A 136,486-nucleotide genomic window follows, 5' to 3' on the forward strand; every position below is an offset into this window, starting at 1 on the left:
GAGTCAATTTCCTCTCCCTATTTATTTTTTATTTTTTCACATAAAATCTCTGTGTTGTCATTTTTATTGCATTAAATTAATCTCATCTGCCAACCGACATTTCAAAAACTAATGACGTATGATAAATTATATAGTATTTGAAATTTTAATTCCGCAAAAAATAAAGGAAAAAAATGAACGATAGTAAATTGTCTTTTAGATCTGAAACGACAATCGATGAACCTGCGAGTGTTAATCTCGACAAAGTTCGATAATTCGATACCGTATAGCAGGTACCAATCAAATATTTTTATATATCGATAGAAATGTATACATTTTGTACATACGTGTATAGACTGACTGAGACTTACTTCTTCTGCAGTGCTGTTAAATAAAATACACTATATCGTGAGAGCGGTAACCAAAACTGTCAAACGTTCGATGACAGAATAATAGGATTGTTGCTACTTGGAATGGTTTACGCGAGTGTCGAATAAACGTTATGCGGATAATCTTCAGTCGATTGCCGCGTGATGGCTGCGTGTTCCAAAGAAATGATGCTATTTCAATGCAGGTTCCAGTGATACCGGTTGGATAAAGATATCGCACAATTTCGAACTTTGTATCCCGCTGCAAACTTTATATGTACGTATTATAATGATTTACGATAAAAGCCACTCGGCATAGTTCCTTTTTTTAGGTTGGATTCACTGTTTGGTTTTCTTCAAATCAGTTTTCTATTTCAGTCAAATATAATTGTACAGTAGAACTTCGTTTATCCGAACACATCAGAGGACAAAATGGTTTTGAACAACCAAGAGGTTCGGATAATAGAAGCCCATTAACTTTCTCTATATCTTACTTTTATTTGTTTAGGTTTTAGGTAATAAGAGAAGTAGTAGTTTATCAATTATAAATTCGTATATCTGAGGGTCTGAGGCACAACACTAGTTTGTATAAACGAGGCACAGATAAACGAAATTCTACTGTATGAAAACTGATATTATAATATAGAAAATAAGCAATACTTTCCCAAAAGGAGAATTTTAATTTTGATATTATTTCTTGCAGCGATGAAAATTCACCAAATATATACAGAATTACTGAAATCAGTGAAATAACACATTTACTTATCGAAAAGTTGGACAAAACAGTGAGTATTGTAGATGTATAATTTATATATAAATAGTAAATGCATAACAATCATACATATTATTGTGCATATCTGCTTTTTATTAATATATACCTAGGAACTACACATAATATCTACACAATAATATTTAATATTAAAAAAATAGCCCATTGAATTTGAATATACCAATTTTGGCAATAGGATTGAAGGTTATAGTTTGTACTATTCTGTATCTTACCTGTAATTTTGCCTTTGCTTTCAACCTCGAAATGATTCTTCCAAAATTATTTTCTATAATATTATTTTCAAATACATCTACATGTATATACATATGGAATTTTGAATGAATTTGATTGCCAGTGCGTTTTGAGATAATACAAATTTTGTATAAGACATAATTATTTATTTATGTGATGTATTCAGCGAGTCTTGCAAACGGACGAAAGTCCCACCGACCTTATGAAATTAAATCACGGTCGATAGAGACCTCATCCGGACACACAACTCGTGACTCGTCCATCTTCGAAATTTCAATTTTCATCTTTCTATTATTCTGAGATAAAATCGTGTATTATCTGCAAGAGAAAAGAAATATTTGTACAATTTTGTCAATATTAAAAAAAAATATATATTTATAATGATATGATGGCATTGGTATCCTTATAATTAACATTCCGTATCAGATAAATAAAAATGATTAACATATGTTCATATGTATATAAATATACAATATATATGTAATGCTCATTTAGACATATTTGATTAACAAGTAAATAATAGTATACATATTTCAATTGCATATCAAGATCATAGCATAACGTCAATTACATCGCAGATACGCAATTTGGCGCATAGTCAAATTTTCATATGATGCCACATATCCATGTGCATTCTCTGACTTATTTTTTTCACTCATTGCATCGATATTCTATGCTAAACATTCGTTTGAATCCCGATCACATTATTCGTAATTTTGTCATTTTGGGCAGATACCTAATAGACACATACACACATGTAGGTTTGGGGTTATTCCGCAATAATAAATATTTATAATAAACATTTATTATTATAGCAATTTATTATAGTTGTGACGTTGTAAAATTATGCAGCAAAATTATAACTTAAATAAAATTAAATTACTGTCGTTCACAAAATATTTCAATCATAATTGGTGATCTTCGGAAATGAACTTGGTTCACTAACGTCGAATAATTAAACTTAACGAAAGTTTTAATATGTATTTCAAAATTATTTTCTTTTTAAGATACTAGTGTATAATTAACATGACGTTGAAGTTCGTATCTAATTCGTTTCTAAAATAATCACCATTCCTCGAAATATATTACCGTAATTATATTGTCATCGTAAAATACGTATCGGCAAGAATACATACTTAATACATTTTACATGTATGTCGAATATTTAATCCTTTCAATCTTAGTCCGTACAAATAATCTCAGATGTTTAAAATAACTAATTTACTTATTAAAGTTTCAAAGACGATAATATATTACAATACATTGAATAAATGTATCAAAATATGTATATATTTAAAAATGAATGCATTCGTAATTTTTTTATATGCTGTAGATTCAGTATTAAGCTTTTTAAACCTCTAGTAATTTCACTGAATACTTAAAAAGTTAATCTATCAATTTAAAAATAGATATTACTTACTATGTTTAGTAAAACATTTTTTTTACCTGATGTGTATAACTTTCTATCCTGTGGTTACTCGGTTGTATTTTGACCCAACATGTTATTAAAGTATTATCTCATAGTCATTACAATACATATAGTTTCTTTCAATTTTGTGCTTGTAGAATCAAAGAAACGTTCATAATTCTTAGAAAACCGTTCAGGTAACTAATCACGAGTGTAGATGATACTTGTGACGTTATTTGAAGAATCTGTTCTTAAAGAATGATTTATAAGTTTCGAATTCAACGATAAACACTGTATTTCTATTTTTTATAGAACATTTCGAATTTTTCACAGTTTTTACGGCAATTTTTACAATTATTTCCCCTTTTCTCTTTAATTTAACTATCTTGAAAACACACGAACCACGATAACTTTAAGCGCGAATGTTTCTGATTTTTAACATAACGCTTCGACTCACGGCGTTATCGTCATCGCCATTCCTATTATCGTAACTTATGAATTCACGTGTTACGTAAATTCCAGCAAGATCCGCGCATCTTCAACCAATTAGCGGGCATCATTTTTATCGTATCGCCACGGTTCACGAAAAAGTCATTGACAAAAATTACCGACAAAATTTCTTTTCATCACTTTCTAACAAATCCAGTCTATTATTTTATTTACATAAAATATGTAAGAAAATGATTAGTCATGCACGTACGTAATAGATATACATATATATGTACATCATATTTGACTCTCATAATTATAAGTTGTCGTATAAATATTTGTGTATTAATTTATTGAAAAAAGAAAATAATTTTTCTCGGAATTACTTATTACTTGCCAATCTTTTATTTTATTAAATGAAATTGAATAACAAATATCTAAAAAAATCTATAAATTCTTAATACTGATAAATGTATGCTTCATATATATTACATGTAGATTGTAATACTTTGAAAATCTTTATTAATTTTCGTATTAGAGTCACGAATGTATATTTTTTTTTTTTCATCTAAGCAATTCGAGCAAAGATATTTCAATAATTTTAACAACGATAGTCTTGTTGCACGAAATATTAAAAATAAATGAAATGTTTCTTTTTACGAAATATCGCCGAAAACGAAAACAAATTGATTCGTCTAACGTTACGTAACGCCACAGTTATGACAGTTTTGTTATTGGTGAAATAAAATTCAGGAACAAAATGTTATTTGACTAAACGAAAAAAATTACAACTAATCTAATATAATATTATATGTACGAATAATATTATACATTCGTTTTTTTCACATATTTTTACATTACGGTGAATTAAGTAATTGCCATGGGATCGAGAACACATTCAAGAACCTCTTGAATATATCTTGAAATATATATCCTTCAAATACAAAGTGGTCAATACTCTGATGTTAGTCTTCCATTCGATCAACCAAGTAATCTTTATAAATTGGTAGATAATAATTATTGTATTAGTGATTGCTCATAATAATCATAACTTATTTAATAAACTAATTTTGATTTAATACAGAACTAGAAACTTTAAAGAATTTAAGAATTCAAAATATTGAAGAATTTGAATTTTCTAACATTTTTGATATGGTAACGCAATCTTTATGCTTGTTTTTATTACGATTTGATTTTTTAGTTCTTTGTGTCCATCCAGATTTATCATCTAGATTATATCTACTTTTACTCTTTTTTCTTTTTACTAAATAATTGTTTAATGTAGGTACTATTCTATATTATAGGTATTATTCTATATTATACTTAGTGTTATTCTATATTATACTTAGTATTTCAGAAAGCTAAGTTCTCTTGTTCTAAATGATACCATTTTTTTTTTTTTTTAGTATTAGGAGTTTATTTGTCACATAATTTTGGAACAATTTACGACTCTTGGAGAAATTATAAAAATTTATTCATGGTTGCAAGAAAAAAGTAGATAGTCTAAATCTGTGCTCTACAGTACATTATCTGTATAAAATGTTCATATATGTGTAATCTTATATTTGAATATCTATTACATAAGGAGCGAAACAACAGTAGTATGTAAATATATTTCTTTTGAAAACCGACATAAATCGAAAAATAAGCGATTGGAAAAAGAAAGAATAGCGATGAAAATGGATACGCGTACATTATGTATGTATGTTTAAGCAGTTCTCGATTGTTCAATCTTTTTGCTTTGTCAAGCAGATCGCTCTCAGAACTTTTCCTAGGAGCGGTTACTTGAAGTTTCCGCGTTCCAGGATCGCACTCAATTCTACAGCAACAGGATGAGAGAATGCTCCGCATACCGACCGTAGCTGCATTCCAAACTTATTCAACTGCTAACGCAGTTGTTTGTCCTCATTTCATTTCGATCATCTTGCTCATTTCTTTCGGCTTTGTATTATAGTATTGTAAAATTCTACTAAAAATACATAGGTAACAAGTATTTGAACATTAAGGTCTCTGTTTATCGATACCACGTTGCAATCCGTTTGTCACCAAAAAACAGAAAACTGTATTATATATAATGTAAAGAGGCAAAGTTTCACAACGAAAGATATCAATTTCTTTTTTTTCTAAACATTTGCACGAACTTTAATCAAAGTGACACTAAAATAGCACACACAAATTATTTCAAGGAATATTTATTCAAATAGAAAAAGATACGAATGTCTTCTTCAGATAGTTGTTCGTTAATGTGATTGTTCGACTCATACATTAAATACCTAAAAAAAGCAATAATTTATCATAATATTATAAATACTTTCATTTCTTTAAATTTTATGAAATTATAGAATGCAAAACATAATAATGAAACACTAATAAGCAAATCTTTGAGATTTCCTTTCGTAGCTTCCATAGTATAAAGTAGAATTTGATAATAAGTTGATTGAAAAGAATTGCAAATGAAATATTGCGTTAACGCAACGTTGGTCCCTAATGGCCTAAGAGAAGGATAAAAAGTAAGAAATTCTGGTATTCCTGGTATTGTAGAGCGGATAATCGACTTTCGTAGCCCGGATACGGAAAGGATGTGGAAGAGCTGAAGTAGAACGTGTCGACAGAAGCAACTGGCACGAATTTTGATTACGTTGCAATCCTATATGAAATCCTGTATAATAGAAACGATCGAAATACCGACGATGCATGCTGTTCATTGTGCAGTAGCAGCATCGTTTAAATGCAAAAAATAAACGTTTAGTGTGAGGCAGTTTTAAATAACGTCAGCGTAAAAATTAGAATTACCGAGTGACGTATACTTTATTGAAACAAGTGTTCTTGCTAAATCTGGCGCGTCACGATAATAAGCCGAGTAAATTGATGTGAACGCCTTTACATGTATCTCGAATATACAACAGTGTTATAAGTAATTTGAACTATTGCAAACTTTAGCTTTATAATGTATTGCATAAACTAGCAGCAAGGAGATTGTTTAAAGAAAATTAAACAATTATAATTCAGAAAGTGTGCAGCAGAATCATTGTATATACTTATCTCGATAATATGAGCACGTTGCAAGGGATTTAACCACGTGAGCGCGCGGTGTCCGACTACCAATGCAGTTGAAATTTCGTACTCCTCCTGTAGTTTCTTTAATGCTTTGAACAATTGCACATAATACGTAGGAGTTAAATTAATCACTTGGAACGAAGATACAATCACAAGCGTGCAAGTAACTAATATATGTACAACTTTATGGTATTATAATTTCGTATATTCTTAACGACGAATCGTGCACCAGAAACCGGCAACTGGGTCACTGTCATTCCCTTTGAACGATTTACGAAGAGGAAGTCGCGAGTTGATAAGGTGTCTCCATCTCTGGTACGACGTACGACTGGTACGCTGGCCACGAAGTTGACGTTACGAAGTGCTGGAAAGAACTGGCCAACCAGAAGCCAACGAAACAAGATTCCTGCTATTTCTTCCTCCTCTTGAGTCCACCGTTGCCTTGCCTTGCCTTGCCCTGCCTTCCTTTGACTTGTTTTAACTTGTCTTGTGTTGCTTTGTCTTACCTTGCCTTGTCTTGCATTGCCTTGCTTTGCTTTGCCTTGCTTTACCTTACCTAGCCATGCTTTGCCTTTTGCTCTGCTAACGTCATCGTATATACGCGATCATCATCGTCGCTCGTCATCTAACTTTGCAGTATCTGACGTCATTCGACGACTGAAGCCGCGTCAGCATCATACCAATGTATTATAATATAAGACATTAGATAATAGGAGAAATTTTAGATTTCTCAATGTATCACACTAGTAAATCATCGAAAATTATTTTTGAAATTCTAATGAACAGGTATGAGTATTATCGAGAATATAATGATCAGGTATAAATTGCATCAATGAAACTATATAATTATACCATTAAATATTAATTTATTTAAATGTGTATGAAAAACAATACGTTCATATATGTAATAATATAATTTGGTAATTTTGTAAATTGCTATTTCATTGATAACAAGTTTAACAAGCATGATAGTTTGAGATAGTTTGACTACTTAGATTTAATTTAGCTTACTAAATGCTATTTAATTATATTTCCATACTAATACTACATTTTTTTTATTGTATTTGAAATTTTACATTTTATTCATTTCGTCAATTTTTGAATATCTTCTTTCTTTGCTAATCAAGATATAATAGGAAGAGCTAAGTATAATTCGCATCCGACGTAACGTGATTGTAAGATTGTAACGGTACATTTGATTTTAAATTACTTACAATGACTTATAGACACAATGTTTCAGTTCGATTAACAGATTGAATAAACGATAGAACATTGTATGATAATAAAAATAAAATAGCAACTAGTTACGCAAATTTTGATTTGTGTATCTAAAATCGACAACCAATTGAATATTTTTACTAAAATAGTGAGAATTTGGATATTTATGGTTTCGGTATAAATGAGAATGGCATATTATGTATGTTTCCTATTTAACAAATTCGAAATTTAATGAAAGATCAGCAAAGAAACTTTTGCAATTTACTTCTGGCATATCGAAATGAATGCGTAAAGACAATATTTGCTGTGTAAGAGATCTAATGTAATACATTACAAACGTGGTACATGTCGTCGGTGTAAAATAGTTAAATAATTCTAAATATAGAAATAAATGTTTAATAAACACATACTTAAAATTAGGTTTTGGAAATGTATAATGTATAGTTAATATAATTGCAAGCTTAAGCTTCACTTATCGTGCGATTCTTGAAAAATTCTTGGAAAATAAAAATGAAACAAAAGAAGAAAAAACAATGTAGATGAAGGAAAACAATACCGAAGAAATTTATGAACGTGATTGAAAAGTAGAATTACGTATACTTACGGGATTGCGTCCGGTTGTCCAGCTATCCGACTACCGGAGTACTCATGCTCGTATATCGTATTAAGATATGTCAACGTCACGGTTGGTGATGGTATTCCGGTCGACGTTGGTAGCACTGCTAGGTCGGTTAACCTGGCCCAGAAACTAAGCCGGAACTATTGGAGGAATCAATGACCTTGGCACGAGTAACGCCGGGATATGCGAGGAAGAAAGTCCATTTGTTGTGCCATGAAGCGGAATCAAAAATTTCACGCTCGCAAGTATAACTTTGTACGAAAAAAGAATGAAACAGTATGAAAGTGGAGATTTCGAATTGTGACGAAGTTTTAAACATACGTTAAAGAATAATATACCATACATATTTCTTATTTACTTCAATCTTATGTATTACTTTGCTAATTAGATTTCTTGAAATGAAATAATTTAAGTAAAACATGTTGATCGATACGTTTAATATGCTAATAATTAATATAGTAGGATATCTTGTTTAATTTTCTAAAATACGATATACACGTTGGAAATTAAGTCATTTAAATGCTACATACGTAAATTGTTCAATTGTAACGGCGCTTTAAACGTTAATATCGCGTTCGAATTCTGTCTCGATTTTTCTTCGTGAAAATAGTTACGAATCGTGGTAAGAATGTTAACTTCAACACTGATGAATGAAAAATAAGAAAGTGGTTGTAAGTACACAAAATTACAAAAAATTTATTTGATTAAGTTCTTATTCTTCTTAATAAAAATTCAGCTTTCTTATTTACATATTTGTGTCATCAATTCAATTATATCATTTACACTTTGAAATTAATGTTTAAATATATTTTAATTAAATTGCTAATCATGTGCGCCATAGTCGTAGTCTTGTAGTCTTAAGTAAGTAAACAATCACAAGCGCCAGCTACATAAAGTGAATAATTAGAAATTTATTTAAATGATAAACCTCCTATTGTTTAAAATCTTACATTATTATGGCAAAAATTTGTTGCATATGTGGAAAAATCGAATGTTCGTACAAATGTCCTATCTGTGAAAGACCTTAGTAAGTATGTCAGAGGTTATGTTCATTATTCACGCAAATTTTGTAACAAATACATATCGTGATGTTGCTTACTGTAAAGTCGCTGTAATTTTTATCAGAAAATCATATCCAATATATAATATTTAAGATTAAATAAAACATAATTTTATTATATTATATTTAATAATGATATGATAATATACTATACGATAGTATACTATTATTATATACTATACTATAATTATATGATAGTATACTATTATCTGTTATTAATTTGCAGAATTTTTATCAATATCAAAGATATTTAATTAAAATTTATCATCTTTTTTTTATATGAGAACATCTATTAGTATATATTTATAGTATTGGAGTTTAAGAGTTTTTTGAATACTATATTAATTTATTCTTTGATTTAAAAACATAAATCTTACAAATATAATTTTATTTTATTATTAATATTAACAGTTTTATGTGTATTAGTTGTTCCATAGATTGCTATAAGGAACATAAAGCAAATGGCTGTCAACCAGTGGTACAAGAAAACAAGGTTACAGAAAACACACAAAATAGCTTCAAATATGAATTTCCAACAGAGGACACAGTTCCCCTTGAAAAACTAAATCAGTTACGTCATAGCGAAGAAGTAAAAGATTGTTTAAAGAATCAACATGTACGAAATATAATGCATGCCATTTTAACTGATAAATGTCCAACAAAAGTCATTGCTTTAGCTATGACTGAGCCCATATTTACAGAGCTGGCAGATGCATGTTTGAAAGTTATTGAATCTTGAGGTAATAAATTGTATTATCATACTTCTATTACACTAAAAATTATATACTATTAAATTCGCAACTCAGCATACTTCTCTTGCTATTCATGGAGTTTATAAGAAAATTATAGTAAAATATTTCTATAATATAATATATTTTTTTTTTTGTATCTGTAGACAAGATGATATTTTTTTTAAATATAATTAAACAAGTATACTAAAAAAAATTTTAAGTGAATTTTGTTACAAAAATAAACGAAATAAAAAATAAACATCTATTCCTAGTTTGTATAGACAATTTATTAGATAATTAATGTAAACTTTATGATTATTAAATATGAAACGATAATAATTGAATGTATGCTGCAGATAATGGGATAATATTTCAACGCTTAGAATGATAGCATTTTCATAAAAAATGAATATTAAAAAACAAGCAAGTAATTATTATACAATCTTTATATATAGACAAATAACAAATAATTCTTCTTAAAAAGTGATTAACAAAAATAGCAAAATATTAAAAGATGATATTAAAGCCTTGAATGAAAGGAATAATGAAGTGAAATGTAGTCCTCGAGATCTGTTGGTATTTCTGTACCATCCAATTCTTTTTGAAGAAAGTAATACCTTTTTCGAACGTGAAAAGCTGCCATTTTTGGTTGCCTATCTCTTGTAAATACACCCTTTCTGTTACCACCTACTCTAATATACGCTATAAACATAAATTTATTATTAACTATTAGTATCCTTAATCAGTAGATTCTGTTGTATTTTTTTTTCCTAGATATTTTTTTCCTACAATATTGTTTGCTTACTTTGAGCTGTTCGAAAATCAGCAAAATTCCAAATAAATTCACCAATAAAAAATCCTTCGTTTCTCAATTGATCGAAGGCTATAAAATGTTTAGACAATACTTCCTTCTGATATTCTTCACTCCATACATATTCAGGTAGCTAGAAAATAATAATTATTTTTAACAAATGTAGATTTCGGGTTAGAAAAATTTTTTTAATCCAGGTTTTTTTAACTCGCCTCATGTAATCCAGGCATAGTGTCAGCTCCGTATTCAGCCATAAGCACAGGCTTATTATATTTTCTATGCCATGCTTCAGCCTCTCCTATAACTCTACTTGTTATTGCATCAAGACGGCCTGGATTATTATACCAAGCGTTATAACGATTAAAGCTAATCACGTCAAGATATTCGCCTGCTTTATCTTCCTATAAAATAATCGTCTGATGTTTATTAATACATATTTTTTATTTTATCAAGCTAAATAAAATTTTTAGAAATATATTTAAAAAAAATCAGTATTGAGGAAAATTTGTTTAACTACACTACAAACGTACAAAGCATTTTCCTGAAGAATAAATTTTTAAAAATTTCAAGCTCGATTCTATATGGAATACAAGCGAATTAGAAGTATAATTGTCTTCTATCTGATTTGCAGAAAATCAAATTTTCGATTCATTTCATCCTTCTTTTTGTTTAAATAACAATTATATGATATGAAAGTTTGCGAAAGTAACCTGAACTGCTCGAGCCATGGCAATAGTAATTGGTCTGGTAGGGTCGAGTGCTTTCGTATGATGTGCAACTTGTTTAAAATATTCACCAGCTTCTGGAAGCTGCGTCCTTGGTTCATTAGCGATGGACCACATAATTACCGACGGTCGATTTTTATCTCTCCTTATGAGCTCCGATAACGAGTCTTTGTGACGTGTAAGAAGGATTGGTGAAAAATTCTCAGTATCAACCGAAGGACATTCATCAATAATGAGAAAGCCTAACCTTTGGAAAACAAATATAATAAAAGATATGTGCGAGCTAAAAAGTTAATAAACCAGTTCTTCCTAATTTAAGCGGTATATTTGTATAAAAATTTTTATATTAATCCTCATTCGTCCCTTGTGTCAAAAAGGAAGCTACATGGATGCTGCTGTAAGAATCCAAAACAAATAAGACAGTGAAAAAACATGAAATGAAATAGTTATAGATTTACAAATATAATTATTTATCTCTTTGTGTAGCTTTACCATTTATCGTGTCAATTTGACATTAAGGGACATATCAAATTGGAAGAATGGAGGACGAATGAGGATTAAAAGCTAAGGAGAGACATAATTTACATATTAATAATACTAGATATTTATACGATAGACAGTAAAAAGTAATAATTACCGGTCAGTGATATCAAGTACCTCATCACTGTAAGGATAATGGCTGGTTCTGTAGGCATTAGCACCGATCCATTGTAATAATTCATGATCCCTAGCGACAGTAACTAAATCGAGGCCGCGTCCTCTCAGGATTGAATCTTCGTGTCTACCAAACCCTCGCATGTATATGGGTTTATCGTTAAGCAGTAAACTCGTATTTGTCCAGGCCAATGTTCTAATACCAATTGGAAGCCTGTAGACGTCTACTTTACTATCATTTGCCACCGACAATGTAACCTTGGAATCGTAATATTATTACTGATTACGTTTGTAATATATTTTGCAAGCTTGAGCAAATTTTAATTGAAATAAAGAAAAAAATTTGTAATAACGAATTATTTTATTTTAGAAATAATGAAAAACAAAGAAGAGGAAAAATTAAATACCTTTAGAGTATAAAGATATCCAGGATTAGGATTCATACCTCTGGGCCACCAGAGCTTAGGGAATGGTATCTTTATCGTACCGGAAAATCCGTAAGCAGGCTCCTGTACGGCTAAAATATCTTTAGCATCGAGTATGCTTACTCTACATATAGGAGTCTCATGCTCCTGTAAGCCTGCTGGTTGAATTATGTATTTTATGATACCAGTATCACCAATTAATCCTGTCCTTACAGTAATATCTTCGATATAAACACGTGGTTTCGTATGCAGCAAAACAGGTCTGTAATTTAAAAAATGTTACATTGATATTTTAATTTTATCTTATTGCTGCCCTGAAATCTGGTATTCTTTTGTTTTCATTGATTGCATATCTTTTGCATCGAAAATAAATTATTCTGCTCTGGTACCTTGCTTTTGTTTGCCTCGTACACGCGTACTCATTTCTCTCAATCTGTTTATCACCGTAAAATTATTTTTACGGATCAGTGAAAATCAAGTTTTGTTAAAAAACCAAAAACTTTGAACTGTTTTACAATAAAAAATATTTATTTGATATATAATTTATATTATATTAAAATATATTTAATTATATATTTTACATTATATTTACTTAACTATGTTTTATATACAAAATTAACTAATATAAATTATATATTATCCATATAATGTTAAATTCGATAAAAATTTTTTTTCGATTTGCTTCAAGTGTTGGAGATACTTGACACATTTTGCTGATAAACAATATGACTTGCATCCACTTACCTGTGTATGCCAGCATAGTTGAAAAAGTCAAAAGTATAAGTTTGTAAGTGCGTCGTTCCGTTATCGACGGGAGTATCGATGATTTTTCCTTGTGGAACACTAGTCTGTAGCAAAGTATTATCAACTGCAACAGTTATGCGATTTTTACCTCCATAAACCAAGTATGAAGATATCTCAGCTTCAAATGGAAGATGACCCATTTCATGGTTGGTTACAAACTCGTCGTTTATCCACTAGAATATAAAAGGAAAACAAAGAGATGTTAAACATTTTAAAAAACTCTGGCCTTTTATCTTTAAGGCCAGATATTTATCTATACCACATACGGTATTGTAAAATTACATTCAAGACTTAATATTCATCGATAAAACTAATATTGACAATTATAATTACAGATATTTACATCGAAGCATCGGCCGTAAATGTGTCAAGTATTTAATAAATGTATCGTACCTTCGAATAAAGTAGTTTATTTTAGTTTTAATTGTCCGGCAATTGATTGTAGAATTTATCAAAACCTCATAGACATTTCACAGAACGTGGTAATATTATTTATAATGTAAGTATAGAAACACTGTGTAAAGGTATAAATTAAAGTTGCTTGATACCAGTAAAGTGTGACCCGATAAAGAGCTAACCAGAATTGACCCAATATTTGGAAATGTGTATATATATATATTATAATTAATGATATATATAATATTACTTAAATAATAATATATAAATTAAAATTAAAAAAATAAATATATGTGTATATATGTATATAATATACGTATATTAACTTCAATTTTATTTTATAAATATTTAAAAATTTATGCTGATATGAAATATATAAAATATGAATAGAAAAAATTACCTTAAAAGTAATAAAATAGTACGATAATGAAAATAATAAAAAAATATAATAGTTACCACTTGTGCAAGGTAATTGACTGAACCAAATCTGACAAAGACTCTTTGTTCTCGCCAAGAAGAGGGTATGAAGAAAGTTCGTTGATACCAAACAGCCCCTACATGATCTCTTAGTTTCCTGGAGGTTGTGATATCGTTATACGACGAAGGTACTGGCATTTGCATCACCTTTTCTACCTAGACGAAGCGGTATGTACATAAGTGTGAATCCTCGTTGACAACATGTAATTTCATGAAATTTATATTTACGCAACTTCAAGTTCTGTATGCAACAGTCATTTATGCTATTATACAAGTTTTAAGTCATTTTAAACTGCACTGTCTTTATTTTACATTTCGCATTTTTTGAAAGATTTTGCAATCTAAAACTTATAATTATTATAACAATTTATAATTTACTGAAAAATCTATGATTACATACATAGTAATATAATCTCTACTAATTTATCGTCGATGATTTTAACGTTTTAATTAGATTGCAGATGTTTATGCAAATTTATATTTATTTTTATTGATCACGAATTAAAAATGAACATTTATTTTGTCTACAAAAGTAGATGATGAATGTGATGAATTTAACTTTTGCTATAAGAACTTTTTCCCCATTAAGAAGGGGATTAGGAGGATTCGAATTATAATTATAAAATAATTTTCGATATGAATTTTAATGTTACTTTAATTCGTTTAAATCGATAAAAATATGCTGTACCTTCATTAATAATAAAAAAAAGTAGTGCATTTTTTGTTTTACGATACCTTCGATAATTCATCGGCAAACCATGCTTCTCTATAACCCTTTAGCGCATCTCCCGATGGAGAAATGACAAAGTCCCACATACCATCCAGAGATTTCACCTCAGTAAAAAATGAATTTAATTTCAAATTGAATAATTTATCAAATAAATTAATTAAATTAGTTGCAATTAATATTTAATGAGAGAAATAAGAAAAGAAAATTTCAAATTACTTCTCGCGATTCGCTTTCCCGCGGATATAACATCCCGGGAAGTAACGATGGCGCATCTTCTTCCCGAGGTAAAGATGAATATTCTATCGGAACCTCAGGATATTCGATCTCTGGGCCCGATTCTCCGGCCATCGCGGAACTGATTAAAAGGAACGCTAACTGCCACATTCTCTTCTAATTTATCTGAAACGAAATAATCAAAAGAAAGATTAAATAGTATTGCATACTGTTTTTATTTCAATAAATGTTACATTCCTATTTTCTTCAGAAACATAAGCATGTAAGAAAGTATTGCCAAGTATTTTATTAACAGCGGATTTCTTTTCATAGCAATCAGCGTAAGTTATTTGGAAATTCCTATCTTTCTTCGTGTATATCTACCTTTGATTCAAAAGAAAATATCTCGACATTTTATCGTAATAAACAAAATTTTAAGACATTACAATCGTTTAATCAAAATAATTTTAAATAATCTTGTCAAAAACATGTCTATAAATAATCGTTCAAGATAGCCTTAAATTTTGTCAAAATTTTCCCACTTAATTTAAAGAAGAAAAAAGAAAAAGAAAAACGGAAGAATAAAGTCGATATCCGTGGTTTCTGAAAAGGTAGCGTGTAAAATTTTATTCAGTTTATGTATTGTAGTTAAGAATAGTATGTCCATTCTGTGTAATTTTGCGCTTACTTATTAAATGCATAAAAAATCGCAGTCTAATTATTAGATAAGTAATTACGAAATTAGAAATTCGCAACATCAAACATACGTACATCTAATTTTCAATTTTGCTATTCTTCAGGATATTGAAATTGAAGTCGCTGAAGAAATTTGATCGAAGACACGAGAAATTTTAACTACTGATATTGTCTAACCAATATTATCTAACGGACAGAGGTAATATTCTCTAATGTGTTATACGAAAAAAAAATTGCATTATACGAGAAGTTGGTTCTTAATGGGTTAACTTAATATAAAAGGAGGTGTAGCTGGTGTGTACCGTAGGGTCTCGTTCACAGCAATATCGGCTTCCTGGCACGGTGCCCTCCTACGAGAGCAGACTTCCCTTCCCAAAGCATCAAATCGTTTCCTCGTGTCGCACATGTATGTACACCGTCGCCGTCGCTGTCCCTAATTCTTCGAATAGACATCATGAAAATTTAACAATTGCCACTGTCTATATAACGATGGGAATAATATTTTCGCAGACGGTATCGATAATGGCCACGAAGTTGTATGTATGTTTTGCAAATATAGTAGAGCCTCCCATATCCGAACCAATAGGGAGACAAAAGTGTTCGATTAATAGAATTTTCAGATAATAGTATAATCACTTTTCTCATATTAAATTAATATTAAACGTATCCAAATAAGGATTAGGAAAAGCTATCAACTTATTTTAACAGATTTAATAATTTATTTAATTTTAGGAACATTATATGTTTTTTTAATTACTAAATTATCTAAATTCTTTGAGCACAAATAATTTTGTACAATTATGTTCTTTTTGTACTTCAAATCACTGTTTCGCGATGTAAGACATATATTTGTCTTATCAATCAATTAATCAATCAGGTGTTTTTCTTTTTTAATGAAATTTTATTTTTAAATAATGACTCTTTGTTTGTTGATAAAACTGACTGATAACATATTATATAGCTACTCAAGTCCTTCAATTAAATGTTATCGGTCATCATATTTATACATTTTGATACGCTTTATTGTTATATTAAACATAAGTGTTATACTTATGTTATTAAACTTTATATTAAACATAAGTGGACGTATTGTTGCATTGTACATCTCTAAAACGAGGTGTTGATCAAAATAGCTAATTACAGAGAATTACGGTTGATTTTTATTCAAAATGCAACTTTTTATCAATTTCGGCAGTTTTGTCAGCGTTTTGTTCTGATTAATATCATTAAAATGATAAGAATTACTCTAAAACGCATCACTTTCTCAAATCGCTCATTTATAATGAAAATGATACAACGCAAAAGAACGCAATTTTCGAGTTATCACTACGAGAACATTACAGAAAGATTTTTGACTAATTACGCGGAAATCTTTCTAATTATTATTATATTTTATAAATACGTCTTATTATGAGTTTCGTCTTGTCTATCATTATGAATAAATTCAAATTATAAGTTCAAATTGATTAACAAATTAATATTTAATTTTATTCAAAAACTCTTTTTCTCTTCTTCAGGTAAACTGTATCTTTTCGAGTTATATCATTTTTTTCTTACTTGGAGAAAGGATCAATTGTTAAATAGATATATCTTCTACTGGGCATAGATAGAATGATATAGATAGATGTGTCTACTACAAATAATGCACAAAGCAGCTACTTTGCCTCATCTGATTGAATTTAATCAATTCAATTGATTCAATTTTCAAATTTCTACTTTAGTGTAATATGTCTAAATACCTAAAACGAGATAATGCATGTAGCTACAAATATTAGCAATCACGAAACTCATACGCGCGCATGTGTATATATTACTTTGAGATAATCAAACGAAAAATACTTCGTTAGTGGATAGACATAAATACACAAATACATTCGAATATATGATGCAACAATCGTTATGGGTCTGTTATTAGCAATTATATTGCATTATTACATAATATTACATTAAACACAATATGTTCAAGAGATCTTGAAGTTTTACATCTCAATCATGCTCCCGTCTTAATATGAACTTGCAAAAGAGACGAGAGAAATCACACGAACGTGACAAATGTTTTGTGCGCAGGAAAGTATGATCGAAAAAAGTTTGGAAAAAGAGAAGTTTCATATTAAAAGAACAGCTCGCTACAACGTTAAAAAAACGACGACTTTGCCAATATCAATTTTAGAAGGACAAATATATAATTTACCGGCTTGTTTGGTGCAAAATGGGAAATTTACACGAGACACGTGTTGGTGGAGGAACAGCGAAATCACTATTCCACTTAAAATATCTACAACCTTATTAAACTACGAGATTTTTTCTTTCATGACGAATTAAACTGCGAATCTTTATGCAATTGCCTACTTTTTTTTAATAAACACTATTAAAGGAATGGAGCGTAGAATTAAAGAGAAGCAATTAAAGAAACGGAGCTGAAATTTTATTTCCATTGCTAAATATTACGAGTGGACTACTTATTTTATGTATCTGCGTTATTGAATGTTTAAATTTCACATAAATGTAAATAAGCCTAATAATCATATCAGTTAATAACTTTGGATCGTCGGAATTGAAAAATTTCTTTAGAAAATCCTTTTTAAGTTTACTTTAATACATCGCACTCACCTTTGCAACTTTTGAATGAAAATGTTCATAGAATGACAAACATTTAGGGCAACAGTCGCGTAACTGGCACTAAAAAAAAAAAAAAAAAAAAAGATTGCTGAGTCGAATGGCTTCGCGGTAATTGTCCGCGAGGAACCGAAGAAAGGAAAAGTTACGGTGGTTTCTGTGTTTCCGGTCGCGTTTAATGCAGCATCGTGACGCCGTGTCGCGTCGCTTCTGCTTGGCACTTGGCACGTTCTCTCCTGTCGAGATCTTACACGCCACTAGACCAGAGAATCGGTTATACTACCTATCCCATCGGACTCGGACTGCTCGTCGTGCCTCGCCAAACGACTGGCCTGTTCTTATATATCGGGTGTCCGCAATTAACCTGCTACAATGTCAAAACGCCGCGTTACGATGGAAATCCAGTAATCATTACATACAATTTTAATTATTATTATTATTATTATTATTATTATTATTATTATTATTATTATTATTATTATTATTCATTAATATTAATCATTATTTGCAGGTGCCAAAGTATATTAAAAACAAGCAAAGTTAATTGTTTCAATTAAATAATAATTAAAAGTAAATTAAATGATCTTTGATCTTCTTATTGATTGGACAGCTATAATTTGCAATTAACTGTAATTATTGAAGAAAAATATATACCGAGGAACGTATAATATTGTTTGGAGGAAATGAAACCCAAGATATGGTTAGCTGATTGGCTCACTTTAACTATGACTAAATCTCTTAAATTAGTATTCTACGTAAACAGAGATTAGTTCGTTGACACTTCCAGGTTGGTTTCCGAATTTGCTTGCCCGACGTTTCCTTTTGCTTCGTCATTTTCGTGATTGCACTATCGCGATGACACCGTTTATATTCTGTACATGCATATACTTGAACGTTTTATCGTATTGTAAAAAGCATTTTCTGTATATATTCGTTATCATTATCGCATATTTTATTGGGTGAAAGATAAATGTTTACTTTTTTCCCTCGAAAGTATGCATTTCTTATTTATACATCATGCGATAACATTTCAAAAATATCGTTTCGAACAATATTGAATTAAATTAAAATATTATTTTAAACATTATCATTCATTTTAATATTGATTTTTATTATTTGATTTTTATTATTTGATTCACTGTTTATTATTATATTTATTATTTATTTACAACTTTTTAAAATTTGTCTAATTTATTCTCATTATTTGTTATTATCTTTATTATTTATTTTTATATTCATTGTATAATTTCATTTTCCTATTCCAATTTAAATAAAGATTTTTCTCAAATCTATTCTTAAATAAATTCTCTAATTCTCTGTGTGTCAAAAATGAAGTTAAGCAATGATCGTCGCTTCAGAACAATCGCGCAATAATATAAAAATTTTCGCTTGTTTATTGTTTTAGAGAGCAAGAAATAAATGTATTATGTAACTATCTCTCCTGTTATTGTAATTCAATCACCGATTCAATTGTTATAAGTAAATAGTTTTAGTAAAATTGTCAAATAATATACAAAAATATAATAGAAATGCATTATTTTATAGTTTGAATAAATCATTTAAAACAATTAAATTATTTTATTTCTATAACAGTCCCAAATATTATTTAATAATTTTCACAACCTTTCTATTACGATTAAACAATTAAATGGATAAAATTTAGATAGGAAGGCGGCGAAGATCTCTTGCGGATTTCTGACCATACTTTCGCATGTGTCTGATCTTTACTACTTACAAGTAGTAAAGTCTACGTGTGGCTAGATATCAATTAGTAGTATATATCAATATATGACCAGAATGGAGCAAGTAGTATAGATCAGTTTTAATCGACATCCGCAAGTAGTATAAGTCTTATACTATTCTAGTATTTTACTTTATTCTACTGTACTTTCTTCCACACTCCCACAATAAAATAATTTAAAATACATTATTTAAATATTTGTTCATGAATTTAAAATAAAATTGGTACAAAGTTCAAAAATCCCAAATGAATGTGTTATGAATTTGTGAACTATGGTCGATGCTCATGTGATTAAAGAGATAGCAGAATTTAAAAAGCACAGCATCAATTGGAGATAAGCTACTTGAATACGGATTGAAAATAATTTTATCACTCAGTATTCATTCCTTAAAACAAGAAGTTCTTTTTGTAATTGAAAATTAGCGCGATTTATAGACAATGAAATGCTAGCTCTGCGTAGCGATAGAAAGATGAAACTAAAATCGACTGACATCCTTGTTGCACACTATTACTCTCCCTGTCTACCGCACGTATATATATCTATCCTTGTTGCACTCTATTGTTTTCCTTGTCGGGCAGTATGACTGCTGCCATCTATCGGATTTTTCCAATTTACACTTTTAGTTCCACCCAAAAATACAGTGGTATAGATGGCAGCACTATCGTTAGACAAGGAGCACAATAGCGTGCAACAAAGACAGACATACATCGTGTGACAGACAAAGAAAGTAATAGTGTGCGACAAGGACATCCTTCGATCTATCGAAGAAAAAATTCAACTTTTTACACACACGTTTTTCGAGGACAAAACATACATAGAAAGAAAGCGGGGAGTCTAATTTTAAGGAGGCATATAAAAAAGTTCGCAAATTATTCCTCTTAAATAGGTTTTTTTCGTAAATAGTGCGAATTGTCACAAAATGGATAATTATTATTTATAAAAATACTTATATCTGCATTTTACGGGTCAAATGGGGTATGAAAAAAAAGCTAAGAGTCTAATTAGGGTAATACGATCACAAAAATTCACAATTCATTTCGCTAAATTGGTTTTTTGAGCAAATAAAAATTTCTCTATTTTACGGGATAAGAAACACTAGCGTCGCGTTGTGGCAAAAGGGTGGAACTAAAATCTGTTGCTATCCTTGTCTCACACTATTACTTTCCTTGTCTGTCACACGATGTATGTCTGTCTTTGTTGCACGCTATTGTGCTCCTTGTCTAACGATAGCGCTGCCATCTACGCCACTGTATTTTTGGGTGGAACTAAAAGTGTAAATTGGAAAAATCCGATAGATGGCAGCAGTCATACTGCCCGACAAGGAAAACAATAGAGTGTAACAAGGATAGATATATATACGTGTGACAGACAAGGAAAGTAATAGTGTGAGACAAGGACAGCAACAGATTTTAGTTCCACCCTTTTGCCACAACGCGACGCTAGTGTTTCTTATCCCGTAAAATAGAGAAATTTTTATTTGCCCAAAAAACCAATTTAGCGAAATGAAGTGTGATCTTTTGTGATTGTGTTACTCTAATTAGACCCTTAGCTTTCTTTTCATATCCCATTTGACCCGTAAAATGCAGAAATAAGTATTTTTACAAATAATTAGTACTACTGAGTTACCGCTAGATGGCGCCACAATGTCCATTTTGTGACAATTCGCACTAATTATGAAAAAAACCTAATTAAGAGGAATAGTTTGCGAACTTTTTTATATGCCTCCTTAATATTAGGCTCTCAGCTTTCTGTCTATGTGTATTTTGCTCCAAAAAAATGTTTGTGTAAAAATTTGAATTTTTTTTTTAATAGATCGGAGGATGTCCTCGTTATTCACTATTATTTTCCTGGTTTATCGTCATTAGTAGCGTGTAACAAGGACAAACATATTCGTGCGGTAGATAAAGCGGGCAACAGCGTGCGATAAGAACAATATAAATTAGTTCCGGCACCTATCCTAGGGATGGTCCACACGGTGCATGCTTAAACCTGATGATCCCCATATTGCTCCATCATTAAGCAGCATTCACTTATAGCTTGCGTAGTTTGTATATTAGGGATGTATATTAAGGATACGCTGGCAGCTACACTACTGATGATATGCACGCCACCTTCTATATCATTTACAACCTTACTTCAATCTTATCACCACCATCTTACATCTTTCCTAAAAACATACATCAAGGTATACCCACATTCCCTCTTTTCTACTCGAGAATGGGTGAATGTTGTAACAACCAGCAATATAGTTCTATATAAATATTTCGAGTTTTGAATTCTCACGCTAAGGAAATTTTTCAGTTGTATAGTTCCAGTACGAGAGAGCACACGTTCGGTCAAGATGCTGAAGACTGCAGCGCTGATAGTCCTTTTCTCTAGTGGATTAATTGTTTTATTCTTGTAAGTCCGTTAATATTGTGAAGAGATTAATAGTAAATTTGTAGCAATTGTACAGTAATTATAATAATACGGTGTATTTTTTCCAACGTCTGATTTTTTTCTGCTGTATTTCATGGCAGAAATTTCTCAACTTTCACAACTCTATATTGTTTCACAAATTTTTACTTCTCATCTTTGTTTCGAGTATCATTTTATGAATTTTGATGTATTTTTTTATATGCATGTGATGTTAGTTACATTAAGTTTGACTTATTCGTTTTCATAAATTAACCCGTGAACTTATACGTACATCACAAAGAAAAACTTATACACATGCATGCTACGTTAAATCTTATGTATCTTTATAAAAAAAACTCCACTATTTATATTTTATAGATTTCATACACAAATATATGCATGGAATTTAACAAACTTAATAAATTTAAGCTTTAAATCTTGATCGTACTGAACTTATATACATACTTATTTATAGTTTTTGTTGCCTCGATTACGAAACGTATGTAATCGATGTCAACAGTAATTGAATCCATTTGGATAAAAAGAACAATTTTAATAAAAAGGAATCAGATCTATATTTTTACATTATATATTTATTTGGGAACCATAAGCATAATATTTAAAAAATTACGAACTTAATCCAGTAAGGGCCAAGGGTCTTTATAGTTCATTATAGTTTTTTATAATATTAAAAATTTTAAAATTTTTCCAATTTTATGCGATCGTAGTCTGTCTTTAGAAGTAATAATCATGAAAAGAAAAAGAAAAATGTCGATAATTTGAACTATAATAATCTTGTTAAAGAAAATCATATAACAATCTACTTGATCTTATTTTAAAACTTAAGATTTCTATTTTTACAATTTTAAATTCGTTTTTTTTTCAATTGTTACATGATTTTTTTGCGACATTGGTTATGCTGCTCACTAGTATTTGTTTTAAAACTGGAAAAATTAAATTATGTATAAATATATTAGTATATTAACAATTTATTGTGAAATACGCATGCAGTTGAAAAATTTAACTATTTACGATAAATATTGAACATTAAACATAAAAATATTCCAAAGAAAAAAAAGGCCTATTATTTAGTATGAGACTGTTATCTACAAATCATACAATGATTAGCAGAAATGGCATGTAATCTATTGGTTTGTACTTGTACCAATCGTGACATTACACAAAGTTTATAAATAATTGACCTTCAGCTCTTTGCATATGAAAATATTTTTATTTATAAAAATTTTATTTTTTTATTTATAGCAATTGATGATAATGACATAAAATAATATCAAATTATTGCTACTTTATATAAAAGTTTCGTAAGAACAGAATATTGTTTGTCTCTTGCAATATAGACTTATTTTATATTTTATCTTTGTCGATAAAATATCTTAATCAATCAAGTATAAACGCAATACACGCAATAAAATTGATAAATGAATAAAGAACTAATAATTGTGAGTGAAAATTATTTATCATGTAATATAAGATATCAATATTATGTATGCAATCACGATGTCATTGTAATTCGTCGAAAAGAAAAAAAAATCTATTTATTTAAAAAGTATCTTATTATTTATTTTATCTATTTAATAATATAAAAATAAGAAAACATTACGATTTTGATTTACAAAGATCGTGAAGGTAAAATTTTGGAAAAATAATCAATTGATTATATACTTCAACATAAGATTCAAAATATTGTCACCTTTTCTTACAACCATTTAAAAAATTTATTATTTATTAATAAATTTTTTTACAAACAAATTATTTACAAATAAATTAATTTTACAATTCTGTTTAGCTCTTCGAAAGAGCTTAAGGTTCCAACATTACCGGAGACAAACTGGGGATCAAAAAAAAGTGGAAAAGAATCTACAGAAATACGACCTTTCAAAATCGATGTACCAGCTAAGGTAAATAAAATAAATTAATTAAAATTTGCTTTATACTTTTTTATTATACTTAATTTTCTGAATTCCTTTTTTTTAAAAACAATCATTAAATTATTTAAAGATTCTGGATGATTTAAAATATCGCCTGGCACACAGAAGAACATATGCTGCACCATTGGAAGGTGTAGCATGGACCTATGGTATCTCAACTAAGTATCTCAATACGGTACTTGATTACTGGAGAGATAACTACAATTGGTCTGAGAGACAAGCTCTGCTAAACAAGTATCCTCAGTTTATCACAAATATCCAAGGTAGTGGAACAATTTATATATTTTTGTAATCGATAAAAAAATTTTTTAAAGTTGAAAATAAAATATTTGAACATTTTAGGTTTGGATATACACTTCTATCATATCAAGCCGACAAATTTGCCAAAGGATAAGAACTTAAAAGTTCTGCCTCTGCTATTATTGCACGGATGGCCAGGATCTGTTGTAGAATTCCAAAAAATTATACCTATGCTAACGAAACCTTCGCCTAATCAAAACTTCGTGTTTGAAGTTATTGTACCGTCACTTCCGGGATATGGATTCTCGGAAGGAGCAGTACGACCAGGCATGGCTACAGCTCAAGTAATAATAATTTTACTTTTATTTGTATATAAGCTGTATACATAATAAGTAGGTCTTATTACCACTGTTAATTTTTTGCTTAGATTGCTGTAATATTCAAGAATTTAATGCATAGACTTGGCTTTGAAAAGTTTTATATTCAAGGAGGTGATTGGGGAGCTGCTATTACTGCTAATATGGCTGCTTTGTTCCCAGAGAAGTTAGTAATAATAGTAACAGAAATTTTTAAAAGAAATAACATGTTATGCATTTGGTTTTTTTAGGATAATTGGTTTACACTCAAACATGTGTGCTACTCTGACAGGATCTACTTTTTTGTGGACATTTATTGGTACCTATTTCCCATCTTTGGTAGGAGTAAACGAACACTATTCACGATATTTTCCTTTAAGTAGAGTTTTCTTCAACCTGATTGAAGAAAGTGGCTACTTCCACATACAGGCTTCAAAGCCAGACACTATAGGTACTTTTATTTCTTTTGTTTGAAGCTACTATATATTATTTAAATTTTAAGTAAATTTATAATATATTTAAGTAAATTTACTTAAAGAAAATTATACAAGTATATCTTCCAATTGCAATAATGTAATAAATGTTTTACATATAATTTGAACTAATATCCATATCTTTTCTAAAAATATGACGGTGATTATCAACAAGAAGATGTAATAGATAAAAAATATCAATTTTAAATTTCGAAAAAAGCAATTTTTAAAAAAAGTATTCTTGGGATATTACCGTAATCTTGTGCAATCTTTTTATACTATTTAAATTATGCATAAAATATTTTTAACGTTATCGCAATTGAAAAAAAGCCATGTATAAATTAAAATATAATACTGTTCTTTAGGCACTGCAGTAAGTGCTTCACCTGATGCACTAGCGGCATATATTTTGGAAAAATTCAGTACATGGACAAATACAGCATATAAAGAACGAGATGATGGTGGTTTAACAGAAAAATTTACGCTTGACGAGCTGTTAGACAATGTTATGATATATTGGGTCAGTAACAGTATTACTACAAGCGTCAGACTTTATGCTGAGAGCTTTAATTCAGCATATAGAGCTTCAAAAATTGAAGAGTAAGTTTATTTCATTGAATAAATCTATGAATTTTATATTCAGAAAAGACATTTAAATATACATTTTGTTTCAGATTGCCTATAAATGTGCCTACAGGTTGTGCAGTTTTTCCGAATGAACTAATATCTCACCCTGAAAGTTTGCTTAAGTCAAGATTTACTAAGTTAATTCAGTACAATTTAATGTCACGTGGTGGACACTTTGCAGCTTTTGAAGAACCTAAACTCTTAGCTGATGATATTTTCAGTTTTGTTAAAAAAACTGAAGAACTTAGCACAGCAAAAGCTGCATAGAACACGCAAATCAACTTTCACTTTTAATAATTTTTGCACAATTGTTGATATATTTTTTAAAAGTATTTTAATAAATCATATATGTTTTAAATATTGAATATAAATGAGAATCTTGATTATTTACATTCAATATCATTTACAGTTTAACATATTATACTTTACAAACTAGTACAACCTCTAGCTTAATCAACACGAGTTTTGTACAAGTTCTTTGTAAGATAATTATCTTGTTATCCATTACATATTGCTAGTGCCAGATTTCTCAACATTTTCTAATAAATTTTGTAAATTAGTCTCGAATAATTCGCATCTGATGGGCATTTCTAATGAATAGAAAGGATTTTTCAAGGCGTAATCTGCATACAGTTCATATACTCTTCTCAATAAAATTTCTATTCCACTTTGCGTAGGTTCCGCTACTACAATGAATTTAATTCCAGTCAGTGTTTGATAGCAATGTAATCTAAATGTATCTGCCTCTAAAATTTCAATGCCAGAACAACGAGGTTCAGGGCTTAACTGGCTGGCAATTGCAAATAGAGGATAAAACATTGATGCTAAAAAAATCTTTTCATTAGTTGTCATTCTGGCACGACTAAATCGAAGCGATACAGGAAAATTTTCTGCTTGTTCTAGAAATTCAAATACATCTTTTCCATTTTCCAATTCACGGCCTACTACAGGACCACCATTTACTGCAGTTAAAACGTGACCCACTATAATAAACGAATGCATTTGTTAGTCGGGAAATTCAAGCAAATTTTTGTAAATAAAAGAAACATTATCCATCTCACCATTAATGCCATCCTTTTGTCCAAACGAGACAACGATCTTCTTGTTTTCGTAATTCAACTTCAAATCAAGAGGAAAATTGAACGTCCTTTCATTTTCAATTCGTGGAACATTGTGATCGTGATTGAATATCAATCCACCCGATTTCGATACAATATAAACACCGTAAATAACCATGATTGAATTATTTTAACTCACAACGCACTTAATTGTCACTTTTTAATTATTCGTCTCAAGCTTCATTTATTTACAATTTCCAAATAACTATTTATTTACGATACTGTCAATTATCAACTTTTTAGGTTACATCTCGTTGAAATTAGACATGAAAATCATCGTTCAATGTTAATGTAGCGTGCATAGTTGTTGGTTGTGTGTTATTATAAATCTAAACATATGTATTTTTAAAAACTATCATTCAGACTGTCAGATTATGAGGTCAGTAATAATTGAATACAAAGCAGTAACAAATTATCTCTTTTTTGCGTTGTCGTCTAGTTACTGCATAATTTGTTTCATACAAATTCAAGTTTCTTATATATTTCAGGCAGTTTCTTATATATTTCGTCGCTTTGTCGCTGTTTGTATGCCCGTGATCTTACGGTCGATCCATCCACAGATACATAGTTCGAAGACTACGTATATTGTCTGTAGATAACTTGACAACAGGAGACAAATATATGTCACGATATTTTTTCTTTTGCTGAAATGAAAAATGAAAGATATTATCAACGTGTATTCGCAAATAATTGTTTAAAAATCTGAACAAAGTTTAAGTCATAAAACACAGACTATACGTTATTCTCTACAAAATACATCTTTGAACTATGGAAGAGAATTTGCATTTTTCCCATAAAATTTATAAAAACGATCCTCTGTTATTTAAAAGTTACGTTGGCAAAAAAGTGAATATTTTAACGGAAGATGATAGTACAATCTCTGGCATCGTTTATACCGTTGATCCAGTTTCAGAGAGGTTAGAAAATCTTTACGCGATATTTTAACTTCGATTGTTTGTATATCCTTGTAAATAATTTGTAAACTGTTTTGCAGTGTTGTACTGCTACAAGGCTGTGAACAAGATAATTTAAAAATCGTATGTGGCCATACGATAAAGAACATAGAAATTTGTTCGAGTGAACCATGCAGGTTACCAGAATTATTTACAAACGTGCCAAAAAATATTCAAACTGCGGTAGGGGAGCGAAAAAGTGCTGTGATAAAATTACTCCAGGAAAATCGATTCCCCGTGAAGATACAGAATGATATTTTAACAATAGAGAACGTACTCTCAATAAAACCACCCTATGAACCTGCAGATTGCATTTGCACTAACAGCATTATCTTGCAGAGAATTCAAAATCTCCTCTCTCGTATACAAATTTGATGTTTTTACATTTATTTAGCGACATTTATATATACTTTGTATTTAATTGACTAATGAAATATTCTTAGATATTAATATAAGAAAAATACAAATTGTCTTAAAAAAATTGCTTTATTTTTTTAATCTGAATTATATTTCTTTTTTTTACCATAAAATATTTTATTTTCCGCACGTATCATTATCGCCTAAAATAAAGTTTCGCTTAACATACATAAATCAATTGTAAATGAAAGTGTTCCACTTATAGTTGAATTCAAATTCGATATAGGTACATAATATTAATTTCGTTTCTGCTGTTAATTTAAATCCGTATCATTAAATTGTATTATTTTTAATTGAAATGTACAACGTGATCTTAAACATACCAATGTGAGTGAATCGAAATAATTTTTTAAAAGTTATCTGCAATTGTATTAAAACAAAATATACTTGTTCATTTATAAAAGGTAAGTAAACTTAATTGATATTTTAAATAAAAAAATAATATTAAAAAAGTTTGTGCAACCATTCTACACAAAAGAATTTCCTACATAAAAGAATATAATATAATTTAATATTTAATCGTGTAATTATAAAGTTTTTCAAAAATAGAAAATACATTTGAAATTATCTAAAAATATATATGGTTTTTCTTCTTTTCCTAGAAATGCTTTAAAAAGAAGAAAAAAAAAATTATAAAACTACTCTTAAAAAATTACTTTTCAAATAAATGAATTGTTAACTACAATTTAAATTGTGGTACATTTATAACATACAAATTTGTATGATATTTGAAAAGGAAAGAACATTATTTTTTCATCTTAAATTTAAACCCTTTTGCTGTAATAATCGGAAGTAAAAGTCATTCCAAGTATTTATTGCGAATAGATGAATAACATTCGCATTAAATGTGTCAAGTATTTACCTTTATTTGTTCGTTGTGTGTATGCGTTAACTTTCTTAAATATGTACTGCAATATACTAACTATGGAAAGTAGATAAATATGCAAAGCTTTATACTGCTGTACACCTCGTATTATTATCTAAAATATTTGCCACAGCAATAGGGATTAAATTTTGATGTAAGAGCTCAATATAAAATAAATGCAATTTCGGCAGTGTGCCGGTGCAGAATGCATTAAAGTTTTCAAGTATCTTCAGAAAAATTTTGGTTCGACTTTTTTTCCTCCTTTAGAAAAATATCGAACTTTCTAGCTTCTCTACTAACTCGGGGAGCAAAAACTACTTCGAATGAATTTCATTTGTTAGAACTACCTTGTGAATCTAGAATCTGTTGGCATATCACAGCCACTGATATGTGCATATGCCTCTACGAGCTTTGTGCACGTAAAATAACGGGCCAACTGAACTCTGACGCAGTCTTGGCTTCTCCATTAATATTTCCATAATTCGTTGTACATCATGCGAGAAATCTTTAAAAAGACTCCACGTTTATTTCTACTCGCCATTCTAACCATCGAAAAGAGGGGAAAAGCAGTTTGTCCTAAAATAATGGATTATTAATTCATGAATTGATAATGATATATATATATATATATATTCTCCCGATATGACGTTAAAAAATGATATAGTTCTTTTGTTATTTGTAATTTAATTAAAAGGTACAGTGTGCGCATCAATGGAAAAGCGCACAAAAGAATGCGTGTAGAGTTCTTTCAAGGCAGTGTTTCTCCATAGAAATACGAGGCGCTTCTTTGGAGCAAAGTAAACGTCCTAAAAAATCTATTTTTTAGATAGCAGGTCATTCGGTCTCTCCGTCTGAATAATATTCTATGGGCATTGGATCACGAATTTTACGAGAGTATCTTAAACCCAAAAAATCTGCAAGACGCTCAATATGTAATAATACCTAAATGGAAAAAATAAAAATTAAAATCATAATTAGAAACAAGAGACTAGTAAAAAAATATGCATAAACATACATAATCTAGTTGCTGTTTAGTGTGTGCAGCAGAAAGACAAAATCGTATTCTGCCTTCCATTAATGGAGTTGCTGGAAATCCAACGCCAACTGCAGCTATATTATACGTCGTTAAGGTACGCACGACTGCTCTGTTAAGTGGAAGGATTTTAATTTTCAACTCATCTCACTCTATAATTTTGAACACATACCCTATTTTAGAAAACAGGTAAACTAGCATAGGTACGACAGGCGAGTCTTCGTTTCCATAAATAATAACTCCAATTTGATTGAGTCTGCGCCTAAAGTACCTAGTATTCCTCGCTAATTGTTTCGTTCTTCTCTTTCCATCATCTGTACCATCCTCACCGGCAATTATTTTCATCGAAGTTATGATTTGTTGTGCTATCGGTGGAGACATGGCTGATGCGTACGTATGCGCGTGACTGTATATCCTTAAATGGTTTATCAATGTCTAAAATTATAGAAAATATTATCGTTAGTAGATTCTCGGTGTCAAAAAAGAACATTATATTTATAGTTACAAAAATAATTCGTAAAATCTCTTTCTTCTTACCTTTGTTCCAGCAATATAACCGCCAGCGGATCCAAAACTCTTTGTGAAAGTTCCCATAAGTATATCCACTTCTCGTGGATCAATTTTATAATAATCACAAACCCCCCTTCCATGCTCACCTAACGCACCAGTGCTATGAGCCTCATCCAAATAAAGATATGCCTATTATATTAAATTACACTTCAATACTCCAGACATATATATACATATATATATACATATATATATATGTAAATAAATGTACACACTTTGTACTTCTTCTTGAGCTGCAAAATCTCAGGTAAATGTACAATAGAACCTTCCATAGAGTAAACGCCTTCCACTATAATTACTATTTTTTTCCAAGGTTCCCCAGATCCTGGTTGGCCAAAAACTACTGCAGTTTTCAAGTATTTCTCTAAATGCTTCATATCTATGATAGTAAAAGATACGTAATATATTGAATTGCATTAAACTTCGTTATGTTGCAAACTTACTATTGTGTTTAAACACTCTGACAGTAGCACCAGACAGCCTCAATCCGAGTATCAATGAAGCATGATTTTTTTCATCGCTCAATACTAAACAACCTTTGCTTACTAACGAAGGCAAATTAAGAGCGTTTGTTGCGAAACCCATCCCAAAAACGATGGCGTCCTCTACGCCCAAAAATCTAGCAGTCAGTTGCTCCAATTCTTCATGAATCGGCATATTTCCTAAATATAAGGAAAGGAAAACAGTGTCTTTATTATATGAGATAAAAATTTATAATTGAACTAAGAAAAATCAATTACCGAGCTCGAGGCGACTACTGCAACTAGCACAGCCGAATTTCTTCAAAGTTTCAATACTTTGATCGGCACATTTACCATTTGCCTCCGCGAAGCCCAAGTAATTATACGATCCTAAGTTTACACATTCTGATGTCGTTCCTGTAAATCTAAATAACAAAATGGTAAGCGAAAAATCATAATTTAACTATTCTTCAATATATTGTTGTGTATCTAACATTATATCATATACGTTATTTTATATCGTTTAAACAAAAATATCGCGCATATTTAATAAATTAATTCAATAAAAAATGATTGAATTGAACGAAAATAGAATTCCTAGATAAAAATTAGGAAAAGATCATAGAAATGACCTTGAAAATTAGTCAATATTAATAAAAAACAATGAAGCTGATCAAAGCCCATTGAATTTGATTTCCAAGTTATAAATCTACTTTCTCGCCCACTGGTCGTCAAATCTCCTTGAGTTCTTCATTACATTTAATCAAGACAAATGCCTGCCTTCCTGTATCTACAATCGAGTTACGATTTTCGAATTCGTGCATTTCACACTGATATTATCTTAGACTTAGAGCAATAATCACATTAAAATTAATTGAACTTATGCATAATAAGAAAAAAAATATTACTATAAATCAAACTGATTTTTACATATGAAATACATATTCATATCTAAATGGATACGTAAAAAAAATTAATGATTAATTGTTGTATTCAAACTAAAATCTCATTTGATCCTTAACTTAGAAAGTATTAATCACGGGATTTTGTATCAAAGTATTTTTTTTTAATATATTTTTCTTTAACTTACTGGAACGTCCATCCATAATCTTTCGTTATTCTATCCTTAAGTGTAACTGTGGCACCTGGGACAGAGCATATGGGCCTATTCCAACAATCCCTTACTCTTCTGTAAACGTATCGAAGGTAAAACGTATCGAAATTTTCGTATAGCGGCGCATAACCCTGAAACAAAAAAAGCATTTTAGTTAAAATTAATAATATAAGTCGCTGAGGAAGTTACAACTGCTTTCCTTTGATTTATTCATTAAATTAAATAATGACAAATGAAAAAAAAAATTGAAAAAATGAAGAATGAAAAATAAAAAGAAAATTGTAAGACTTTAATAATTAATTCTAAGCTATTATTGAATCACATTATATGTTGAATATTTTGTTGGGAAACTGAATCACTTATTTTATCATAATCAATTTCAAAGAAAGCCTCATTTTTCACAAGGTTTGAATGTTATATCTACACAACACAATATTATCTTAATTAAAGTAGAAAATAGATAAACGTATAGTTGTAAAGTATAAATATGTAAATGCAAAATTTTTAGTTACGAGCTAAGTTAAATTAATTATTTCATAATCTTTACAATTTATTTAACGATAATAATTTTTCTAACACCAGATGAAATTTCAAATTCATCCATTTGAATATTTCAAGACCTGACAATAGATTATATTGGTCAGACCGCTATACATGCTATATATGGTTACATAGTATTGCGCAGAACTGTTCTCACAAGTAGCACACTAAAGCACTTATAGGACGTCTCAAAAGTGAGTGATTCAACATAAAAAAAAAAAAAAAAAAAAAAAAAAAAAAAAAAAAAAAAAAGAGAACAATAAATTTTAATATATCGTTTAGTATGTAGAAGATAAAAGAATACTAAATTTTAGAAAAGAAAAGAGAACAATAAATTTTAATATATCGTTTAGTATGTTCGTCATATAATTTGATGAATAAAATTTAATTAAAACATTTGCCTCTTACGAGTCATTTTTATTTCATTTTTATATTCTTAAAACATCTTATACAAATTCTCATTCTAATCTAAATCCGTATAACGTATTTTCTTTTAAAAAGATTTATAATCTTTAACTCTAACGTCACGAGTCTTGGAAGGTTATATACAAATTATAATTCAAGTATAAATAACAATAGTAATAAAGGAAAAATAATTTTTTTATCTCTAAAAAAAGAAAAAGAATACGAATTTTTCTTTCTTAATATTTCTACTATCGTTAAACAGACAATAAGAAGATTAGATATCAAATGTTATATTTTATTTCCGACCCCCTCCTTTAAAAGAATCACCGAATATTTGTGAAAACGATCGCAGAAAAATGCGATTAAATAAAATTTATTTCTTTTTTTTTAAATCCGAGTAACATCAGCTTTTCAATTCTTTTGGAAAACACGATATCGCGATGGAACGTTTTTCTTTACTGCATCAAGTTTTCAATCAATTATTCTTCGCAATCCTTATCAACGCTGTATCACCGTGCATCTATGTATATATAAAACATAATACACATTTATAAGTTTTTGATTATTTTAAAGAAAATGCTTTGTCACAGTCATCTTGCGACTGTAAAGCAATAACCGCGATTAGAAATTACGTAAAAAAAAAAAAAAAAAAATCGTATTTAACACAATGTGAAATATTATTTCGATTGTTTGTTCCATTTGAAAAATATTACAAGCGTGGACTGATTGCTACGACCAATCGAATCTCCCTCGTAATCGAAACTTGTAATTCAACTCGAATGAAATCGATTCGACTATTCTTTCATGCAAATCTCTTTATCAATTACTTTCACTTTAGACTGTGGTCACAATGGCACCGACATCGGACGATTCACTCGACATTCGACGATCTTTTCAAACGTGTTGGATGTCGGCAGACACGTGCTGGGTCTCAATGCAACCGAATAATTTTTTTTCGACCGATTCGACCGATTTAGCTGGCCAAAAGTCATGCCAATGAGTTCGGAGGCATACAATTGGATGGGAATTCTTTTTTTTTTTTTTTTTTTTTTTTGTTTGAAGAAATCAAAAATAATATAAGACGTAAAAGAAAAAAAAATAGAAACGAACAGCCATACTACGAATTCAATGGAAAAAAGGAAAATAAAAACGGGAAAATCAAGATAATCAAGATTTTTAAGTAGTAATCTTTCGTTCGTAAATTTCATCATTCCAACTGAATCAAACATGTAAATAATTATTGTCATCATGAACAAGGATAATAGGAATGGCGTATTTTATATTATTTAAAGAATGGAATATAAATTTTCGTTTGAGAAAATCTTTCGTTATTTGAATTGGGTCAGTAGTACATACACGGTGTCTTATGGTAACAACTGAACTAGCAACTTTTTACATAAAAAAATTCTTAAATAAACATATCAAATTAATTTGAAGTCCTAACTTCCTATTACGGATCAGCGATACGATTTGCAACATTTTACTTGCAATTTTTCATAAATTTATATCATTGAATTTTATCAAGGTTTCGTTATAATTTTAACTTTAAAAGTTATTATTTCTTTTTCCACTTCGTTTATAATTTTATGAAGCCCAAAGGAATTGAAGTAATGAGGAAACTTAAAGGATTGAAGTTGAATAAATACGTAAGTAAAAAAGTTGTAGTAATGAATATGTAAATAAATGTAAATTAAATGACTAAAATGAATGACAAATACTTCTGTTTCAAGTACAGAAATTTTTTTTTGCGAGAACGGACTTGTACAATTATTCTAATATTCCATTTGATTATTTTAATACATTTTTTTTTTGTAAAACATAATAACTTATTTAATTCACCTTCTTTAGTAACAATTCTGCAATTTTATTACGCATAAGTTATTTTATTGGTGGATCCTTAATAGATTTAAGTAATATTAAAATCTCATTGGCTATGATAACTTCTGATTTTATTAAAAATTAATTTAAATTCTTACCTCTCTATGGTGTTCTTGTGCGACTTTAGGGGTGAAAAGCAACTGGTTTATAAAACCCAAAAACATAAGGATATAGAATCCTAGATGCGTTAACACTGCAGTGATGAACGGTATCCTTTCGAACGATTCCTTTGACCTTGACTTCACCGGCTCCGCTCTCGTTTTTTCTTCTGAAAACTAAATGCACATACAGTTTTGAAAATATTTTCACTGATAATTAGACAAATCATAAAAATTCATATCTCTATAATTAAAAAAGTGAGTATTCCTTCAATCTAAATAAAAATTTATTATTATAAATTACGTAGACTGCGATTATTTACGCAAATATATATTTTATATCTGGTAGTATTTTAAAAAGTCACCTTCAATACATATTTGATATACCTTTCGTTATCAGTTTTCTTTGAAATACATAGTACATGAGTCATGGATGATTTACAGCCATAATTTCCTGTTATAAGAATCGTATAATGAATTTATGGTAAGATTATATAACATAATTTTCATGATTAAGTAAGCTTAAGATTATATAACGTAATTTTATGATCAGTAACAACTTCAGAAATATAAACAATAACATTGTATTAAGACATTAGTTTCAAGTTTTCTATCGCCTGCTAATATTAAGTCCAAGCAAATTATAATTGACAAATGACTTACTGAAATTAAAAATTATGAATTTCATTATTCAAGAGAATGTTATTCACCAGTCATACAATATTAGATGACAGATACATTCAAAGAATCATAACAAAAAATATCATTTAGATAATAAATATTTAACAGTTGAGAAACAAGTATGAGTAATCAATATTTGTCTAACAGAAATCAGTATAGTTCGTCAGTATAGATATATTATATCTAAAATTTTCTGCAGAATTTTTATTACTCGTAATATTTAAGGTATTTAAAGAAATATTGTAGAACATAAAATCTGGGTCTCTTTACTTTAAACTTTAGATGAAACTACAGACGTCATTTTCATGTTATATTAATGACATATGTAAATAGCTGTGTCTAATTTAGATGTATGAAAAGTATGAATATTTCATTTCCTCGGTTGTAAACGAGGAAAAAAAAAAAAAAAAAAGACAAATTATACTACAAATTATCATTAGATTTAGCAATTTAAATATTATAATCAAATGGATATTATGGATTAAATGTGGAAAATGGTTATTATAAAAGATTATTATTTGCCTGATGATAGATGCATCCCTATAATCTTAAAAACTGTTAAAATCAAATGTTTTGAAATATTTTACACGAGTCCAAAAATGCTATATATAATATCTTTCATATTTCCGCGGAATAGATAGAAACTATAGACTTCTATTCTACTCTTCTAACTTTATTTCTATTCCGATAAATACTTTTTGTAATGATTATTCTTACAAATTTTAGAATCTATATATACATTAAATATTAGGTGGTAAGGTCACTAACATTTGGAAAGCCAACAAATGCTAAATTGTTTTTCGCATTTTTCTTACAAATTTCTTATGCATTGTTTGCATATTTAAATACATATTACCTGCATAAATATTTATAGCTTTTATAATTTTAACGATTGCCTTATTCTTGATATTTTATGTATCTTAAATTTCCCATAGATGCATAAAAATCTATAGTCGATTTATAATTAACATACGTAATAATTCAACTATTGCGTTTAAGAAAAATCGAGAAATAGAGTACGCATTATAATTGTGAACTGTTTGTTCGATCTTACATTGTACAAAATCCATTCGAAAATAACACGAACGAGCAAATTTTAAGTCGAATTAAATTAGATTGTAACAAGTTGCTATTATAGATAAGTTTATCATGGCAGATAAATCGAACTCGCGGAAAAATAGTATTGATAGTGTTGTTTCTTAGAAATTTTTGAGACAAGGAGGATAACACACGCTAGTACGATAAAAAACTATGATTCACGAGTATCTAAACATAAAGTAGTTTGGCGCGTTTTTAGCTAATTTCACGTGATGAATTATATAGACACAAAGATAGCTGAAATAATAGTACATTTAGAATATACGCACAATATGTAATAAAGTATTTATTTTATTTTAAGCATTGTATGTATTCCTAATAATGTTTAGTAGTAAGGAGCAACTTTATAATTATTCTTCGTAATAAAGGTAGAAAGAAAATGAAATTTTTGATTTCAAAAAATGGTCAGCTGAACTATTTATTTCGAAAAATAGTGTGATTAATATGAGCACTGGCAAAGTTATAAAGAACATTGACAATTTCTTATATTAATCCACTTTAAGGTGATATTTTATGTATCGGAATCGAAACACAAAACAATAACCGAAAAATTAATAGTTAATAACTCAAACATCGGACTAATGATTCTGAAACACCAAACTGTTATTGATAAATAACGTAATGCTTATACATACGCATATTGTAATGAGAAGATAAAATAAAACGTTTAGGTTATATTTCGAATTACAACTAGTATTTTATTTAATTTACCAATTTTGATTCGAATAAGATCTATTGATGTAACCTGTACTTTATTCACGGTTACTTGTTCTATACAATATACACCCTTCTAATTGATCACATGCAACCCTTGCCAATTGACATTATTTCTTTAAGGCTGTGTTGTCAAACATTTGAATTTCGAGATTAAATTCGAAGAAACTTTGTGAACCGATGAAAACATGCGACAGGCCTTGATAATTGCAAATGTTCTCTCGTCAGTCGTCTCCGCGTGATAATCACATAATCACATAATCCAGGTGATAACAACTCCATCAAAAGTAATAGTTTAATTTCGAAATGGATTTTTATCGGCATTGCGGATACTTATCATAATTCCGTTTCTTATGCGATGGCTTTCATTAAGAATTGGGTCAGAAATGCGGTGAACACGTCAATGGTCAAACTGACGTACGCATTCGAATAATCATTACTCAACAAATAAATTTCTGTAATTCTCCGTTACAACTAGTTTTTTCATCGCACTTCACCGCACTTGAATTAAAGGAATGGTTAAAAAGTAACGGGTAACACGGTTCATTTCATAGTAATTGATTCAATTCCCGCCGTTAATATAACATTTATGACGTTTTGGTTAAATAGAAAGAGATTAGTTACAATGTGAATCTGGGAACAAATTGCGAAGCACAATACCGCATTAGTACTACATGAAAACGGAACAGCTTTAAATTGAAACTTCTTGAATTGAAAGTTACTGGATATACGTTAGAAATAATTGAAACACAATCAAACATGTTTCGATTGCTTCTACTGTGAATTTCGATTTCGTCTTTTACGTACTTTTTTTCTTTTGTTAACTTTAAAATTAACGTTCAATTGACAAATTTTTACTCGTTACATTAACGCGAAGTTCGTTTACATTCCACGAGATAAAGTGATTGAAAATTAACATAGATAAGAATATTAACTGTCCCACAGATTACACTAATATTTGAACTGATTTGTCGAAAAGTTCGTTAGATATAGCGAATTATAAAATAAAAATTGTAAAAGTAATAACGCGTGACAGGTGACGATCTAACCTGTACACGTCCATTGGTTTGTAAACCAGCATGGCCGTTGGCAAGGGTGTCTTCGTGAAAGGTTAAGCCGTTCCTGCTTATTTTCTGCTTGTGTTCATTTAGTTTTCTCTTGGTGATAGCTTGCGTCGCCATTTTGCAAAAGGCGAATCTTTCACTGAACGCCGTAGGACCAGAGAGAGGAGAGACAGAGAGAAAAGAGAGAAAGAAGAAAAAAAGAGAGAATAAACGCGTCGGTACAATGTGGTGAACGAGCAAAGACTGACGCTCAGGCCACGCGTCGCGATATTAGTCGCGCATGCGTACTTGGTCTGCTGATTCTGTGACCGCGATTTATAGGGAAACAGGAATAACGCAGGAACATACGGACACGCGCATGCGTAGATAGGACGAATTAGAGTAATTATTCCTAGGATTAGTACAATTGAGAATGGTAATAATTAAACTAATGTGCGTGTTAATTAACTCATCCCTTTTTTTCACGGTTGCCAAGAATAAAACTAAAGTTAAAGAACATCAGATTTATAATTGAAAATTATAAAAAAAAAGATGTGCTTAATGTATATACACGTGTACTAAATTGGAATATTTTGAGTGAAGACAAAAATGTATTTAAAATAAATATTTCTTTAATGTTATTATGTAAATTATTTACTTTATTTAAAATGTCTAGTCTGTATTTAAAATTTCAATAACGTGGTTTTTGTAAGAAAAATATTTTTCGTAAAATGTTTATAAAATTGATTTTCTATTTAAATTCATATTTTTTAAAATTTTGAGTTAATTGTCAATATAATCGCGATTTTAACGCATATATCGCTTGTGCACATGCGTACTAGCACCTCGCTCATACATGATATATGTATATATACGAATAAATCCGCAATAACTTATAGATAGTACATAAATGAAAAACCTACATACGAATAGGTCAATTGTGTGTATTTATTTTGTAAATACTATTGAGGTTTTGCTGTAATAGATTATAATATATGACGTATATTAATAAAACATGAAAATTTTAAAATATTCTTATTTATAAGAGAATATAACTATATTTGTTCTTAAATTGGTATATTTGCGATAAAAACATGTTGAGACATCATCTTTGATGTATATTCTAAAAAATGTCATAATTTAATGCGTGTATACTTTTAAATACCGGAAATGCGTATATATTTGAAATGACATACTTATACATCAAACAAAACGAAATAAATATTGAGTAATTTAAAACAACATTAAAAACAGTAAATTTTTAAAAAATGAAGAAGCTAAAATTTTAAAAAAACTTTCAAGAGATCAAAATTCAATAAGAAATTTGAAAGAAAAAAAATATTTAAAATATTTAAGCAATCATTATCTCGTAATATTTTTACTAACATTATTTTATTAATTAATAATATTTATCAGATATGACACATCTAGGATTATTATACACGTTTAGTCTTTCAATGTGACTCATTGTCCTAAACTATGGGTCCCCTCCAGTCCCTTGTTCCTAAGTGGTGGGAAATCCAGCTTAATTCTCATTGGTTCGAAGTCAGGGGCGAATGATATTTATCAGATCCCAGTCTTAATATTATTATTTTGGAATTATTATCACATAAAATTTATCTTTTTAAAATTTCCTAGAAATGAACAATTCGTAATGTATTATATGTCAACGCTATAGTCTCACAATTTCCAATTGAAATATATCATTTTGTATCCTTACTTTCATTTGGAAAACTATAAACGAATGAAATATGATACAGGTATATAAACATAGAATTTTTAAAAATTCACGCATATTCCGAGTTCATTAAATTTGTCACCCAGTACGTGTACATTCCTGGCACAGACAGGAATAGTGGGGGCGGAAACCCTCTTACGCACACCCTGTGAGATACTTTGTCGGAGAACATGCTTCAGAATCGAATCCACCCGTGGCAGAGTGAACGTTAAATCGGTTTTTCATTTTCAATGGCTGCAATTTACTGTTAATGTTTGAACAAACTGTAGTGTATCACTTGATAATAAATAAAAAAAATTGTAACGGAACAAAGCTGTTCTTAATTTTTAAAGAATTCGAGGGACGTGAGATTGCAAAGCAAAAGTGATCAAAACGGAGTGAAACGTCAACATTATACGTTGTAAAAAACAGTTTTTAAAAGATTGTTCCAATTGTTAGTAACTCTGAGAATCTGCAAGAAGTTCAAAGAAAAAATATCATCGAGAAATATACTAAGAAGTAAATTAACGAGGGCATATTGAAAGCGTCCTAATAGAAAAGTTAAATTCTATGACAGGATAACACTCCTCGCGTGCAGCAAAGATGGCCGAGTTGAAGGAGCAACCAATCAGGAGAGAGCACGATTCGATGGATGATTTTGAGCATCTTGAACACGTCCAGGATGGACAATCATCCCATGTTGAAGGTCCTACCGAGAAAGTAGACAAAAGCACGAAGAACAGTTTCGATATGGATCAAGATATGATTAACTTTTCTTTGAATCAGTCGTCAAACGAACCGGACGATTCCAGGAAAGCGACAATGTTGCTATTAGAGTCAGAGAAAGGGAAACCGGTTGAAGAGAGTAATTTTGAGGTTAGATCGAAGGAACCGGAGCTCGACTTGTTGTCGGGCAAAATAGAGGATCAGTCGGAGATTATGAAGATCGAGCCAGTAAAAAAAGAGGACGATAAGCAAGAAATTACGGAGAAAGAAGAAATTAAGGAAACCAAAGTTCCGGATCGCGCATCAGAAGTCGCTTTATCCACTGAGAAAAAACTAGATAATTCGTGGAACATCGTTGATAAATCTACACCTGTTTCGGAGTCAATCTCAAAATCAGGGAGAAAAGAAGAAAGTGTAAGTGAATATGTGTTTACTGACGCAGAGAAAAAGGAACGGATCAGTGCACCGGAAACTGGAGAATCGGAATTTGAGTCTGAAGTGGAAGCATCGCCGGCAAAGAGTTTCAAATCAATGAAACAAGAAGTAAGAAGACAACCAGTGGAAGAAGTGGAAATTGCTCCAAAAGAGATTTTCAGTAGCATGGGAATTGGTAAGTTAGACGCTTCATAATAATATAAATAGTAATATAATCAAACTGACTTACATATGCGTACATATGAATAAAGTATTAGTATGTTATAATATATATGTCACTGAGATTAAGAAAAAAAAAAAAAAAAATATAAGAGAAACAAAAGAGGAACAAAAAGTGTAAGAAAAGTATAAATACATTTATGTTTAGTAGAAAAAATATTTCGTAATCAACGTTTCTAAGATGATGTCTTCATTAATGACCTCTAAAGTCTCGAAAGCATAAACGATTAGTACGAAACGTTAATTAATTTAGCATCTTTGCACGAAGTGAGCCACGCTTCCGCTTGGCTACAACGTCATTGCGTTTCTATGCCATAATGATGTGATTAGTTATTCCGGGTACATTGTACACCTTTTTAAGATATCTTTATTCTTTTACTAGTTTCACAAGAAACATCTGAATCCGAATTTTCAATCGTTTGTGACTTTTTTTTTATTTTATGATAATTTGAAAAGATAAACAAATATTCAAAATTCAATATTAAGAATTTAAGAAATTATTAATTACGAATGTATTACAAAATTGGAACAAGAAATTATATATCACTTTACGAAAAAAAAATACGTCAATTTTTTACGTGATACTGTAACCACCTTTTATTGCATATGATTACATCATTTGAAGACACACTCAGAGTATTGGTATTTTATCTATATTATGATTCAGGTGATACTGTTCTCCTAGTGTCTTTATACCGTTATTTATGATTACTCTGCATATAATATAACGGTTGAATTTGCGGTTGAATTGAAGTTTATATATGGAATTTCATGGCTTTTCCGCTACACATATTAACGTTTTGTTACAAGTAATTTGGTGGATTAATATTATTATTTATTTTACAATTATAATTTTCTTTTACATCATAGCAACAGTAAATCATAGCAGAATAGATTAATTTTTATTAGATATTAATAATATATATTATAAAATTGTTTCGAGTAAAATGTTAATCGCCAAATATCAAATTATCGATTCATATATATACATATAGATTTATAATGTAAGATATTATCTATGAGCACAAGCGTATGATACGCGTTGAGTGACATTTCGGTCATTATATTTTTAGCTTTTTTGCGTGGTAACTGTTTTTTATTTGCTTTTATTTCGAATAATAATAGTCTTCGAACAACACAGTGCCATTTTCACGCTTGCGTTGATATCTAATTTTTATTAAAAAATGAAATGATACCGATGTTGACACTGAGAGGTCAACTTGGAGAAAAGAAAATGAAATGTTTTGTATTATAATTTTTGATCTATATTTTCATTTAATAAAAGTAAAAGTTGAATAAAATTATACATATGCTGCACCATGGAAAAAGAGACGTATACATTTCGCGTGCATGGTTTCTATGCTGGATCGAAGTAACCCGTATCTTCTCTCCATATTGATCCGCAGGGATACCTTACGACCTCTTTCGATTGAACCAATGGGAACAGCCAAGCTCATGGGGAAATAGTTTGCATCGAAACATATTTTACAAAGTAAATATTCTAAATAATAGATACTACATTTAACATTAGGCAGTTTAAATTTGTATTAGTAAAATTAAAAGTATTGGATGGAAAATTATTCTGTATAGGCAGTGCTTTTTCGTTCCTCGAGAAGGTATTTTTACACATGATTTCAGAACGAAAAATTTCACGCGCCTGACTCATGAATTATTTCCGATCGTTATACATCATTGCGGTATCGTATTCTCCTTGTCAACCGTTTCAGACTGCTCAAAATGAAATAAAAATTTCACATGTGATCGTAGATTAATTATGTCGCCATAGATACTTTTTCAGATCAAAATGTAAAAGTTACTCTAGTCAAAGGATAATTGTGAGTTCTTAAAAAAAAGTTACGAAAAACAAAGAGATAGTAATTCTTTATTTGTCTACATTTATAATTTTTTTCAAGGAAAGATATAAATTTCTTAATTTCTTTACTTTTAAAAATTTCAAATTCTATGCAACAATCCTGTGCACCTGTCTCTGCTCGAGCGAACTGTCGTTATATTTTAAATTCCGCTCCATCTAACGTCTCTCGCTGAAACTCGCTAGACACGTCGCCGGTCAAACGCGCCATCTGTCGTGGATGAAAGTAACTAGTTACTCTTCACCCGAAACCTTATTATTTCCCTAGGAGCGCAGCAATGGCGCGTCGTCGTGGTGGGGATATCTGGAACTGTCCACGGGTCGATAATACTAGTCAGTCCTGTTCTCGTCTCGAGGCATAGTGTGTCGTTACGGGATCGCAACATAGAAATTTCACAAAACAATTATTTATCTTCTGGTAAACTCGTTCGAAATTATTTCGTGCATTGATAGTAGACAGAGCAAGCTTGAACCCAGTCACTCGAGTGTGAACAGCGAATAAAATCAGTGAAAAAGAAAAAAAAAGAAAGAAAAGTTAAAGGGTGAAAGAAACGAAAAAAGGAATAGGGAGTTGATAGCAGAAAGTGCGTCGTTTGCTGCTAACAGCGCGGATTGTTGGGATAGTGCTCGAATGCGAGTCGTCCTTGATTCGACTGAAACACAAGGTTAGGGAATAATGAGAATGGAGCCGGCGTGCCCTGTGTCCTCTGGGAAGGAGAAAGAAGATTCTGACGCGGTTTGCAAGGAATCGTGCTCCGCTGTAGCAAATGGCAATTCTTGCTTCTGGAATATTCTGCATCCATGTATGTCAATTTAAAAATTGTTTTTCTCATATGACGTCAAGTATGAGACATAATGTTCAGAGTACGGGCGAAGATATAGCAAAATCATAAATCGTCGGGAAGTGATATCGACTGATCCTATGGCTGGTCTTATAGTTCGAAGCCTTATTTTAGAGCTTTGCAATTCCGCGCAATATAAGATACTAACATTTTATAGTTACTTCGTTTGAGAAACAGAAATTTTAATATTAAATTATTAAAATTTATAAAATATATTCTTTTTGTATCAATCTTCGGATATCCCGATACAGGACATTTTGATTTAGTGCCGTAGTATGCTGTATATATTTTACATTCTTACTGTCTCAATATGAATAATCATATCATGTTGAATACTATTTGAGAATATTTTCAAGGAACATTTAAAAGTACTCGTATGTATATCTATATGTATATACCGAATCATCGTGACCTGCCTCTGACCGGTACTGAAAGATCCAAAGATTTAGAATTTATTTGCGTGAACGTTTTAATTTATTAGTTCCTACAATTTATTTATTCTGATAAAGAATAGTATCCATTTTGATTCCTGATAGATTTTACGATACAGTATGATTTTATCGTGTCTACAATAGCCATGGGATAGATAGTGTATTGGTTTGACGTAGGAAACGAAGTGCAATTTATCATCAGTAGGGCACATATTAGTCGTGCAATTGACAAAGTATTTTATGCTTACATCATATAAAATGCACGTGTGCATCATTGTAGAGTAAGGTGTAGTTTGAAAAAGTTGAAAATATTACCGATACTATACACTACAGAATTATACCCTGTTGTACTTTATGTCTATAACCTATTCAGCAATATTTTGTACATAAGAGATTGACAATTTTTTCACCAAACTATCAAGCTTTCTTTTTCTACATTCAAATAAGTACAAAAAAAGTAGCTGTATATGATACAAAATTAATAAATTGTCAAAGTTACAATGCTTGAGTATAATATTATAGAATATAGACTGCATGATTCAAAGATGAGCTTAATGTTATTTGAAAGCCAGATTTATCATGATATATAGATAAAGTTCCTTGTACCTTTTATGAAACTATTGATTGTTACTTAAATCACACCATCATTTATTAATAACTTGTTTTTCATTAGTAAAGCATACATAAGTATTGATTGATATTCATACGTAAATTAAATTTTCCTTTTTATTAACCTTTTATGCCTTCTATGCCTGTATAAATTATATACTTTGTTTTAATGCGATCTAGTTTGTTATTATTAGCCTCAAATTTTCATTCAAAGGTTAATGCCGTGTCAAATTCTTACAGATGAATTTTTAAAAATTTGGTTAATTAACACAATAATGTGATAATATATAAACTGTGCATTTGTCACTCAACAGATATTAGTCCTTTTCTTCTACGAAAAAAATCAAGACTTTTTTATTTGCATTTTATATAATTTTTTAATTCTATCCTTTTATTTAAAATATTTATTTAAAATATCTTTCTTAACTCAACTTTAATCAGACGATGATTCATTCTTTCGCAAATTCGGTTTCTCCTTCAAAAAGAAATTAACTGAGTCTTGAGATATACTTTTCAACGAAGAAACAAATTGTAAAAAACGGATAAGATTGTTCAATTTTAATACTGGCAGTAAAACCGTATCATATCACGAAAGCATTTACGACTTCGCTATATCTTGTTGTTCGTCACGTAAATCATTCAGATAATACACTGCATGCGCTATCAAATATAAAAATAGAGAGAAAGCAGAGAAATGGGGGAAAATAAAAAACTAGATAATTATATAGCTCCGGGTGCATCGACTGTCTGACATGCGCAGTAGAAACGCGATTTGTAAGTGGGTTATTGATCGTCGACTATCGGTTTTTATAAATATATTGTACGCTCCACGTCGAAAATAGCAATTTTTGATAATAAAAAAGTAGAATGGACAGCAATCGAATTTTTCCATTCATATATGACGCATATAAAAAGTAGATAAGTAAAATTACATAGATGTATTTCTTAGATAGAAGGTATTCTTTTTATTGCCATTTTACAATGAACAGGTGGTTACAGTAATATTGGAAAAAGAATTAATAAAGGAATGGACATTGCAATAATTACGGAAAATAGAAATTTTCGAAACATTGAACATTTTTAAACAGTCAGCACTTTATTACAACATTAACGTTTCTTAATTTCTCAATTTTGCATTGTCATGTCAGCTCGAACTTAATTTGTATACTTGATTAGCTATAGTCACAGTTGAATGCGAAAGTAATATCTATTATTACTAGGAAAATATAATTGACGTTGTGGAAATTAATAATTCGTGATTAATTAAAATGTAAATGGTTGATTTTTCAAGAGTTCATATTCTTTAAAAATAAAAGAAAAGAAACTCGCTTTTAATTACAGATTATAAATTTCATCACGAAAGGGCAAATGTTACTGATATATAAATTCTTTATCGTAATTATATTTGGGAGTGATAAAAGAATATAACAGCGTGGCGATTAATTATCAAATTGCTTCAATAATTAAACTAGCAAAGGTATAAGTTATATAAGAAGGTCATATAACTAGGAGTGTCATTACGTACCTATATGTAATTCAAGATATTCCGTATTTTTACAAATATCTTCAACAGTTACGAAACTAAGAAATAAATATTTATTATAGAAAAATCTCGTTTATTTATATGCGTAAAAATATCAGTAATACAAATAAGCGTAAAATAGTTTCTTTTAGAAATTAACAACTTTGTTCGTTTTGTTTCTATAACGATTTTGAGAGAGAATTTTCATTAGGAATTCTTCCGTAACAAATTCTAAAATTCATATATCGACTTCCATTTCGTGTTCATATAAATAGAATTAAAATAAGTGAACCTACAAAGATTTTTAATTTATTTCTAAATAAAATTAAAATGAATTGATCTAAAATTATAGAGAAATGAAAAGGAAAATTCTTTTTCCATTTCTTTTTTTTTATTTTTATTTTTTTTTTTTAGCTTTATTTCGTTTACCTCAGTGAATAAATAACAAAGAGATTTTTTATTTTACGATATTTGGTAAAAATTTGTAAAATCTATAATTCTGATTTTGGATTGCAAAGTTATAAAAAGTAAGACACGCTTATTATTATTCACCGGAGAAAATCATGCGCGCAAATTTTAAAACGAGTCATCCGGTCGAAGTACATACGTAGATATCGAGATAGAAGTCGAGGTCAACAATTGCGTAATGTGTTAATTACATTGACAACGAGTGCTGCCAATCGATTTTATTTCAGAGTCTTTCTTAATAGTCAATATGTTATTCTCAAAAATTATTTGAAAATTTTTCCAACTAATTTTGATATGTAGAAATCTCAGTTGCTTTGAAAAAAATTGAATTGAATTTTTTTAAATGACTTAAACTAAAAACGTCTATAAATACCTGAGAAGATAACAATACTCTTAAAATGATAAAGCACGTTTCCGTTATTCAATAGGCAACTGTATGATCGATAATTTCTGTTGGTAAGTTCAACTAACGGGATAAAAAAGCATTAAAGCGTCAAGGAATTAAAATAAAATAAGAGTTTAACAATAGTGAGTGAGCGCATACAATTTTTATTGAATAAATCTAAATTGGATACCGCTATGCGGCTTTTGTGGCTTTTATGTTGTATACTGTATGTATTGTATAACGATATGGATCTTTTTACATATCGTGTGATTTGAAATTTCTCGAACTTCACTTTTCAGGACATTTTTGATTAAATTGATGATCATTATTTAAATCTGAGTTAATAATTCTTTTTGGATTAAGATATTCCAAATACTACGGTGCAAGATCAATTTTATCTAAAGAGCAAATAGTTTAACTAGTTAATAAACGTAAAAAATAATTCATTTTAATGTATATTACATATTTTAATTTATATTCTGTTTCATTGCATAAAATATAGAATATAAATTTAAACATCAAGTAATTCTTATTCGTGTTCTCAAAACATCTAACTTAAGTAAATACCTATAACTCCTTATATTGAGGAATATTGGAATTATTTTTACAAAATATTATTATTAATAAGATTAATTTCATGCTATTATAATGATATAGTGCTTATCGTAAAGTCATTGAATGTTATCACCATATTTTTTTCGTTATTATACGGTATTATCTTTCTTTTTTCTATTGTCATTCGTTCATTTCTCACAGATCATCGTAGAGTAGTTCTATAAATTTTTCTATCAATCACGTGAACTAATATAATTCGATTTTGTTCTTTACAGACGCATGGTTTAATCCTGATAGACTGAATCCAAGAGGTAAGACACTAAAAAAGTCGTTGTTGATACCTGTTTGTTTCTATGTGTTGAACAATTTATATGTATATAAAGTATTTATATGTATATAAATCACGCTATTTATTTTGCCGAAATTTTCTTTCCATCTTTTTTTTTTTTTAATATTTGCCTTTTTTACGCTACTAATATAAAGTAGACGTGAGAGAAGATGAAGAAAAAATGAAAAACGCTGGCTGTGATTTATTTATTGTATATAGAATGACCCACTTGGAGCTTATAGAAGCATTTCCATAAATAGATATAGTAAATATAAAACGCGGCTTTAATGGGAAAAAAATTATGTTGATTACGTTCAATTCGATTCTTAGTACAACAAAATCGGAAAGTTGAGAAATGTTTTAACAAAAAATATTTGCGATAAGAATTATACACTAGTTGCTTTATTATTTTTCGTATTATGCATCTAATTCTGCTGCGTTCTTTGGGTTATTTTCATTACAGTAATGTACTCGATTGATCCAATGTTTTTTTCATTAAAAAAATTCTTTAACTTTAAAAAAATACGGAAGAATTGATTGTTTTTTTTTTTTTTTTTACATTTACTAACAGAAGTATATTTCAAGTGAAATACAAAAGTTCAAAGACCATTTTGTAAGTTATTATAACTCTGTCATACAAAGCGACTCTCTCATACATTGAGACAAGTTTAGCATTATGTAAAGAATAATTTATGTATTCCTAAAGAAGTTTACAATTTGTTACATGGAATATGCTATAGCTATAAGAAAATACTAAAAGCTATAAGAAGAATTGTTTCAATGATAAGTCGAACAACAGAGCTAAAAGTGACTCATACTTACGTGTGCGAACGTACTATATGAACTTGGAAAACTTTGATTTGCAAAAGACCTTTGTACCGACTGCATAACCCCCTCTACAAGATTACTTATCTAAGTATTATCTCGAACATTTGTGCATTATATCCTTTATACATATATACGCATTGTTACATATAATTCGCTATTAACCAATAATTTGACGCTATAATTCGAATAAATTCATAAGAAAACGAGATGAAGGACCGTGCAATAATTTATCTTGATATTACGAATATACTTCAATGCCTTTAAATTTTCTAATTGTTAGGTTTACTGTGGAATTTTATGATCCAAATATTGAGAGACAGAATTTGATAATATTAAGAGAGAAAATTTGTAGAATTTTACAATCGATCTAATCTTTTTGTTGTGTCAGATAATGAAAGTGCAATTATAAAGATGTTCTTGAAAACTGCTGTCTCATGAATAAAATGTACGCCACGTCACTCTCGTCATACAGTTCTCTATCGTTATTCTTGTTGCTGAGTCCAATAATGCATGTTCAAAGTGCAAGATCAGTTATGAAGGCACCACTTTGATCGCACAATAGGCTACTTTTACCGAACTTCCTTCTAAAGACACTGTCGATTCTTGTTCCTTTGTGCTCCAATACATCCTTTTGAGGAGATCTAAATATACGACGCTATCATCCGAAAGTTTGGGTCATTATCTGACCTCTGTATCTAATCTCTATCTTGATAAGTATGACGATTGAAACGAAATTTCAACAAATTTGGAGGAAATGCATGTATATACAGTGATTACAAAATTAATTGAGCGTCTAGTACAATAGTTACGAAGCTTAATATATACTTAAATTTAATTAATTGACACGTAAAAGTTATGTACAGTGGCGTGGGCATATTTTTTTTATTAACAAATTCTATGAAACTTAAAATTCTATCGAAATTTAATTATTTTTGTTATTTATGATTTTCTTCCTATTTAGTCACAGAATTCTCCTAAGCAATCCTGTATTTTTGCTTCGACTTCAATTCTCTATAAATGTAGGAATATTTCCATAAATTTTATGAGAAAAGAAATAAAGTGACTAATCTAATAAATGAAAGAAAGATTTTAAAGAAAAATGTGCTCTTTCCACCATACGAAATATCAGTACAAAATGGCATACAATCTAAAACTTTCAGACCCATTCAGATACTGTTTGACACAGTTCTCTCAATTGTCATTTCAAAAAAATCGTCACCATCGTTGATCATACGGAGATGGTACTTAGAATCTGGCTCCTTTGTTCTCTCGAGTGTCAGCAGTATTGATTTTCCTTGTGGAAACTGCGGAACGAGAGCAATCCGCGTATGTGTGTATGGGTCAAGTACCTTTCGGATTTAGTATAGTTGTGACTATTGTTGGAAGCTACTATCAGGGATTATGTCGAAACAGTATTGATCCCTCAAGGTTCACTGACCTAGCCATGAATTTTTACAGACATCTTTGACGTCAATTGTTGTTTCATTAGGATAATTCGATCTATTCGCGTGGAATGTCAATTGCAGTCTGGTAATTGCATACACAGTTTGAATCCCGAGTTTTTTGAATCTCGACCTCTTCTGTACGATCACTTAACTTCCTTAACTTCCTTGGATAAAGGTAGCGTAGGCTTTGTATCTTGGTTTGCGACTACGAGAGATCTGCAATGGATAACTCGTATGAAAGACGGAGGTGGATTTTGCCGATTATAGTTTCATTCTTTTTTTCCCTTAATTTTCTATCATTAGGTGGAAATGCAGTATTTTTCTATATTTCAATTTTTATAGAAATTTCCTTTAAGTATATTTCTTTGAATTTATCCAAGTGTAACGTTCAGTTGAAAACGTATGTAGGATACGGTAGAACTTCGTTCGCATATAAACCTGTCGGGAGACAAACAGTTTATATAATAGCAGTTTAAATTCAATGCAAGCAGGATTCATTCTATCTACTTCATGTAATGAAATTATTCTTCAATTTTCAAAGAAATTTGAAAACTCATACTAAACTAAACTATATGAAAAGATCCAAATTTCACTAAACAAGAACAATCAAACCTTGAACGTTGAAACGCATACTCCTAAACTTTAGCTAACTCATATCTTCTAACCTGTCCGGAGCAATACAATGCCTCTTTCGATCGTCAACCGGGACATTGCCCATCCTATTTCCAATTCAGGTCTGGGTCAGACAATCAAAATTGTCTCTAATAATCCAGACATCCCTTCGACAATATTCGCCTTTTACATCCACGATTCGTGTTCCAACAATCACCCTAATCTAAACGAGCCTCCTTTTTCTTTACAAAAGAGATTCTCTCTCTCTCTCTCTCTCTCTCTCTCTCCTTCCCTCTCTTTTATTCCTGTTCATTGAAATCTCGATTCTCTCGAATGAATTTGTGTCGCGGTTAGAATCCAAAAAAGCCGGAGACGATTGGCGGACCGTTGCCGGGTTTAAATATAGTATCCAGCCGGGTTTGAGGCTGTTGGTGCTCTGCCAGAAGTCTCGAAGACTCTCGCTTTTCCCTCGGCGAGTCTACCAGTCTATCTCTACCGCGGAGTGTGCGCCGCGTTTCCCACGGCTCGAAGTTATTACCTCGGCGACGATTTTCCCTTCGTCGTCGTCACGTACGGCTCCGTTTAGCCTCTCTTAGTCGCCGCCGGTCTGCGTTCTTCTCTCTTCGAGGTTGCGTTCCTCGAGCTGTGGAGGAGGGAGAAAGAAGCGGAGACACCAGGGAGGGAAACATGGCGATCACGAGGGAGGAACGTGAGTACGAGCGTGTGACAAAGGGTTGTTCGAATCTGAATTTAATTCAGAAGCAGTTATATACGCTGGTCGAGCATCGTTGACTGACTGCCAGTTTGTTAAAAGATGCTGCGCAGACGCACGGTTACATCAGAGCTTCGGGGTGGGGTTTTCTTCTTCTTCTTCTTCTTCTACTTCTACTTCTTCCTTTCTTTTTTTTTTCTTTCTTTCTTGGAAATGTTAATAATTTTTGCGATTCGATTAGATTGAATTGGAATAAATGGGGAAAACAGCGATTGCTTTGATCCGTTGAAAACAGAGCTGGAATCTTAGAATTGAGTTGCAGGCGATGAAAATTTTAAAGAAGAAGAAGTTAGGGATAAGAAGTAGGGATTGTCAATGTTTCGATATGTTTTTTTTTTTTTTTTTTTTTAGAAATATTAATGATTTTTGTAATCCACTAAAAGTTCAGTTACAATAAATGGGAAGTTTGAAGAATGTACAAGAGACAGAAGCTAGCAATTGTTTGAACACTTAGAAATTGAATTTGGAATTTGATTTGGGTTCAATTAAAAAATGAAATTCTTTGAGAACAACGATAGTATTTGAATTAGACTAGAAATTGAGCAAAGGTTTCTGCAACACATTTGAAGAGGTTTTAATAAAAAGAAAACAGAATTAAATTACTTATTTGTAAGCTGCATCAGATACCTGAATTTTTTCTGAAGATTAATATTTTTATAGAGATGGAGATACTTCAGCAATATTTCCAACATTGAAAAGAGTAAAGTGTGTTAAGTAAGAAACAATAATTATTTGTTTATATAACAGAGCTGATGATGATTTTAGAAGCATTTGGAAAGACAAAGTGTTTCGATGCAATAAAAGGCCAAACCGAATAGGAAACACAGACTTATTATCTGTTTCAAAACGAGATGATGATTTTGTGATAATTAAACTGGTAATTTTCGCTAATGATCGTGTTATTCTTCTCAAGTGCTCGCATAGTCTAGTGCATTGCACTGTTTGGTTTGAAACACTGTTACTTTTAGCGCTTGGACGCGGTCCAAAGCAGCGAAAATAATCGAATTCTTTGACAAATCTCATCATGAGAGAATTGATTCGAGGAACTTTTCCTGCCTGAAGCTTACTATTCTGCTGTCGCAATGCGACAGCTCCATTGAAAATGAGATCCTTTAAAAGAATTTCATCTCTCGTTACTCTGAATAATATTATTCTTCGCACGTCAAATACTGTCGTTCTTAGTCAAGTCTCTGTTCTTCTACATTCAGTTTAAAAAATTTAATAATTTTATGTGTAATTCGTAATTTATATAATGTAATATAATTATATAATGGTTTATAGCTAATAGTATAATTATTATAGTTATAGTTAATAGTACAACTTTACCTAAAAGATGAAGAAACAGAAAGCTCCAAACATTTCAATATATCTTGAAAAATAAAAAATTTCCTGGATGGTATATTTCAGCTAAAGAAATATTAAAATCATTCTTCAACTTAACCAACAATCCAACAAAAACTGACAACGAAAATCTCCTGTTCTTCTAAAAATAAAATTCGCAAATCATCGCGTATTATACCAATAGACATTTTCTTCGTACCGTAAACAAAATATTGCACGATAAATAATAACATTTTTGAATAGTTTTATCTGCAATGATTCTTGCTAATGTTCGGACATCACGATATTGGGGAGATTATTGTTCTACATATTTATTTCTAACGATATTCGAATCAATTTTTAAATATATTAAAACACTTTGATATACATAATACACTTACCCGCTAATAGAAACGTAAACTTATCAATTTTATGCAATTAATAGAAAATAAATTTTATTTATTGAATTACGTAAGAACCGACAAACAAAATAACGACGAAATTCAAAGTCCCTTCAAACTATTCAAATAACGATCACATTAGACTTTTATTAACTTTACATAAAATTAATGTAACTTTCCCATTATTGGAATCCTTTTGTGTTTCTGACTTGTTTGTTTGTTACATCTTGTGACTTGTTTGTTTCTTACATCTGTAAAAAAAAAACCAGTGCACTGAATAAATTTATGTCTTTGCCAGCTCCAGACATTACCAAACAAGAATTTCAATAATACAAACAAACGTACAGGTCAATAACCCCCCTAGCACATCCCTGAAATATTGACGAGACTCACTATATAATTAAGGAAGCTTTGCGTGTACAACGTGAGTATGGTAGCAAGGAAGGAAAGATGGTGATTTCGACTCGGGTGTACGGATGTATAATTTCCCATGGAGGGAATGGAGCGAGCGAAGGGTGAATTCGCAGAGGGTAGAATATCCGTTGGCAGGTGTATTTCTGGGAATAGGTAAGGTACGTCGAGGCAACGGCCGACACTGCGACGCCGGGCGTCGTACTACCAGAGACAACTTATTGATTTTCCACGGCCAAACCGCGCCCGACCATTCTTCTCTGTCCTTTTCCTTCGACACGTGACACTTATGAACGACGTGCACCTATCTTCCTCACCCCGTGAAACTCTGTCCACGTCTGGATCCGCTCCAACTTCAGCTCTGGTCGAACTTCTTCAAGAGTTTGACACGTCTGGATCTATACGAATGTAAATATCTCGATGTCCTTTGGAATCTGTCGTAGAGAAGTCGTTCGATGAAACGGACGGAGGAAAGAGGCTCGATGAAAATTCTATGATTCTAAATCATAGTTCCATATTTTGCGATGTCATTCGCGATGGAATGAATTGGAGCCAAGTATTGTTGGAAAGTTTGGAACAAGTCTTCGGGGATTTTCGATGAAACTATGTTTCTACGGCAAATAGGAGAAGATTATATTATTATTGTTAAAGATATCATTGATTTGAATACAAAATTAATGGATACTCAAAATTTTTCGATGATAATATATACTATAAATAGGAATGTAAGTTTGATTACAGCAGTAATGATTATAAATAGGCTGTGAATTTTTATGCATTTATGGGAAATTTAAAGACGTAAAAATACGTGGAATGCAAATTACATAATATGCAAAAGTGTATTATTACTTAATATTTAATAGATGTGTTAATATTTAATAAATGTCGTAATGTTTAAAAAATGAATATAATATTTAATGTTTATATCTTTCATATTTAATATTGAATATTTAAAGTCACAATATTTATACTGTTATATAATATCTAAATATCTGCTATAGAATCATAATATTTAAATGATAAAGACAATCTTTAGGTTTTTATTTCTCCAATGATAACAAAACGACGATGCAGAAATTTGAATTTGCAGTCTAGATATAAATATTCTACAACAGATTGTAATTTAATTCCTCTTGTTGGCGGGTCGATCGTTAAATCTTTGAATCTTACGTTGAATTTTCAGCTAGAGGGAGTTGAATTCTCAACGAAATAGAACTCGTTCGATCAGGAATTGGAACAGATGACATAAATTCATTTGGCAGAATTACGCGACGTTGAAGAGGCCTTGGAAATAGTTTAATAGACCATCCTTTTTGGATTAGAGACAAAGCCGACGGCAGAATTTGAGAATCCACTAGCTCTCTATTATTAGGGTATCTTCAAGGCTGTTCACAATTGGTCCTTGCCATTAATCACTCCTCGTGTGTTTAATTACGATATAATTACGTAGATAACCTGATAGATCACGTATTGAAGACTCCTTCGGCAGTATATTTTGATTCATTTATTTTATTTGAAATTAACTAAGAAATTTAATTAAACAGCTTTATTATTCTCCGTTCGTACAAAATTCTAGGAAATTCTAGATCCATAATTACGCTCTGAATTTTATTAAAGTGATCAAAATTTGTATGAAATTCGAAATATGATGACAGAATAGTATCATTTGAGGATTAAATTCAGGTACTTCTGATAAAACTAATTCTTATCTATTAAATTTTTTTTTTTAATAATAACACACTCTAATAGTCAAAAGTGAGCTTCAACGTGCGAAATTATTTATATTCTAAAATAAAGCAAAAGTTTCAAGCTTTAAAATAAGATAGGTTTCTTGACAAAATTACAGTAGTTTAAAATATCGACGATTTTTCGTCGAATATGTAAACAATTTTGTGAGTGTCAACATTCTTTATCTAGTACGCTACATTCTTGCATATTATCTACATTCCATATATTTTTTACGCCTTCAAATTTCTCATAAATGCGTAAAAGTCCGCAGAATATGATACATGATTAATAAACTACTCTTCGATTTGTCTTTTCTCGTCCATTTTCTACCGCAGTAACTATTTTATTTTTTCGGTTGTGCTACCTGCCCTCCCTCTTCTTGTCTTTCTGTTATTTCTGTTAATGTATGTATCTACTTCCCTCTCCTGTCTGTCCTATTCTTATGCACACGTATCTCACAGTACCACGAGGCGTGTAGAAAGCTCCATGTGCAAACGAAGTCGCGGAAAGAGGTAGCAGTTCTTGTTTAGCTTTCATCGCTTTCGACCTAACGTTATAACATAGTACCTACTCGTACGTCGAAAATGGCACGGAGAAATAATTTAAGAACTTCCATCGAAGAGGTCCCCAACAGGGGTACTGGTGAGTCTTGGGGGATTTTTTTCCTCTCTGAACAATTGATTTTCGACAACGTTCGTTAACATATGGTTCAGAAGCACATGTTCAAGTGGAAATATCGAGATCGAAAGCGATCGAAACTCGATCTGTATTAAATATAAGCTTGAGAATGTTAATAAATAGTTTGATATTAACGAAGTTTCTGTGATGATTATATGGTCTGTACTGAACTTGTCTCAATATTTGAACTCTATACCTGAAAATTATATTTAATCTGATATTTTATTGAATCTGTTTAATATCATACTCTAATGGAGTTTGTGATATTAAAACAATTTGATATAATACGCCTGTATGTATACTACAGAAGACTATGTTATATATTATATTCCAAGATATATCGTAAATTTTTATTATTATGTATTCGTGAAAAGGCTATTTACTGCACTAGATTATATAATGGAGGTAATTGCGAATTTGACGACTTTAATAGCGATTCTAATATTGTGTTTTTCATTTTGTTTCAGTGGCAGCTCTAATTTATTGGCGTGATCCAAAGAAATCAGGCCCCGTGTTCGGGTGCATACTCGGCGTGCTCCTCTCGCTGGCCTACTTCAGCCTGATAAGTGTTCTTGCTTATTTGTCTCTTCTCATCCTCACAGGCACTATTGCCTTCAGGATTCACAACACCGTCCTTCAAGCTATCCAGAAAACTTCCGATGGGCATCCTTTCCAGTAAGTATTCTGATAAAGTGAAATTCATCGAATCCAAAGAATGAACTTTAAATTTCCTTTAAAAAAAGAAAAATAAAGGTACGAGACTCTCTGAAAAACTGAACAATTTCAGAAAGAGTTTTGGAAGAAGCTTAAAATTCAAATAGTGATATACTGACTTACTTAGTTACTTTTGATTTTAGGAACATTTTGGAAATGGACTTAACATTGCCCGCGGAGAAGGTACACGAAGTAGCCGACGTGGCTGTTGCACACTTAAACGCAGCGGTCAGTGAACTTCGTAGGCTCTTCCTTGTCGAGGATTTCGTCGATTCCTTGAAATTTGCTGTTCTTCTCTGGTGCCTCACCTATGTGGGTTCTTGGTTCAATGGCATGACTCTTATTATAATTGGTAAATTTTGATATTATCTATAAATAAAATGATACTTTGATACAAATCATATTAAAAGTGATTTATCACGAATTGTTATCAACGTATGTTCAATCGAGATGTTCTTAGTTTTCTTCTGTCTCTAGAGTTAAGAGATAGTTGTATGTATATCTGGAAACATCAATAGAACTGTCTCAACAAAATATTTAGCATCAAGAGACTGAGTTAGTAGTTTAACGGTTTATTTGTACTCTCACCGAAACGTATAATGAGGTCGTTGTTCTCATTGAGCAACGTCAGCGTCCTCATGTCTAAGCTAATATTATGTATAAATGTTCGATATAAACATGAACTCTGAAAAATCTACAGCGTATTGTACAACAAGTTTAATTAGTGGTTTTTTTTAGGAGTGGTTGCCTTATTCACACTACCGAAGGTCTATGAGACAAATAAGGCACAAATTGACCAGAATCTAGCACTGGTGCAAAGCAAAATCAACGAGCTCACTGCTAAGTAAGTGCAATTCATGGCAGTATTTTAATATTTTACGCCTTTTAGAATATAAAAAAAGTAAGGTTTATCTTAAACAAATCTAAATTAGTCCATGTTAACTGAATTAATCACTATGAACAGAATGTTTTAGTTGCAGTAATATTTTCTTTGCAAATATTTTTATGTAATTGTAAATAAAGTAAAATATCGGCTAATTATCCATAAGGTTGTGAATATTCAACTTTGAAAGTAGCGTATGTTCCCTCTATAATCAGCCATTTGTTGCATGAAATATTAACGTTACTATAATGATGCCATTGATGGCTCCCCTTGATGTAACTAGCTATTATGGCGTTGGTGGTGTATGTATGTAGATCACAGTACAAGACCCACTAAAATATTATTTTGAATTTAGTTCTCTGTGTTAAGCAAAATGGGGGATAATTCAATTCCCTTATACTCTATAAATTTGCGACATGTATCATTTGTATACATATTGTACACACATTGATGAAGTAGAATTAGAAAATTAACATTTTACATTATTATCAAAAAAATCGGGTTTAAGATTTTTAAAAACATATAAATTTTATATTGTTGTTTCAGAGTGAAAGCTGCGATACCGTTTGGTAAGAAGGAGCCAAAGAAGGAAGAATAAATTTAAGAATATACCATCACGCGGGGGCAAAAGAAACTTAAACGAATTTGTCGGACAGTTACGAAATCCATGCAGGAACGGAACAAGAATGATTGCGTGACAGAATCCAAAAGATTACTGCAAAGAAGAATATGAAATTAAAAAAAGAAAATGTATGAGGTTCGAAAAAAGAATGATGGGTGGAACATATTTATTGAAGGAAGAAAGTAAACAACAAAGAAAAGATGACAGTAGATGTAACAGCAGAAAAAATACGACGAAAATATATATGAATATTAAAAATAACGAAAGCAAAAAATACAGAAAAATCAAGTTCTTAGCATTGTACGGTTTAAAGTAACAGGATAATTTTTTTAATTCTGAATTTCCTATGTACCAAGAAATAAAAAAGATTAAAAAAAAGTAGCATCCAATAGAAGCATGGCTTGCAAAGAAACTGTAATGGAAATGCGTTGAAAAAATATATATATATAAAAAAAAGAAAGAAAAATGAATTTAGATAAAAGGAGAAATATTTCCGAAAGGATAGAAATATTTCCGAAAGCGGAAACGCGAATAAAAATCATAATGGAGAAAAAACTTCTCTTTAAAGAAAGAGACTAACGAGGAAAGTTCACAAAGTAACAAAAGGAAAAAAATAACTTTTCTCAATGCTTTGGAAGTTCGGTAGCTGGATTTCAGTGTCCGACGATGTCGTAACGCGAGTTTTCCTTTTCTGGATCTATACAAGCTGTCCCTGTTAATCGAAATAAACGGAAAGAAGTAACATTTAGCGATTATGTTAATTCGTTGCGACACGAGAGGCGAATAGAGCCCTTTGATGTACTCTATGCAAAAAACCAGGAACGGTGCAATGCGTGTGTCTCTTAGGGGGTTCCCAGTTTTTCTTCCCTTTTTTTTTTCGTTTTTTTCCTCGCACTCTCCCACACCAGTCCGAACTGATCTTTCTTCTTTAAATAGAATGATATGCGGTCCCGTTAAGATTAACTATAATTAATCATTTTTCAGTAACTCCTATAATGAAGATTATGGAGATAAAGATACCCTTGGCATAAAGATGACGAGAGGTTCTTCCTTTTTTTTTTCTTTTTTTTTTTTTAGCTATTAACATTGTGAAATTTGTATTTTTAATTTTCTTTCTTTTTTTTACATATTCCTGTATATAATTAGGATTGATATAACAACAAACTTTGTAAAACATTTGACTTGTCTTTTATTTTTAATAGTTTCAAACTCAACAAAATGCGTAACAATGATGTTATATAATCATAATCAAATGTTAAGAATGAGATAATACAGGTTTCTTAAACATGGAAAAATTCCTTTTGTTTTCAATAAATTTTGTTTATTTTAAACAATCTACATAATTTCGTTATAAGAAATTGATTTAAAATCTGTTTTAATGTTTATTTCAAATAAAAACTTTTTTCAAACTTATTTTTTTCTTATCAGTATGCTGATTTTAAATCAGTTTCCTGAATATTTGTCTGTAACATAATATTCGTACTTGAAGAGCATATAAATGTATATTCCATTTTTCTGTTTTTTTGTTTTTTTAGTAAAATGTGTTTCCCATTTTTAGCTTTGTGTATAAAATACCTTAAATATCTTACAATATGTATATGTATTAACGGATACATTGCATCAATGTAAGTTAATACATTGAAAAATGAGATTTATATAATTGTAAATATAGATCTTGAAATTTTATCAATTGTTTTAGCAAAAGCCTCTCGCTCTTTTTGCTATTATTGAATTCACTTATAAAATTTATTTAAAAAATAAACAAGAAGAATAATTTTTAATTTTGTAACAATCCAACATGATCTTGAAAAATAATTGAACTCTGCTTTATACATAATTAATTGCCTTTAAAAATGTCAGTTTTTTAATATACAGGAAGAATGTTATATATGTATGCGTGAATGTGAAAAAAAGGGGAAAAAAGAGTGAGAGAATAAAGATAAATTGGAAAGTTAGTCGTTGTTAATGGTGTTACGAATGTTGCATCTTGGATTAGTTTTTTAAATGACACTAATAATGTATTGATACTATTTAATTAAAAATCTATTAATTTTTAATATATATACAATTTCATCAAGTTTCTATGAAGTTTACACATAGAAATTTACAAGTAGTTCTTAATTAAATTGTATTAAATATTAAGAATTGATTATAATTTATGTTACATTTAAATCTAAAAAAAAAAAAATAAAGTAACTTTTATTACTTTAAAACAATCTGTTGAGAAAACTATTTATTTTAGTAAATTGTTGATTGATAATCAGTTTTTAGAGAAATATTTAAAAAGAACATAGTATTCGTTATACAATTGGATTTTATTAATAGTTTTTTAGTGTTAGATCGAAAACTTTTATTTCTATAATAATCTATTTTATCATCATAAATAGCACTTAATGTGCAATTTAACTACGATCTTTCAGATATTTTCATTGTCAGTTTGTTAAATTGATTTATTTTTATATTTTAATGATTGAATTCTGTTTAAATCATTGCAATACATTTTAAGGATGGCAATACGATTTTAACCAAAAGAATTTTTTAACAATCGTTAGTGGGTCCGCATATCAGTCAATTTCTGTATCATCGCTCATTATTGATTCTTTAAAAAAAAAGAAAAAAAGAAAAAAACAGTGAGAATGATGAACGAGCGAGTGTATGCGAGTACGTGAGATTAAAAAAAACAGCGCCGTCTGTTTTTTCCTCGGCGTTTTTTCGAAGATTTCTTTCTTCGAGTAATACAATTATCGCTATCACATTATTAAGTGTAACTATATGGTTAAACATTACAATGGAAAGTTGTTGGCTGAATTGCGAGTTTTTATTATAATATCGTTCCGAGAATAATTGACGCTGGTACCTGGAAAAATTTCACTCGAATTTTTTTGAATCGTGTTGCATCGTTGATCGATGTATCGCAAAATATTAAAAGTTCATTCGCACGATTCTTTACGATCATACGATTTGACAGAGTCTCGATGAAATTCGATAACGGGTACCACCGTTATTCTTTACTTCACAATGTGACGTCCGCAAAATGAGACGACTACGATGGGAAAGAAATGCGAGAAAAATAGACAGAGTGACGGAAGAAGAATCTTTTTCAGAATGCAAATTGTAATACGCGTATCGCTTATTGACGTTTTCATTATTGCATCTGCATCCGCACGATTAATTTATAAATAAATTATATTAAATAAGACACTGAATTGCGAGGTCTGCTTTCTTTATGTCCTTCATAATGTCGGAGTTAAGTCAAAGTAATAACTAAAATAATAGCTTAAAACAGTAAGTAATAGTGATTTTGTAATATTTTGTTACGTATCTCATTTATCAGTATCGTAATATACACAGACAGATCTAATGTATAATTCTTCTTTTTTGTTACATAATCCAACCGTGGATCAAAATTTCATGTGGCCAATTATCAAGGAATAATTTATGTCACAAACGAGACATATGGATAGACTTAATTATTTTTTTATCTCACGCTCATGGGATCCTAGGATCCCATTACATATCATTTTCCTGTCATCATTCTATCGTACTGACTAAACAAGTTTTGTATTGCAGCGCTCCTTGTGATCAGAATTAAAATCAAAAAATGCGAACAGCGTTGTCACATCTGCACAGAATTATTTATTCAATTAAACGTACTAACACTAATAAATAAAAAAAAAATCATGATTTAGAACAGCGATTAATGGAAATTTGGACGAAAAATATATTTGATTATTTATATCTATTTAAAAGCATCAGAAAAGATTGATTTTAGTATTTTCTAAATGAACGTATTTTTCACCCTCCCCCTATGAATCAATTTTATTTTCAAAAAATTTTTATAACTGCAGGCAATAAGATTGTTGCACAGTATTTTAATATTTTTCTAATGATAAGCAAAATGGCTGTCATTAAATTAGAATATTAATTCATTTAAATTATAATTTGCGAAGTTAGAATCAGTGAGTGAATTATTACTTAAACGCGCACGTCTTTTATTTTTTTGCTCTTCTTGTTTAATGGTCGTTTTCGATATCAAATAATTTTATACATTATACTTCAATTTATTCAATTTTTCAAATTTAAAACTCTGTGATATATAATAGAATGATTTCGGCTAGTTTCCAGCTTCATATTTCGGTATTAAAAATTTGATAACACTACAATGAATTTCAAAAATCATATTTCTGGCGCGTTTACTACTTGATCAACCTCGATCGTTTTACTTGATGTAGTTTCCCAACTCGCCGTTCTTTAAGCGTAGAGTAGGCTAAAAAAACCAATGATTTTTTAGCTATGTCGGTATTTCAGATCATGGGATACGAAATTCCATAAGATGCAAGATCTATTCATGTATCTCGTCTATGTTTGTAAATACCTCGTTAGAAAGTCTCTGAGTGCATATCTTTTAAATTTCGGGAATTAGTGGGAACGATGTTAACGAAGCAAAATTATAGTCAAGTAATGCGACGTACTTTTCAAAGATCGTGGTGAATGGCAGGCAAATGTATATGTATTCATATACCTCGTCTGTGACAGACCTGTGCGGTTTTTTGGCGAAGCAGCTGAGTGGAAATAGAGGTCGCAATAAAACTCAATCGGTATCATTATTGCAAATCATGTGATCAGTACTGCATTTAATACGCTTGCGCGACCTTCGTGCAAGGTGACCGTTTCGAGGATTGGTACGGCACGCATGTTATTCGCTTGTAAGTAGCGTGCGCGTGAAGTCATCTGTGACATCGGGGTACGTGTGTACGTCGTGAAAACCGGTCATTGCGCCCGTTAATTTCTTTCGCAGTAGAAATATTACGCTGCGTTTTGTATCTCCCGTGAACGATATACCTCCAGAATTCAATTCGACGTTCGCGTACATCATCAAAAAAAGATATCGCAAGGAAATCTTCACGAATGAAAGATAATTGAATCCTCGCAGAAACAGAAAAAGAAGAAGTTGAATTAAATCTGAAGTGTTGGGGTGCGGAATTGGTCTTATGTAACAGAGATAAAAGAAATCCAAATTATAGATACGGCAGTTTTGCCTTGATAAATATTCTGTTGTCGAAGGAAGAGAGGAAATAAACGAAGAGAGATGTCAGCATCAGATGTCGACGAAGAAAAGAGGAAACAAATCTCCGTACGCGGGATCGTTGATGTGGAGAACGTCGCGAACTTCAAAAAAACATTTAATAGGCATCTTCACTATACTCTCGTGAAAGATCGTAATGTGGCCACCAGCAGGGATTATTTCTTCGCTTTGGCACACAGCGTCAAGGACAACTTGGTCTCTAGATGGATACGAACCCAACAATACTATTACGAGAAAGACCCAAAAGTATGCCATTACTTACTGATTACTTAACAATGCCTTTCAGTTAAATTAAGTCGTTTTGTAACTTTATGCACGAAAATTATAATTGTCATAATTAACCCTTAGTATCATAGTGTAACATTGCACGTATTACACGAATTGAAATTATATCGCACTTTTTATATTACGAAGAAAGATTTTTCTAGTTTTACCAAAAGCACAAAATTCGTAAAACTTTTCGTTTCACTTTAATTCAGAGATGTTCTATTTAGAGATTTTTTTAATTTGCAAAAAAGAGAAGTTTTATTTTGGCTGCAATTAATTTTTTCTTTCTCACTTACGTCGTATGATACTTTATTATTATGGTGAAATAAAAAAATTATGATACTAAGAAAATGAAAAATTATAATGATATTAAAGGTTAATAATAAATCGGGTTTCTTGTTTAACTATTGTCGATAAGTATTATTACAACAAACGTTATTTATTCATACACATGTAGCGTACAGTTAATCTATTAATATATTTTGTATTTTTATATAATCTTTTTAATAATCATTTTAATCGTGTGATACGTATATAAAAATATAAGATTGGATTTAAATTACAATTTCCCAATATTGTTTTGTCTCATTACATAAAATTTTTATATGTACGATATAATTTTCAATATAAAAAAAATTTTAATATAAAATATTTTTTTCAAACCTAAATTTTTTTAACTCGAGGAAAACACATTTAAATTAAGAATTATCAAAAAAAATATTACAAGGTTGACAATCCAATTAAGTATGTACGTATCTTTTATGAATCGTATTAAAATATTTCTCAATTCTGATTGATAATGAAATGTTTACATTAACCCAGTTGATTTGTAATTTCAATGTAAAAATATGTTGAATACAATTTTGATTGATTACAATTAACCTGGTAAATAAATGATTATACTACATTAGTTATCAATGGAGTGTACCTTTAAACTCTTCTGAATTCAATCGAATGAAAATTGAAACAAACGTGAAACGAATAATGTTTGTTCATAATAAAAAAATATATTCCAATATAAGGGATAATGAAATTTTTAAACAAAATGAAGAAAGTGATAATGAAATGCTTAGTATACTTACGTATGCATATTATTTATAACTATACAGTTATAGGCTATATTGACATGAACCTTTAAAATGTAAGATGCAACACGTTGCAGCATCTATTTTCAGTTGGCCTTACAATCATCTCACCCTGAAGTCTTAAGCCAAACGATTTTCGTTCTTCTCGAAGCAATGTCATGATGATTGTCAATCTTTGAAAGCATTCCAATTATATCGATGGATTATTATTAATAATTGTTTACAAGTTTACAATAATCAATTATTATTAATCATAAATTTATCGTTGATAAACGAACGAAAACAATTGTCCAGAACGCATTATTAATTTTATTTTTTTTTAAATATAATAATATACGTGATTGTAAATCCACTTTCATGATTATCTGGTTACAAATGTAAATGTCGCCAAATATAAATTTTCTTGAAAATATTTCTTTAGGTAATTACGTCTGTTATATATTTAGAAGTTTAAATAAAGTTAGTTGTATAAATAAAGAAACGAGAGAAAGTAAGAAATTGAGGATGCGAACATAAATTTGGAAAATAACGGGAGAAGAGACAGAACTTATAATAAGATGAAGCTTAAAGAAGATGTTTTACGAAATTTGCTTTAGGCAGAAGGAAAGGAAAACCTTAGAATAGATATTTCCAAAGTGTGAGTCGTTATCCATTGATTTTTGCTTTTCGTTTGGTTTCACGAAATTTTTGATTTTTGATGGATCACGAAAAATTTCAAAATATAAGAGTGAATGACACATTCTAAAATATTTTTAAGAATATCGAGAATACGTGTATTGTTGAAAATCACGACCCTAAAATGTAGTAGCAATAAAAAAGAAAAAATATAATAAAACCTAGGTAATTGAATAAAGGAAAAAGATAATATTCAAGACTTAAAAAAAAAAAAAGAATAAGGGACGATTGAAAGCAAAGAGAGGAGATTACAGAAGAGAGATACAAAACTAGGAAATGGTCCACATCCATAAATTAGGATAGGAATGGGCGGACAAGAATAAAATAGATATAGCACAGATGGGGTCACCGTTATCCTTCTACTTAGTATCTTACTCAAGTATAGATCACTAGAATTATATAGAAATTTTAATTTATATAGAAATTTTAGATAAAAAGAAAACGAAAAATTAACAAACTAAAAGAACGAATTGATGCGTTAATAACAAAAATCAATTTTTAATCTAATTTATAAGTTAAAAGAAATTAAAAGAAGTAAGTATAAAATAAGTGGTCACAGACAGCGTTAATCATAACATATCGTAGAATATTGTAGAAATTCGTTGAACAACACATCACGTGACGTCATTATTATAAGCCAGGAAGTCACATTTAACACATTCACTACCGGGTAGAATTTTGGACACGATCCCATTATATTTCGAAAATCCATGCTGTCTGTGTAGTTTAATCTTTTAACAGCTATAGTTTAGAAGGATGTATATGTAGACTACAATTGAGAATTCAAGACAATGAATAGTCGAATTTCATTAAGACAGGAAAACATTGTACAATAATGCTTATATTTAACAATTAGAAAATTCAAAAACTATTTTAATATTGTTCTTATTACTTTAAGCAATCAGTCAAACTTCATTAAAAAGGAGAGATATTATATAATACATATGTATTTTTTAAATTTTCAAGTTAAAGTATTTTTTTAAATTTCTATTAATTAAATAGTGCAAAAAATCATCTTTACAAAAAAAAAATTATTTTTTTATTGATTAGAAAATTGATTAGTTCGTTACGATTACTACATATATTTAAAAATTTACTTTTATTATTTTTTCAAATTTTTTGTTTCGTATAATCGTCTTGTTTGTACAAATATCAAATTTTTTTTTAAACATTTTCAGCTATCTCGGTTATAAATAAACGATCCCCTCACAGATACACGGAGAAACTAAATTTTAGATACTGTTGACCGCAATAAAGATCAATTTCAATTAGGTGTCACCTTTCGTTTCCCTTTCGTTTCAAAATGTTACGCTGTCGTTTCGATTTATTTTTATTTGTTAGCCCAATTGCTGTGTATTACAAGATTTACATTAATCGGTTTTATAATGGAAGCACAAAGGACGCAATAAGATTGAATTTATTGATCACTATTGCGTCACGAGGTCGATCACATTTTTATTTTATGGAATTATCGTTCAATGTTTTCTACAGTTCAACGTTCGTTAAAAAAATATCTCTTTGAAAGTTAATGCGCTATTAAAACTATTCTAAATATTCTAATCTACTTCTATCTTTTTTTGTTGTTTCAGAGGGTTTACTATCTTTCCTTGGAATTCTATATGGGAAGAACTCTTCAAAATACTATGATTAATTTAGGCATCCAAGGTGCTTGTGACGAAGCTATGTATCAGGTCTGTTTGGAATAAAATTTCTGTATCAACAGATTTCTAGAAAATGGAATTTAAGAAAATATTTTATTATAGATGGGCTTGGACATTGAAGAACTGGAAGAACTTGAAGAAGATGCAGGTCTAGGAAATGGAGGTTTAGGAAGATTAGCAGCTTGCTTTCTAGACAGTATGGCCACTCTTGGCCTAGCTGCTTATGGTTACGGAATTCGATATGAATATGGTATATTTACGCAGAAAATAAGAAATGGAGAACAGATTGAGGAACCAGACGATTGGTTACGTTATGGAAATCCGTGGGAGAAGGCTAGACCAGAATTTACGCTTCCAGTAAATTTCTTTGGTCAAGTGATTGATACTCCTGAAGGAAAGAAATGGGTTAATACGCAGGTTAGTATAAATAAAATAAATCTGTAGAGTTAATTAGTTACAGTGATGCAGCACTTGTTATATTTTGCTTTTGGTCAGGTTGTATTCGCGATGCCATACGATAATCCAATTCCTGGATACAAAAACAATGTTGTTAATACTCTTAGATTATGGTCTGCCAAATCACCCGTAGAATTTAATTTGAAATTTTGTAAGTAATGTTTATATCATTTTATATATCATCAATTAAAGCAGATTGTTGTGGAAATAAGTTTATTTTTTTCTTTTAGTCAACAATGGTGATTACATTCAAGCTGTAATCGACCGCAACTTGGCAGAGAACATTTCTAGAGTGTTGTATCCTAATGATAATTTCTTTGAGGGTAAAGAATTGCGGTTGAAGCAAGAATATTTCATGGTGGCAGCTACTCTTCAGGATATCGTTCGAAGGTTACTACATACGATACATTTTGTTCATAAGGCTTCAAAATTCACGTGCGCTGTAAATATAATATTTCGTCAACAAATTACATTAAAAATAATTTCTTACAATATTATTTCTAGGTATAAAGCTAGTAAATTTGGCTCAAGAGAACACCATAGAACAGATTTCGACTTGTTCCCTGATAAAGTAGCCATTCAATTGAATGATACTCATCCTTCTTTAGCAATTCCTGAACTTATGAGAATCCTTGTCGACGTCGAAGGGCTTCCTTGGGAGAAAGCTTGGGACATCACGACAAGAACATGCGCTTATACTAATCATACAGTTCTTCCGGAAGCTTTAGAAAGATGGCCTACAAATATGTTAGAATATATTCTTCCTAGACATTTGCAGATCATTTATCATATTAATTACATTCATCTGCAACAAGTTTCCGCTAAATTTCCGGGAGACATAGACCGTCTTCGCCGTATGTCTTTGATCGAGGAAGAAGGTGAAAAGAGAGTTAATATGGCTCATCTTTCAATCGTTGGTAGCCATGCTATTAACGGTGTTGCAGCGTTGCATTCGGAAATTTTGAAAAGCAGCGTGTGAGTATTTTTAAAATTTAAAATTTACATTGACGATAGAGCTTTATAGTAGTAGTTTTATAAATACTTTTAATTTTCTCATTATTTTAGATTCAGAGATTTTTATGAATTGGCACCTGAGAAGTTCCAGAACAAAACTAATGGCATTACACCAAGAAGATGGCTTCTTTTGTGTAATCCAAATCTCTCAGATATCATCGAAGAAGTAAGTGTTATAAATACTTCAATATTCATTTTAAAATATCATTCATTTAAAATATTGTTCACTATCATTTTAAAATATTATTCATTATTATATAGAAAATTGGCAGCGATTGGACAGTACATCTAGAACAACTCGCTCAGTTAAAACAATGGGCTAAAGATCCAGTTTTCCAGCGCAGTGTTATGAAAGTGAAACAAGAAAATAAATTGAGATTGGCGCAGATGCTTGAAAAAGATTACGGAGTTAAAGTGAATCCTGCCTCCATCTTCGATATTCAGGTAATTATATTGAGTTAATTAAATTGATGTACAAATAAATTTAATATATAGTATCATGATGTAGGTAAAGCGAATACATGAATATAAAAGGCAACTATTAAACTGTCTACATGTACTCGCGTTATACAACAGAATAAAAAAGAATCCAACTGCACCATTCGTTCCTCGAACGGTGATGATTGGAGGAAAAGCAGCTCCTGGATATCATACAGCTAAAAAAATTATAAAGTTAATTTGTGCTGTAGGAGACGTTATAAACAATGATCCTATTGTTGGCGACAAATTGAAATTTATTTTCTTAGAGAATTATCGAGTTACCTTAGCAGAAAAAGTAATTCCAGCAGCAGATTTGAGCGAACAAATTTCCACCGCAGGCACTGAAGCCTCTGGCACTGGAAATATGAAGTTTATGGTAAGTACATTTTATAAAATAATTTAATCAACAGCAAATCAATATATTTAATTTTAAATTACTTTAGTTAAACGGAGCCTTGACAATTGGCACATTAGATGGTGCTAACGTAGAAATGGCTGAAGAAATGGGAAAAGAAAATATGTTCATTTTTGGTTTAACAGTCGATGAGGTGGAGGACTTGAAGAAAAGAGGCTATGACGCTCATAGTTATTACAACAGAATCCCTGAATTAAAGGAATGTATTGATCAAATCCAAAATGGTTACTTTAGCCCATATAATGTAGATGAATATAAAACTATTTCCAATCTTCTACTACAATGGGATAGATTTCTTACGTTAGCTGATTATGAAAGCTACATAGAAATGCAAGATCATGTTGGTAAAGTTTATCAGGTATGTATGTTACAGTTCCTTCTCAGGATAATTTTTACATTTTTTAAATCATCGTTTTGTACATTTTCATTTTGTATTTTAGGATGAAAGTAAATGGGCAGAAATGGTGATCAATAATATAGCTTCTTCAGGGAAATTTTCATCAGACAGAACAATTGCAGAATATGCACGTGAAATTTGGGGTGTTGAACCATCTTGGCAACGACTTCCTGCGCCTCATGAACCACGAGATATTTAAATTATAACTTTTCTTCTCTGGATAATTTACTTTGCTTATTATCAACAGTTTTCTAATTCCTTTTTTTTAACACATAGATAATATTCCTTTACTAACAAGCATGAGCAATATTACTATTTATTCATTTATTATTTTTACTGAACGTAAAATATTATAAAAATATAATTATATACTCAAATCGCTCATGCTTTTGAAAAAACATATACTGCCTAAATTTCTTGAAAAACTTTATTGACTGTCAATGACTGAAGAACTATAATAATATTGATATAAAAGAAAAATTTATCATGACAAAAATTATTTTGGACTTAACTTTATCATAATGATAGATACATCTCTTGAAGAAACAGAACAGATACAATCTAGTCGAAAAAAAAGCTATATAATAGCATCAAAAATAATTTTAATCATATTTTTCTACTTGTAATTTACAACAACGATAAAAGTTAAAAATGAATTTATCAACTATCTCAAATAATCAACAAATTTTGAAACAGAATAATAAGAAGAATATACACTATTTTAAACTTTAAATCCATCACAAGATTATTGTAAACATTTAATTATATATTTATAATGTATGGGAATCTGAGATACTAGTAGCTGAAGTTTATCGAGTATTTCAAAATATTTATAGTCAAATTTTGTGAGAATTATTATATTTAAAAGAAAAGAAAATGATTCTTGTTTATATATTTAATTCAATAAAACATATAAAAATATTTTAGCCTGTTCTTAATATCAAAATAATTGTACTTTGAAAAAAAATAAAATATTAAAGAAATTAAATTTTTTTTCGAACTGGAGTCGCTGGGATACTACAAATTATTTTTAAATACACGTCTTCAATTAAATCAAGTAAATATCTATTTGTAAATGCATCAGAAGCAAACGGAAAAAAATATCGCGTGCACAGAAGTGCGGCTTGAGATAAGGCAATGTTCCAATAAATCATTTTTCTGAGTTTATGTACGAGAGCATGTCTGTAGATCAGACTGAAATTTTTGTTCAAACAAAAGAGAACGCTCTACGTGAATTTTCGTTTATCGATGAAGAAACGGTGCCGTTAGTGAGTATATCGATCCGCAATATATCCGAAATGAGTCATAGAAAACGTAAATGCAGATGTCTAACCTATCCTTTTCATTTAATCCAATATGTCATTTAACTTAATTACTTGATTATTATTTGATTATTACAATGACCATTAAAGTATCAATCAAGCTAAATTTGCATTGCCTTGAGCGATAAACAAGTAACGAGCTCTTTGATGAATTAATGATCAATTATTTTTGTCAGTTTCATTCTCATCAGTTAGATCTATAAATAAATTATAATGTACAACACTGTATAAACACGTTGTGCTATATTTGCAAACAATGAGTGTGAATATTCGGATACATGCATTTACATACATGTATAACATGCAATTATAAATTATGCAAATACATATATGTAACAATACACGAGTGTAAAAGTATATAAAAGATAAAAATTAAAGCACACATGTTATATGTTATTTATTTATTCAAGCTTCTTTATCTGAATCTAATAAAAATTTGAATCTAATAAAAATTTACGTTTTTTTTTTTAATTATGTTTAAATATAGAAATAAAGAATTACAAGATGAGACAAAATCGTACAAACAAATAAGTGAAAGCAACTGACAAATACAATAAAACCAATTAATAGCTACATGCTTATGTACTTACGTGGCATGTGGTTAGCATGATTATGATTAGTGTTGAATCAACTGTAGTATACTGTAATTGAATCTCATCTGCGCAAGTCTTATTTTCAATCCCAGCTTCCAATAGAAAGTTGAATTTTGTTTTATAAAAGGAATATTTTTGGAAATTTTACAAAAAATTATCAGTTAATATCAGGTGAAACGAGAATACCTTCAGGTTAGGTATTAAGAAATTGTAAAGAAGCGATTTTCTTTCTTTAATTACGTATTTCTTCTTTGTTTAGATTCAAATAGTTACGAATGATTATGTTGAATTGAGAAAATGAAGATGAATACTTGTGCAAGTAATAAAATAATTCCTATGGCGACTAATGTCGAAGATTCGTATCCGGACTCTGACTAGTTTATATGTATAATTTCTCTCTATATTTATTTTATACCATCCCATTTTCGATTTTTCTCTTCTCTTTTTTTTTTCCTTATTTTCAAGCTAACTACTACGTTTCATCTCAAAATCTTTAATGATGTAGTATTAATAGTTTTGTAGTAAAATTATTCATAACTTTATCAGAAACTACAAGAAAAGCATAAAATACAAAAAGAATGATAATTGGCTTGAGATTATTATATTGTAAGACAACAATAGATACACGATCGGTATAATCACTAAATATTAATACCGAAAATCAGGAGATCGAATTTGACGCTTTTATTGTGTTAGAAAGTTCATTTTAATTGATATTACATATTTATATATTACATCCATGTATATGTTCATGTTTAATATTTATTATACTAGTCCATATTAATTATTTGATATCTACACGCGAAAGTCTAATGATATCAGATGATGTTGAAGATCTAAAATATCATTCTCTTTGTATTTTCTATTTTATAACAACTTTTTAATAAAACTTTAAATGTGTATATATAACATTTTTGCCTTATTTATGTTATAGAATATTCTGACAGAATTTGATTAGAAATAAGTATGTTATATTTTTATATAATTGTCTAAATATATGGACGCATTATATTCCAGAATGCTTCGAAACCAACTCCATTGCAACCTCTGAAACCAACATCGGCTATCGTGATTACAGGCTATATTCCATCTGATGCCTTGAGGTGATATCTTATCGTAAGAAAAATCTCAATCGAAATTTTTCTAAATTTTATAAATCGTATTAAAAAAAAAAACTAGATGTGAAAATTACAATTTTACAATTATAAAAAATAAACATTACAGTATTACGTATTCGTTAAGAACATAATTATTATAGATTTTCAGTGAATTTATTATGCAAAATTGCTGGAAATATCGCATTGCACTTTAACGCGCGGTTGGATAGGGGTTATGTGGTTCGAAATTCGAAATTCAAGGGATGTTGGGAAGAAGAAGAGACCTGTTCTCCTGTTGGACATACTGCTTTCCGACGAAACTCCTATGTTCATATCTTGATATTTTGCACTGCCAATGAATATCAAGTAAGAAACAAGGATTGCTTAATATAATCATAAATTTAGTAGCTGTATTTATTCGAGATTCATTTTATTAGGTTGCCGTTAATGGAGAGCATTTTTGTGCATTTGCCTATAGAATGCCTCTTGAAGATGTAATGTGTCTTGAAATAAATGGATCATTGGAAGACGTTAGATTTAAACAATTTGAATTGTTCGTTTATCCTGATCCAAAATTATGCAGACCGAGTAATATTTTAAGTCTAAAAATTGACCGACCGCTCGTTGAATTTCTTGTAGGTATTTTTCAAATTATCAGCTTGTCTATTTTATTTATTCAAAGATTCATTATTATTAAATATCTGTATATAGGATGCTCCAATTACGGTAGATATCGAAAACGAATTTAAAATAGGTGCGAGAATTTTCATTGCTGGAAGATTGAAACTTCTCCCTCATTCGTGAGTGTTACAACTATTTATTGTTAGAATTAAATAAATTTACAAGAAGGAAAAAAGAAATGAGAAATAATTTGTTTCTATATTTGACAACAGGTTTTATGTAAATCTACAAAAGGGAAAGGCAGTCTATCCACATCCAGTAGTTACATTGCATTTAAATCCCCGCTTTTCGTATGGCAGTAGCGCACCTTATGTTGTAATGAACTGTTGGACAAATGGGTCTTGGGGACGAGAAGAAAGACACTCGGGTCATTTGTCCTGGATGCCCGGTCGCGATTTTCTTTTGACGTAGGTTTCCCTGTTTTTGGAAAGAACTAAATAGGACATGAATTAATATAATTGTTTTTCTTAAATTTGATTAATCTTTCTATTGAATTCTTAATTAAAATCTTTTTTTTTCTTTTGTAGAATTCGATGCGAAATCGAAGCGTATACGATATGGTTAGGCGAAAAAATGATTGGTGAATTCAAACACAGATTACAATCATCTATCATCGATACTCTTAAAATATCCGGAGACGTCGTACTCCATGAACTAGCTATGACTTATTCAAGTTAAATAAATATGTGCATGGAAAATTTCTAATATTCTTTATTCTTTGTTTGAATAAAATAGCATTCATTTATGCTGCACTTTGTAAAGACATAGTATCAAATACATGTCTAATCAGTGTTCCCAGTTTTGAGTAATAATAATATCAATAAGATTTATTATTAGTAATATTTATATAATGAAAAGAATAATATTGACAATAAAATTTTATTATTAATGTACATTTTAAATATTTTCGATGATCTAAATATAAAATTTTAAATAACATAATGGAATGTTATTTATTCACTGTCTAAAAGTAGAGCTTTAGAATTTTTCAGAACTATTTAAACAGCTGCATATCACTTGAAATAGCATTGTTTTTATTTTAAGTTTTTCTCTTTCATTTTTTTTTATTGTTAACTTAAAATATATTATTTATTTGTTAATAAAAATTATAATTTAAGAACAATTAATTTTTTATTACATCTTTTTTTTGACATGTTTAGTATCTTTTATATATAGTCATTCTGATAGGACGTATTTTTTCATTAGAGTTTCCAATCATCGTATATTTTCAGATAAAAATGAAAAAGCGCGAAAACATGACACAGGCAGGAAGACTTTCTAATAGTTTGAGATCATCGGATGTTATGTTAGTGAAGTAGAGTTTTAAAATTTAAAAATAAATTTTATTGATATTTATGATTATTGTATATGACAACACCTGGAATGATAATAAATATGAAACATAGTTTGAAATATTTGAAAAATTAACAGAACGAGAAGAAATAGAAATAAAGCAAAAATAGAATTTTGTGTTATTAAGGTTAGTTTATTTGTTTATTACATATTACAGAATTAATTGTTTACATTAATATTAATTAAATACTGTAAAGCTAAATAAAAAGAATCATTGTTATATTATTCGAGTTACAGTAATAAATTTGAAAAGAAATCATGTTCTTTTATAATAAATATAATTGTAATTAGAATATTCATTTATAATTAATACAACTATAATTAGCACAGTTTAATACTGAAATTAAAATAATTTATAAATAATCAGTTAATTTATGATATTTATTTCGTATTAATATCTCAAATTAATAATGTTTCTGTTTCTGATTTCAGAAATTTTTATGTAATTTTTTGCTCATTTTTCAATTTTTTAAATATTTATAAATACTATTATGTCTGTATATGTACCAAGAGAGTCATTGTATACTCCACGTAGAGTACAAAAATGTTTATTTGGGTCAGATGAAAGTTCAAAAAAGAAGAAAATTCATAGAATTCAAAGAAATTCAAACTTTGCAGACAGCTCATCTGGAGAAGAATCAGATTTAGGACCCATGAACATTATGGAACATTCACCACAGAAAGGAACATCACCAGATTCACCAAAATTTCTGCTTAATTCTACATTAAGTAATTCTAATAAGCAGACATCAATTAAGGCAATGTCTAATACACCAGAAAGACAATTTGGCAAAGAGTTGCAAAATAGTATTGTAGAAACCCCACATAAATCTAGAAGTCTAGAAAATAAATTAATAACACCATTAAATTCAGAAAATAAAATAATGTTCCTACCAAGACTTCAAAGGCGCAAATCACTTAATATTCTTGATGCCATTGAAAATTCACCTGAGAAAAAAAAAACTAACTTAAAGAGACATGCTTTTGAAGAATTAGAGAATAGAGCTACAAAATCACTAAAGACTGATGAAAATCATTTGGTACCAAAAGCTAGAGCTGCTCTATTTCAAGATAAAGATTATGAATCAAAACTCAAAAATATAACACTCAGTACTAAAAATTTTTATAGTAATTCTGAGACGAAAAAGAATCATAATATAATTTCTGGATTTATAGAACAAAAACAGAAAGCGCATTTTATAAGACATGCGCCCTACCATAAAAGACACATGAAAGGACACAGAATAGGAGGAATTAATGCTGGTGTATCACATGGTATTAGGAAACCAAAATTAAAGGCTAATGTTGATAGTACAAAGCATAATAATAGCACAGAAATGATTAATAATATAAAAGATATGAATATACAAAAAGATTTATCAAAAGACGTAAAAGGGCAAAAAACAGAGTTAGTAAATTCATCACTAGACATTCTATCACCAGAAATTGATCTTAATAAGCGTTTTTTCAAAATTAAAAGCTCAAGGAGAAATTCAGCTATATTTACAATAAATAATAATGTAAAATTAAAAATTGATTTAAATGGTAAAATGGCATTAAGTCAAAAGAATAATAGAGAAGTTTATAAACGGCCAAAAACTATAGATATTTCTTTTGATGCAACTGATTTATCAGTAGATGAATCAGACTTGGAAAGTACAGTAGACAAAGAAAGAGTAGCTAATATATTAAAGATTTTAGAGAATGATTGGGCTGATGATGATTACGATACTATGGAAATACTAACTGATGAAAGACACGAGCATATTTCACCGCTAAAACCAGTAGCAATATTGAATGATGTTACTATGTCACCAGCAACTGAACTTAGTAATATGACCTCAACGATGAACATTAAGGACATTAGTTCACCAACACTTCACAAAAATATTTCTTTAGATAATAATGAAATTACATCAGAAGAAAAATATTACCCATTATTTGAAAAAGGATATTCTGCCAATAAAATTTTTAGGTAAGTAAAATATTCAAAATGTGAATTAATTACTGAATCAGTGCTCATAATACTATAAATCTCTTAGTGCAATTAATAAAAAATCAGTGCCTAATATAAAAGAAACTACAAATTGGCAACTATCCATGAAATTAAATGGTAGTGACAATCAATATCAACTAGATGCAGGTCAAAAGAATTTTGGAGCAACACAATGTACAGAGTGTGGTATTGTATATCAAATTGGAGATCCAGAGGATGAAAATGCTCATTTAAATTATCACAATAACAAAAAAAGTTTAAAATTTCTCGTATGTAGAATTACATGCCAATAATTCAATTAAATGTGTCTGACATACTTAAAGAATTTATTTTTAGGGTTGGAAAACGGAACGTATAGTTATGGAAGATCCATTTACATCAAGTCGAGTAATCTTAGTAGAACCAGGTGACTCAAAACTATATTGGAAAAAAGTAAAAGAAGTTTTAGAATATGTTGACAGAGATTTGGGATTAGTTGACACAAAATTATCGAATTATGAGGAGAAGAAAGTAATGATAAAAATATGAGAAAGCAATTTTTTTATGTTATGAATTTGCATTTGTTGTAACACAAGTTATTTTTTCTTTCTAGGTATATTTATACATTAGAAATAAAGCTATTATAGGAGTGTTAGTCGCAGAACATATAACTACTGCACATCGCATGATTCCTGAATTACTAGAATTAGATTGCTGCACAGCAGAAAATAGTCCTGCGAAATGCGGTATCAATGTTGTATGGACAGATTTAAATCATCGTAGACAAGGCATAGCCACCAAATTGATCGATATATTACGGTAAATATTTATATTTTTAGAAATAATTTAAGAAATATCAAATTAGTCAACATATTTACGATTTTATTTCAGGGCTCAGTTTTATTTCGGTTATGTAATGTCTATAGATGACATAGCGTTTTCAGTTCCAACTCTGAGTGGAAAAATATTTGCTGAAAAATATACGAAAACACGGAATTTCAAAGTTTATAATTGAAAATTAATGTCAATGTTAAATACCATTTTTGATAAAAAAAAAAAATGTATCAAAATTAACGACAATAATATTATTCATCTTACTAAATTTATGTACAAATGATATAATCTTATCATATTGACACTTATTAACAACTTATTATATTGAACGAGAAACTTATTTTTTTTATTATTTATTATTTAATTTTCTCAATTATTTTTTGTTCAGTAAATTAATAATTCTTTTCGTCTGTTTTAAAATTTTTTGTTACTAAAATTGCATTTTATATTTTTTTCTTTAAAGTTGATTATTCCTGAACGAAGTATTTAAATTTTTAAGTATTTTAGTCTTTATTCTAGAATTGCTATAAAATTTCAAAAATGTATATGCAAATATTGAATACATAACTAAATATGAAAATATTTACATACTTTCAGCACGAATATAAACAAAAAAAAATCCTTACAAAATACCTGAGTTTAATATTTTAACGTTTGTGACAATTATATGAACTTCAGAATACTTCAGTTGTATGTATAGGAAAAAATAAAATATCAATTTTATATATAGTTCATATTTATATTTTATTTATATTCAAAATATAAACAATGACTTTTTATAAAAATTGTTTTAAATTTGTACTCCTTAGAAAAAAAATAATACAATTTCATATTTAGGTTGTATCGTATATAATCCATTACTCCATTGTATGTAATTTATTACATACTGGATGTAAATTTTTATAACGATTAACTTAACTTAGAATAGGAATACAAATTTATGTATCTTCTTTTACCATCTTCCACCACCATAATTTTCTCTTCTTGGACGAGAAAAATTCTTTTCACTTGCTCGTTTCCGTTTCCATGCTTCAAATCTTTCGGCCATGCTGTACAATTCATCAGGTACTTGCTATAAAAACAGGAATTTATATATATAAATTTATATACATATAACCAAATTTAAAAAAAAAATATAAATATATTAAAATTACTTGATTGGCCTCTTCTAAAATGTTAATTAATTCTTTCGCATGGGCCCAATCCTTTCGCGTCATGAAAGTTATACTTTCTCCTGTACGCCCTGCTCGTCCAGTGCGTCCAACACGGTGAACGTATTCCTCAATATCACGAGGGAAGTCAAAATTGACGACATGCCTAAAAATAGGTTTTTTTTTTGTAAATAAAATTTAAGTTTGGATCGAATTTCTGAAAATATAAAATCAGACATACGTAATATCTTCAATGTCTATTCCTCTGCTGGCAACATCCGTTGCTAGCAGTACTTGAACTCTACCGGTTTTCAAATCATCCAGAGCTTGTTCTCTGTCACATTGTTCCCGTCCACCGTGTATACTTTGGACGTCCATCATTTGTAATGCCAAGTTACTCGCTACATCATCAACTTTGACTTTCTTTGCGAAAAATATTATTGCTTTATCAGTACGATCCATGGTGCGGATAAATTCATACATCTATTAAAAACGAAAAAGATAGTAAAAGAATAGTAATAGGAACAAATATTTAAGTTTTAAAGCATAATTTGAAGAATTTCTCATTATATTAACCATATCAGTTTTTTCCTCTTCTTCAATAATATAAATTGTTTGTGTTACTGTATGTACTGCAGCTAGATCAAGAGATCCAACAAATACTTGAATTGGATTTTTCATATATGATTGTGCCAAGCGTCGTACACCTTGAGGCCATGTAGCACTAAAGTACACACATTTTTAGTTTTTACTTACTATAAAATATTTTTCAATATAAAAAATATTGAGAAAATTTGCTAATAAAAATTTGATATACCTTGTCATGACTGTTTGTCTATCTGGTCTTACACCTAATAAAGTTTTTCTTATTTGGGGTTCAAATCCCATATCTAACATACGATCAGCTTCATCCAAGATAAGATACGTAACAGAAGAAACATCTAAAATTTTTGCTTTTACAAGATCATTCATTCTACCAGGTGTTGCAATAACTATTTCTACACCCTTTGTTACCACGTCAACTTGTTTTTGACGACTTCCACCTCCATATAAACATACCCTTTAATAATAAATTATTATTCAGATATGATATTTCTATATTTTTATAGATCCTATATTTTTATAGATCTTCGTATCCAAAACAGAAATATATATTTTACTTACGCCTTTATTCCATGATAAGAATATTTATTTACTTCCTTTTCAATTTGCAATGCTAGTTCTCTCGTAGGTGCCATAATAAGAACAGTGGGACCCTTTCGTTCTGATCTAGGTGTCACTTGACCCTCAATATGAATCAATGCTGGTAGTAGAAACGCCAAAGTTTTCCCTAAATACAATATAAAAGTAAAATAATTTATTGTATAAACATTATATTAACATTATAACATATAATATACCTGTGCCAGTTTGAGCAATTCCAATAAGATCTCTACCACTAAGAAGTATAGGCCAACCTTGACATTGTATTGGGCTTGGTTTAGTAAAGTTTTGTTTTTTAATCTCATCTAATACCTCTGGGTAATCCTATAACATTTACAATTTACGTTGTAATACATTTTTTCTTCATAAATTCAAATATTTTTACTTACATGAAAGGCTTGTTCAAACGTCTCTATAGGATTTGGTATATGTCCAGGATCATTTCCCTCCTTGTCTTCAAACACATAATTTACTTCTATATTATTATTTATTTGACGAATATGTGCAACTTGCTCTGGTGTCAAATTAGTAATTGTCGGATCTTCTTTATAAAAATTCTTAACTATAGAAGGAGCCTTTGCCCATTTTTGTCTTTCAAATTCCATCTAATTAATAAAATAATTTATCTATATTATAATTATATTAAATTATTACATATAATTATGTAAACCGATAAAAACTTACAGCTTTCTGGTTAGCTATCCTCCAATCAAAGTCATCAAGATCAATGTCTTCTTCTTCATTGTTGTCTTCTTCTTTTAAATGTTGAATTGGTTCTGCTTCAAAAGCAGGAGTGTCTCTCAATAACTCCTCTATTAATGTTTTCGCTTGATTCTGCGCTTCCTTACTACCAACTATAGTAACATCTGTAGTATAATCATCACAATTTCCACCAGATCGACTTACCTAAAATATTTATATCATTAAATGAGTTAAATTGTTTTTTTGATCACTCAAATATAATTTACAATTTTACATAAAAATAATTTTTATAAAGTACCATTGCTGTTACATTAACCAAACAAAAATGATATGTATTTTTGATAAAGTATAACTAACATATATATAATTCTTAATGTTCAAGGCAACAAAAATATATTTCAAAAAATTATATTTAAAAAATTATTTTCGTAAAGTAAATTTTACTATAAATTTATTTTTTATTACGAAATTAATTTTTAATTTTTTTCTTAAATATGAGTTCTAACATTATCTAAAATAATAATTTTATAAAAATTGGAAAAAGTATGAATATTTAATAAATACTTACATGTATTCTTGTCTTCGTTTTATCTTGTAAATCTCTAATATTACTTCCAGCTTTACCTATTAATTTACCGATTTTATCGGTACCGATCTTCATTATAAACTCTTTATAGTGCTGGACAGAATTATTATGATACGAGTTAGAATTATTTCTTCTAGAGTAACTATGATGATTATTTCTATACTCCATTTTGAAAAGGATTGCACGTGTAGAACTAGACCATTCCTAAAATTTCACAAATTATTTTTCCTTGTACTCATTTCATTGTAGTTTAAAATATATTTAAAGAAAAATGATTTTAATATTTATACAAATAATCACACGTTTAATATGTATGTTTCTAGTATTAGGCACGACTAATTTTCCAATATGAAAGTAAATTTCCAATAAATAAAGATACGTACACTTCTCCGGAAGACTGTCCGCGATTAAATGAAAATTCGTTTCTTAGTTTCCTCCTTAAATAAGGGATGATTCTGCACCTGCGCAGAAGAGCTGCAAGAAGGATCTCCCCTCAATGTCGCTGAAGAATTTTGTCCAACCATTGGTTACTGCTACATGCATACTATACGTATACATACCTAAAAAGGCTACAAATCCCCTGCTTATAATTCTAACTGATGCTTTGTCTATGCATGTATTGGTAACTAAGCTACTTATGATTGGAGGATTGGTGGCAGCTCCTGAAAGAAAAGTGGGGTGATTGACTAACCCTGGAAGGGGGGAAGAAGTTGCCCATCCCTGTTTTAAATAATTTATAACAGTATACAATAATATTTTGTTCTATCGTCATATTCCCGTACTTTAAACCCTCACTATTTCATATCAAATATTCCTATCTCACTTACATTTAGCAGAAAAGCGTGAAGGAGAGGGGAGAAACTTGGGATTCTTTAGAATTGTTTCCCTAGAAAATTCATGCTTGGTATAATCTATCAGATGATCAGGTAATACATTTAATGTTTTTTCAATAATCGAGTAGAATTTATGTAACTTCAAGAAAAAAACAATCTCTTATATTTGATTCAGTTAATAATAATAGACGATATAATGTATATTTAAAATTAAACTTTTCAAATTCTTGTTTGTGTCTTAGAAATTATTGATTTTGAAATTTGAGATTTTTGTTGACGATCAAAAGATTATATTTATTAATCTTACGAAAAAGAAGCTATTACAAAAGAATGTATGTTTTTAATATATTTTGCTTTTCAATATTTATTTACTATTAATCATTAGATAAAGTTTTTGTACTTTATGACTCTTTCATTTAATAATATTAAGTTTGTAAAATTAGTGAAAAATTTTTGATATTTCCACACCAAACAAATATATTTCATTTCCGTTCAATACTATTTTATATAAAATGTATCATTAGAAATATCATGTAAGTTCTACATGTTATTGATCATATTTTGAACAAAACAGACTTCTGTTAGGTTACGTTTACTGCGGAGCTGCGATATTCGATGAGAGCAGCGATGAAAGCAAAGCTGTAGAAATATGTCCTTTGTTTGAAAGGGAAATCGATGGGTAAACCTATGACAATGATACAATGATACAAGCGTTGGGAATTTCTATTTCTTCACTCTGTTATCGCTGCGGAGATTTTGGAATGCTTTTTCTGTAAAATTTCCATAAAATAATTCAGATTATACAACTGTACTGATTCACGCGTACAATAATTGAGTTGAATATTCCTGAATACCTGGGGGGTATATCTGAAGAGTATACAAACTGGAAGTTCTGCTCTAATCAATGCTCTCTCAGCTTTTATCGTAGTTCCATTATAAACATACCAAAGGTATTTTAACGTCGCCCTGATCGACGCTTTCGTAGCTGTTTTTACGGATAATCTTTTATTTCAAACACAAAGGGCAAGAGATATGAGTGACAAATCCTCGAATCTTATCATGATTTTTATGTCTTGATTAAGCAATTTAATTAACTGTTAGGGCTCTGTTAAGTAACTATATAAGCAGATAGTCATCCGGTACTTCATTAATATTATCAACTACGTATTAGTATTACAATAATAAAAAAATTTCACTGTTTATTTAACATAAATCAAAAACATCAATTTCATGAAAATTCCATTAGAAATACCAGCATACATATCTTGGTACATCATATTAAGATTTTATTTCAATCATAAATGTTGCTTAGAGATGCACAGAAAATAAATATTTATTTAATTAACCAAATATAAAGCTACCTATTTTATTTGAAAGTTTAAATAAAATAAGTGAAAGCTGAAATAATTATTTGTGATTTGAATAGATTTAAATAAATGCAATTACAATTTTAATTATTAAGAAAGTATAAAATCAATCATTTTAATTGTTTTTTTTTTTTTTTTTTTTGTATGGAGTCATTTAAAATCACACGATTTTGGAAAGTTAAGAAGCAAAAACAAGACGATACGATAACCGATCGAGTAACGGATGATGCTTATGTGATGAGTTGCTGCTTCTAAGGTTGATCTATTGTACCTTCATAACTGTTTGTAGTCGCGATATATATCATTTCTTCCATCCTGAAGATTTGTTAGAAAAAGAAATGACTTTAGTTCCGAAATTCGACATAAAATTTTGACGGGGACAAGATCCTAAATACAAAATTTTAGCTTCAAGCATTTATTAATCTCCGAGATATTACTAATAACAATAACTTAATAACTTTCGATACAGTATATTAAGAATCGCCATATTTCATAGCGATTTAGTACGACGTCCAAGGTTTCTGGGCCCATCGTTGCACTGACTGAGCTAAAAGGTAAACAATAAGCAAGGCTATCGACAAGTACACCGAAATTAAGCGTTCAGATTTTGTACATACCTAGCTCAACGAATGCCCAGGTCATTTTGACCTGGCTATTGTATTCGTTTGACAATACATATTTCGTTTTACATACAGTCAGCATAGAAATTATTTTCCTAACTAAATTCACCATTCTCTTGAAGATTGACAGTAAACCATTAAAATCCTCTTTACAGTAAACCATTAAAATTTGCTGTAATGTGATTTTAATGAAATTTACGTTGTAAGAATTTAAAATTTTAATTTTTTTTATCGAATATTTATTATTATTATTATGTAATCTAAATACTTTCATATACAATGGCTAATAAAAATATTCGAACGCTTACATGAACGAAATATGTATATTTCGAATTTATTTAAAATCATACGGCGTATATGTATAATAGAGATGAAGTCTCTAAATTATGTCAAAATTTGAATTAACCATTAACTTAGGCCATGATACATATAATTTATATCATTAATAGCTCACAAAAGTAGTCGAATGCTATAACGTCATTGATTCTTTTTATACATCTTAGCCAAGAATGTGAACATTGACATTAAATGAAAGCATCAGCTTCAGTTGATATCAAGGTATCGTTCTATTAACAACAACGTAAAATTGTATAATATTCAAAATGAATACCAGATAGTCGGAAGTATGAACGAGAAACAATTCTTCGACTGCATAAGAATAGGAAATTATACAAGAAAATTGCAAAACATTTTCAACAGAAGCAAGTCCGCAGTATATTATATTATGAAAAAATTAAAAACTGAAGGAACAATTGTGTACAAAGCTCGTTTGAAAAGAAAATTGACTGAAAAAGAAGAAAGTTATCACATTCACAAAGTGGAAAAAAGAGATTAATAAGCAAAAACGAAAGAAGAGACCAACTTAGCAAAAACGTACGTAACTAAAGATAATGCTTTTGCGAAAAAATAATTGTGAGCGAACGTTAACTAAGCTGCGGTCTTGAAGCGTGGGAAGACTTTCTCGCCTATTTCATAGAAGAGGATACTCGAGCTTAAGAACCATGGGCCGATTCCGATGTTTTGTGCTTACGACCGATGCAGATAAACCGAGCTAGGGTATCCGGACGAGGGTTGGACCGATTTTTCGATGGATCTAAATTTAATATTTTCAGTTTACATAATCAATATTATGTATGGGGAAGAGCGAATACAGAATTGAAAGTTGAAAATGTAGATCCAAGTAACAGTAAAATTCAACAGTGTGGGGTTGCATGGCATCGGCAAATTTCGACAAGATTTTTAAGTTAAAGTTGGCAAAAGATTTCTGTCTTTTCAAAAAATTCTATCTACGAAGCAAATGTTGAAAGAAAAAAATTGCAAGAAATGTAGAATTTCAGCATCTGTACTGTCACAAAATTACTAGTAACTACACAAAGCGGTAACTAACTACACAGAGTCAACCAAATGTCGAGTTTCGAAGGGATTTTCGAAGGTCGCCAAATATTACAAGGTCTAAAAGGAGTTCTAAAATTTCAAAAGCAACTGCGACTTAGGCTTCTACCATAAATCACTCCCATTGTTTATCTTTGAAAGTAGATCCTTCCTCGATCCTTGAATAAAAAGTAAAACTTTCCATTTTAAAAATTCAATTTTTTTAAGGTATAATATAAATTTTTTTTAAATCAAAATATTATAAGATAATGAAATTATTTATTAACTTTAGAAATATTTTCAGTTGTTAACTGCCATCGCTACAAAGGACTGATATATCCGACTTAAAAAATTCCTATTAATTTACAAATAAAAATGTATTATCTAAAACATATTGTTTTTTCGGTATCTTTATTATTTAATAATTTACAATGATCTAAAGTTTTATTTTTATTATTGTTTATTATTCCTGAAGCAGGGAAACTGTTGTGTCGCCATTGTTGCGTTATACAAACTCGTGTATGTAAACGACTATGGCAACGTCGCTTTCACGTTCCAACGAACGCACGTGGACGATAGTACAGTATCTAACATTGGTTGCACAGGCATATAATCGTTATTTTATCGTGTACGTGTCGATAATTCAATAAAATATTAAATAATGTAATAACATTCGAATATTTTTGTAAGTCATGTGTATATAAATGTATTATATGTAGTTATATATCCTTAAGTTAGCAAGTCATTTTCAAATTTTGTTGACATAATCTTGAGTCTCTACTTCTACCATACACACCGCATTATTTTAAATAAATTTGTTTAATATACAAATTTCATTCATTAAAAGCTGCGAATCTGAGTGTTATAAACCTATATAAATGAGTCTATATAAACCTTGAATTAAGATCTCAAGAAATATTAATTTTTTCAATAATATACCGCAATATTTTTTCAAAGTATTAATTCATGGAAAAACATCGTGGAGACAATAAATTTCCAGAAATTTTATCTAGAGAATTTTCGGTGGAATCGGCAACGCTGTCCATACTTTTCTAATTCCTATCGCCAATAGCGGTACAGTGTAATACCTACCCAAATTGATACAGCAGAATACTGCACGAAAATGGTAATGAAATCAAGTGACCTCTACAGCGTGGAACATAAAAAAGCATTGTCAAATGCCATATATCAATTATTTATGAACAAAACAGACTTATTTTTATATACATTGTTTTTTATTTAAGGAAATGTGAAATATATTAAATTTTTCTAAATTCTCTTTTTCCTATAATGTAAGATCATTTATTATATATCGTATACATAAAACAATCTATTAAGAGGGCTATCTCATTACTCTATTTAGTCTAGTTCCTACAGTTACGATTTGTGATGTTATTATGTATTCATGATTATGATAAGGTTTAAAAATTAGAAATCCTTTTCTCTACTATTTATTGGAATACAACTATAGTATCCAATTAAATGAAATTGTTTAAATTCAATTTACTTAATATTTACTGAATATTAACTTTTATTATGTAAATTATTGATAATAGAAGAAATTCATGAATTTCTTTTATACATGTATCCTTTAATATATCCAAATAAACAAACATACAAGATCTTTAAGTTAGGTTTTGATCTACAATTATTAAAATATATGATAAATGTTTTTTTAATATTAAATGACAGCATACAGATTCAAATTTTGGTTTATGTATATAGTTGTGATTAGGGAAAATTATTTGTTTATAAGGTACCTCTTACAAGACTGATTTTGTGAATTACATAATGTAAGATGTTCAATACATATGCTAATTTATACAATATTATCTTATATTTTATGTATTTAAAATTATATGAGGAAGATATACATTAAATTATAATTTTAAACTTGAGATTAATAGCATAAAAAACATTATGCATTATAAATATTGTAAAACTATTAAATAATAAAATGTAATATTTAAATATCTTGCAACTTTTATTTATATTCAGTAAAATAAAGACAATACTGATTAACAGAACTCGATAGAAATTAAACTATTATTAATTTATTCAATATTATTTTACAAACAGGAAAGGTAAAATTGTATACTCCTGTTAGAATGTATAACAATATTACTAAAGAGGCAATTACAATGTGATGCCTCTAATGTATTAAATGTCTCCTGGAAAATTTCCATTCTCAATCTGCTCATCCCAATTTGTTGTCCAAGCAAGTGGACACATCGCAGTGTATACTTTTTTAAAATATTTACATGCCTCATACTCTTCACTATGTCGTTTTTTGCAACGATGAAAATCCAAATAACTAGTGTAACAATATCTGTATTCAAAATAAACAGGAATAAATAATCTCACATTGAAAGTAGCATTAAAATACATCAATTTATTTTTTGTTTACCTTGTTTGGTTCTGATTTGGAAATCTTGGGTCATATGGTGCTGTTTTTGGTTTCAAATCAGCTGGGGTTTCTAGTGTTGTCGCATTTCCAAGTTGAGTATATTTTACCATATTGATGCTGCTTAACAAGTTACAAGTTATTTAATCTATTATATTTATTGAAAGTACTACAAACTGTCACCCTCCCTTCCTCTTACAAGGCAAACTCTTTATATGTTTGTCTCTCGCTTTAGTCCGTTTGTCTCTTGCATCACATAATACACTATCACAAACATTAATTGCTTCTGCACTACAGTTCTTGTTTTCATTCTCAATATTACATTAATAATGCTCTTTAAGTTGAAATATTTAATAATTTGTGATACTATATATTTATAATTTCTGATTAACATATACTGTACATTCTATCTAGTAATTCAAAAAAAGACTCATATTTGCATACATTTTTACAGAAGTATTTTTTCTCAAATAATGAAGAGTGTTAATTAAAAGTTTTTGTAAATTTTAAATAATTTTACTATATGTAGAGGTCTTTTCTAAACTTGGTTAATGGCTATTCTTCTATATTTAAATGCAACCATGATGTAATTAAAGAAACACAGCATCTTTTGAAAGTACATTCATTGTAGATTAAACAAAGTAACAGAATGGAAAGATTGGAACTCTAAAATCAGCTATTTAACCAATGGTCTCGTGTTGTCTTCTTCCTGACAACAAACTTCTCTATACTTTTTCACCTCAGCCATATAAAGTGACCAAGCATCCTTGGGTTGTTCAACAGTTTGTTCAGTCTTTGGTTTAGCAACCATTCCAGTTTTTAAAATTCTACCTCCTCGCCTCTTTCCTACTATTAAAGGTGGAGGAATAACAGTTTTTTCTTCTAAAACAGAAGTCGCTGATTTTTGTGCAGGTTGCATTTGTTCCTGCATTTTTTTAAACATTTCCATAAAGCTACCATCATTCTTAAAAGCATTAGATTGTGGAGGAACAACTGGTTGAGATGCAGTTGTTTCTGTATTATCTTCAGCAACATCTGATTCATACGATGGTGCTCTATAGTATCTACGACTTTCTCTACCTCTATGTCTATCTTTACTTCTATTACGACTGCGACTACGTCTTCTATCTCTGGAACGCGATCTTCCTCTTGATCTAGATCTGGATCTATCTCTTCTAGAATATTTCCGTGATCGATCTCTATCTCTATCTCTATCTCTATCTTTATCTCTATCAGGAGATCGAGATCGTTTATGTGATCTAGATGGAGATTTTGAAGTACTGCGTCTTCTTCTACGTCTGTCCTGTGGTGAATCATTTCGGGACGTTCTACTGCTTCTATAGTCCAAAGGTGAAGGTGAACGACGCGACGACAATCTGTTTTTGTACCCATCATATGTTGTATAACTTGCACTATACATAGGAGGCGAAGGTGGAGCTGGTGGTGAATCTGTATTCGACTTGGAACTGCGTTCATGCCGTTTTGAATCCATTGTCGTGCTTGTATGCCTCTCTCGCCACGCTGAATGGACAGATGGACACCTATAAGGATAGAAACTGCCTTCTATGAGTACACTGCTCATTTCTTCTTACCACGCCTTTATCTGATTGGTAAAATGTACGCGTTTGCAAGAGACAAGCGGATTTATAGCGAGAGATCAAAATATATTTTAATTGCCACTAAACAAATAAAATTCAATCGAAGCTAGAATTTTACCTTCAATAATTTCTATCTATATAAACTTCACTTGATTACTTATTTCATTATATAATATATATTAGGAAATCCAGCTTTGATTGCACACTTATCTACACATATTTTAATATTTCACTATTGTACTAATTGCTGATAAATATTTATATTTATATTTTCATAAAATAGTCTTATAGTGTTATATAATTCTACAATTTTTATGTTTTATTGTATTATAATAAAAATTATATTTAAAAAAGATCAGGGTAACTTCAATTATTCACGATTATCTATTATTTAAATTAATTCATAATACGTACAATGTTATAAATTATAAAGTATACGGCACTTATATTTATTTTTAGGAAAATGTATAAATTATCGTCGGATATCTTCAGAATTAATGTTGAACATATTTTCGATATTAATCAAAAAATTCTTAAGAATTTTATCTCATTATATTTACGATGAAATGCGTATTTTTCTCTGGAAAAAGAAACTGTCAAAATGGGAAACAAATAGTTTTATCCTTTCTGCTGTACATTATACGTTTTTAGAACATTTTCTATAGTGAAAAAAATATAAAGGAGAATAAAGAGAAAGAGATAAAAAGAGTATGAAATTTTATAGGAGAATTAAATAAGAATTTCATTTGGTATATAAATTGATTGTCATAAAAAATATAGGTAAAGTTTCTTTAAAACTTTCCTAAGTAATTCATCAACTATATTAATCGTCTAAATAGCCTATAATTACACGAAATATTTTTGTATAAAATACCTTAATCAGCCGTGCGATTCAAAACAAAATGGCCACTAGGCAAACTGCACCAAATTGTTACGTCATGTATGTCTAGGACAACTAAAACTGATTCTGAAATATATTTCTGCGTTTCTCCGATAGAGTTCGCGTGAAATCCATTTGAATGCTTGTTGAATTTTTTTCTGAAAAACTCTTTTTGTTAATAAAACAAAAATGTAATTCGTTTATTTAATATGGTATAATGATATAATCAATACTGTACGGACCATTTTTTGGTAATTTATAAAATATAAATTCCTATATTTATATAAATACACGGAATGATATTAATCATTCAAAAAAACTCTTGATACATAATATACGTTATGTATAAATCATTTGTCATGAAATTTTTGTAAATTACTAGATTCGTTTGCATTCCGTTAAATAGGTTGTGTCAAGAGGGATAAATAAATTATCAAAATCTAGAGAAAAGTAGATTTACAATTTGGATTTATTTGGATCAGTATTTTATTGCTAAACGAGTATATATTTGTTGCCTTTCGATCAAATGTATCAAATTAAATAATTCAGTTTGGCTTCAATGATATGGTTATTTGTGAGAATCATAATTTACTAACGACTACATACCAACAGCTGAATGTCACATGATTAGTGACAACCTAACATTTTTATTAATTTCTAATATTTCTAAATTTCCTTTCTTGAAAAATGATATTATTTGAAAAGAATATTTTACATGTAATTAATTAAATAAGAAATATGAGAATTATATAAGAAACACAAAAATAAGCCAATGAAGATCTCTAGGGATGTTGTTAAAAATTGTATGAAATTGAATTGCAAAAACAGTGCGTTCGGCATTTCCGTAATGGTGGCGCTTGTTTCGCTTATTCACATCCGGTCTTCCATTTTCTTTTGGTCATCGTCACACATGATTGCGTTCTTGTTCAGTAACGTTCGTTATCGATCTTGCGTTTTCAGTAAATTGCTAAACGTTTGAATCGTTTACGAGCGTTCGTTAGTCTGTACGTTTACATATACTCATCACAGAGTTTTTAATTCGACCACCGTATTTTGGATTATCGAGTGCTAATGCGTGGTATTTCAGAAAGCTCACCGACTCGCGCAATGGCGGAGGATTTGGATGTCGAGGCAATGCTGGAGGCGCCATATAAGAAAGGGGTAAGGCTTAATTTTTTTTCTCTCTTTTTTTCTCTGTGTGTTCTCGGTTTGCTCCTTCGAGATCCTGACTTTTTTTATCCTCTGAAATCTACCTAATCTCGACGCACAAGAACAAATACGGCGTCGTACCATTCTGGGTATGTTTTGTCGTGTTGCGATCGAGAAAAATACGAATCGTCCTTCCCTTCCCATATATACATGTAGAACAAAGTACGCCCTTGTTTCATACCGACTATTGATCAATACCTCCGTTTTCTGTACTTATAGATGGTACGTAACATGTACCCTCGCGCTCGTAGGATGTTCGGCAGCGACTTCCTAGAATGCACTTGAAATACGAGGTATTAAGAAAAGCCATCACTAACATCATTTTTACTTAATTCTTTTTTCTTTATTTATTTCTGATCTCTTTTTTTCTAATTTTTTTTTCTCAGAAATCGTAACGTTTATTATTTTACGACGTAGATAGAATTGCTACTGCCACTATTTTACGATTATAAAGAGACAAAGAAAAATACACATGCGAAATATAAAGATTGTTTATATTGATTTTGTTTAAAAAAGAAAAGAGAATAACAGACACGAAAGATGGATTTGTTAGGTGCTGTTCTGCCATGAGCCATGCTATTCCATTCATTTTTATAATGTTATTTATGCGTGGAGAAAACGAATCAACTGGTTTGTATAAGCATCGATTATCTTTTGTATACAGAATCAACAAAATTATTGCCTATAGTATTTTTTCTGGGTATGTAGTGACTGACTATCTATATTATTTATTATGTATCTTGCATTGTTAGGTGGGACTATAAGGTACTACTATTTTGTCGGATTTTAGAATTTCGAGCACTTCTACATTGGCTTTGTTTTCTTTTAATTCATCAGGAGTCTTATTTTCGCATCTTTTTTATAATCATGTATTGATTCTCCTTTTTGAGAAATTATGTGTTGGTGTAAATATTTAAGAAAGTTAGGAAAATATTGGTATTAATAAAGAATTGTATTTTAATTAATATTTATATTAAATTACAATTATATGCATAGTATACGAGTTACAGTATAATTCCTGCTGGAAGTTCTACATGTTTTGAAGATAGGGATAAGTGTTACAATCCAAATTTAATTTATTTAGCAATAAAAAATTGCTGAATATTTAAATATGTATATTCAATGTGTAAAGTATGTTATTGAAAACTTTTAAAAATGTATATTGTCAAGATGTTTTTCAATCATATGGTGGACTTTTGTTTTTAACTATATGATTACAACTAACAATATTAGTACATTAAGATGCTTATGGTGTTCTCATCTTTTGTAATTCTTATAATTTTTCATCAACATAACATTTTAAATTCAGAAGTGCATTCATATGTACTTCACACAGAAAAATGCATGGTAAATTGGCAAGCAGGAAGTAAATTATTCAATTCAAATGAGAAAATGTTTTAAAATTATACAATAAAAATTACTGAAGAATTGATAATTATTCAGAGGATCAATTTTATCGATAGTAAAATTGAAAGAATATAACATCAGTAACATATACATGTAACACCATTGTCATCATTCCATTGCATTAATGCCATATACCATGTGTATGTTCGCTTTTTTAATCGTGTGAAACATTTTCTCTACACAGCTCTAAATCATCTTGTGATATATCTACTGGAAGCTGCAAATGATTGTTGATCGTTTTGTGAATTATGAAATAGTTAAACCAATTATACATGCAGGGGCTGTAGGTTAGCAATTAGGGTTCACATTTCGTGTTACATTAAAAACGTACTGTCTTTGATGAGGGCTCTCTTTTGCAGAAGAAAAAGGATGTATGGTTGGCCATTGGTAGTTTAAGACCAAGGCATGCTCAACCCAAGATTGCAATGCTTTCCTAAAACCCGATAAAACGATTGGTAAGTTTGAGCCAGGTGTATGCGAGGCGTCGCAACACTATGCTCGCCCCGTCTCTCTCTGTCTCTCTCTGTCTGTCTCTCTCTCTCTCTTTCTTCTCTGTGTCCTCATCTCAGCCCCCTCCGACCGATATATTCTACCTGGAAAAAGAGAAAGAGCACGAGAGTGCATCACCGCCTGACAGCAAAAAATCTTCGTTAAACAGTGTTCAAAGGAATTATCTACATGTTTACAGAAAAAAAAAGAAAAAGAATTTTTAACAGAAGACAGAACTTCAATTATTGAGATACATTTTATTTTGAAACTATTGTCAAAATTTAAATTGTACAATATGTACACAGTTTTGTCTTTATAAAATTTACTAACGTTCTATGATTTGCTTTTTGTCCCCTTGTTCGCGCGTCCCTGCCACATCGACTGGCTGGCATGGCATTCAACTGTTTGCTGTTCGTAGGAGCAGGATTCCTCATCCAAAGACAAATCTTCCAAGGAGAATGGGTCTAGCCGTAAATCATCTGGGTAGGTGTATTTTGTATACTACAATTAATACTAGAAACATAATTTGTGCTCACTACCAAAATTAATATTTTGATCGTCAAACGCATTAAAATCAATAATTGTATTATTTCTATGTATGTAATATTCAAACCTCATACTAGAGAATGATGATAAATGAAAAATGATAGCATGTTCAAATGTGTACCCTTAATTTATCACCGATTTTTCACAAATATTTGTATCTGAATCAGTATTTTGATGTAATGTTATTGTCCTATTTGTTGTTTGTATAAAAAATAGTAGCTTATCTGGATTAGCCAATAAAGCAAAGGTCGTTTAAATTACTTGTCTAAAGATACTACACTAGATAAAAATGGTAAGGAGCACGAAATAAATAAATTAGGTTTAATTATTCTATTTATTATTATTATATAATATTATTATAATAGATTTTTTATTGACCAAACAAAAAAGCAAGTTTGTTGATCTGATAAAAAAGAAAATTAATGAAAAGTAAATAGATTGGATTTTTAAGTCTTTGTTTTGGATGAAAAAAGGTATCTATAGTTAAAAAATTTTATGAATTTCGATTTTTTTATATTAGTTTTATATTAGTTTAAAATTAAATTTAATGCGTGGTTTATAATATGATAAAGCACGTGTTCATAAATAATTTACTTTGTCTGAACCTTTAGCATTATAGTTTGAAAGTCATTCAATTCTATGTGAACATTTCAAATTAGTCATTTGGTACGTACACAGCTGTTTGAAGTTATATTCTCTTTGTTATAGACCCCATACAATTAGTGTAAATGCTGGTTATTTTCATAATTCCAAAGGTTAAACCTGAAGATGGTAAGTATTTAGGAAGAGTATCTGTACTATACAGATTATATTAAAAATCTGGAGTGTAACAAAAGAAATCATTATACAAAATTAAAGAATAACAATTAAAACATGCCATAATAACACTTGTACAGATTTTACATTGTACAATATATTGATTAAATTATTTTTATCACATGTGTACATGTGACTTAATTATACATATAATAATTAATTATGTTAATTATTAATATTACCATCATTTACTCTTTTGATTATTTTTATCAGTTAAATCATACTGTGGAAAATGTAAGAAAAAATTTTCTTATTACTAAGGGTTCGGATTAATAAGTTAAAATTTAGTATAATGGAAATTTAAAATAATTGAGTTTAATTCATTATTTATTCAAGCACTTAGTGTGTCACGTACATATACATATATCATACAGTTCATTTAAAAATCTTTTAATGTATATCATTGGTTTTCTTCTTTTTACAGGAAGAGCAAGCATCGTTCTCGTTCCCGTTCTCGATCACGAGATCGTCGGGAAAAAGATCGTCGCGACCGAGATCGAGATCGAGACAGAGATCGAGATCGAGATCGAGACAGAGATCGCGATCGCGACCGTGATCGTCGACGTAGATCCAGATCAAGAGATCGAAGAGACCGCGATAGAGACAGGGATAATAGCGACAGAGATAGGGATCGACGAGATAGAGACCGAGACCGAGACAGAAGAAGGAAACGATCTCTTACACCAATCACTCTTCCCAGAGCAAGACTACCATTTGGAAAAGGCGTCAGTCCTCTTGGCATGTAAGTTTGCATATATTCATCGATTTGGTTGAAAACAAAATAATCCAAGAAAAATACGTTCCAAAATTTAAAACCTGCATAAAACATTTTGTTTTAAAATAGGATTTTTTATATACATGTATTTGTTCAATGTTGTAAATAAATTTATAAACGTTAATACTTTTAATTCTTGTATGTGTATATTTTTGTATATGCAATTTTAGCAGAAATGATGAGTTGACACCAGAGGAACGAGATGCCAGAACGGTGTTCTGTATGCAATTAAGTCAGCGTATACGTGCTCGAGATTTGGAAGAATTCTTTTCCAGTGTAGGCAAAGTTCAAGATGTTCGACTTATCACATGTAACAAAACAAGAAGATTTAAGGGTATTGCATATGTAGAATTCAAGGATCCTGAAAGTGTTACATTGGTAAGTTAATGTATAATTTATATATGACAAATTAAGTTTATTCTTATAATTTTATTTTTTTCACAGGCACTTGGTTTATCGGGTCAGAAGCTTCTTGGTGTTCCTATAGTAGTACAACACACCCAAGCTGAAAAAAATCGCATGGGTAATTCCATGCCAAATCTAATGCCAAAAGGTCAGACTGGACCTATGAGGCTATATGTTGGATCTCTACATTTTAATATTACAGAAGATATGCTTCGTGGAATCTTCGAACCTTTTGGAAAAATTGACAACATTCAACTGATCATGGATCCGGAAACTGGTCGAAGCAAAGGCTATGGATTCCTGACTGTACATATCAAAATATCTTGTAGATTATTCAATTGTAATATTAGTATTTCCTTTAAAATATATTTACTTTTATTACAGTTTAGGAATGCTGATGATGCAAAGAAAGCTTTAGAACAGCTGAATGGTTTTGAGCTTGCTGGAAGACCCATGAAAGTCGGTAATGTCACAGAACGTACAGATCTGATACAAGGTCCATCTCTTCTTGACACAGATGAATTAGATCGAAGTGGCATTGATCTTGGTGCTACTGGAAGGTACAGAAATGTTAATAAATTGTTTTGATGTTTTAATAAATTATTGATTAATATTGAAAATCCTTAGGTTACAACTAATGTTCAAGTTGGCAGAAGGAACTGGACTTGAAATTCCTCCTGCAGCTGCGAATGCGTTAAATATGGCACCAGTTATGTCAACGCCACAACCACCTCCACAAGCTGCTCCTCCTATAGCGACACAGTGCTTTATGTTATCGAATATGTTTGATCCGCAAAAGTAAGTTTGTGTAATTTCTTAAGCGTAAAATAGGCATATCTGTAGACCTAGTATAGATAACTTTTTTTTACTGGGGGAACGAATATGCTATATAAATTATGTTAGCTAAAAAAAAAACTGCATATCATTATATGTATGTTCAAAACTGATAACATAACATTACATTAAATAATTATAATTTGTTGATAGTTATGCACAGATTATGTTCGAACATTAATTTTTTGTTTTAGTGAGACGAATCCGAATTGGGCGAAAGAAATTCGTGATGATGTTATTGAAGAATGCAACAAGCACGGTGGTGTATTACACGTGTATGTAGACCAAGCCTCCCCTCAGGGTAACGTTTACGTTAAGTGTCCATCAATAGCGACAGCAGTCGCAGCTGTTAATTCGTTACACGGTAGATGGTTTGCTGGCCGAGTAATTACAGCCGCTTACGTGCCAGTTGTAAATTATCATTCGTTGTTCCCGGACGCGATGACTGCTTTACAATTATTGGTTCCGAGCGCTCCGCGAAGGGGAATGTGATCTTGAACAGTGCAAATGCCAATTACAAATGTGTAAATTCTCATAGTATTACATTTTTCTTACTGATACTGAGAATAAATTTTTGTTAAAATCGCTTAAGTATTGTTCGAAGTCATACAGGTATAATTGTTGATTACAAAACAATGCAATGATGCATCTGCGTGAGATTCTTTCTTTCTTTCATTCATTTATGAAGATAATCAATATTTTGTTTGTAAGATATTCTCATTCGATATTAGAGATTTTGACCAATTAATACATGCGAAAAAAATTATTCTCAATACATCTCTAGATACTTTATTAGTGTATGAGAACGAAATTATAAAGTTGTTTAATAACATAGTATAATTATTTAAGAATATTTATATGTATTTACGTATTGAATTATATTTCAATAAGATAGAGTATAAAACAAGATACCGAAAAACTTTGTTGCCTTATTTGTTAAATATATTATGCGACAGATGTTCACTTAAGAACTCCTTATTATCAATCAATCTGTAATGATTATAAAGTTAAACAATTCTTGATGCTCTTTGCGGTACGCAGTATCTTCGAACTTTCATTCCATCCTATCTATGCTGATTTATATACTTAATTTTTTCTATTTGGTGCTTTGTAATTCAAACATGTTGTATAATCATTGTTTGCATTGTAGTTGCAAAATAATTTTTCATTTAACTACTATTATTGATTATTGAATGGCGTCATATTTTTAACTTTACACGGAAATCATTGATCAAGTGTAACAAAGTCTGTATAGTCAAAGAATCTACAATAATAATATCCCTGAAATCAAAATCATTTCAAATAGACAACACGTTAAACCTGCTGGAACGAAATGGAGGTGTCACTCGATAGCCGCAAAGAGTTGATGTTACAATAAAAGTAAAATTTAAGTAAATTGTAAACAAAAGTAGAAAGATTAATAGATTGTAATCGCCGTGCAAATATGTGTTGAAGGTGGTAATATAAAAAATGTGTTGAAGGTGGTATATAAAAAATATAGACTTTTCTTTAAAACTTTGTGCACAGTCAGATGTTCTTTCTTGAGAACACGATAGATGAATAGAAAACATTTTTTAGGGAGGAGTCTGCAGGTAATAAATTTCTTCAGCAAGTGTATTTACTAAATGTAATAATATAAGTACAATTCTTAATATTTTCGAAGGAATGAAAAAAAATAAAACTAAAGATTGAGGTACTAATTTTTATGGTAATTTTTCATGTATATGATGGCCTTCTAACCATAGAATAATTTGATAGTTAATCTAGTTTTTAATTAAAAGAAAATAATACAAGAAATCTACTCTTGCAAGAAATAAATTATTAATAAAATTTATAAATAAATTAATAATTATTTTTCATTGTGATTGAATAATTAATTTTATATCAAATGTACACTTAATGAGTATGCACATCTTTTAAAAATTATATCTATTTAGGTAGACTTATAGCATTATGAAAATTTATAAAGCATTTTAAAAGTATTTTATAATTTTAAAAATGATTTTTTCAAGTGTTATAACTGTTATATACAATACGGCAAACTATACAAAAAGAAAGAAAATTAAATTTCTTTTGTTCCTGCAGGCTTCTGTTAATTTAAAAAAATCTATTCTAATATATGTAAAAAAATTGTACATTATCACCGTTCATTCATATATATAATAATACTACTGCAATTTCATATTATTGTGAAAAGTGAATGTATACTTTGATAACTATAAATTAAAAAATTAATGTGATAATACCATGTGAATGTGAGATCCTCTTCTACAATACAAATGTAAATGCGCAAACAATATTTCTTTTTATTCTCTTATATATGAGAATTTAAGTAGTAATTTAAGTGAATTGTAGTATAAGATTTTCATTTCTCATTTTAGAATAGAATACAAAGATTATTTTGTAACTATTCACTGTACGTATCTACTTAGATTACAAATACTATTTTGGAAAACACCGAAAAATAATTTTATTGTATACGTTTTATAAAAATTCTACGAAGTTAAAATTATTATTTAATAAATTAATATTAATTAAACATAGTATATTTTATACTTTGAATCAATATATAATATTCCTTGGAAGAAGAGATGAGACATTAAAAGATGATACATTGTTTAAATAAATTAAAAAATGTCAATTATATGTACATATTTTTATTTTAACCACTTTAAATCAACACACAATGCTATGTGATCACTTGGTGACACCACAGATGGTAGACCTGTATATACACCAAGTTCTTCTTTACTCGGCATTGGTATAACTTGTTCAACTGTTAAATAATCCGTTTGATAAAATATATAATCTAAACAACCGGAAAAGGTACCTGTATAATTTGTGTATTCTGGAGTACCACATGCACTAGATAAATTTGTGTCATGTTTAATACACACATTCTGAATTTGTTCTTTAACATCTATAATAAAACAATAAGAAATAATTATTAATCAAAATTTTATATAAACCGTTAATATAAAAACGTAAGACTAACCAGATTTCCAATCATTGTGATCTGCTGGTATATATTTTTCAGTCATTAATTTATAAACCCCATTATTTGGAACACTATTGAAATCACCACAATATAAAATACTAACGTTGCATTCAGGATTCTGTAAGATTTTGATTCATTATTAATCGTATTAGACATTTTATACTTTTCATTTGATTAATTTTGTACAAATACCTCTTTTTTTATTTTTTTAGCAAATGTGCGTAAATATGATAAACCATAATACGCTTGTAATAGGCGTATATGATCGGCTGTTATCCGAAAGTATAAATGTGTGTTGCCAACAATTAAAATTTCAGGATTTTCTTTGGATCGAAGTATTATTGTCTACAATAGATTATATCAGAATTAATTTTTCAGAAAATCATATTTAATCATTATATTATTATTATATTTAATAATATGATGTAATTATTTTATTCTAGTACCTGAATAATTGTATTTCTGTTTAAGAATGTTCGCTTTACATCGTCATTCTGAATTTGCGACCAAACAATGTTAAATTCATCTAGATTTGTACCTTGAGAGATAACACTGTAATCACAAGACAATTTATCAAATCTGTCCTGATTATAAAATATTGCAAGACCTTCCCGCATATCATTCTTTAAATTATATATACTGCCATAATTTAGGGTAGTTAAAGACAACTGCAAATCATTTGCATAAACTGAGGCATCTACTTCTTGAAGACATATTATGTCGCTATTGTATCCTACAGATATTCAACAATACCATTTATATTTATTTATTTGTAATTTAAAACGCTACTGTATAATGTTAAAAAAAGGAATACCTATCAGTTCTTTAAGAATTAATAATTTTCTATAATCCATAGATAAAGCATAATGTGGACAATATGGATATAAAGTTTCCTTAGAGGTAGCAGTTTCCGAGTATATATTTGCCAATATATTGTATGAAGTTACTCTGAAACTGAAATTTTATTTATAATTATGTGATAATTTTTGTGACATTTAAAATGAATAAATTAGAAATTACTTACCTTTTATCTGACAATTTATTTTTGGTAAAAGCGTGTCTAGCATTAAAAGGACATATACCAGGTCCAATTTCTACAGTACCATTTGATATGCTCTCTATTATAGGTCCACATTCTTCGCTATTCCTTGGAATACATGATACTTTTAATTTGCATCCTAAGTCAGATTTGCTTGGAACATATAAAAATCCTTCCCCTATATGTTTCCATTCAGGTTTTTGAATTTCACTTCTATACCAATTAAAAGTTGATTTTAATTTGTCTACGTTTGTTCCTTCAAATTTGGAAGGATAAACCGGAAAATCAATTAGAATGCTCGACGGTAATTCTATTTTAGTAATAAAAGGTACATTTTGTCTCAGTATATATTCCGTATCACAAATGACTAATTTTATGTCTGGTGAATCCTTTAAAATTGACTTACATGTAAGATCGCCATTAAGAACAGAGTGATCTCTCATAAATTTTATATCATTTTCAACATTAATTTTTAAGTCTTCCAAAGAATCTTCATCTTTTTTCTTTTTTCGGCATATTCGTTTTGTTATATAGGAGTTAATATTCTGACAAATTCGTTGAACAAAATTATTTATGGTTTCATCCACGTGTCTTTGAAAATTGAACTGTCTATCGATATTTAATATCGGATTAATGTAGCGGAATGACATGTTAAAATTCTCATTTCCTTCTTCGTAAAGTAAGATTGCTTCATTAGCATTTAATCGCATTATTGGTTGCGAGTAATTTTTTAAAATTTGTTGATAAACTTTCGGTTTCGATAAAACAGAGGTTAAGCACCTTGAATGCAAATTACGAAATAAGATCGACATTTTAGAGAAACATGATCTATCTATTTTTTTAGTGTAAAGTTTATGTTGTAATTTTTCCAGAGGAATTTTAAATATAAGTCTGATCTAATGTGAATAAGTTTAAATAATCACTGCTCCAAATTATCACTGCTCTAATAAAATGAAGCGTACCGAAGTGTCATCTCTCGTCACGAAACGAATTCAAGGTTATACAATTATGAATTTTCATTTGCAAGGAAGCCTAATTCATGGATTTAAATTGTGAAGTTTTGTATTTGACTCCTCTTAATTAGGTTCTCAGCTTTCTTCCTATACCTCTTTTGAAATATAAAACACAAAAATAGGCATTTTTAAGATTTATTAGTATTACTAACTTATCGATAGAAACTCTGCGCTAATTTGCAAAAAATAATGATCAAGAGGAATAATTTGTCAACTTTTTCGTATGCTTCTATAAAATTAGACGCTCTATCTATATTCTTGCCATATGTTTTATTCTAGAGAATGTGTGTAAAAAAATTTAAAATATTTAATAAATCGAAAATGTCCTTGTCACTCACTATTACTTTCCTTGTCTGTCACACGATGTATGTCTGTCTTTGTCGCACACTATTACTCTCCTTGACTATCGCACGTATATATATCTACCTTTGTTGCATTCTATTGCTTTCCTTGTCGGGCAGTATGACTGCTGCCATCTATCGGATTTTTCCAATTTACACTTTTAGTTCCACCCAAAAATACAGTGGCGTAGATGGCAGCACTATCGTTAGACAAAGAGCACAATAGCGTGCAACAAAGACAGACATACACCGTGTGACAGACAAGGAAAGTAATAGTGTGCGACAAGGACATCCTTCGATCTATCGAAGAAAAAATTCAACTTTTTACACACACGTTTTTCGAGGACAAAACATACATAGAAAGAAAGCTGGAAGCCTAATTTTAAGGAGGCATATAAAAAAGTTCGCAAATTATTCCTCTTAAATAGGTTTTTTTCGTAAATAGTGCGAATTGTCACAAAATAGATAATTATTATTTATAAAAAATACTTATTTCTGCATTTTACGGGTCAAATGGGGTATGAAAAAAAAGCTAAGAGTCTAATTAGGGTAATACAATCACAAAAATTCACAATTCATTTCGCTAAATTGGTTTTTTGAGCAAATAAAAATTTCTCTATTTCACGGGATAAGAAACACTAGCGTCGCGTTGTGGCAAAAGAGTGGAACTAAAATCTGTTGCTGTCCTTGTCTCACACTATTACTTTCTTTGTCTGTCACACGATGTATGCCTGTCTTTGTTGCACGCTATTGTGCTCCTTGTCTAACGATAGTTCTGCCATCTACGCCACTGTATTTTTGGGTGGAACTAAAAGTGTAAATTGGAAAAATCCGATAGATGGCAGCAGTCATACTGCCCGACAAGGAAAACAATAGAGTGCAACAAGGATAGATATATATACGTGCGGTAGACAGGGAGAGTAATAGTGTGAGACAAGGACAGCAACAGATTTTAGTTCTACCTTTTTGCCACATATCCCGTAAAATAGAGAAATTTATATTTGCCAAAAAAACCAATTTAGCGAAATGAAGTGTGAACTTTTGTGATTGTATTACCCTAATTAGACCCTTAGCTTTCTTTTCATACCCCATTTGACCCGTAAAATGCAGGAATAAGTATTTTTTTAAATAATTAGTACCACTGAGTTACCGCTAGATGGCGCCACCATGTCCATTTTGTGACAATTCGCAATAATTACGAAAAAAACCTAATTAAGAGGAATAATTTGCAAACTTTTTTATATGCCTCCTTAAAACTAGGCTCTCCGCTTTCTTTTTATGTACGTTTTGTCCTCGAAAAACGTATGTGTAAAAAGTTGAATTTTTTTCTTCAATAGATCGAAGGATGTCCGTCACACACTGTTATTTTATTACAGTTGTTTGTTACAGTTGAATACGATAAGAATATATTTAATTTTATACAAAATATAAAAATAATAATATATCAAATTTCACAATTTGTTTTGCTTTGAGGATTACGAGAGAAATGATCGTAATTATAGAAGATGAGAAACAAATTTTTTTATAGAAAGAATCATTTATGGTGATTCACTTGATTGCTATTTTATGTTTAAACGAATTCAAATATGTTTCATTGAGTTTGTGGCATCAGAGATTGCTAAAAGTTATTTTCAATTTAAATCAATTTTTAATAAATTTCTATGTAAATTTATTTAAATGTGGGCAGTTTTAAAATTCAAAATTTCAACCGAAAGTCGCATATCATTCTTTGAGCTCATATGTATATATATATTATATATATACACACATGCATATACATATATGTGTACACACACACACACAGAAGAATTGATTCAAATACGAATGTAATATTAAAACAAATAATTTTATTCAATGGATAATTATGTCGAAAAATAATTACAGTTACAATACATAAAGCGTATTAATAATTAAAGATCATATACTTAGTGCTATTCTAACGAACATGAAAGTTTACTTCTAGATATAACTATAATGCTATTACGGTTCATCTCTTTGATAATATACACATTTTGTAATATAATTATCATTTTGTATAATTATACAAAAATTGTTTTAGTCTTTTCAAATCTAAATAGGTCTACGAACCAGATCTGTAAAATGTGAAGTTTCAATAAAAATCTTTTCAGAAGCTATCTTTGGCAACCTTGAATAATTTGAACAAATATTATTGGAAATATTGCTAATTGACTATTTAACATATGTACATATGTCATTACCATTTTGTTTCTTGTCACTTTGACTATTAATATTTAACGAATATAGTTATCCTTCAATCCTTCATAATAAAATTATACAGCACAAACATTGTTTTAAACATTTTTAAACACATATTTTTCCATTTTTTAAATTGAGTACAGAAAAATAAACTTTTGTAGGATATTTTTTGTGGCACGTATAATGTCCAATGATAATTCGTAAAAAAAATTAAAATTTATGTTAATTTGAAAATCTTATTTTCAAAACAACAAACTTCGCAATTACCTCAAATTAATATTGTGTATTTTCGTATTCGAACACATTCGTTTTGATTCATTGTACAAAATTCGCTATGCGGTCAAATTCTTAAAATTAGTTTAAGAACCTTGTATTTGGAAGTATTTTATACAGATATTTTTTTCTTAATTATAATAAAGCACCATCAATATACAGGAAACGTATTCTTAACGATTATTTACATAAGTAATCTATATATATATAAACAACTATATATTCTGAATTTAATTCAGATTTTTTATGAGAATAAAAAACATAATATTTTCTTTGACATTCAGATAAATAAAATTCTGTCTTAGTGAAGTAAAAAAATTCACAAAAATGTAAGATCAAATATATAGTGTATAAAATTTTCTGGTCAACCAAAATTAAAATATTTTTATATGCAACAATAGCAATGTTTGATTGTATTAATAATGATCAACAATATGTCAAATATCTAATTCTGTATAATCATACATAAGATAAAATTGAATGTTATATAAAAGAAGAATTGCTTCAATTGAACTACAATTTGGTACATTGTAGGAGATGACTTTCTAGCGATAGCATACACCAAATATCCATGATTTCAAACATTTGTTATCACTTTAGTCATATATTATTTATATGACATAATATATGTGTTTCATATAATCCTTAATGTCATACATTGTTTTTTTTTTAAATGTGCGCGCTAATTACCAGGTACTAGTTAATATATGCAACAGAAGAGACTATTCTTTAAAATGAATATAATACAACTTTTTTTCTGATGAAAAACTGCATACCTTTGGACAAAGTTTTTGCTGTAATTTGTAAAGATCTGTAAATTATTGCATAAATAAAAATGCTAATTATCATTACATTCGGTATCCATTCTTAAATTAAAAATAATAATATAAATTTATATTATTTGATAACTTATTATCAAACAAGATAACAATTATACATATTTGCGTTTTTGATTTTTTAAATAAATTATTTATGGCATTTTTGAAATCTTTCCTCAAAATCTGGAATACTTATATATTAAAGAAAAACATTGAAATAATTTTATTGTTTCAATGTTCAATGACACATTTACCATTAAATTATGAGTAATATACTAAAGTAAAAAATTCTTTTTAAATAAGTCTAGGATTTTATCTAAGATGTCCAAAGATATGTATAAACAAAAATAATATAAAAATATTTCAGAAGACGTTTATCTTTATAGTCTCTTAGACTGCAACATTTATACTCTTTGCTTAAATGAACAAAAATAATCACTTACATTTACTTGCTGCCAGATTTGGAAGAAATAAAAACTGTAGCTAAATTATAGAAATAATAAAATTATCTCTTTTCATATACAGCGATCAAATCGCCACTAACTATATAAAGCTTAAACTAAAGGCTAGTCACGCATTATTAGTAAGCAGAAAGTCAAAAGGCACCATGTTCCCCAATATCTTAGAAATACTTGATTGCACTTGAAAACTAATTTATGCTTGCTATAATAATAAAATAATACAAATTTCAGATCATTAAAGAGAAGTCCTTGACATTTTCGTGATAATAAAAATATAAGAATCGATATTTTAGAAATTATGATCTTAATCGAAAAGATTCATAAATTGATTTATATAAATTTTTTCTTCTATCTTAAATAATTCGAAGCGTATCACGCTATGATAGAGGAATCTGAGAGCTTTCATATATTAAAACTTTAACACTTACTCTAAAAAAATCTCGATCAATAAATAAAAAAGATCGAGGCTAGTTGGAACGATTAAAATTTTTAACAATCTACAATTGATACTTTTAAATGAATAATAACAGATCCATGGCCTAATTTGTTACATTTAAGACTAGAAAAAGTCATCCATGGAGAGCATTAAGACGATAGTGCGAGGCCCAAGCGAGCAAATGCCATTTCCTTTCGTAACCGAGTAATTTCCCAATAAACATCGTGAACTGTAACAGTTAAATTTTCTACATTACAAGAATAAAAAATTAGAATTATCAATATTTACCTGAACTTTTTACAAGGCCACGCTCAATATAACGTAAGTAATTCAAAAAATCGCAAACCGCTATAATCTGCAAAAATATATATTATTTTATGTTCAATATTTGCAAAAATTTGCAATGAATCATTTCCGAGATTTCAAAACTCACTCGATTGCGACAAATTTGTGATATGCTGTACCACTGATTTTCTTGATCCCCAAGTCTCATTCGATAATAACATTGTCGTGGTGCTTCAAGCAATACACATTTTCTAAAGAAACAAAAGAAAAGAAACAAAAGACATATTGATTTAATACGACCAGAAAATTTGTAACATATATATTAGTACGATAGTAAAACACAAGATTTACTTTGGAAAAGTGAATTTAGTTTTGTCGCTGATCGCTTCGATAAAGATGATGCCATCGAGAACGGCTTGTCTAACTTTTGTACCCAATTCTTTGTTAGGGAAATCAAGGCAAAGATCGATGTCTTCTTTAAAGATTCTATCAACAAAAGGATCACCTTTGTCTACACATGGATTAGCTTTCCATTTAAGAAACTCCGTATGTACTCTAGGATCAACTTCGAGGCCAAAATCTTTGCATTCTTTGTCTTTCTCCTTTTCTGAATCTTTCTTCCAATCTTTTTCTAGTGTCTCTCGGTCCGATGGTAAAGATGGTCTTTGTTCTTTCAGCGGAGAATCCGGTGGAGAATTCTCTCGACCGTATTTCAAATTGAAATGCGATGGTGATCTAAATGGAAGAATATCTCAGATATAATATAACTGACAATAACTGACAAAGCATATGATTAAAAGGTGCTTATTACTGTATTTTTACCTTCGATGTTTCCTTGCAAAAAGACCTTGTTGAGTATCTTCACTGCTTGGACGATTTTTTGTATCGATCTGCGGATGCAGATGAAAGTTTGGTTTAGCTGGTGTTGAAGTTAATACTAATGTTTTTAGAGCAGCTACTTCTGCAGCTAGAACTTCCGCTTTCATACGACTTTCTTCTAATAGTCGCTCTGCAGTAGCTTGACGTATATTTGCTTCTCGTACCATGTTATGTGCCTCCTATTCATATGTAAAAATATAATTAATGTTTTATATCTTTACACTTCAACAATGTAGTTCATGAGGTTTACTTGAAAGAGACTGGCAGTGAGTTCCTCCAATTCAACTTCAACATCTTGTTTGATTCTTGAAAGTCTTGTGACTTCTTCATCCTTCAATTTCAACTCCTCGTGTGCTCTTTTAAGTTCATCTTGTAATTTTGCTACAGCATGTTCTTTTACTTCAGCTATAGCTCTACCCCATTGTAAAGTTGTTGGTGAGGGGGGTTCCTTTTCCTGAGAATTCTGAAAAAAATAATTGAATATCATTACAGCAATACAAACAAATTAATGTAATGATAATGTAATGAATTACAAGAAATTACTTGAGAGTCTTTTATACATAATAATGGTTTTGAAGAGTTATTACAATGGTTGAGCTTTGTTGAATCATTAACGGAATCTTTGTTGTTTATTATTTCAACATCTTCTTCATTAAATGTAATAGGTAATGGTTTGATACAATGATTTTGATTTTCAAACAGTTTATGTTCATTCTTGTTCAACCTTGCCAAAGTGTCGTGGGATTTTGCAGGATTTCTTTGTTCCATCGTTGATGAATTTCAATATTGCAATAGAACATTGTGGAGCTTTCTTGTATACGTAAATACAGGAGCGGCCTTGGTTGAACTGGAACTAAACAAATGAGCCTGTAGGAACAGATGCTGTTTGATTTAAAAATAATTTGTCTTAGTAGCAACATTTTATAAAAATATCCCCTGAAATATTCTTGTAAGTAATGAGAAATGACCAAAATAGAGGTGCTTATGTTGCGCAATTATGTATATATGTCGACTTTTAGATCTAAAAAAAGAAACAGCATAGAAAATTCTGATTATACGTAATTTAAGATTGATTCATCTCTACATAACAAAAGAGGGGGTAAAATAAAAAAAACGATGATTTTTTTATCAAAATAATTTACAATTATTATTAAATCATAAAACACGTAGAACTGTTGCACACCTTTCATAACGGATACCCCTTAATTAATAGCAATTCATCTTGGCAATTAAAAGCACGAGAGAATAAATTTCGTTAGACAAGTATTCTTTTATTTATACAGACGCTCCGTTATTACTGCAATACATAAAATCATTGTTTGAAATATTGTTTTAGTGCATCTCTTCAACGAAGATCAAAATGTACAGCATCCAAAGATGAGAGGGAAAAACGAATCCACGCGTATCGATCCGAAGTCGGTGTGATTCTGACAGTACCCAACAGTGGTTCTGTAACTTACCCATGAACCTTTCTTCACGCAAGTCTCCTGCCATTAGTGGGTTTGGCGAAAGTCATCAAATTTTAAATCAGAGAGGGAAGATAGAAGAAGAATTTTTTCTGCAATATGTCAACTCGGTGTCAACGTATATAACGAAATGACATCCATCACCTTCGCGCGATCCGCAACACGGCCCTACTGATGTACAGGCAACAGTGAACTTTCAAGCGCCACAGGTTACCCCCTGCTAAACGCTCGTACTACCTCGTACCAGCTCGTGCTCGTGCTCCGTAGATTATGAAGTCATTGAGGTTCACGCGTGTCTTAAATTAGACAAGGAATTATGAAAGCGAGCATCGTGGCACGCATACGAAAATCACTTCTGAAATGCGAACTGCACTGCTCGCGTGTGTGGAGATTCGCTCGTTGCCGCCTTTTTAATGTAATTAGAATTAAAGCGATTTCAATTGCGCTCAATGTCGCTGGAATTTAATCTATTATCGTTTTCTCACGGTCTCGTTTCTGCGTTATTTCAATTAAACAAATGTCGATGGGCTTTAAAGGTATTTCAGAAATATATAAGCTTCGCAGGTGATTGCGCGCACGTGGAATATTGTAGATGAAAATTTTTAGATGCAACAGTACCTTATCTTTTTTTTTTCCAGCGGTAATCTCGACGTCTAGTGACTTGGTAATTTCGTCTCGTTTCTCCGTCAATGGAATCTCGTGCTCTCTTCTTTACCGTTATGAGGCGTCTGCTGTAGTGTTTGGTGCTTTTCGTGCGTGACTATTCTTCTTTGTGTCTGTGCGATGGCATAGTTCCGACCGTACGAAGTGAATTCGAGTCCAAGAAGTTAAATATGAATCACTTGCAACTGGAATAATTTATATTTATAAATGATGGATATTGAAAGTGAGTACCACTTCATTTCACTTACATTTTTTTTCTACGCTAGTATATTCATGAAAAAATTATAAATAATGAATGTAGTATTATTGAGATTAATGTATATGAAAAATATACATCTATATATTATATAAAAAGATTTATAAAGATTAACCTTTATTGCATAAGTAGGAGTTAGTAATTAATATAATTTCTTTAATAATTAGCATAGTGTGCTATGTGTATATATATGTTGATTTGATAATAGGATTAATTAAAAAGAAGAAACGGGTCAAACGTGATGGCAATCTTCAGCAATTGGCTGAAATTGTTAAAGAGCTTGGAGATGTATATTTTGAAAGTGGCAAGTATGAAGATGCTTTGCAGGAGTATACAGAACAATTGGAAATTTGCAATATCTTGCAAGACAAATTAAATATAGCAGTAGCTCACAGAATGATTGGAGAGATACAAATAAATCTTGGCACCTATGAGAAAGCATTAGAGCATCAAAATCTTTACTTGGGTTTGTATTGATGTACATTGATACTTTGTTAAATTATATAGCTGTAATAAAAATATTTTTTGTGTTAGGTAGAAGGAGCCAAAGAAATAAAAAATTTATTAGAAGAGCAACGAGCTTATGCAACATTAGGTAGAACATATTTCTGCTGGGCTGAAAGTTTGCCTGAAGAATCTGAAAAGAAACCTGATGCTCTCACAAATGCAAGAAAAGCATACATGAAGAGCATACATCTTTGCAATGAGTATTATATCCTTTTTTGTATATTTAGTATTAATTTTCTAAGCAGTATATTGTAAAAAAAGATATTTGTATTTTCTTTAGACTAAGTGATACTAACATCAAATTGAAGGAACTGATTACAATGAGAGCACGATTATTACTGAATTTGGGATTAGTACTAGAAGGTGAAAAAAAACATCAAGAGGCTATTGATCTATTGGAAAAAGCTGCAGGTTTATGTAAGACACATAATTTACGAGAAGATTTTCACAGAACGCAAATTGCTCTTGGAGGAATTCATGAAAGAAATTGTGATTATGATCTGGCTTTAACACATTTTGAATCTGCCACTGAAGTCGATAATTCAACTTTAAAAGCGGAAGCACGATTTCTCCAAGCAGAATTGCTTTTAAAAATAGAAAAATGGTCTGAATCGCGGAAAATATTAGTCCCTCTTTACGTTACGGATAACTTACCGGAAACTCTGAAACGTCAAATAGAAAAATGTCTCAGGATAGGTATGATTTATGAGAATATATTTGTTTTGAAGATTTTTATGCAGTAATATCTATTTTAAAAAATTATTTATTTATAGTTGTAACGTTACAAACAACTGAAGAAGCTTTAAGTACAGAAGAAAATACCAGCATTAAGTTGAAATATTATGAAACATTAGGAGATGCAGCAGTGGCTGCACATTGTTTTGAAAAAGCTGTAGAATATTACAGAAAAATGCTCGTATATGCAGAAGAAACTGAAAGCGAGCGTACAGGGGCAGCTTTACTAAGTTTAGCCCAAACATTGAAAGATGTTGGTCGATATAATGAAGCATTGGATTTTGCTTATAGAGAATTAAAACTATGTATAGATCCACGTGAAATATGTAGATCTGCTTTGTTTCTGGCAGATTTATTAATAGCTACTAAAGCAACTGCCGAGAAAGTTGAAGAAATTTACAGTTTAGCCTTGGAAAATGCAAAAACTTGCAATGATGTTTCTTTAAAAGTAAGTGTATTAACAGAACGTTTAAATTATTTAACCAATACTGATAGAACAGAAGAAATAAAAATACTTACAGAAGATCTAAATAAATTGGAGGAATTATGTAATGATACAGATAATGAAAGTGAATCAGAAGAAACTATTGGTACAAATATTTGTTTGGAAGATTTATCGGATGTTGAAGCAGAGTTAAAGGTTAAAGAAAATGTCAAAAATAAGAAACGAATAAAAAGAAATAAGTCGGTTGCCGTAAAAAGGAATGAAAAAGGGGAGACACAGCTTCACGTAGCTTGTATCAATGGCAATATTGAAACTGTAGAAAGATTATTAGAATCTGGACATTCAACGAGTGTTAGAGATAATTTTGGTTGGACTCCTCTTCACGAAGCAGCTAATCATGGTCATGTGGAAATTGCAAAATTATTATTAAAGTATGGTGCAGATATAAATGATCCTGGAAGTTTAATGTGTCAAGGAGTTACTCCTCTTCATGACGCGGCTTCTTGCGGTAATTTTACTATGATAAGGCTATTAATCGAACACGGAGCAAATGTAGAACTTAAAACAAACGAGGATGATACCGTACTAGATTGTTTGGAACAGTGGAAAAATCGTGTTGATTTTTTATCTCATGAAGATGAAGCGGAGTACAATGAATTACATAAAATATTATCTACTATGATACCGGCCAGTAAAACGAAAATTTCGAAACGATCTCATAAATCACCATGCAATTCAAAAACTCATATCGTAGATGAAAGTGTTCGTATAGAAAAGATTTCTGCAGGTGAAGATTATAAAAGAACTATAGCTAGCTTGAAACATAGAAATGATCCAATTGGAGCTTCTTTGTGCTCTACGAAACGAAATGTGAATCCACTTTTAAATAGCGAGGAGATCCTTTTGAATGATTGGCTAGAAGATGATATGAATAAAAATATAAATAATAGAAGGCATTCTAATGAATATTCCTTCTCATTGACAAAAAGAAAATCAAATAATGGAGGTGTTGATGTCGAGAAAAATTTAAAACGGCAGAAAACGAATGACCAAGTTCTAATAGTAAATAATGACGAGTTCGATATGATAGAGGAAGATAGTGAGGATAACTGTGATATTGAAATAAGACAGATTTCTAGTGAATGTAAAGTTCAGAAAAAAAAACAGCAAATCTCTTTGTTATCAGTTGGATTTACTAAAGATTCTACTTCTCGAAGTTCTTCACCTGTAACTCCATCTGCTACAGAATGCGAATCGAGAGAAATCGATACTATAAGGTCAGTTATTTTAAACATCTCTGTGGATGGAAAAATGTTCAAAACTCAAATAGAATTTTCGAATACAGCAAGACCATTAATAGAAGAAATTGTAGCTGATATTGAAACTAAATTTTATAATGATACAGGATGTAAAACAAAACTAGATTTGAAAACTATGGATGGTATTGAGATCAATTGCAATAATGTGTTCGCGATATTAAATGAAGGGAACATCATTAAAAATTTGATATGCGAAATAATTCAGTTAGAAACTCCTTCTATTGTTGAACGATATGGAACTATTTGTAAAAATTATAATATAGGTAAATGTTTTATGAATACATATACTTATTTCATAATTTTCAAAGTAATCATTATTTTCAATACTTTTAGATGTCCGGGAATGTATGTTAAAGTGCTTAAAATCATGTGAAAATACTTTTACTTTACGGCTGAAGCAAGAAGATATTGGAAAAGAAGAATTTATATCCTTATTGAAAACTTTGGAATATGAAAAGAATGTTCAAATATTAGATTTATCTGGTGGTAACCTACATGAACTCGGGAAAGTTTTAAACGCTTGTATTTTAAGATTGTCAACTTTACAAGAATTGTGCCTTCAAGGATGTGATATAGATTCTACATGTCTAAGTAAATTGGAAAAACTACCTTCCCAACTTAAATTTCTAGATCTTAGCTATAATCCATTTGGATCAGCAAGTCAAGAAATCTTGTGCAAACTTCTCACCCCTTTGACACAGCTTCGGACATTGAATTTGAGATATTGCCAATTAAATAACTTTCGTTTTTTTTTAAACAATAGTAATCTGGTAAACCTAGATATTTCTTGGAATTGTTTTAGTGAAGATGAGCTCTGTGCCACTTTACAAAGACAATTACTTAACTTAAATTTATCCAATACTGCTTCTAACAATTTTAATTTGGTGAAAAATATTTTTAATAAAACAGATTTTTCATTTGTTACCTTGGAATGTTTAGAGCTTGCTTCTTGCGAATTGTCAAATACCGATATTAGAAATATATTGTCACATGTATCTAATCTTTCGAAATTGGTTTTAAAGGGAAATAGAAAAGTGGGAGTACAATCTCTAAATATGTTATTAAATTATACACCAACATTACAACACATCGATATTAGTGGATGCGAAAATATTATGGAATTTCCCGATTCTGAAATATTTATTGAGAAACCTGAAATTTGTAAATTAATCGTGAGTATGCATCCAGAAGTATGCGATTGTTGGGTTCGATTATGGCGCGGAAAGGGTGTTGTGAAAAAACTACCACATAATCTTACTATTTTTGAACCTGTAGTTTAATATTTTAAATATCGTTTATACATAAAGATTGCTACAAAATTATAAATTGCAGACAATTTTCATTTACTTTGAAACATATATTTTTCATCTTACATGTAGATAATCATTGTCACTAACTTTTTATTAGATTTTAATTTTAATTTTTATACAGATTATTCTATTGAGTTGTCAATTTATAGTAATAAATAAAATATTTTTTAACGATTGAATAATACGTCTACATTAAGTTTCAGAAAATATTTTGTGAAATCTAATCAAATTTCTAATACCGGAAGTGCATTTTCTGTGAATGGGAAGTGCATCAGTGTGAATGGGAGCATATTTGACAAAGTCCAATTTAATGTATATTTGTTATCAAAGTTTGATTGTTGACAATAACCTATTTTTCAAACTAGTGCTGAATGAAATCATAGAAAGCATAAAAATGTGTATGGTTAAATAAGTATTTAAATAGGATGTATGAAGATGTTTTAAAACCATAAATATTTATAACAAGCAACAAACAGGCAATAATTGATTACTAATACTGTCAACATTATACAATAATGTAAGTGAACGATAGTTCTAATCATGCTAATTTAATGTCGACTGAATCATTATAGCAATTTAATATCAATTCAATCATTGTAGCAATTTTTATATGTCATAACAATTTCTTTTAGATGCTAATTCAGTAAAGAATACAAAATAACTGATGTTCATTGAATATTAATAAGATGTTCATATATTTGAGTAAAAAAATAGCAATACCGAATAACTTTCGTCTGAATTGTATAGCATGGAATCAACGCGAAGGTTATATAGCTGTTGGTGGAGAGGATGGTCTTTTGAAAGTACTTAGAGTAGACTCCAATGCAAGTAGCTCTACCAGTGGTGGAAAGTCTAGAAACTTGACTGCTGCCAGCAACCTAAGTATGAATCAGACTTTAGAGGGTCATAATGGTCATGTGCAAGTAGTCATCTGGAACGAACAACATCAGAAACTAACCTCAAGCGATCAGAATGGTGTAATTATAGTTTGGATGTTGTATAAGGGCTCTTGGTATGATGAAATGATAAACAATTGCAATAAATCGATAGTTAAAGGGATGGCATGGAGCTCGGATGGACTAAAAATTTGCATAGTTTATGAAGATGGAGCAGTTATTGTAGGTTCAGTTGATGGCAACAGAATCTGGGGAAAAGAATTAAAAAATACAGCACTTGTTGCTGTACAATGGTCTCCTGATGGAAAATTATTATTATTTGGCATCAAAAATGGGGAAGTTCATCTTTTTGATAACCAAGGTGTATTCTTAACAAAGTTAAATATGATACCATTGAATGGCGGTCAAATTCAAACAATAGTTTCAATGCAATGGTATGATGGAAGGAATGGTTTCGTTAGCCTGGATTGTCCATCTTTAGCTGTTTGCTACAGAAATGGTAAAATACAGTTAATGAAAAATACTAATGATGATAATCCAATTATAGTAGAAACTGGTATGACAGTGGCATGGTGTTGTTGGAATAGTTATGGATCTATATTAGCAGTAACTGGAATGTTACCGTTATTAGGCAATGGAGAAACAAAAGACACTAATGTCATTCAATTCTATACTCCATTTGGTAAACATATGAAAACTCTAAAAATACCTGGTAGAGAAGTCACTTGTTGTGCATGGGAGGGAGGATCACTTAGAGTAGCGTTATCTATTGACTCTCATATTTATTTTGCGAATATTCGTTTAGATTATAAATGGACTTATTTCAGTAACACGGTCGTGTATACAAACGAAAAGATTACTAAGGATGGTATTTGTATCATGTTTTGGAATACAACAAATAATACATGCTGTACTAAGAACGTTAGAGCATTGATTTCTATAGCTTCACATGGAGATCATTGTGTTTTGGCAATAAAAAATGATTTTGCTCAGGGATCAGAGCAATTTGCACTTTTAGTGTGCAATACAATTGCCACTCCAATAGATACTAAGTTTATAGATTTAGAGCCGCTATGGGTAACTATGACTAATAGTGTGATTGTCACAGCATCGAAGAATAATTTTTTGGTATGGAGTTATCGCACTCCTCATAATTCCATGTTGCATGCAGGACGAATTAGGAGAGATAAGATTTACCATATTGACGAAACTCCAACCGGCGTGACGGAAGTTATTCAAGATTTAGACAAAGATAGATCCTTCGAATCACCTATTAATACTAAAGCTACTATGGATCCAATTTGTTGTTTGTGTGCAACTGATAAAATTTTATTGATTGGCAGAGAATCGGGAATGATACAAAGATATTCTTTAGCTCAGATAACTCTTACAAACAGATACAACACAGCATGTAAGCTCTACAAAATTGCAATCAACTGTGATTCATCTCGTGCGTCTATTATGGATTCGAGTGGCGTTTTAACCATGTTAGATTTAGAAACTGATATCAAGAGAAATACTTTGAAAGATGGAGAGTCAGAGGACGAAATAAATAAGTTTGAAAGAAAAGATGTGTGGGCCATGTGTTGGGCACAGGACAATCCCGCATTATTAGCAATTATAGAAAAAACCAGGATGTACGTTTTAAGAGAATTTGATCCTGAAGAACCGATATCTTGTTCTGGATACATCTGTTCATTTCGAGATTTAGAGATACGTTGCGTTTTATTGGATGATCTCATGCAAAAACCAGAAGATACAAAAACCGAATTAATAGTGGATTTAGAAGTGAAATCCCTCAGGGATACTAGAGAATTGTTGACGAAAGTAGGATTGAAAGAGGCGAACAATTTCATCCAGGACAATCCACATCCACGGTTATGGCGTTTGTTAGCAGAATCAGCTTTGCAGAAACTAGATTTAGAAACTGCAGAAAATGCAATGGTTCGTTGTACAGATTATTTAGGTATACAATTTATCAAACGTTTGCAAAATGTGCACAATGATCAACTGAAGAAAGCAGAGGTGGCTGCGTTTCTTGGCAACTATGACGAAGCTGAAAAATTATATTTAGACATGGACAGAAGAGATCTTGCTATTTCGTTACGTCAAAAATTGGGAGATTACTTTCGAGTCGTACAGTTAATGAAGATGGGAATAGGTGGCTCTGATAAGCAAATGGAATATGCCTATAATAAAATTGGCGAATATTACGCCGAGAGACAGAATTGGGAAGGTGCAAAAGAGTATTATGAAAAGAGCAGAAATCTAGAGAAACTCATAGAATGTTATTATAAATTAGAAGATTTCAGTCAATTAGCAGGAACAGTGCAACAGCTACCAGATAAAAGTCCCTTATTAAAAACCGTAGCAAGAATGTTAGGTTCTGTGGGTATGTGCTCTCAGGCAGTGGCAGCATATATAAAATATGGAGATGTAAAACTAGCCGTGGATACGTGTGTTCGTTTGAATCACTGGGACCAAGCAGTCGAATTGGCAAAAACTTATAAGATGGCACAGATAGGTGAATTATTGAATAAGTATGCAAATCATCTTTTGTCGAATGGAAAGAGACTGCAGGCTATAGAATTGTACAAGAAGGCAAATCATAACTTGGAAGCAGCAAAATTACTATTCCAGCTAGCAGAAGAACAAGCAAAGACTAAAACTAATCCATTACGTGTGAAGAAAATTTATGTTCTAGCAGCTCTGCTAGTTGAGGATCATATCAACGCTGCTCCAGCTGTTAAGGGAGGTCGTAGCAATGTTGTAATGGGTTTAACAGAGAACAACGAAGATACTCGGATAATAGAGAATGCCTGGAAAGGAGCAGAGGCATATCATTTCCTTCTGTTAGCAAATAGACAACTGTATTCAGGAAATTTTGACGGAGCTATGAAAACAGCTTTAAGACTGAGGGAATATGAAGATATCTTGCAACCCGAAGATATTTACTGCTTGCTTGCTCTGTCAAGTGCAGTTAATCATGCTTTTGCAGTCTGCTCCAAAGCGTTCATCAAATTGGAGTCTTTAGAGTCTATCTCAGAAACGACCAGAGAAGAATATGAAGATTTAGCTGTGGACATCTTCACAAAACACAGTCCTCAAGATGTTCGTAATTCTAAAGCGGAATGTACAAGTTGCGAGAGTTTGATACCCGACTGGTGTGTCGCTTGTCCCAATTGTATGACCAGATTCCCTCCTTGTATCATTTCTGGGAAACCGTTAATGGATCTGGCCAATGCGTGGATCTGTACCGTTTGTAGACATTATGTGGCTACAGAACGAGATGTGGTTAATATTAACGCTTGCCCATTGTGTCACAGTACGATTACGTACATGTAGTTGACGTGTGTGAGTATGCATTAAACATGCATTATCAGATAAATATTTGATGCTTGCACTATAACAAACATGTTGTTGGCCACTTTTGAGCTTATTATCGAAAAATATTAGGTTTCATTTTTATAGTAGTATACACTATTACTTAGAAGGTACATTGCTTAAAAGTACTAATGTTACAATTTAGGTAATATGTTCGGTATCTGGTTGATTTATCGAATTAACGAGGACAATGGGTAATTGATCATATATAGAATAATGTTTGATAGTATGATTATTTAAATTAATGTTATTTATCACGGAGTAAATATATGATATTTTATTTCAAAGAAATATTATTAGGGATACGTGAGATGTAAAATTTTTGTAATTGTATAATTTCTGATCTCATTTATAAGTCTGAAATTTCGTTCATAAGCTTTTTCGTTTTTATATTTAAATTGTTCCTTTCCACAATTTAAATTGTGAAGCAATTCTTTACTTCAAGCATCTTTTTGTATTGTGCAATAAATTTATAAAATTTAATTGCACAATGGTACTTTTTCCGTCCAAAAATTGAAACATTGAAATTCCGTCCATAATACGTATAATGTTATTTATTAATTTTTATATTGTTGTAATCGTTTACATTAAACATATTTTAGATTATTTATTGTTTTTTTTTTAACGAATATTTCCCTCCAATTCAATTTCATCCAATAAAATTCAAAGGTCTGCGCATGGCAACTAATTTGGCGCGTTATGAAATTTCAAATATCCTGTTTCAACAGGACGCTTTCGATCACCGCGCATGCGCGTGCCAGTGTTGGCCCGCGTTCTTTCCACGAGTCAGTCAGTGCGCGTTGAGCCAGTAAGAAGGACGTGTCGCGTCGGATTACCGTCCCTCTTTCACGTATATTTGCACCATTTCATTCGAGTTTTATTTTCTGGATTACTTAAATCATCGTGGCAATATTTATTTCGAATTCTCAAACGTGCTTGCGATATTGAGTCACGATTACGAGGTCAGTTTCCCGCGAATGTATAAGTGTCGTATCCCGCGTATTTGTCGCGTCAGTTCGTGAGTGTATCGCGAGTGTCCGGCCACAGGAATAATTATGAGTGGTATGCTGTCGATGTTATGTGTTATCCTGATCCTTAGCGTCGCAACGAGCACGGTGCACGCCGGATTGAAATGTGACGCTGTCAGACCTTACTTCGAATCCCAAGGCTTCCCGGCCACTGACATTCCCAAGGAGGCGATTTCATGTGAGTTTTTGCCCAAAACTTTTTTCACTTTGAAACTGTAAATCTCGATTTCCATCTCCTATTACGTTGTCATTTCTTCTGAATTCGGTATGATTTGCAAAAATGACGCGAAATCTGCAATTGAAAATTGTAACGTAGTTCAATGGCATATATCGGATTGCTTGAATGTCATTGGTCGAAATTTGAAAATCGTGACGTAATTAAACATTCGTATTGGTAATCTCGGATTGCTCGAATGTTATTGGTGGAAATTTGAAAATTGTCGCGTAAATTAAACATTCGTATTGGTAATCTCGGATTGCTCGAATATCATTGGTGGAAATTTGAAAATTGTCGCGTAGGTTAAACATTCGTATTGGTAATCTCGGATTGCTTGAATGTCATTGGTGGAAATTTGAAAATTATCGCGTAGATTAAACCATTCGTGATGGTTATGTCGGATTTCGATGGAAGAAATTATTAAAATAGTCAGGATTAAGATATTTCAAAACAGAATCATGTATTTGGCAAAACTTTTAAATTTTCAACTTTCTTCTGTTTAATCAACTAACGGAAAGTGCATATAATGGAAAGTGATGAAATTTAAAAATGAATTCTAATTGGAATTCCGATTCAAATTTGTGTCAACTTCTTCGAAAGTTTCACAGAAGAGTGAGAAAGAGGAATGTACGATGAACGGATGAAAAATAAGCGTAGCGAAAATCGAAGCTTAAAATTAGAGTGGCCGAGGTCATAATTCAGGGCATCATTCGTGATTTATCCAGCAGAATTTCGTTGAGGTCATTCGCAAAGAGACACGTTCAACGAAATATTTATAGTCGATGAATTATGGACTGTGTTTCTTCGCGAGGGGGCTGCACGCGAAGGAAAAAAGAAAAAAAGTAAATAAACGAAAGAAAAATTCCAGGAAATTCTCGCTTCTCGAAAAAGTATACACAAATATCTTTGGGCTTACCTCGAGCATGTACATACGTATGTGATTAACTATCGAAATCTTAGTGAACAAAATAAATATTTTACATCGTGCTTGAATTATTTCTGAAACATTTTCAAAGTTCTGAAATCAAACTATTGAAATAAATAGTAGTTAGAAATTTAACGGGAGCAATAGTGTTGTTAAAACCTTGAGTCTTGCGGTAGATGAAGATGCAGTTAAAATAATACGTCTAAAAATAAGTACTTTGTATGCTTATTGTTAGTTTATTTGAACTGCCTCTAAACATTCGCCGAGTAAAAACAAATTTTTAAAGTAGTAATAGTTAAACATTCGGTATTAATAGCATAGTTAAAGATTACGTCGCCATTTTATCGTTCTTTGGTACAGAATTGAAAATGAAGGAATACAGGAATGTTAGTAGAATATAGTTGATAATTTTTACGTGCGCACGGATTATGGGTAATATTAGTCGTGTTGGTTCGCACTCGTATGGCGGCATACCTTACTTTATCACTCTGACACATATATATAATACACATGTATACGTTGTACAAGCACAAAGAACCTGTCTTTGGTTAGTGCAATCACAAATACGTCCAGTTTCGAGAGTGTATTTACTTGCGTCGAATAGATAATAAGGAATCTCATGTTCCGTTAGCGTGATCACATGGCCGATATTCTCACTCTTACTCTTCGAACTTGTTGTTGAACTTTCCAGTTAATATTTTCACTAAAACGTGAAAGGAAAAAAAATATCGGCTTTAGGGTTTCAGTTTTGTCACCGATGGTAAAAAAGTTTTGGGGGTAATGAGCGTACATAACGTAAATGACAATCTTGCTTCGTCGGTAAAAGTGTTCACTGTATTGAAAAATTCGCTCGTAATTCTAATATATACTTTCTGAACTTTATCGATTTAGCATTCGTTCGCGTATCTTCTTGTGTATCATTACGACTATATATATTGCATTATACTCTACTGACAATTTTCAAATTTTGTGCTAAAAAAAATAACTACAAGAACGTGAGATATAGAAAATATCAACTGCGTCAGAGAAATAAACACGCGGGGATCGTGGTTTCTTTTTTTCAAAATCAACGATCCCTTGATGAACTAAACGGGCGAATCTAAAATTCAATCTGTTGGTAGGAGCCGGAACAAAGATAAAATCCATAAAAAGGAAATCCAGGTAGTAGCCTGTTCCTCGCGCAATTGTCGCAAATTGCTCACTCCGTGTGCACGAGGAACAGTAGCTGTGCCATTCCGCTCAATCGCGCGATCATTTCACCATCCGCAAGCACTTTTATTTCTGATTTGTTTTTGCGTGTAAACGTAGTTGCGTTTATCGGTGAGATGAAAGGAGAACCGTGTGGGTTTCGCGAGTCAGATAAAGAACCGTGGAAGAGCGCTGTGTATTAACAGCACACGAAGCAGTGATGCACGATGAGGAAAAAGAGGAGAGGATAATGATTCGAGGCGTTTCGCGTTTTATTGTGTCGACCGTGTCGAACGTTAGGAAGTTCCGTGAATTTTGACGCGATTTACTATCCATGGGGAGTAATTACTTAACGATGATCGTTGGTTTGATGTTTCGATCGGAAGAGAATCGTAGAAAACAATGAACTCGGTAGAATACGATATTAGAATGTGTTTGAAAGTATAATTATCGGCTAATTCGTGGCGTTACTTTTCACTTGAGTTACTTACGCTTGAGAATAATAATTTATTCGGTGGAAATAATTGAGATCGTCACGAAGATTATTATATATATTTATTATTATATTTATATATAATAAATTTATATATTATATATATATTTATTTTATATTATTGTATTTATAATAAATTTATATATTATATATATTTATTATTATTATGTATTGTATCATTATGTATTATATATATATATTTATTTATTATTGTTATGTACTGTATTATTGTAACTACGAATAATTTTAACAAATTTTACTATACACACATACCCACACTATCGTACAGAAAAGACTACCCTAGACAATTCTTATAACAAATATCTTACAAAAGTTTTATAAATTTCAACTAGTTCACAATTATTTTCATTCATATATATATATATATATATATATATATATATATATATATATATATATATATATATATTGGCTGGATTAGATATTTCTCGCCAGGGTCAGTCGCGGTTAACTACTTGTCACAGGTTTGATCGCGTTACTTTATCAAAACTCGGGGCCAGGCACGAGACGTTCTATCAGAAACCCGAAACTGTCTAAACCATGGACGTTGTTTAAACTGTCACGAGCACAGTCTCCTAACAGAGGATACTAATCATCCGTCTTTACCCTGCTTTTCATTCGCTATGACAAGCCAGAGATTGTTACGTGTTCTGGATTGCGATCAGTTCCCTCCAACTCTGCCCCGCGAAAATCAATCTAAATCAATTTGATTCGATTCCATTTGATCGGTCCCTCGATTTCGTCGCGTTATCGCGATCGTAAAAATCTTGTTTGACAAGTATGTGGACCGTGCATGAAAGCATTCTGGTGGCCATTACACCGTTGACCCCGAAGTTTTTATTTTTTACGATCTTCCTCTTTATCTCTTGCCCAAATTTCTTCTTTTCCTCTCCGTGTCGTCTACCTGCCGCGACATTCGACCAACAGTTGTCCCCGGGCTCTGCTATCTCAGTTTTCCAGCTTATTATCTCGCGGGAGTTAGCATTTTAGCCTTTACGACAACTAGAAACACTCTCTGCCATTTGTTTTCTGTACTCGTAACATGTAAATGTTCGAACCAGTGGGGACTTGAAAGATTCATGTTTACACTGTAAAGGGTCTTGTACATTTCAAAAAAATCCGTAAATTACCTATATATCTTTTGTGCCTTAATGTTCACGTATCATCTGAAATTACAAAACATCGTTGTACAAAAACGGAATGTGTAAATAAACTCACACATACACTTTCCAACAGAAATATTCTCTCTCATAAAAATTCATTTTGTAAAAAATAACGCGTCGTTGTGTGAATCGACGTACCGACTCTTGGGTGTTAGTAACAGGATTGATATTTCGCGCGTATACGTGAAACTATCAATGTCCTGTACCAGTGCACCAGTATCTTGATCTTTTAAGTTACGATTCAAGACATATCGTTAGCAGTGTTGAACCGAGCAATGCAAAAAAGTTTCAAAGCCTCTTCGATCGAACAGTAATCTCGTGTCCCCGTATTTACGTACGATATATTCAGCTCGAGACGGAGCTTGGTGTAAGAATTTTGTCCTCGGTGGGTTAAGGAACGGCCAGATCTATTCACGAAATGACGAGAGAATTAATCGCACCGAGTGCTTCGGGCAATAGTAGAATCCCGGATAATACTGAAGACGCGGCTCGTGTTCGCGTACGACGCTCCTTCATAGCCTGTTCAACACGCTGGAACATTTGTTAGCGTCTACGGTGATCCTAAGTCCTGTCGGAGGAGTCGCTCGAATGGGATTTCTCGCCGGTATTGCGAACACCGCGTCGATTTTATCCGGTGGAAAGGGGCCCCTTTTACACTGGATATACGACGTACGTGAATAACGAACAAGGAATAAGAAAAGTTCACGAGGAATATTTATATTGAAGTTATTTTTCACATTCGTGCCTAATGCTCTGATACTTTCGTTTCATTCGTATGGGTTCAGATTTGAGAAATATCCGTATAACAATTTTATTGAAACATTCGTGTCATTTCTTTTTTTCCAATAAATGCAATTTAAACGTCGAAGCTGCTTCCTCACTGCAACAAGCTCTTAAATTCTAAAGTAAACTCATCTTCAAGATAACTGAACGGTGTTGCAGAATCTTCCAAGATCTTTCATGAAAATTACCAGTTTGAATTCGGAAAACTCTTGAACATCTGTAGCTTTCTTTCTTCGACAGCCACGAGTTCCGAATTAAAAAAAAACACTCGAAACTTAGCCCTTACTTTGATCAACAATGATCTTCTCGACAACGAAGTTTATCCTAACAATCCCAACGTGAAGACACAAAGTACTCGAGAGATCTCCCGCAGGTCGTTCGACTAGTTCATTATTCATTCAGTTCGAATGTGAGAAAGAATCGATCGGAGGAACTTCCTACTCTTTTCTCGACTCGTTTAGAGGGAATTGAGGGACAATAGCACGAAATAGGTCAGTACCAGGTGTTCACTGTGGTTCTAGGTTGAAACAGGTGTTGTGAATCTATACTAAACGTTGTTTCTTCCTCGAGGAGAAGTCCCCGTGAGGAATGGAGCTGAATGATCGTGGAAACGAGCTACCAGAGCTTTTTCAAATTGTATGCAAAACTGAACGCATATATAGTTTTATTGACGTTAATAATATTTTGCACGTAGAATACGAAGAAAGAAAAATATGTACTGTTTTGCGTTTCTAAAAAAAAAATTTTGACGATCTTGTTGACTATCACTATATTTCGGCCGTAATCTAGTTTGGATCCAACTAACGCTTTGTATGTTTCTAGAAAAGTGTCTTTATCAGCTCCCCAGTTATTATTAGAAAGGATTTTTATAATGTTAGGATTTTTTTTAAGGTTTTTAGGTATAGAGCGCCCAAGATAATTTTTTGTCGAAAATAAGGCCTAATATTTTGATAGTGTCAGTGAACTTTATTTCAAGATTACTCAGATATAGTTTAGGTGGGGGATTGAGTTTAGTTTTCCTAGTGAATAGGATGCCTTGGGTTTTTTTTTTTGGGAGAAAATTTTAAGCCCGTTGTTTTTGACCAGTCCTGAAGGGTATTGATGACTGTTTGTAAATGTTCGTTAATGGATGTGATTGTTATGTCATCCACAAATAGGTGGGTTTCTATCAGTGGCTTGAGGTTGATGGTGATGTCGTTGATTTCTATTAAAAATAGTGTGGGACTCCGTTTTTGATTATAACTGGATGTGACAGAGATCCATTTGCTTTGACTTGGATTGATCTATTGGATAGGAAGTTGGTTATGCAAGATAGCATAATGCTAGCAATAGCAGTTTACTTTTAAGTCGGGGAATTGATTTTAACTGAGGGAATTGATAACTTTGATTCTCGAGATTGTGTCGAAGGCTTTTTCAATATCAAGGCATACGGCGGCTATGTATTCTTCATTGAGGAAGGCATCGCAGATATTTGTTCGTTAGGACGTCTATGGTTGAACGGTAGTGTCGGAAACCGTAGTTTTTTTACTTCAAGGTGCCATCTAAGCCTACGGTTTACGATTTTTTCTAGTAGTTTGCACACGGTATTAGTTAATGCAATTGGGCGATAGCTGTTAGGCTTTAGTTTGCATTTATTTGGCTTGGGAATTGGAATTACTATTGCTTTTTGCCAATTTTCGGGGAAAACTTTATGGATCCATATACAGTTTAACAGGTAATTTATTCCAGTTTTTGGGAGAATTTTTAGTAGTGAGTTTATTTCTTTGAGTATTGAAGGTGAATTCTTTATATTTCTTTTGCTGGGGCTAACATTTCCTCTAGTTTGGCGGAATCGAAAACTGAAGATTGGGGAGGAAGTGGTTTTAGTTTGGTTATTGCGATTTTTTTTTTTTATCTGGATTGATTGGTGGAGGCATGTCGTTTATGCTGACAATTTGTCATCAGCTGATGATTGTGAACAGTGGTCTTTTGGAACTGAAAAGGATTGGTGGCTGCTCTGTAGGTAATTTATTCGTTGTTTGTTTAAGATTGTCGATGTTTGTCTCGGTAGTGGTGGGAATCTTCTTTACCGGCAGTTTGAAGGATTGAGTTGGTGTGGAAATCGTTTTATTTGTATTTGGGATTGTCGTATTTTGTTATATGTTCGAATTTTATATGTTAGCGGGCAATCTTTCGCTAAGTGACCTTCTTGTTTACATCGGAAGCAGAGAAGGCTGTCGATGGAGGTGAAAATACGGTCAATAACGTTCAATCCTCATAAGTTATTAGGAAGGTGGATGGGATTTTTCCAATGTCATCGGGATCGATGTATGCCTGCCTTCTGAAACTGAGGATGTGGGCGTATTCCGGGTCGGTCATTCCTGCTTTCAGGGTTGTAATTCTGGAGCATAGTTTGACGTTGTTTCTTTTGATAATTTTTTCAAATTCTGAGTTGGGTATGACCGGGGCGACGTTTGATAGAATTACTCTTTGGGCCGGAGTTAACATTGGTCTTAAGTTTAGCATATTGTTGTTGACCGTTATTGTTTTATGCAGATTCGTTAGGTGTAGCACAGTTTCTTTTTTTATCAAGATATGCGCAAATTCGATTGTTTGAGATTTTGGAGATGTACCTTATTGATTTGGTTGGCCGATTAGTTTCCCTATTGCAAAGGTATAGTCTTGGAGGCTTGTGTCGTCTATTGTGTGGATGATGATAGTCTTTTGTAGGTGATGCATCGAGTTGTGCTGCGTGGGAGTATGATTTAATGGAGTTGTTTGTTTCCGTTTGGTTAGAAAATTGGGAACCCCTGTACTCAGAGGTCTCCGCAGGTTGGTGTATTCATTCCTGTGGTATTCCTTTGTGTTGAGGTACGAAATTGGCGTTTGTTTTTACTAACACTAACACTATAATAATATGAATTGGAACTCGTAAGCGAGACTGTCCGCACGATACGACGGCTAAATCGGGACTGTTGTGAAAAATTTAGTTATGAAAGATTTTATTTATAACTAAATCCAATACTTCAATCTTGAAGGTTAAAGCTTGTTGCACGATTTTTTTTTCATCAACATTAAAGTTGAATAATAAAAATTCAAAAAACTCCCAACATTTCGTCATGTAAACTTAAAAAAAAAAAAAAAAAAAGTTGCACAGAAAGTTTCAAGGAATCGTTGTAAAGAGAAAATTTCAAAACGACCTTGCTTTTACAAATGTTTGAATTTTCACCCCTCTGAGAAAGCGAACTTATTGTTAGAAAAGTGTGTTCCCCCTTACGTTGTATATGGATCGGATTCGACCGATGAGTCGGCCGAAAATTTCCTACCATCATCGTTCTTTCTTCTCCTCAGCCTGTTTTCTTCGTTGCTCAATGAGCTTTCTTCCCTGAAAGCCCCGGGATATAGTGACTCTAGACGTACTTTGTAGCCTGTTCTTCTTCTCCGCGATCATTGTTCCCCTCACTTTCCACTTAATTATTCGTGGCTCTCTAGAAAGGAATTTCATATCGTGGCACATTGTGCGTGTTTATTGTGAGGGTAACACCGAGGTTTTGAAGAAAGCGTCAATTGATCTGGCAACTCCTATAAATTTCCCGGGGTTGTTCTATTCAACGAGTGCGTAGGCTGCGGTGAATCATAGTTTCTATTTTTTATTATATAAAGAATTTTAAAATATTTTGGATACACTATATATTAGATATTAGATATACTATTTATATTAGAGCATAGCTTTTCACTTTCGCGATGTTTGGGAATTCAACGCGTCGAATCCACTAAAATTGTCTTTTTGCTTCACTTCGAAGTCGTTCCCTTCAAAAATTTTAATTCGTTGCTCGTCGTAATGTATTCCAATAATTACATTTTTGACATTGAGGTGGTAATTTTGTCCTTTGATTCTTCTCACCTCTTTTATAACTCTTGAAATACTAGAATATTGCCTTTCATCTTTGATAAGTACTCGATAAATTACTTCCATCAATAGACTTGTTTAATCACGCAATAACAGATTAAAATCAGGAAATTAACAGGAACGTACTTGTGTTTCTGTCTCTCCTGTGATCTTCGTGAGTGTGGAACATTTCTTGCGGATGAAAATTCAATTCTCAATAAGCGGCTCCTCAGTCGTAACGTTCCTCGATCACTTGCAGGCTGAAATGCAACGGTAGCCACATTGTTGGATCACCTTGTCCGCGTATGTAAAGTAAAACTGATACCAGACGTTATTACGCTGTCCGAACAATTGATTTATGGGCGACGTTACACTGGATCGAGGCTGATAAACGATATTCGTATTTCTTCGTTAAAAGCTCAAGTACCATTGTATCAGTATAATCGTACCTTGCAAGAGACTTGAGAAGAGTACCGCCATTTAATAGGAATCTTCGTCTCCTGTTCTCTCCTTTCTGTTTCTTGATTAACATCGATCATTACGCGCCGAGCCATACGATAGTTTCTCCTATCTTAATTGCAGAACGTTTCAATGAAGCCTATTTACATTCTGATTACGTTGTTACCTGACTGGAGAAGCTCTAAATCGAGATAACAATCCCCGCTTTTCCTAATTTACGAACGCAAGACGAACGACGCTGCAAATATTTGCTCATTGAAAGCAGTTTTGATCGTCAGTTGCTATAGTTTGGCAAAATCTCGCGGATAAATGTGTTACCGTGACTCTTTTTCTTGTCTCGCTAAAGTTGAACAATATTAACATTAGTTTCCAACGATCGTAAAAGATTAAAAATCCGGTGGTTTCTTTTAAATATACTTGGCTGAATATAAAAAATATATACTCGAGAAATCCTTATACTTGATTTTCCCGAAAACGGAGCCTTGAAATGAAAAAAAAAATCACGTACATGTATATTTTATCCAGCACGATTGTATCGAACCATTATTATTCGATATTTTAAATTCTCGATTGCTGTTATTCTATACTCTTTATACTCTTTAACCTGCTAAAAAAAAAGTAAATATTTTGCACGTACAAAGTAGACAGGTTCTCGCAAAGGAAAATAAAAGAAAGAAAATATTGTTTTCGTGCGTGATGATAATAATAATAACAATGATCGATCGAACAAATTCGAAGCCTCGCGAATCGAACAGGGGAAACGGCGCGCGAAATGTCGTAGAAATCCTCGGTCGGTGAATTTCGCGAGATCGTGCGACGGGATGAGGAGGATGGAGGCAACAATGTAACGATGCCCGGTCGCCGCGAGTAAGTTACGACAGTGAACAAGTTCTGGAAACTGGCTGAAACGCGTCGCCAGCGACAGCAACAGGACCGACACACCGCTCAGAACGGAATGCAGAAAGAGGAGGTTTTTCATAAAGAGATATGCAAGCCAATGCTCGTCCGCCTAGGCACACTACACCCAGCCACACCACCGAGCCCCCGGGACGTTTAATGGTTACGCCGTTGTAACTTGCAACTTTTAAATAAAGCCAGCCCTGGCCGTGGTTCTCGCGGATACAGGACTGCAGAAAGCAGCTCACCTTGTTTTGTGGCCCGCGATCGTGCCGCGATCACTTTCGTGCTCGATATCTATGCGCCGGATACAATGCATACGCGAACTCGACACTCTCACGATTGTCTATTATTTATGTTCCATTGGATTCCTTCTCTCGGTTGTTGGAGCAAGAAAGCTTCGGAGCGCGGCACGAGAGAGAGAGAGAGAGAAAGAGAGAGAAAGAGAGAGATTCGCGGATGAAATTTTCAGTGACGAATGCGACGTGAGTGCGGATATATCGATGACTGATATACGATCAACAAATTTATATTTATTTGTATTTATTTATATGAAAAGTATTCCGTGGAATGTTAAATATCACCAATCATCTTCATCGTAATTTTATAGATACTTCAATTTCCTCAAATTTATATTTATTTATATATGTCAATATGAAGTATTTATTTATATTTATTTATGTTTATTTATATTTATTTATGCTTATTTATATTTATTTATGCTTATTTATATTTATTTATATATCTATTTATGCTTATTTATATTTATTTATATATTTATTTATGTTTATTTATATTTATCAATATAAAGTATTCGATAGAGTGTTAAATATCATCAATAGCATCTTCATCGTAATTTTATAAATACTTCAGTTTCTTTAAATTTATATTTATTTATATTTGTCAATATAAAATATCCGATAGAGTGTTAAATATCATCAACAGCATCTTCATCGTATAATTTTATAAATACTTCGGTTTCCATAAATTTCCTTCATTCTTCTGAAACGCAATCCGATCGAAGGAAATTGCAAATGAGATGTCGCAACGTTTGACAACCCTAATGCACAACGAATTTTATTATCAACGTTTTCGGGCAAAGTTTCGGCCGTGAGTTTCGTTTCAAAGTTCGAAAGGCGTATAAAAACTGGTAAAATATTCCGTCTATCGTGTCCTGTGTTATTATCTGTCCGGTGCATCTTCGAATTAGAAATTCTGATACAGAAGGACGTGTATATAGAGGAAGGCCGTGGTCATTCATCGCATGCAAAGATCGAGGAAGATGCATATGCATCGGCCGGGGGTAAAAATGGGAAACACGTTTCCAAGTAGAAATATGTGCACTGCCCCGGTGCGCTCGACTCTTCTTTCATTTTGTATGCAAACTCGCCGTTAAACGGAGGAAGAACAATTTTTTCTGCCTCCTCTCTCCTTTTTCTTCTTCTGTCTCTCCTTCTCCTGAAGATGATGACGGGACATAGAATTTTCTTGTTCGTCATTTTCGTCGATGATCGGCGGATATACAGGCTGGCAGGTAGTAAAGTGTCGTTGGCCCGTCGTTCCATGGGTTTTCCAAGTTGTGAAGAGGGGCCTCGTGGCTCTGAAACCACCACTACTTTCTGTCAAGGTTAGCCGCGGGACCTTTCAACACGCTCCCGGGATCGCTTCTTCGCAGGTTTTTCCAAAAAGGCAGCCTTGTTCGCCGTTGGACAGTCAATTGGTTTACACCAGTGGAATGATCATTTTTCATTCGACTCTCAAGTTCGAAAGTTTCGCAGTCTCTTCCTTGTTTATTTTTTCTTAATTGTTACACGCGGATGTATCGAGGTTTACTCCTTTAAATAAATATACTACGAGATTTAACAATAACGTATAACAAGATTGAAATTTAATCGATTTTAAATAATGTTTGACGTTTGCTTTGGATGACTATTTTCTACTATTTTATTTTCTTCCATCTTCATCTTAAATCAGCGTCGCCACAGATGTAGCTCGGAGTTTAAGATTTTATTTTATAAGCGAAGAAAGATCCGCGCTTAAGTTTGTTTATTAAATGCGCATGGAAACCTATATTTTATGGTTTATTAAACCTTTCGTTTCTTCCTTCTTTTTCCGTTTTTTTGTAAAGAAATATAAATATTTTGCATGTACAAAGTAGACACAATCGCAAAGGAAAATAAAATAAAATAAGAGCAAAAAAAAAAAAGAAAAATTCAATATCGCAATTGTAGTTAGACTCCCAGACTCCAAAAAACGTTTCGTGTTTCTCTCGTTTCCCCCTCAAATTATGATCGTGCTCCGTAATCTTGGCCGAGTTCGTGCCCCTCTTTCTGATACCTGCCGCCACCCTTTCGGGGCTTTCTCGAAGGGTAGAGGCTCACGACGTGCTTCATGCTACTTTGCTCACCGATATTAGTTCGTCGTGCGCGACTACAGTGTCCTGGGGTGTCGTCTCTCGTAGGCTGAGCTGCTTCCTCGACTAGGCTATTGAGAACGCGTCATTATGCGACTTACACGCGGCCTGGGATAGGGATACGCGATCCCCGATGCGTCCCTGCTTCTCCGTACTTGCTAAAAGCTGGCCTAAGGACCCGTTGTCGTTAGGGTTGAGGACGACAGTGGTGTACCAGCGGATGCAGGAAAACGCGCCTCTGTCCCTTGGTGAAACGAAGTTTCGTCGCTGAAAGTTATCTGGGCTATGGAGTGGAATTTCTGCCTCTCCACCTCTCCCGGATGGGGTGATTTCGCGGGGAAAGAATGGTGCAATTTGCATCGGAATTGCGTCCCAATTGCGTTGCCATGGAAATCTCGAGTTTTATCGAATATGACTGTTTTTTTTCTTTCACTGTGCAATTTGTTCGTGTACTTTTGTCCCCTTTTCAAGTGTTTTACACGCTGTGTTTTACACACGTTTGTTTCTGGTTCGAATCGTCGACAGGTGACAGGAGAATTTTCATTTACATTTTGTTGAACAAGGAAACGTGTAATATTGTAATAGGAAACAACAGGATAGAGGATAAAAGGTAGTTTAGTTCTTCATGAAAATTGATCTTTCCTGATGAATCAGTTTTCGAGTCGTTTCAGGTAGCAAGAAATCAGTCGTTGTTTTCGCGTTTAACCGACGTTACTTTTGTAAAAAACGCTTTTGTAAAGATATAAACAAAGCACTACTTTAGAAAAGCTTATGGAAGTGATATCTGTTAGTTTTCTATCTAACGCTAGTGCAAAATAGTACGTCTAAAATCTTCTTCTCCGTGGCTGTTCCTCTTCTCTTTCTATTGATGCTCGCTATATCTTTAATTATTATATTACTCAATTTTGAAATTAAAGTGGAAATTCAAATCTAGAACAAAAATAGATCCAACCAGAAATTATTATACTATACAAATTAATTGTATATCAATATCTATATTAATTAATCATGTAATATTATATTACATCGTATATTGTATAAATAATTATATTATATTTATAATTATATTGTATAATTCAACTACATCTTCTTAAAAATGACTTGTGTTTGCGCAACATTATATCCGCAGAATATACTAATAAACCGTCAGTATAATTCATCAACCGAAGGAAATTGGGGGGAGGGGGGCGAGAAAGGAGCAAAAAGCAACCGACGAAAGTAGAATTCCCGATTCTGTGCAACGATGCTATCGGCATTCTAATTGATAGCAGCGTGTACAGCAGGACAACCAGAAATCCGCGTCGCCTCGTGTTGGGTTAATTAAGTTTAATTAAGACGACAAGCCTCGGTATCCCGAGTCAGGTAGTTGAGATGAAACAGGGTATAAATATGATATTCCGTTGCTCGTTTAAACCTCTGACTCTAATTAAATGGCGGATCAGTTTGTGTTCGTTCGCGTGAAGCAGGTATAACGCGCGTTTAATCCGGAGGCGACGACTGATCCCCGGTTATGGATTAGGAAGTTCCTGCTGATCCAACAAATTAGTTGTTCACCCTGAAAGCTGAATCCCTTTTTGTCCCTGTCGACAACTTTCTCACCCTCTGGCTTTAAAATCTATTTTCAAATCGTAGTTTCGCTTTCAATCGTGGTAGTTGCACGTGAAAAGTAGATTTCCTGGATCCCTGCAGAAATTTTCAAATTTTCCAATTTCTCGATCACCAGAGAAATTTATTTCGACATCCTCTACATTCCACAATTGTGCGCTAGGTGTTCCAAAGTTATCGTCAGTGTATTTTGTATTATCCAACCTATTTTACGTCTCTGAAAATATCGCGAGGTACACGAACTCCGCCTAAAAATCCGCAGTCGGACTGATTTACAAACCTGCACGGACGATGCAATATTACGCAGCTCTTTCACTCGTTCGAAACATCTTTTTTCAAAGCTATACTTTCGAACGCAAGAACCCGCGTAAAAATACGCGATTTCGTCGTCACAATTTCCCTCGTTGCACTCTTTACACGTCTCAAACAGCTCGCGTGATTCTCGAAAGTATCTTCGAGCCGACGAAGGAAGAAGCTTTTTTCGGTTCTCGCCTTCTGAATCTCTTCCAATCGCTCCCAACTTTTCTTTCGCACGAGCGAACGAAATTCACAGTCTCGAATTCGATCGAGGAGATCCTGAGATCGCGTTGAGAGTTGGCGGGAACAGGATAAAGGCAGAAAGGGAAGGGAGGAAAAACTCGCGTCGCTCGGAATCGAGGAGTCAATCGCGGAACGTTGGTTCGGTGTGTAATGGAGCCGCGTGTGCAGGTGCAAAAGAAACACGCGGGCCTGGTGTAATGGCGGGGCGTGTTGGTCGTCGTTGGCGCCGTGAACGCGTAAAGAGAATTTTCCATGCGCGCTGATTAAAAGCCTCCCGTTGATATTTGCACGTTTCTCCGTCTTCCTTTGCCACAGAGGGGAAGAGGGAAAGAAAGAACAACAACAACAGAGGGGGGGAAAAAAAAAGAAAGAAAATGAAAAGGGGGAAAAAGAGAGAGAGGGGTGGAGAGGCGGGAAAGTGTTTTTCGCGGCGCGGCCGATTGTCGATGCGCGAACCACGAGGCTGAAGGGCGCGCAAAGCCGGGGAAAAGGGTGAAAGTCTGTCGCGATTTTCTCGTCTCGCCGCCCTGTAGGACTAAAGACTAAACGCGATGCCTCGCGATGCTAAATTCCCTCGAAGACAAAGGAAAGATCGGTCTCTTCTTTGCAATCGTGGCTCGATGTATGGCAGCGTGACCCTGTTCTCCTTCCCTTTACCGCGACTCCATGCTTCCCCAACTCGTCGGGATTACGAATTTGTATCTTTGCTGCAAGTGTGACAGCGGTCGTTTAATGCTCGCTCTCTTTCTCTCTTCTTTTTTGTTTTTATCTTTGTAGAGGTTCTTTTTTTTCTTTTTCTTTTTTTTTTTTTTTTTTTTTTTTTTTTTT

At 31.0% G+C, this 136,486-nt stretch overlaps 17 protein-coding genes and 1 long non-coding RNA gene across 46 annotated transcripts in view; 11 read left to right on the forward strand and 7 right to left on the reverse strand.

Annotated features, from left to right (window-relative positions):
• Positions 1–1,138, forward strand: part of LOC122528849 — a 1,373-nt gene extending 235 nt beyond the window's left edge. Inside the window, exons 1-4 of the long non-coding RNA XR_006306679.1 lie at positions 1–272; positions 362–624; positions 726–967; positions 1,051–1,138. The exon at positions 1–272 is cut by the window's left edge and continues 235 nt beyond it. This is a non-coding gene — a long non-coding RNA (uncharacterized LOC122528849). The remainder of the gene's footprint in view (positions 273–361; positions 625–725; positions 968–1,050) is intronic.
• Positions 1,139–8,874: 7,736 nt separating this feature from the next.
• LOC122528856 (zinc finger HIT domain-containing protein 3) lies at positions 8,875–18,969 on the forward strand. Of its 3 annotated transcripts, none has more exons than XM_043654434.1 (3): positions 8,875–9,126; positions 9,586–9,899; positions 18,949–18,969. In XM_043654434.1, the coding sequence occupies exons 1-2, from the start codon at positions 9,056–9,058 to the stop codon at positions 9,896–9,898; spliced, it is 384 nt and encodes a 127-aa protein (XP_043510369.1). In that variant the 5' UTR covers positions 8,875–9,055; the 3' UTR covers position 9,899; positions 18,949–18,969. The 3 variants fall into 3 exon arrangements, with proteins under 3 accessions (XP_043510369.1, XP_043510367.1, XP_043510368.1); XM_043654432.1 differs by lacking the exon at positions 18,949–18,969 and adding an exon at positions 12,451–12,893; XM_043654433.1 differs by lacking the exon at positions 18,949–18,969 and adding an exon at positions 10,665–11,183.
• Positions 10,319–18,738, reverse strand: LOC122528854 (beta-glucuronidase). 2 transcript variants are annotated; one of them, XM_043654430.1, is made up of 13 exons: positions 18,587–18,738; positions 18,432–18,500; positions 16,124–16,260; positions 15,129–15,311; positions 14,918–15,016; positions 14,162–14,338; positions 13,250–13,482; positions 12,488–12,767; positions 12,064–12,338; positions 11,412–11,673; positions 10,914–11,102; positions 10,696–10,834; positions 10,319–10,592 (listed from the first exon to the last, which is right to left on the reverse strand). In XM_043654430.1, the coding sequence occupies exons 4-13, from the start codon at positions 15,294–15,296 to the stop codon at positions 10,411–10,413; spliced, it is 2,004 nt and encodes a 667-aa protein (XP_043510365.1). In that variant the 5' UTR covers positions 15,297–15,311; positions 16,124–16,260; positions 18,432–18,500; positions 18,587–18,738; the 3' UTR covers positions 10,319–10,410. The 2 variants fall into 2 exon arrangements, with proteins under 2 accessions (XP_043510365.1, XP_043510366.1); XM_043654431.1 differs by lacking the exon at positions 16,124–16,260.
• Positions 18,970–22,274: 3,305 nt separating the features above from the next.
• Positions 22,275–26,574, forward strand: LOC122528863 (juvenile hormone epoxide hydrolase 1-like). 2 transcript variants are annotated; one of them, XM_043654447.1, is made up of 9 exons: positions 22,275–22,364; positions 22,481–22,579; positions 24,384–24,495; positions 24,596–24,788; positions 24,868–25,109; positions 25,193–25,308; positions 25,373–25,572; positions 25,960–26,194; positions 26,269–26,563. In XM_043654447.1, exons 2-9 carry the CDS (start codon positions 22,521–22,523, stop codon positions 26,486–26,488), a joined length of 1,377 nt encoding a protein of 458 aa, XP_043510382.1. In that variant the 5' UTR covers positions 22,275–22,364; positions 22,481–22,520; the 3' UTR covers positions 26,489–26,563. The 2 variants fall into 2 exon arrangements, with proteins under 2 accessions (XP_043510382.1, XP_043510383.1); XM_043654448.1 differs by lacking the exon at positions 22,275–22,364 and having other exon boundaries at positions 22,388–22,579; positions 26,269–26,574.
• A 24-nt stretch (positions 26,575–26,598) lies between these two features.
• LOC122528866 (trafficking protein particle complex subunit 4) lies at positions 26,599–27,501 on the reverse strand. Its single transcript, XM_043654460.1, has 2 exons — positions 27,283–27,501; positions 26,599–27,204 (listed from the first exon to the last, which is right to left on the reverse strand). Exons 1-2 carry the CDS (start codon positions 27,455–27,457, stop codon positions 26,726–26,728), a joined length of 654 nt encoding a protein of 217 aa, XP_043510395.1. The 5' UTR covers positions 27,458–27,501; the 3' UTR covers positions 26,599–26,725.
• A 355-nt stretch (positions 27,502–27,856) lies between these two features.
• LOC122528867 (gem-associated protein 6-like) lies at positions 27,857–31,286 on the forward strand. 2 transcript variants are annotated; one of them, XM_043654463.1, is made up of 3 exons: positions 28,022–28,256; positions 28,334–28,535; positions 31,156–31,286. In XM_043654463.1, exons 1-3 carry the CDS (start codon positions 28,108–28,110, stop codon positions 31,189–31,191), a joined length of 387 nt encoding a protein of 128 aa, XP_043510398.1. In that variant the 5' UTR covers positions 28,022–28,107; the 3' UTR covers positions 31,192–31,286. The 2 variants fall into 2 exon arrangements, with proteins under 2 accessions (XP_043510397.1, XP_043510398.1); XM_043654462.1 differs by lacking the exon at positions 31,156–31,286 and having other exon boundaries at positions 27,857–28,256; positions 28,334–28,751.
• LOC122528861 (serine palmitoyltransferase 2) lies at positions 28,806–39,500 on the reverse strand. The gene is made up of 10 exons (XM_043654446.1): positions 39,216–39,500; positions 35,674–35,850; positions 32,729–32,883; positions 31,918–32,063; positions 31,621–31,839; positions 31,393–31,556; positions 31,145–31,306; positions 30,780–31,042; positions 30,590–30,719; positions 28,806–30,516 (listed from the first exon to the last, which is right to left on the reverse strand). Exons 1-10 carry the CDS (start codon positions 39,345–39,347, stop codon positions 30,409–30,411), a joined length of 1,656 nt encoding a protein of 551 aa, XP_043510381.1. The 5' UTR covers positions 39,348–39,500; the 3' UTR covers positions 28,806–30,408.
• Positions 39,501–41,116: 1,616 nt separating this feature from the next.
• On the forward strand, positions 41,117–60,478 carry LOC122528864 (reticulon-1-A). 6 transcript variants are annotated; one of them, XM_043654449.1, is made up of 6 exons: positions 41,117–42,262; positions 49,264–49,299; positions 57,979–58,186; positions 58,369–58,577; positions 58,964–59,069; positions 59,655–60,478. In XM_043654449.1, exons 1-6 carry the CDS (start codon positions 41,530–41,532, stop codon positions 59,704–59,706), a joined length of 1,344 nt encoding a protein of 447 aa, XP_043510384.1. In that variant the 5' UTR covers positions 41,117–41,529; the 3' UTR covers positions 59,707–60,478. The 6 variants fall into 6 exon arrangements, with proteins under 6 accessions (XP_043510384.1, XP_043510385.1, XP_043510388.1 ...); XM_043654452.1 differs by lacking the exon at positions 41,117–42,262 and adding an exon at positions 44,496–44,979; XM_043654450.1 differs by lacking the exon at positions 49,264–49,299.
• Positions 60,479–64,106: 3,628 nt separating this feature from the next.
• LOC122528859 (glycogen phosphorylase) lies at positions 64,107–72,178 on the forward strand. Its single transcript, XM_043654444.1, has 11 exons — positions 64,107–65,062; positions 68,433–68,534; positions 68,607–68,921; positions 69,000–69,111; positions 69,191–69,350; positions 69,465–69,935; positions 70,026–70,140; positions 70,236–70,418; positions 70,483–70,830; positions 70,898–71,227; positions 71,310–72,178. The coding sequence occupies exons 1-11, from the start codon at positions 64,820–64,822 to the stop codon at positions 71,463–71,465; spliced, it is 2,535 nt and encodes an 844-aa protein (XP_043510379.1). The 5' UTR covers positions 64,107–64,819; the 3' UTR covers positions 71,466–72,178.
• A 109-nt stretch (positions 72,179–72,287) lies between these two features.
• Positions 72,288–75,720, forward strand: LOC122528865 (galectin-8-like). 4 transcript variants are annotated; one of them, XM_043654457.1, is made up of 8 exons: positions 72,322–72,534; positions 73,441–73,566; positions 74,199–74,284; positions 74,440–74,644; positions 74,716–74,913; positions 74,990–75,078; positions 75,172–75,366; positions 75,487–75,720. In XM_043654457.1, exons 2-8 carry the CDS (start codon positions 73,528–73,530, stop codon positions 75,635–75,637), a joined length of 963 nt encoding a protein of 320 aa, XP_043510392.1. In that variant the 5' UTR covers positions 72,322–72,534; positions 73,441–73,527; the 3' UTR covers positions 75,638–75,720. The 4 variants fall into 4 exon arrangements, with proteins under 4 accessions (XP_043510391.1, XP_043510392.1, XP_043510393.1 ...); XM_043654458.1 differs by lacking the exon at positions 72,322–72,534 and adding an exon at positions 73,069–73,373; XM_043654459.1 differs by lacking the exon at positions 72,322–72,534 and adding an exon at positions 73,069–73,352.
• Positions 75,721–76,377: 657 nt separating this feature from the next.
• On the forward strand, positions 76,378–79,523 carry LOC122528860 (N-acetyltransferase ESCO1). The gene is made up of 6 exons (XM_043654445.1): positions 76,378–76,439; positions 76,745–78,287; positions 78,355–78,577; positions 78,645–78,818; positions 78,901–79,106; positions 79,179–79,523. Exons 2-6 carry the CDS (start codon positions 76,804–76,806, stop codon positions 79,300–79,302), a joined length of 2,211 nt encoding a protein of 736 aa, XP_043510380.1. The 5' UTR covers positions 76,378–76,439; positions 76,745–76,803; the 3' UTR covers positions 79,303–79,523.
• Positions 79,524–79,986: 463 nt separating this feature from the next.
• Positions 79,987–83,240, reverse strand: LOC122528868 (probable ATP-dependent RNA helicase DDX43). 2 transcript variants are annotated; one of them, XM_043654465.1, is made up of 11 exons: positions 83,147–83,240; positions 82,746–82,967; positions 82,160–82,381; positions 81,865–82,080; positions 81,673–81,799; positions 81,437–81,602; positions 81,090–81,332; positions 80,849–80,996; positions 80,514–80,755; positions 80,276–80,438; positions 79,987–80,193 (listed from the first exon to the last, which is right to left on the reverse strand). In XM_043654465.1, the coding sequence occupies exons 2-11, from the start codon at positions 82,929–82,931 to the stop codon at positions 80,074–80,076; spliced, it is 1,833 nt and encodes a 610-aa protein (XP_043510400.1). In that variant the 5' UTR covers positions 82,932–82,967; positions 83,147–83,240; the 3' UTR covers positions 79,987–80,073. The 2 variants fall into 2 exon arrangements, with proteins under 2 accessions (XP_043510400.1, XP_043510399.1); XM_043654464.1 differs by lacking the exon at positions 83,147–83,240 and adding an exon at positions 83,064–83,135.
• Positions 83,241–88,992: 5,752 nt separating this feature from the next.
• Positions 88,993–91,989, reverse strand: LOC122528872 (cytochrome c oxidase subunit 6B1-like). Of its 2 annotated transcripts, XM_043654477.1 has the most exons (3): positions 91,831–91,989; positions 89,362–89,478; positions 88,993–89,283 (listed from the first exon to the last, which is right to left on the reverse strand). In XM_043654477.1, the coding sequence occupies exons 2-3, from the start codon at positions 89,469–89,471 to the stop codon at positions 89,115–89,117; spliced, it is 279 nt and encodes a 92-aa protein (XP_043510412.1). In that variant the 5' UTR covers positions 89,472–89,478; positions 91,831–91,989; the 3' UTR covers positions 88,993–89,114. The 2 variants fall into 2 exon arrangements, with proteins under 2 accessions (XP_043510412.1, XP_043510411.1); XM_043654476.1 differs by lacking the exon at positions 88,993–89,283 and having other exon boundaries at positions 89,410–90,899; positions 91,831–91,958.
• A 696-nt stretch (positions 91,990–92,685) lies between these two features.
• LOC122528870 (RNA-binding protein 39) lies at positions 92,686–100,856 on the forward strand. Of its 8 annotated transcripts, none has more exons than XM_043654471.1 (10): positions 92,686–92,840; positions 92,924–92,997; positions 93,265–93,267; positions 95,360–95,424; positions 96,728–97,045; positions 97,249–97,456; positions 97,523–97,789; positions 97,868–98,043; positions 98,111–98,281; positions 98,512–100,856. In XM_043654471.1, exons 2-10 carry the CDS (start codon positions 92,944–92,946, stop codon positions 98,807–98,809), a joined length of 1,560 nt encoding a protein of 519 aa, XP_043510406.1. In that variant the 5' UTR covers positions 92,686–92,840; positions 92,924–92,943; the 3' UTR covers positions 98,810–100,856. The 8 variants fall into 8 exon arrangements, with proteins under 8 accessions (XP_043510406.1, XP_043510407.1, XP_043510402.1 ...); XM_043654473.1 differs by having other exon boundaries at positions 92,710–92,840; positions 93,265–93,338; XM_043654472.1 differs by lacking the exon at positions 93,265–93,267.
• Positions 100,857–100,954: 98 nt separating this feature from the next.
• On the reverse strand, positions 100,955–103,699 carry LOC122528869 (2',5'-phosphodiesterase 12). The gene is made up of 6 exons (XM_043654466.1): positions 102,340–103,699; positions 102,130–102,269; positions 101,762–102,048; positions 101,508–101,660; positions 101,313–101,433; positions 100,955–101,237 (listed from the first exon to the last, which is right to left on the reverse strand). The coding sequence occupies exons 1-6, from the start codon at positions 103,164–103,166 to the stop codon at positions 100,975–100,977; spliced, it is 1,791 nt and encodes a 596-aa protein (XP_043510401.1). The 5' UTR covers positions 103,167–103,699; the 3' UTR covers positions 100,955–100,974.
• Positions 103,700–106,559: 2,860 nt separating this feature from the next.
• LOC122528852 (guanine nucleotide exchange factor for Rab-3A-like) lies at positions 106,560–111,294 on the reverse strand. Of its 6 annotated transcripts, XM_043654420.1 has the most exons (9): positions 110,538–110,665; positions 109,802–109,930; positions 109,621–109,729; positions 109,328–109,540; positions 109,021–109,256; positions 108,550–108,933; positions 108,347–108,449; positions 108,202–108,268; positions 106,560–108,142 (listed from the first exon to the last, which is right to left on the reverse strand). In XM_043654420.1, exons 2-9 carry the CDS (start codon positions 109,843–109,845, stop codon positions 108,063–108,065), a joined length of 1,236 nt encoding a protein of 411 aa, XP_043510355.1. In that variant the 5' UTR covers positions 109,846–109,930; positions 110,538–110,665; the 3' UTR covers positions 106,560–108,062. The 6 variants fall into 6 exon arrangements, with proteins under 6 accessions (XP_043510355.1, XP_043510353.1, XP_043510352.1 ...); XM_043654418.1 differs by lacking the exon at positions 110,538–110,665 and adding an exon at positions 111,162–111,294 and having other exon boundaries at positions 109,621–109,930; XM_043654417.1 differs by having other exon boundaries at positions 109,621–109,930.
• A 3-nt stretch (positions 111,295–111,297) lies between these two features.
• LOC122528850 (tonsoku-like protein) lies at positions 111,298–115,799 on the forward strand. The gene is made up of 6 exons (XM_043654414.1): positions 111,298–111,429; positions 111,671–111,928; positions 112,001–112,169; positions 112,250–112,665; positions 112,743–114,731; positions 114,802–115,799. The coding sequence occupies exons 1-6, from the start codon at positions 111,414–111,416 to the stop codon at positions 115,746–115,748; spliced, it is 3,795 nt and encodes a 1,264-aa protein (XP_043510349.1). The 5' UTR covers positions 111,298–111,413; the 3' UTR covers positions 115,749–115,799.
• A 129-nt stretch (positions 115,800–115,928) lies between these two features.
• Positions 115,929–120,332, forward strand: LOC122528851 (WD repeat-containing protein 35). Of its 2 annotated transcripts, none has more exons than XM_043654415.1 (2): positions 115,929–116,295; positions 116,411–120,332. In XM_043654415.1, the coding sequence occupies exon 2, from the start codon at positions 116,465–116,467 to the stop codon at positions 120,017–120,019; it is 3,555 nt and encodes a 1,184-aa protein (XP_043510350.1). In that variant the 5' UTR covers positions 115,929–116,295; positions 116,411–116,464; the 3' UTR covers positions 120,020–120,332. The 2 variants fall into 2 exon arrangements, with proteins under 2 accessions (XP_043510350.1, XP_043510351.1); XM_043654416.1 differs by lacking the exon at positions 115,929–116,295 and having other exon boundaries at positions 116,667–116,755; positions 116,829–120,332.
• Positions 120,333–136,486: the final 16,154 nt, after the last annotated feature.

This window comes from Frieseomelitta varia, unplaced genomic scaffold, assembly GCF_011392965.1.
Source record: "Frieseomelitta varia isolate USP_RPSP 00005682 unplaced genomic scaffold, Fvar_1.2 scaffold_265, whole genome shotgun sequence".
NCBI classification, from domain to species: domain Eukaryota; kingdom Metazoa; phylum Arthropoda; class Insecta; order Hymenoptera; family Apidae; genus Frieseomelitta; species Frieseomelitta varia.

Excerpts from the sequence above, each read along its gene's own strand:
- LOC122528856 (XM_043654434.1), top strand. The coding sequence starts at position 9,056 with ATGGCAAAAATTTGTTGCATATGTGGAAAAATCGAATGTTCGTACAAA. Across the intron at positions 9,127-9,585 it reads CCTATCTGTGAAAGACCTTA|TTGTTCCATAGATTGCTATA; the intron begins GTAAGTATGTCA and ends TATGTGTATTAG.
- LOC122528854 (XM_043654431.1), bottom strand. The coding sequence starts at position 15,296 with ATGTGGCAGTTAGCGTTCCTTTTAATCAGTTCCGCGATGGCCGGAGAA. Across the intron at positions 12,768-13,249 it reads AACTATGCTGGCATACACAG|ACCTGTTTTGCTGCATACGA; the intron begins GTAAGTGGATGC and ends TTTAAATTACAG. Across the intron at positions 11,674-12,063 it reads GTACTTGATATCACTGACCG|GTTAGGCTTTCTCATTATTG; the intron begins GTAATTATTACT and ends TGTTTTCCAAAG.
- LOC122528863 (XM_043654447.1), top strand. The coding sequence starts at position 22,521 with ATGCTGAAGACTGCAGCGCTGATAGTCCTTTTCTCTAGTGGATTAATT. Across the intron at positions 25,309-25,372 it reads GCTGCTTTGTTCCCAGAGAA|GATAATTGGTTTACACTCAA; the intron begins GTTAGTAATAAT and ends TGGTTTTTTTAG. Across the intron at positions 25,573-25,959 it reads TTCAAAGCCAGACACTATAG|GCACTGCAGTAAGTGCTTCA; the intron begins GTACTTTTATTT and ends ACTGTTCTTTAG.
- LOC122528866 (XM_043654460.1), bottom strand. The coding sequence starts at position 27,457 with ATGGTTATTTACGGTGTTTATATTGTATCGAAATCGGGTGGATTGATA. Across the intron at positions 27,205-27,282 it reads ACAAAAGGATGGCATTAATG|TGGGTCACGTTTTAACTGCA; the intron begins GTGAGATGGATA and ends CGTTTATTATAG.
- LOC122528867 (XM_043654462.1), top strand. The coding sequence starts at position 28,108 with ATGGAAGAGAATTTGCATTTTTCCCATAAAATTTATAAAAACGATCCT. Across the intron at positions 28,257-28,333 it reads GTTGATCCAGTTTCAGAGAG|TGTTGTACTGCTACAAGGCT; the intron begins GTTAGAAAATCT and ends ACTGTTTTGCAG.
- LOC122528861 (XM_043654446.1), bottom strand. The coding sequence starts at position 39,347 with ATGGCGACGCAAGCTATCACCAAGAGAAAACTAAATGAACACAAGCAG. Across the intron at positions 35,851-39,215 it reads AAACCAATGGACGTGTACAG|TTTTCAGAAGAAAAAACGAG; the intron begins GTTAGATCGTCA and ends ATGTGCATTTAG. Across the intron at positions 32,064-32,728 it reads GATTATGGATGGACGTTCCA|ATTTACAGGAACGACATCAG; the intron begins GTAAGTTAAAGA and ends TTTGTTATTTAG.
- LOC122528864 (XM_043654449.1), top strand. The coding sequence starts at position 41,530 with ATGGCCGAGTTGAAGGAGCAACCAATCAGGAGAGAGCACGATTCGATG. Across the intron at positions 49,300-57,978 it reads TGATAGACTGAATCCAAGAG|TGGCAGCTCTAATTTATTGG; the intron begins GTAAGACACTAA and ends ATTTTGTTTCAG. Across the intron at positions 59,070-59,654 it reads ATCAACGAGCTCACTGCTAA|AGTGAAAGCTGCGATACCGT; the intron begins GTAAGTGCAATT and ends TTGTTGTTTCAG.
- LOC122528859 (XM_043654444.1), top strand. The coding sequence starts at position 64,820 with ATGTCAGCATCAGATGTCGACGAAGAAAAGAGGAAACAAATCTCCGTA. Across the intron at positions 65,063-68,432 it reads ATTACGAGAAAGACCCAAAA|AGGGTTTACTATCTTTCCTT; the intron begins GTATGCCATTAC and ends TTGTTGTTTCAG. Across the intron at positions 68,535-68,606 it reads GTGACGAAGCTATGTATCAG|ATGGGCTTGGACATTGAAGA; the intron begins GTCTGTTTGGAA and ends ATTTTATTATAG.
- LOC122528865 (XM_043654456.1), top strand. The coding sequence starts at position 72,433 with ATGTACGAGAGCATGTCTGTAGATCAGACTGAAATTTTTGTTCAAACA. Across the intron at positions 74,285-74,439 it reads ATTCCATCTGATGCCTTGAG|ATTTTCAGTGAATTTATTAT; the intron begins GTGATATCTTAT and ends TAATTATTATAG. Across the intron at positions 74,914-74,989 it reads GACCGCTCGTTGAATTTCTT|GATGCTCCAATTACGGTAGA; the intron begins GTAGGTATTTTT and ends ATCTGTATATAG.
- LOC122528860 (XM_043654445.1), top strand. The coding sequence starts at position 76,804 with ATGTCTGTATATGTACCAAGAGAGTCATTGTATACTCCACGTAGAGTA. Across the intron at positions 78,288-78,354 it reads TCTGCCAATAAAATTTTTAG|TGCAATTAATAAAAAATCAG; the intron begins GTAAGTAAAATA and ends TAAATCTCTTAG. Across the intron at positions 79,107-79,178 it reads AAATTGATCGATATATTACG|GGCTCAGTTTTATTTCGGTT; the intron begins GTAAATATTTAT and ends ATTTTATTTCAG.
- LOC122528868 (XM_043654465.1), bottom strand. The coding sequence starts at position 82,931 with ATGGAGTATAGAAATAATCATCATAGTTACTCTAGAAGAAATAATTCT. Across the intron at positions 81,603-81,672 it reads AATTGCTCAAACTGGCACAG|GGAAAACTTTGGCGTTTCTA; the intron begins GTATATTATATG and ends TATTGTATTTAG. Across the intron at positions 81,333-81,436 it reads TCTTATCATGGAATAAAGGC|GGTATGTTTATATGGAGGTG; the intron begins GTAAGTAAAATA and ends TTATTATTAAAG.
- LOC122528872 (XM_043654476.1), bottom strand. The coding sequence starts at position 90,850 with ATGGATTCAAAACGGCATGAACGCAGTTCCAAGTCGAATACAGATTCA.
- LOC122528870 (XM_043654467.1), top strand. The coding sequence starts at position 92,908 with ATGCGTGGTATTTCAGAAAGCTCACCGACTCGCGCAATGGCGGAGGAT. Across the intron at positions 97,046-97,248 it reads GGCGTCAGTCCTCTTGGCAT|CAGAAATGATGAGTTGACAC; the intron begins GTAAGTTTGCAT and ends ATGCAATTTTAG. Across the intron at positions 98,282-98,511 it reads AATATGTTTGATCCGCAAAA|TGAGACGAATCCGAATTGGG; the intron begins GTAAGTTTGTGT and ends TTTTTGTTTTAG.
- LOC122528869 (XM_043654466.1), bottom strand. The coding sequence starts at position 103,166 with ATGTCGATCTTATTTCGTAATTTGCATTCAAGGTGCTTAACCTCTGTT. Across the intron at positions 102,049-102,129 it reads AATTCTTAAAGAACTGATAG|GATACAATAGCGACATAATA; the intron begins GTATTCCTTTTT and ends GAATATCTGTAG. Across the intron at positions 101,434-101,507 it reads CTAAAAAAATAAAAAAAGAG|AATCCTGAATGCAACGTTAG; the intron begins GTATTTGTACAA and ends AAAATCTTACAG.
- LOC122528852 (XM_043654418.1), bottom strand. The coding sequence starts at position 109,845 with ATGGAACAAAGAAATCCTGCAAAATCCCACGACACTTTGGCAAGGTTG. Across the intron at positions 109,257-109,327 it reads TCACTGCCAGTCTCTTTCAA|GAGGCACATAACATGGTACG; the intron begins GTAAACCTCATG and ends ACATATGAATAG. Across the intron at positions 108,269-108,346 it reads CACAAATTTGTCGCAATCGA|ATTATAGCGGTTTGCGATTT; the intron begins GTGAGTTTTGAA and ends ATATTTTTGCAG.
- LOC122528850 (XM_043654414.1), top strand. Across the intron at positions 111,929-112,000 it reads GCATCAAAATCTTTACTTGG|AAGGAGCCAAAGAAATAAAA; the intron begins GTTTGTATTGAT and ends TGTGTTAGGTAG. Across the intron at positions 112,666-112,742 it reads AGAAAAATGTCTCAGGATAG|TTGTAACGTTACAAACAACT; the intron begins GTATGATTTATG and ends ATTTATTTATAG.
- LOC122528851 (XM_043654415.1), top strand. The coding sequence starts at position 116,465 with ATGTTCATATATTTGAGTAAAAAAATAGCAATACCGAATAACTTTCGT.